Genomic DNA, 144,179 nt, shown 5'->3' with positions numbered 1-144,179 from the left:
TTGTTAGGTAAAAATCCAAAGCGCTGTATTTTTACCTCTGTACTTTTATTTGTCAGCCTGTCGCAGCCATCTGAAAAGCTCTGGTCCATGGGCGTGTCTATAGACCAGAGCTCGGGAGGTGGAGTCATGACATCATGGCTCCACATCCCCGCCGTACACTCACACAATAGCGTCCGCTTAGCAGCGCGCAGAGTGCTGGAAGTGTGCGTGCACATCACTTCCTGCTAGGAGGTGGGGTTTACAGCAGGGAGGTGGGGCTAGTGAAGTCATGACTCCGCCACCCATAAACTAAGGTTGCCAACTCATCCCTTCAAACCAGGACACATTAATTACACAGGTTCTGGGGCTAATGTAATGCAGATAAGGCACAAAGTGAGTTTAATTACCACCTTAATCAGCCACAGAACCTGTGTAATTAATGTGTGTCCTGGTTTAAAGGGATGAGGTGGCAACCCTACCATGAACCGGAGATTTCCCAAGAGCTGTGATAGGCTTGTAAATGAAATTTCAGAGGTAATAATTCAAACAAACTACAAGTTGGTGCATGTATTAGGGAACTGATGCTTATGAGTTTTACAAGCACTTAAAACAAAAGGCTTTTTACTCAGGCTGGGGCAGCAAGAGACATACACCCTTTGCTCATGCTTGTGCATGAGTCCCCTTTGCATGTCAGTCACTCAAAGAAGAGGAGGCATGGCAACACATATTTTTTGAATGTGTCTGTTTTTTTTTTCCAGTAGCAAGGTATCCCTGCCAGACTGTGCAAGGTATCCTGGATGCTCGTATCACTGCCAGATTTAGCACACATGAGTTGTACTGCTTTGCTGAGTAAGCTACAATGCTCAATTTAATTTTTGTTATCTGGGTTTACAACCACTTTAAGTCTAAACAAAGGGAAAAAAGAAATGATCATTATGTACGCATACGCATCTTTATGTGTTTAAACACATCTATAAACAAATATTTTATCGATCATTAGCAGGATATTTTCTCCTAGAAAAAAAACATGTATAATAACATTAGTAAAATTTTAGGTCTGTGTGAAAGAAGCCTGTGAGGGTACGTCACTGGGAGTGAAAGACAGACACGTGACAGATACCTAATGGACACTGAGGATGTGGTTTGGATAACTTCAAATGGGAGAGTAATATATATCAACAAAATCCCTCAGGAAATATGAAAATGTAATCCCACTTTACACTGTGAGACCTATAGCCTGTTGCCATGAAGTCTATGACTCTCCTAAATAATCAAAGCAATGCTTAGATGTGTATTGAGATAATGTGTATTGTATTACAGGAGCTCGAGGACGGCCGTCGGCTACTTAATTGGCTCAGGTTGATTGAATAATTGTCATCTGTTAGTTGCTGAGTGGAAATAGTATACTGTTTGTGTTGGTTGTTCTTTAAATATGTTAATTCTATATCTGTATACAATTTCATCTGCATATGATAATCTAATCAGGCAACCCCTGACCTGATGGGGCAATTTAATCGGGGGGGGGGGGGGGGGGGTGTGCTCATGTTTGTATAAATTGAGTGTGAAACTGTTCAATAAATGAGAGATTCCAGTACAAGCTAAGTTGTCGGCTAGCTTTGTATGTAGGGCAGCTGGGAAAATCTGGTATCTATGTTTACGACTGGGAGGAAGCCGTATACTGACGAAAGTCTACAAGTACAGTGTGGGTTGAGGTTCCGTTACAAAGCCTAAATGCATTGTGATTAGTGATGGACGAACATCTGACGGGACGGTTTGTGAACGGTTCGTGCGAACTTGCTCAAATGTTTGCAAACCGCAGGTTTGCGGCGGGTCCTATTAATTTTAATGGCAGGCGAACATGAAAAATCTCCGGGTCATATTTGCAGCCACAAAATACTTACTAGCTGTGCACACATAGTCCTACAACATGGACACTGACATACCAGAAGTATTGCTATTGGAAAAGTTGCCATAAAAAATGTGTTTTTTTTTTTTCTAAATCAGCCAGAACTGACAGCAGCCGGTAAATACATGTCAAATATATATATAGGGATAAATATAGCAAGAAGATTATTCAGCGCTAAATCACATGGAGTAAAGAGCAGCTGAACACTGGCATAGGTCAAACCTAACAAAACCTATAACATAAGCAGAAATTAAACAATAGTGCAGCGCTATAATTGACAATGTGCATATAATATGTTATGATATGTAAAGTCCATAAAGTCCACAGCAAATAGAGGGTCTCCAGTGCAGGAAAAGGTAAGTGATAAACACCACTAAAGCCGTGAATCCTTCACTATAAAGTATCAAAGCCTCTCACCTCCAGCATTCGACCACTAGGGGTCACTACGCCATATACAATCACTGCAGACACCAATCTTCTTAAAGTGGAGTTCCGGGCAGAGAAACGTTTTTTTTTTTAACATACCCCCGGGACAGTCAGGGCTAGCACATTCCACAATGGCTAGCCTCTGATCTGTCCCGGTTCGCACTTACCTTTTAGAAGAAATACTTACTTAGAAGTTTTCTTCCACAGCGTTTCCATCTCGGTTGTGGGCAGCTGAAGCCGGCGCGGTCCTCTTCTCTGTCTTCTTCCGCGTCTTCGTGTCCCAGAATGCGCTGCACCGGCCCCTCTCGTCACTTCCGGTGCGGCGCCGCATTCCTAAACAGCTTCTGGGCATGCCCAGAAGCTGTTTAGCAGGGGAATGCGGCGTCGCCCGGAAATGACGAGCGGGGCCGGTGCGGCGCATTGATTCCTGGGAGCTATGACATTTAGCTCCCAGGAATCATTGCGAGGCAGGAAGTGACGGGGAGAGCTCGGCGCTGGAGGAGGAAGCTGTCATAGGTGAGTATTTACGATCGTCAATTACAAGGTGAGTTTTAAAAAAAAAAAAATCTAACTATCCAATTCCTTTTCAGGTTAGGCTGAACTAGCGGACGGGCACAAAACAAAAATATCGTTTTTGTGCCCGGAACTCCGCTTTAAGGCTCCGTTTTTTTGGCGGATCTGAACGGTCCCCCCATGCACCTCTATGGGGGATCGGATGTCAGCGGAGACATGTCCGCTGACACCCGAACCGATCCAATCTGTCAAATCTGGATGGATGGAAACCCTATTTTCTATCCGTCCAGCAGATCGGATCGGATGGGATCGGGTGATAACGGACCGACGGTCCGTTCCCATCCGATTTCCCCCATAGAGATGCATGGGGACCTGACAGCTGTGTCTCCGCACACAGCACGGGGACACAGCTGTCATCCTCCTGCTTAGTGGGGGATCGGCGGCTCGATCCCCCGCTGAGAAAAACGGAATCCGTCCGACGGACGGATAGTGTGAAAGGAGCCTTAGAGATCTCAGGTCAGAACAGACTTAATGCACAACTGTATGAGTTGCTACCCCAGTGATAACAACCTTCTTGACCTCTGACTTTTGCCCACAACATTCTACTGAGTCTGTCCTACGCAAACTTACTTACAACTTACTGACTGCTAAAACCCATGCCCACTACTCCATACTTATACTTTTAGACCATTTCTCTGTCTTTACTACAGTCAACCACCCACTTCTCAACAATCTACACATCCTTCGCCTCCATGACCATCTTCAGGAGAGGAGTTTTGGGCGTAAAATGCTGAATGTGCCTAAATGCATGTAAATGCACCTAAACCACAGTGTGTAAAAGAGGAGGAACCACTCTTCCCTTAGGTATAAGTATAACGCAGCAGCCAGCACTATGGGTCTTGAAAATAACCTAAATACAATTAAAAGTATTAAGAAAGTGCAGTGCCAATCAAACATAATCGAAATAATGACATCCCCATGTAATCTGATGTGAGAAAACATTCTTTGCAAATACTGTAGTAAAAAAAAAAGCAACATGAACTGTGAGGAAATTCATCGGCGGGGCCAGCATAAGTGACATGACACGCGAGCCAGGACCTAGAAGTGGGATACACCTACGCTGGCCCCAACCAATGCATTTCGTCACAGCCGACGTCATCAGGGGAGCATTTTTTTGAGCTGCTTCTAGGGGATAAAAAAATTAATGTGTGCATGAAACCTAAAAAGGCTAGATCAGAACATACTGGCTCCTTAAAAGATGATCGGGGAAGTTGGTTGCAAATGGCAGGGAGAAGGGCAGTGATGTGGACAATCTAAGATGGACCCCAGGAAACAGACAGAAGAGAGAGGGATTGTCATGGGACCATGACTTCAGGTACATAAAATGGGTATTTGAATAGTTTTTTATCCACACAAGCAGTTAGTTGGGGGGAGGGTAGGGGCGGGGTTGCTAAGATCATGGGCTTTCTAGTGGTCTAAACTATACAGAGATTCATGCTGATATTAATTTTAGTATAAGGAGAAAGGTCCTACCTAACAACCACTGGGACTTTTTTTTTTCATTTATAAAAGAAAATAGAAAAAAAGAATTGCTTACATCTATTCTTTTTTTTTTTTTTTAATGATCCTACAGTCATTGGTGATTCTTAACACTTTAAATCCCCCCACCTTGAAAAGAATAGGAAAAAAAAAACAATACCACAACCATTGAATTGATGGTCACTTTAGTCCCCTGTAAACCACCAACTTTAAAAAAAGGATCCCACAATTATCGGTGTTCAAAGAAACTTTAAATCTCACCTTAAAAAAATCCCACAATCACTGGTGGTCAGTTGCAGTTTAAACCCCTACCTTAAAAAAAAAATCCCATATTTATTGGATTGGTGGACAGTGTCATTTTAACATCCCCACCTTGGCACTTTCAAAACTCCTATCTTCATTTTCAATCTTCTGCTACCCTCCTTCCAGCTCTCTCATGTTTGAAATGTAGCACTTTCCCCGTAAGGCTTGCTATATGATGACTTGTTGGGCTACCTCTGATTACCAGCACATAGTCACTTAGGGGAGAGTTCACACATCCCTCCTTACTCCGGATGACTCGTCACACAATAAACAGTCCAGGGGTATTGGTTTTTAGTATTTATTTTGGAACTTGGATAGGATAAGAGAATAGTGGGATACTCCAACTGTAACTATTCACAATGGATAAGGACAACTCTCACTTGGCCTCACCAGGTTGCTTATGGAAGCAGCTGCCCTGCTTAATCCATACTGCCACATGTATGGAAAGGGTTAAGTCTCCTTGCTCTTTTCTCTCCAGCAATAGACTTGGTGAATCTGTATTATCTTCAGGACACTCACTAGCATCCCCTTTATTGAGACCTGTCCACTGACTCTTTTAGCTGCAGGGGTGGCCCCCCTCAGGTCAGGCCCCATGACACAGATCTATACTCACTGTACTGCAGAATCAGATCCTCCAGTGTCTTCACTTTCAGTCAGCTTCACTGGACCTCTGGGTTCAGTTCCTCACTAGCACTCTCCAGGCCCTCAGGTCGACTACCTGAGCCTGCATTGCACCTCTACAGAGCAGGAGGCAGCCAGCTGCCCCCTCCCTCCAGGACTCCACTATCCAGTCAAAAGACCCCTAGCACATGTGCTCCTGTCTTTTATACAGTATCCCAGCATGCACGGAGGCACTTTTCCTTTGCCAAAATACCAGGGCTGTATCAAACGCCTGTTCACTCATTTGTCAGGTTTCCTCCCACTATCCAATATGACTCCCTATTGGACCAGTGTGAAACACTCTGCAGACAGAACGAGTTGCACCTGAGCACAATGAGCAGACCTCACTAACAGATCCTGCTCTATGGTAGGCAGAGAACAATATAGATTTACCTGCAGTCCTTCTGGTAAGCAAACAGGACTCAAAACTATACTTTCTCTCTAGCACCTACCTAGGAGGGTGCTATATCAATGCTAGCAGTGATGGTTGCGATTGGTTTACAGCATCACAAGATACAGAGGCGTTCCGATTAGCTCTGTACCTTGTACCTGTGATCTATGCTGTCCAATGATAGCTCCGTCATAACCATTTATGAGCAAACTGGTCACCTATTTTTTTTTTTTTTCTTTTTGCAGTGCCGTTAAAAAATGGAGGTCCAGAAATAAAAATCCATCTCCAAAAACGGAGGCGGTTAAAGCAGTTAAATTAGCTAAGATCACAAGTCTTTCCCATGGTAATGACTGATCATTCAAACTATGATTATATGTTTTTAATATTTCTATGGAGCCACATAATATGTGTTTTGGCTGTTCGTAGTTATCTACCGAGTCTGTGTGGGTGTATATATACCATATCAGTATAATGTACTTCCGCTTTAAAATAGCAAGATCTTCAAAAGTTTCTTATTATATAATTAAAATGAAAACTATATAAACTGGTTGAAATTAAAACTTTGCAAGTTATTAAACTTTTAATGTCTAGTCTCCAAGGAAAATGTCTGAAATTCACACACATTGAAGTCTTCTCCCAGGAGGAACTGAAAATGAATGTGGAGCTGTGAGTTTGAAAGCCTTCATTGCCAATTTCTGTTTGATCATGATAAGGAAAATCCATACCTGACAAGCCTATGGAGAAATGTCCTGACAGTCACTTGTCGACTCCCCCTGACCGCAGACAGTTTAACCGCCTGGGGTTTCCAAAGTACAATAAGAAATAAAATAATCGGAGAATTTTTTTTCTCTCTTCCACAAGTCTGATGCTGTCCCGATAATTAAATCTGCTGCAGACTCAGCAAAACCTGAGTCATGAAAATGTAACATTCCATATTAATGTCTGTATATTATTTGAAATTGTGCCTGAATGACAACAGTTATTGTACAGATTGACATGTTTCGTTTAGCGTGCTAGAATGCATGTACATTCATATTATTCCAAAATCCTGTGAATTAAAAGGATGCCACTATAACAAAAATGTTTAAAATGTATTCTTAATGTAGTTCCATAGTTGCTTTTAATCAGTATGTAGGTTGTAGTAAAAAAAAAAGGTCAATGTACCTTTTTATATATTTTCAAAGCATGGATACTCAATACTCAAATACCCATACTCAGGGCTTCTTTTCAGCGGGAACGCGGGGGAACACAGTTCCGGCACCTCCAGAACTGAATGTATGTAATGGCAAGGGGTGCTGGGGTGTGCTGGAGGGTCTATTGATGCTGGCTAATAGGGAATATATTGCTGCAGAGGATGGGGGTCTATTGTTGCTTGGGAGGTCTTCTGTTGCTCATAGGGATTTATTGTTGCTGGGGTGGGTCTTTTGCTGCTGCTGGGTCAGTTGTTGCTGGGAGGGATTTATTGTTGAGGGAGGGGTCTTTGTTGCTGGCTGCTGGAGGGTCTATTGATGCTGGCTACTGGGGAATCTAGTGTTGCTGGAGGGGATCTATTTGCTGCTGGAGGCAAGAACAAAAATACTAGAGCGCTAAAAGACCACCAGCATAAGGGGAGTAGATGGTTAATAAAGACAACAGGGAGGGGGAGGGAACCTGAAGAAAGAGCGCGCAGGGCTGTTGATGACCTGTCGTATGCTCAGAAACGCGTCATGCATGCCGTGCATAGCTTACATACTTCACATTCCCTGGTGACGGGGCCACTTCTAGCTACCACCTGCACACCGCAGCCGTTGTTCCAGCCGATCGCTAACCGCCGCGGGAGGTAGCCGGTTTCCTTCCCTCCTACCATCAGCGATTCAGCCACAAAATGTGTGAATGGATGACACCCCCCAGAGGATTGTCCCATGATCGTTGAAGTGTTACAGCCCTACTGTCTTTGACGTCTAGTAAGTTGTTACTACTTTTGCCTTGTTATCAATAAAAGACTGTCTGCACTTAGAGCGCTTCTCTTTTTCTTATTTGTTGCTGGAGGGGATCTATTTGCTGCTGGAGGGGATGTATTTGCGCAGAAGGTCTATTGTTGCTGGGAAAGTCTGTTGTTGCTGGTAGGGTATCATGTTGCCGGGAATCAATCATTGCTTGGAGGGATCTACTGTTGACGGAGGGGCCTAATGCTGCTGGAGAGTCTATTGATGCTGGATGTTGGAAGTCCATTGTTGCAGGGGTGGATCTATTGTCGCTGGGGTGTCCATTGTTTCTAGATCTGTTATATTGCCTTTCTTGTTATCGTTAATTCTCTAAAAGGGGTGGTACTGGGAGGTGAGTAGGAGGTGAAACCAAGGAATGGTGCTCGGGGGTGGATAGGGGACAAAGTTAGGGGTGACTCAGAAGGGAGGAGTTCCTGCACCTATTCTCTGAGAAAAAAAGCCCTGCTCATACTCATATCCATACTCACATCTTTACTCATAGGGTTAGGGTTACTCTTTACTAAAATCCCTACTCATACCCATACTTTTCTCCATATTCACATTTATACTCATATCCATACTTATAACCATACTCATACAGTATGGGCATAAATATGAGTATGGGCTATACCCATATCCATACTTATACTTATATCCATACCCATACTTACATTCATACTCATATCCGTAATCATACCTATACCCATAATCATATTCATACTCATAGCCATACTGTGACAGTACGGTGATAAATGGCTTTTATGTTGCCCAGGATTCTCATCCAAGAAAGTTGAGGGGCTCCAGGGTGCTTGTATCACATAGAGGAAATTGTTTTTTCAGGTTCTCTCTGGTTCTCTCTGGTTGGTTACACCTGGTTTGGGACCTGGAGCCTAGAGATTTCTTAGAGACTTGGGTGGGAGGAAATCTCCAATCCCGGGTCCTAGGTTTTGGGAACAACCGGCTCACTGTTTGTGCAGATGTGTTTTGTGTATTTAGGAGAAACAGGACTATAGGTCTGGGTTCCACCCTCCTGAAGAGTCTGTGTGGTTGAAAGGGATCAGCCAGAGGTGTGCATGTTTGTACAGTGAAGGGGTCAATGGGAAAGGGAAAGAGAGCTGACAGACGTACAGCGCTCATACATGAACACAGGGATGCCGTGGCAGATGGTCTGGTGGACTGAGGCACAAGGCTGAGGGCTTGTCAAGGCTGCTAAAGAGAACCAGGAGGCTGAATGTTATTTTCTTTTGTATTGATAGTGGAAACCCCTGCGAGGTGAGCTGTTTTTTTTCTGGTGTGAACTTTTTCTTTCTTTTTGTTTTTTTAATAAAAGTGGGCCCAAAATACCTTAAAAGGCATAACTGGTGTGGACTGTACTAACTGGTGAGTGCTACACTCGAGCCTAATACCCCTCAAACATCAAAATGCTCATACCCATAGGTGTGCACAGCCTATTGCATTATGGACATGTGTGAGTATGTGTGTATGTGTGCATGTATATATATATATATATATATATATACACACACACACACTATATTACCAAAAGTTTTGGGACCCTGCCTTTACACACACATGAACTTCAATGGCATCCCAGTCTTAGTCTGCAGGGTTCAATATTGAGTTGGCCCACCCTTTGCAGCTATAACAGCTTCATCTCTCCTGGGAAGGCTGTCCACAAGGTTTAGGAGTGTGTCTATGGGAATGTTTTACTATTCTTCCAGAAGCGCATTTGTGAGGTCAGCCATTGATGTGGACGAGAAGGCCTGGCTCGCAGTCTCTGCTCTATTTCTTCCCAAAGGTGTTCTATCAGGTCTGAATCAGGACTCTGTGCAGGCCAGTCAAGTCACCCCAAACTCACTCATCCATATCTTTGTGGACCTTGCTTTGTGCACTGGTCCAAATCATTTGGTGAAAGGGTAATTATGTTGTGGGGTTATTTTTCAAGATTTGGGCTTGGCCACTTAGTTCCAGTGAAGGGAACTAAGGCATCAGCATACCAAGACATTTTGGACAATTTCATGCTCCCAACTTTGTGGGAACAGTTTGGGGATGGCCCCTTCCTGTTCCAACATGACTGCACACCAGTGCACAAAGCAAGGTCCATAAAGATATGTATGAGCGAGTTTGGGGTGGAGGAAATTGACTGACCTGCACATAGTCCTGACCTCAACCCGATAGAACACCTTTGGGATGAATTAGAGAGTAGACTGTGAGCCAGGCCTTCTCATCCACCATAGTGCCTGACCTCACAAATGGTCAAATATTCCCATAGACACACTCCTAAACCTTGTGGACAGCCTAATTGTGATGTCTTGGATGGATGAGGTTGTTAAGAATTGCCAACATCCCTTGTAGCTAAGTAGAAATGATCAATAAACCTCCTCTGGGATTGGGAATTTAAAGGCAATAATTGATTGATTGAACAATATGATTTATATAAAAAAATACTAATTTATTAATTCATTGTTAAAAAACACATACATATACACCATAAATAAATGAGCGATATTATAAAATGAATTATAACTACTCAGATAGTTGTGTTAATTTTACCCCAACCAAAACTGGACATGGAAAGGTACCTCTGCAGAAGCCTTGGAAATATGGAAGGAGTGATCAGTAGATGTTGTTCTTATTATTGTTTTTTTGTAATTTTGTTTCTTTTTTCTTTTCTGCAATTCATGCCAATGTAGATGAAAAGTTATTGTTTTTTATTTGATTTTTTTGTATAGTAAGAAAACTCTTTCTATAATATTACAGAAGTTGGGATTCTGTCCCTGAGGAAGAATATTGCATGTTAAAACATTTGAAACGCGTTGGACACCCCCTTCTTCTGTGGATTATCTGGTCAAAATTGCCATTACCCCCTTTCCATGTCCAGTTTTAGTTGGGGTAAAGTCCCTTTCTCTGCAGCCTCAGCTGCACTGGACAACGAATGAATGGGAAGTGCTTTATGCTAAATGGCTTCCTGTTTATTCATAAACTGAAGTTTAGTAAACACAGTTCATTCAGAACTTCCTTTTCATTCAGAAAAAGAGGGGGCTAGTAAATTACATATTTACCAGTCCCTTTCTACGCTCTTCATGTCTAAACATCCCCCAATGTCCCCGCAGCGGCAGCCAGCAGGAGAGGAGGTAAGCGCTGATGGAGAGAGGGGGAACATGGGAGGGGGCATGGGCAGCAGGGGGAATCTGCGCTGTGTGGGTTGATTAGGGTGTGCCCAGGCACCTGCGTGTATGCCCATGCTCATACTTATACTTATATTCATACTCATACCCATACTTTTACCCATGCATATATCTATACTCATACCCAAACCCATACTCATATCCATACTCATACCCATATTTATATTCATACCCATATTCAAATATCCATATTCAAATACCCATATCCATCTTCATATCTATGTTCATACCCACATTTATTATATATTCATACCCATATTCATACCCATACTTATAGCCATACTCATACCCATACTTGTATCAATACTCCTATCTATACTCAAATATTCAAGCAACACTATCACTTTAATTAACCCCTCTAGACACAGAGTTGTGAGGAAGTAAAGCCTGTCACAACATGCTTTGATGGGACTGAAACAATAGGACATAAGGCAAATTGCCTTGTTTATTTTTTTGTGGCTGCACTGGGCATCAATGTAACCTGTCACAAACCTAGGGCTTGAACAAATTATTATTATTTTTTTAATGACCCTGATTTTGTATCTATAAAAAGGTAGGACAATGAATTCCCAAATCCCAGCAGGGCCTTCTCTCTGATCCTAGTGCTGCCTAACTTAAGCACATTATTGAACGATGAGCATGTTACATAAGCATAACCAGGTGCAACGAATTTGGGGAAAAACTCTTGCATATCTGTATAGAAATAATTAAATGAATCCGGCTTCATGAAACTCTTTCTTGGTTCTCACTACCAACAACATTTGAGTGAAATTCTGAACACAGTATTTGAAATCAGAATAGAAACCTACACAGCATAGCATGTTTTGCAAAGGTAGGGCAGGGTCACCTACATACCCTTTGCAATTCCCTAAACTGGCCACTTAATGTCATCATAGTTAGGAACCCTATAGTGAGTGTAGACAGTGTAGTTGCCTAGGTAGTCACTAGAGGTGCCCACTAAGTGTGGTGTGCCATAGATAGTGACCAAGGCATTCAAATACATAATGTTTGAGGCCCTAGCTTCAGGAGACAAATAAAAGCAAAAAACACACACAATGGTGTACATGCAGGGGGAAGTAAGGTGACGCGTTTCACGTGACTAGCATGCTTTGTCAAAACCTCTTGAATATATTCAATTGCATCGTCTATGGGAGTGCAGCTATCTGTCCGTTTATAGGCAGCTTTGAACTGGCCAGGCACAATTCAATCTGATCATACAATCTTCTTTAGATTTTGAAAGTGATTAATTGGTTTAAATTGAATGGGTTGTTTAGGTAGACCTTCGTATTATAGAGTTATTGGTTGAATTAATCAATTTTTCAAAAATTATAAAATCAAATTGTAACATGTGTGTCCACCCTTGTGCAAGTGATTGGTATTGCTCAGCAGTCAAGCAATCAATCCTCTAAATAATAAGTAAACAAATGAGATAGACAACAAACAATATTAAGTAACAAAGAAAACAGAAACAGATTGATAAATAGATAGATAGATAGATATCATAGATAGATAGATAGATAGATAGATAGATAGATAGATAGATAGATAGATAGATAGATAGATAGATAGATAGATAGATAGATAGATAGATAGATAGATAGATAGATAGATAGATAGATAGATAGATAGATAGATAGATAGATAGATAGATAGATAGATAGATAGATAGATAGATAGATAGATAGATAGATAGATAGATAGATAGATAGATAGATAGATAGATAGATAGATAGATAGATAGATAGATAGATAGATAGATAGATAGATAGGGACATGTGAGGTACCACCCTCCCCCCCAGAGACGGGGTTGGTTGACATTTTCCCCAGGGCTAAGTCCATGTGATGAGAGATCAGGAAATGCTGAGCACCATTTGCTTCCTTGAATCTTGGTGTGCTTAATGTATTTCTTGTAGATCTGTACAGTAAACCAGTGTAAAAATTTACCTCTGTGCAGGATCTTCCTATAATAAAGACTGGCCACTGCTGCTCTCTCTCCTTGTGCAGGGTGACTGGTATTCTATCCACCCCCTCCTGTAGTTTTCTGCAGGAAGCCTGTAGTGGGTGTGGTCTGCTGAGCCTCAGGTGCATTATGGAAGACAGTATAAATATTCCAGGAGTGGCCTTTGGAATCAGTCCTCACTTTAACCTCCAACATACGGGAGGGATGCGTTTGGCTGTTGAATTCTGTTGGCTAAGAGGGTGAACATGTGGCTGGGCAAAGGCTTGAGTTTGAGTCCTACCTTGTGTAACTCGGTGGGTGAGGAGCCATGGAGGAACTCCATATGTCTTGAAGGGCCGGAGAAGCTTGTATTGGAAGCTTGGACCTCACTAAAGTATGGTTTCTTCCCCCAGGATATTGTCAGCTGGACTGACAAGTGCTTTACAGTCAGGAGGTACAGTTACAGAATGTTGGATCAGCATTGAGGTACTCCATCTGTGAAGATTGTAAGTACTTTTGTTCCCATATTCTAGAGTCTGCTAGTCAATGGGTGTTCTGTGCTCTTACTCTCTCTTCCTTGGCTACTTAGTGAGAACCAATGAACTCCTATTATTTCCACTATTTCAGAGGACTACACCTGAGGTAAAATGCTAGTCCACCTTGACCCTGCAGGTCCCACTAGCCTTTGGGGGGTCATGGGGGTGCCACAGATAGAAAGAAAAAAAATGTAAATTTTTACCTTTCTTGACCTCTATTTAAAGCAGAACTATTATGACCTCCCAGTATTGTTGATTTCATACCTTACTGCAATATGTTTGTTGTTTCCTCCACTGGCCTTTCATCTGCGAGAAATCCATTGTGCGTTATTTGAATCAGGGCTGAATTCCTTCTGACATTAGTGCTGTAAGACCTGTGGCCACTCTACCTTCTATCCCCCTGGCCACCTGTCTTGTCTTTACCCCACTGTAGTTCCTTCCAAGCAAGCTCTGACATAAGCATGTCGCTGCGCACTGTAGTGGGGGGACCCCGGAGTGGAGCTCCACTTTCTATAGGATGCATGTGACCTCGACTCCACCTTTTTTTTCTCTTTTTTAAAAAAAATTGAACTTTATTATAACAAACAATGAATGGCAGCAGCTGGAGCTCCACTGTCAACACGAAACAGGAAACATGTGACCTCCACGCCACTTTTTTTTTTTTTTTTAATGAACTTTAATGTAAACAAACAACCAATAGACACAACTTGTGGAAGTGGAGGTCACATGTTTCCAGTCATATCTGCATATTCCAAGGGTATCTGGCTGCAGACTTGAGCTCCAATCTCCACAGGAAACATGTGACCTACACAAGTTTTTTTGTTTTTTAATCAACTTTAACCTTTTCTCTGCCACAGTTGTTTTTGCATTTTTTACACACATGTTTAAAAAATAATTTTAGGCCTGAGGATTAAATAAACCCCCCAAACATGATATATTTTCTGAAAGCAGACACCCTAGAGAACAAAATGGTGGAAGTTTCTATTTTTTATGTCATATGCTATTACTGCAAAGGTTTAGGAAGTTAAAAAAAAATACACTAAAGTGAATTTTAGGACAAACAAATGCTTTTCGCCAATCACATTTTTTTTAACAGCATACACCAAGCGATATGAATACAGACTAAATAGGGGATATATATTTATTCACAAGACATATATTTACAATAAATAGTTAGATATAGGTGACATAAAAACACAACAAAATCTTACATAAAATACAAAATAATTTGCAACACTCACTAATGAGTTTTGCTCAGCAATATACAGTAAATGAAATAAAAGGGATTCATTTCTCCCAGTCTATGTAAAACCATATAATATAGAATTAATTATCAGTCAAAAACGTCTGCGATTTGCATAACCAACAGTTACTTCTCTGCAGTTGGAGTAAGAGTCAAACTACGTAAAACGTAAAACTGGTTCGCTAACATAGTGCCAAACAAAGATGGTAAAATTTAGAAAAACAAAAATAAAGTTAAAGAAAAATCTATGATGGTTGTTACATCTGGGGAATCATAATCTAAATATCCTGAGCACTCAATATTCAGTGTTCAAATAATCAATGACAAAATCGATAAAACATATTTACCCTTTCAAAATGGCTGCTGGCTCACAATAGTCGTTAACAGAGTCCCTTAAGAATGGTTGCACCAAAATGGTGGCTGGTTAAGGCGGAACTTGTGTCTTGCATCCTTAAAGTTTCAGAGTATGAGGAATGATGATGAGGGTATGAAGTATGATGGATGAAGTGTATGTAGTGAAGCAGTGTTTGAACGTGTTTGTGAGTCTTGATGATAAAGTGTGATCTCCTGATCTCCTATATACCGTTTTGGGACAATAAACTCATAAAAATAGTAATAAGCCTAGCCCAGAAGGTGGAACTTCTTCCCAATGGTTGAGGCAGATAAAAATTTACTTTCTTGTGTGATTAGGCATTTGCCTCTTTTAACCACCAAGTGTATCCTACAGCAGAAATATTTGTTCTGAATTATTCTTATAAATTATTTGTTGTAAGAATGTCCATTTTCTCATGGTACAGGCATAGTCACATGATATTTGTAATATATATCTGTAAGGTTCAGATCTGGTAACGCCGTCAAATACATTACTAATGAAGCACTTATATCGCTTATATCGATCAGGAAAAAATGTTTTACCTATATATATTCAGATTTATTACACGTCTAGGTAGAAGCAGGAAACGATATGGATATATACACATTTATATATATATATATATATATATATATATATATATATATATATAAATGTACAGTATATATATATATATATATATATATATATATATATATATATATATTTTGAAGACTCCATCAGGTTTTCTTCCAGAATGGTCCTGTATTTGGCTCCATCTCAGTCTCTCGATGTGCAAAACTGATAGAGACATACCCCAAGCGACTTACAGCTGTAATCGCAGCAAAAGGTGGCGCTACAAAGTATTAACTTAAGGGGGCTGAATAATTTTGCGCGCCCAATTTTTCAGTTTTTTATTTGTTAAAAAAGTTTGAAATATCCAATAAATGTTGTTCCACTTCATGATTGTGTCCAACTTGTTGTTGATTCTTCACAAAAAATTACAGTTTTATATCTTTAGGTTTGAAGCCTGAAATGTGGCAAAAGGTCGCAAAGTTCAAGGGGGCCGAATACTTTCGCAAGGCACTGTATGTAGTTATAGTAAGTATATATCTCTAAACACAATCATTTGTATATGTAACCCATTTGTTTGTACATATGAGATATTTCTAATCAGGATAATACCTACTAGATCAGCCTTTCTCAACCTTTTCAACACAGAGGAACCCTTGAAATAAATTTCTGGTCTCGGGGAACCCCTGCTAAACAGTGGGACGAATGCTCCTTACTCGTATCATCATTGGGAAGAATTACCCCCCTTACAGAGAGCTAAAAGGAACAATGGTGTAATTGGAAACTTATCTGAGAGGCAGAAATTGCCCATTGCTCAAGGAACCCCTAGCAACCTTAGGAGGAACCCTAAGGTTCCACGGAACCCTTGATAAGAAACCCTGTACTAGATGATTATTAGGCCAGCAAACAATACAATCACGACTTGGGATGGGATATAATATATGAGGTATAGTCTTATAATCATACACTTTTAGATATATACATATATGATGTAATTATCGGTAGCATATTGTCCTGAACATATAAACACAAATTCCATATTTCCCTTTTTGGCATATTATGTACCATGGAGGTTGTACTTCAATATTTATGATAAGATTCCCATCTATTTTAAAAGAATGTCTGAGCTGAGTGAATTTGTTACAAGAGAATAAAAAAAACGGTTCTTTCTATGAGGGAGCTTTTGCTCTGTGTTTATCTTTCCCAGAGTTGAGACAATGGCCTGGTCATTGGATAAATCATTTTGCTGTCTTTTCCATTGAAGTATTTTAGGAGATATTGTAGGTAAACATTCCCACAAGGTTTTCTGGTTGACCTTGTTTGAAGGTGGGTTTCACATCTGGGAGAGGCAATTGAGTTGGCGGTGTTTCCAAAGTACAGTAAAACCTTGGATTGAGAGAAACTTGGTTTGAGAGTGTTTTGCAAGACAAGCAAGATTTTTAAATAAATTTTTACTTGATAAACAAGTGATGTCTTGATATACAAGTAGGGTCATGTCACAACTGAGTATAAAAGAGAAGAGAGGCGCCTCTAAGTGTAGCAATATGATTATATTTATTGAAGGTACAACATTTAGCAACTCACATAGTTGATGATTAAAACAGGCACATCTAAGTATGCAAGCATCTGTGGTAAAGCTATCCACATAGACCGTCCTCCTCACCACCATCAGCGTCATCCCTTCCACGCTGTGCTCCACAAGTGTTTCAAGCCTCGCTTTCAGATCGCTCTACTGCAGGGTAGTCTTCTCGGTCATGATTGCAGACTGACAGCGGTGAGAGGCGGCAGTGTGGAGGACGGTCTATGTGGACAGCTTTACCCCGGATGCCTGCATACTTAGATGTGCCTGTTTTAATCATTAACTATGTGAGTTGCTAAATGTTGTACCTTCATTAAATGTAACCATATTACTACACTTAGAGGCACCTCTCTTCTCTTTTATACTTTGTAGCTCCTGCTGGATTTTGCTTCTAATCCCCTTGTGGAGGCGCCATTTGTGGATGGACATTTTATGGTTATATAACCTATCACATTGCTATAATCTTTTTATTTGGACAATAAACTGAAGGACTTATGAATAAATGGTTGTGGAATGAATCATCTGAGTTTCTATTATTTCTTATGGGGAAATTTGCTTTGATATACGAGTGCTTTGGATTACAGGCATGTTTCCGTAACGAATTAATGCTCACAATCCAAGGTTTTACTGTATTATCATTCAAGGCTCTTCAAGTACAATCTAGTTAGTGACCATATAATATAGGTATTCTTGGCTTTTGTCCCCAGTTCAGCACACAGCCAGTTTACAAACCTTCAACAGGGTGATAAAAACATAGGATGTTTTGTTTGAAGACTTATTTGAATGTCCTGAATCTAACCTTGTTTTGGGGCTTATTCAGTCTTAAACCTCCATATGAAATTTATGAAAATATGTCTATTTCTTCATAATAGTTCTGACAACATGCCAGGAGGTGCTGCCTCCTATGAACTCACACAATGACTGACAGGCAGGGGAGGACTGGGCCAGGGGGCAATTGCCCCCTTGGCCACTCTGATACCCTGTAAAAAGCCTGCTTGCTTCTGCCATAGACATGCCTAACATTTTCTAATGAAGAGAAGTAAAAGATCCCTTCCGCTGACCTACTGAGTGCGGGTTGAAGACAAGGACAGAGTGTAGGCCTCCCCCTTTTGCCCCCAGCGTGGATGGTGAAAACTGTGTTTGAGCAGAGGCCAGTTCCATGCCCCACTGGAAACTCTACTCCAGCCCCAACCGAGCTGTCCCAGCTCCCCCCAACCACCCCCTACTGGCCTGGTCGGAAACCTGGAATCAGCCGGTGAAAAAAGAGTACCTGGAGCGGAGCTTCAGCCTGGAATGGGGTTCAGAAGAGGCTGGGAAAAGGGAGAGTGGGAGGGGAGCTGAGTCGCTGCACCATGGGCCTCTGGTTTGTACTTGCCCCCTGGGCTGAAAGTTGCCAGTCAGCCCCTGCTGATAGGCCAGGAGTCCCCTGGTCTGTTACAGTTCTCCACAAATAATTTAACAGAAAGGGGAGGCGCACAGCGAGATGTGCTCTGGCGGCGGAACAAGCTCATTCAGTGCTGTAATTACATAGTAATTGTACCCGCCCACATTAACGCCCTCAATAATGTCTATTCACTACAGTTCCCACTGCATGATTGGAACTGTAGTTTATCATAGGTGCAGTGGGAGAAAGCCTAGATTTGTACCTCCTCCCAGAGCTAACTGAAGCTGCTATTTTTTGAACTGGAGAGATGACGTCACAACAATTACAATCTATTTTTCTACTGAACGGTGAGGTTTATAAGCTACCTACTAAATATTTATAGTTTTACATAGGCCATTGTACAGATTGCTCAATTTGTTCTGCATCCTGGAGTTCAGCTTTAATTGACTCAATTGTCATCTATAAAAGTGGAACACGTTAGCTTTTTGCCACTACCTTACAAAGTTCCTACAACAACACAAACTGACAACTCCATGTCATAGGAGAGCTACGGCACTTGGATTGCAAACCACATTATTACATGTTGAATGTTTTCTGCTAAAGACTTGCGAGGAAAAAAAAAAATGCCTAAACTGTTTAGGTTGGCCAGCGAGCATATGCATCTAATTCTCAGAGAAGCATTCTGGAAAACCAGTGACAAGATTGGCACTTTAGGCTAGCCCCAGGCAGTCAGCAGTGGTAGAAAGCTGCACATTACCTCACATGTAAACTTCCTCAGCTGACACAAAGCTTAATGGATGTGAACCCTGACAATTGTAGCCAATGGAGTGTAAGTGACATGCTGCTTGGCATGCCATGATGTATTTTTTTCCCCTTTCTTGAAGGTGTAATTTCTCCTGAGTAAACCTTGATGTTAAAATGTCATTGTCTTTCTGACAGGTGACTTTTCCACGTTTACCGGGAATTATATAACGAGCGCCGATCGCTGATCCAGGCGCATTTGTTTTAAGGGATCGAAGGAGATGTTGCCATTAGTACGTTCTGTGCTGCTGTGACCTCAGTTTACTCAGATTCTGAACTTCTCTAACAAATGAAGGGAAAGGAATGACTTCATATTATATCAGATGCTTTGAGAAGGCAAAGGAATTGTGCCAAGCTTATTCTCACTGGTGAAGCTACTAGTGATGGAGGGCCAATGAAAATATCATTACAGGGCACCATGGTTCTCCAATCCCATCCTTCTACAGAAACTTTTTTTGTGTTTTAATACAATTGTTTAACATAGCAGCCTGCTAATCATTTTGATTGCATTTTAAGGTACATGAACCCTTAATGCATTGATTTTATTATAGGTTTGCCAAAAGCAAACACTTTATATATTCTAGATTGTAAGCTCTAACGAGCAGGGCCCTCTAATTCCTCCTGTATTGAATTGTATTGTAACTGTATTGTCTTCCCTCATATTGTAAAGGGCTCTGCAAACTGTTGGCGCTATATAAATCCTGTATACTAATATAATAATAATATATCACAGCTTACCAGTTCTTAGATATGGGGGCTGCATTTGTTTTCTTTATTCACACCCAGTTATACACTTCCTGTTCTAGGGTGGCATTGCACACTCACTGTGATGTGTGTATAGAGGAGCAGTATTGTCACCCTAAGACAGGTCTACAGAACATCCCTTATTCTTCTCCTTATAACATGACATGGTGAATGTGTTTAGTAGTCCATAGAATTTTCTGAAAACAGTGTAACAGATAACAGTGAAACAGATGCAGTGGCCTCTTCTGCATTAAAATGCACTATATTGTGAAAAGTATTGGGGTGCTTCCCTTTACACGCACATGAAATTTAATGGCATCCCAGTCTTAGGTCGTAGGGTTCAATGTTGACTTGGCCCACCCTTTGCAGCTATAACAGCTTCAATTCTTCTGGGAAGGCTGTCCACAAGGTTTAGAAGTGTGTCTATGGGAATGTTTGACAATTCTTCCAGAACGTATTTGTAAGGTCAGGCGAGAAGATATTGGACGAGAAGGCCTGGCTCCCAGTCTTTGCACTAATTCATCCCAAAGGTGTTCTATTGGGTTGAAGTCAGAACTCTGTGCAGGCAAGTCAAGTTACTTCACCCCTAACTTGCTCACCCATGTCTTTATGGAACATATATAGTGTGTGCTACGAGAAAATCTCAATTGATGACCATGTACCTTTGTCCTATATATTGACATAGCAAGAAAAAAATGGACTAGAGGCACTGAGGACTTTCATGGTGTAGGCCAGTCAAGTTCCTACTCCTCAAAATCGCTCATCCATGTCTTTATGGACCTAGCTTTGTGCACTGGTCCAAATCATTTGGTGGAGGGGAGATTATAATGTGGGGTTGTTTTTCAGGGGTTGGGCTTGGCCCCTTAGTTCCAGTGAAGGGAACACTTAAGGGGACAGCATACAATGACATTTTGGACAATTTCATGCTCCCAACTTTGTGGGAACAGTTTGGAGATGCCCCCTTCCTGTCCCAAGAGGACTGCGCACCAGTGCGCAAAGAAAGGTCCATAAAGACATGGATGAGCGAGTTTGGGGTGGAGGAACTTGACTGATCACAGCTCATCTGTAAAGTGGAACTAAAGTGAGCAAAACATACCTCTGCTTCTACACACCCGACACACTAATATACACCGACACACCCATGAGGATCCTTGACTGCATCTGCTCAATGGCTTCTGCCAAGTGTTGGCCCTCAGCCTTAGATAGGTCTTTGGCTGTCACATGAGCAGGAGTTTAGTCATTTCAGCGCACAGAATCTGTGCCAGAATTCTTCTTTACAGAAGACTGCAAGCGGGCAGGTAGGTCTCTTCTGCAATAAAGGGCCTATCTGCTTGTAGATTTGACATTTTAGCTTTTTACTTTAGCTTTAAACTGAGATTCACAGTGGGCCCCTGTATCCAGCCAATTTGCTCATTACTAAGGAACATCTTACCCATTATAAATCCCTAGGGCCACTTACTATTGAAAATAGATCTAAAACCAAACACTAGGGCAGTGATGGCGAACCTTGGCACCCCAGATGTTTTGGAACTACATTTCCCATGATGCTCATGAACTATGAAGTGTAGTTGAGCATCATGGGAAATGTAGTTCCAAAACATCTGGGATGCCAAGGTTCGCCATCACTGCACTAGGGGGTTTATTACTAAAGCTAGAAAGGGCAAAATTAGTCACAATTCTACAGAGAAACCAATCAGCTTTTAACCTCAGCTTGTTTAATTAAGCTTTAGCAAAAAAACCTGGAAGCTAATTTGTGTCTCTGCAGAATTGTGACTAATTTTGCCCTCTCTAGCTTTAGTAAATAAACCCCTAAAATCTCATATACAGTATATGCTTTAATATGTTAGTGTGATGTCAAAGGGTGCTTTCAATTCTTTTAAATCTTCACTTGTTTCTAGATCTAGTAGAATATCTAGTAATCCAGCTATAAGGGTCCTTGTTCATGCACTTTCTGCCATGGTATGACACCTGTCCCCCAGTTGTGATCCTTTGTTGTCACCCTGTCACATTGACGCTAATGAAAACCACAGGTGCCCATGCCAAAACACATTTCATAGGCATGGTCTAGCTTTGCTGTTATCAGGAAGCTGGTCCAGAGAATTAATCGCAGTCTATGGTAGAGCGATTATATGTTGATAGGAAAATAGCTGAAAGAGATTGGCAACACTGGAGTGCAAAAAAATGGCAATTGTTTTGATAAAATTGCAAACTAAATGGCATCAAGTTTACGTTTACATTTACAATAAATAAAGTGATACTAGTACAGTAAAACCTTGGATTGCGAGCATAATTCATTCCGGAAACATGCTTGTAATCCAAAGCACTCTTATATCAAAACAAATTTTCCCATAAGAAATAATGGAAACTCAGATGATCCGTTCCACAACTATTTATTCATAAGTCTTTCAATTTATAGTCTATATACAAAGATTATAGCAATGTGATAGGTTGTGTCCATCCACAATGGCGCCTCCACAAGGGGATTAGAAGCAAAATCCAGCAGGAGCTACAGAGTATAAAAGAGAAGAGAGGCGCCTCTAAGTGTAGCAGTATGGGGACATTTAATGAAGGTACAACATTTAGCAACTCGCATGGTTGATGATTAAAGAGGCACATCTTAGTATGCAGGCATCCGGGGTAAAGCTGTCCACATAGACCATCTTCTGAACCACTGGCTCTCACCGATGTCAGTCTGCAATTGTGATTGGGAAGACTACTCTGCAGTAGAGTGATCTGAAAGCGAGACTTTGAATCGCTTGTGGAGTGCAGCGTGGAAGGGTGTGATGAAGATGGCAGTGCGGTGGATGGTCTATGTGGAAAGCTTTACACCGGATGCCTGCATACTTAGATGTGCCTGTTTTAATCATCAACCATGTGAGCTGCTAAATATTGAACCTTCATTAAATGTAACAATATTGCTACACTTAGAGGCGCCTCTCTTCTCTTTTATACCCAGTTGTGACCTGGTGCTATTTGTATATCAAGACATTGCTTGTATATCAAGTCAAAATTTTTTAAAAAAATTTGCTTGTCTTGCAAAGCGCTCTCAAACCAAGTTACTCTCAAACCAAGGTTTTACTGTACCAGGTTACCAAGTAAATTTGCCCACTGTATATATTAAGATGGTATGGTGCACTGCCTTATAAGTAATGCAATGGCCCATATTTGGACTATTACATTGTAACCCTAGTTACCCTCAAGTTGTGATAAGTAGCCTCCAGATGACATAATAGCGACATTGGGATGTTCCAGCCCACTTTGGTGTACTGTAGTTTTTAGGCACAGCTACCTTACGGCTGGTTCTTTTTCTAGGGTTTTTGTAGAAATAATATGAGCACCAATCACTTTGTAGAACAAACTTGAGCAACAGGCTATACGCAGGCTGCAGAAAATGGGATGGAGAGTGAGTGAGAAACAAGCAACGTACCCCAGTCCTTCACTGTCTCAAAATAGAAGCCAACTTCTGAAACTCCTCAAGATACTTTCTATTCTCACACTGTGCTGACAACAAACTTACTGATCTTCCGTTCCTTAGGGATCAAGTTATCTTGGTTGCACTTTCCTAAGACAGGATAGCTCAGAATGTTCCTCCGTTGATCTTCACCTTTAGCCCATCACTCACCATTTCTTTCTAGTGGCACACAGCCATAAATGTTGCATGCACAATTTTTATCAGTGCAGTGAATCATGGAACAGTTTGTCCTCTAGGTCAATGTTTTTCAACTTTTGTTTCCAGTCAAGGCACCTTTTACAATTACCCACAATCTTGAGGCACCACATTCTAAAATTTAAAATACTAAATTAATAGTTTTAGATAATGAAACAACACCCATATGCATAGGACACCCAACATTAGAGGTGATTTATTCTTCCAAATCAAACACTTTTACACACTGGTACTGACTAGTATCATAATGTTTCCCTTCTCCCTCAGTTTCTCACCTTCACTCAGCTAATGTGACCCCTGTGCTAATGGAGAGGGGAAGAGGAGGTGAAAACAAGGGTGCTGTACAGGTGCCCAATGTCCTCCTTATCAACCAATGATGTTATTTGTTGTTAGGAAACTGGTGGCTAGAAGGCTGTAATGGTGCACAATTAAAACCTGTAGCTTTATGTAATTAACCTTCCTAGCGGTATTCCCGAGTGTGACTCGGGGTAAGATTTTAGTGCCAAAAGCGGTAACCCCGAGTCACACTCGGAGTAGCGCTAAGAAGATCGCTGGATGCTGGAGGAGGTTTTACTTACCTTTCCTCCGGGATCCAGAGAAGACTGCAGGCGGTGTGCGGCGGCGGAGCTTCCTCCCGATCGTCTGCGAGCCCCGGCTTCCGTCTCCGGTGACGTGACGTCCGCCTGGGGGGGGGGGGGGGGGGGGAACCGGCGGCAAATTCAAATGTAAAATGCACCAAACACACTGATATCATTCAAAATAAAATAAAATCACATTACATTGCCCCCCAGTGCCCTTTCCTGCAGTTTTACTGAAATTTTTATGTAAATATATGTATATATATATATATATATATATATATATATATATATATATATACAGTATATATATATATATACAGTATATATATATATATATATATATATATATATATATATATATATATACGTATATATATATACACACACACATATATATATATATGTATATATATATATATATATATATATATATATATATATTTATATATATATATATATATATATATATATATATATATATATACATATATACATATATATATATACACGTAATTTTTGTGAATGAGCAGCCCAAACCAACTGTATACATTATATATATATATATATATATATATATATATATATATATATATATATATATATATATATATGTATATATATATATATATATATATATATATATATATATAACATATATATATATATATATATATATATATATAATATATATATATATATATATATATATATATATATATATATATATATATATATTATATAATAAATGTATACAGTTGGTTTGGACTGCTCATTCACAAGAATTACATGCAAAATAATGGTACCGCTTTCAGCACCTAAAATCCGAAAGAATCATACCGCCAGGGAGGTTAATAGACAGGCTTGTATACAATTTTTAGGCAGTTTCTAAGCATTTTGCCAAGGCATCCCTGAAGACAGCTAAAGGAAGCCTGGTTGGAAAAGGTTGCTTTAGCAAGGTGATAAATATTTGGTACAGCCATTCTGGACTGTTCTGTCCCCTAAACTTTTGTTTTGTGTTGAAGGAATCTTCTCTGTAAGCTTACGGCAAGTTGATTGCCTGCTAAAAGAGGACAATGAGCAAAACAGTAGTGACATGCTCAAATCTCACTCAAAGGGTTTGATTTACTAAAGGCAAATAGGCTACTCTCTTTGGGAAATTTCACTATGCAAGGGAATGTTCCCTTAGCTTTGTGAATGTGGTGAAAAACCACATTGCTATTAGTACCCAGTCAAATGCAAGGACACTTTTTTAAACAGACAGCAAAACTTCACCCTTATTTACTAAGCTAAGGGAAAATTCCCTTGCAGAGTGAAAATTCTCCTGCAAATGGAAAGCTTATTTGCCTTTAGTAAATCAAAACCCCCAAATCTCACTCAACATCTGATGTGACTAGCAGCCCAAGGCAAACTGTGCCTTGGATGATCTCATACTGAAAATCTACAGATATGAGGCTTTGTAGGGCACAGAGATGGCCTGTAGTAGTTTTTTTTTTTTTTTTTAAAGCCCGTGGCGTATGAAACACACTCAAAAGACTTACACCCGGTGCATAAAAAAGTGCACACACGCAAACGTGGAAACACAAAAAGTGCACAGGGTGTGTGAAATGGTCTTCCCTCCGAAGAGGTAGGACCCTAACCTCGATCCCCCGGGGCACAAGACTCCTGACAGGGATTTAAGGTACTTCCTATGGTCCATCTGGCCGAAACCAGACAGACCCCGTTCTCCAGGGGGACTGCCGAAACAGCCCACCCCAAGTACTAGGTGGGGCTCCCCCGAAGGGAGACCCCATGAGAGAGGGCGAACTAAGCCAGGAGGCCATATCCACCCCCTCCCAAGACTCAAGGCTGGGCCAAAGGACCCACACCCTCCAAGTCGTGCAGGAAAAAGAGTGATAGTGCAGTGACAAAACTACAAAGAAATAAAAACACACAAACAGAAAGGTGGGGGAAGGGGAAGTGGGGAGAAGTGCTATGGTGCCATGTGAGGTACCAAGGCAGGCCTTCTGGCCAGAATAAAAAATTCCTCTGGTCCGAGCCAAAAGGCCTGTCCCAAGAGGCAGGTGCGAAAAAGGTGTGCATGGTGCAGTGACCAAGGTGCCGAAAAACTCAAGGCGAGCTGCCCCTCACCAGTGAGAATTAAGGCACCCCTGGGCTGCCACCCCAGGGGCACTTACACCACGGGCTTTTTCAATCTCAGCCCCCAGCCAGACCGAGTGTAGCCTATCCCCACCAGCAGACCTCAGAACCTGGACAGCTTAGAGAGAGCTTACCTTCCACTGGGGACAGGCCTTTTGCAAGGCCAGATCAAAACCTAGGAGAGAAAGCCCTCCCCTCGCCATCCGGTTCCTCAGCCCATTACATCCAGGAGCAATTCCACCGGCCACCCAGTCAGACCGGCTTTCATGCTCCCTTCAAACTGGTTAGGACAGTTCAACCCATTTGAATCAGAAGGCGGCGGTCCCCACATGCTTTCCCGGATGACCTACTCCCTATACCTCAACACTCTGAGCGCTCCGGGTTTTGGTCATACCGGTACTAGCTGAGGTCCATACCAACTAATAAGAACAGATACTACACTTGATCTTAGCCAAAAGGCCGAGAAGCGATTCCTTTGGTTGACCACTATATGCCCCCATAGGTGGAGTGTGAGCTGTGACTTTAAGAGTCTCTGGGGTGAAATGCCAGCCCTGTCCCTGCTTGGAGAGGGGCACCATGGGAAAGTGATGATAAATATATTGATTTGTGGATAGCCAGGAGTGGTAGCCATCACTGGAAGAAGTAGTCACCTGTTTTCCTTGTGATTAAACCATCAAGTCTCATCATGTGGTCACAACCTTTACTGTGATGCTTCCCCTTTGGACAGGAGCCAGGTGGTACGAAATTACTTTGCATAAAGGGACTACTCACATCACTCTGTTTGGGAATGCAGGACTCTGGGACACACCTCCTGTAGGTACAGGTTTCCCCTCTTATTTATGCTGTCTCTGAACCCTAATATGGACTGTTAGCAGCCGTGAAGCTATGCGCTATTGCCCCTCATGGGAGGCTAATTTGTACTATACATTATTAACTCAGTAAACTATTGCAAATACACCTTCTGTGTAAACTTCAGCTTCTTCTCACCTATATGATGATATATCTTGGAAATGTCCCTTTGAACTGGGGCTTAGTGAGGTCTGATGGAGAGCAATGTTAGTAGCAGGTTGGAATAGGGCACTGGGGTCTTGTTTATGCCAGTCTGGGTCACTCTCAGAGTGTCCCTCTCTCAAATGGTGCTTTGGGAACCCTGGGAGCCCCAAGCTAGGGGACTCCAATGTGCCTCATGGCTCACTTGGCTAGGCCTCAATGGGTTAAAGGGTGAATGTGTTCCTCAGCTTTACAACAAGGCTACAGAACAGTATGTGCACTCTTATTTCCCAGGAGGAATTCAAGACAAAAGGTAATTTTTTAATACCATGGCTTATGCAGAAATAGAGGGGATATAATCACATGAACACATCTTTAAATGGTGACCCCCAGACTTGGGAGAAACTGTGTGGTTGATTACTAAACCTGGAGAGTGCCAAATCTGGTGCAGCTCTGCATAGAAACCAGTTAGCTTCCAGTTTTTGTTTTGTTGATGCTTAACTGAACTGATTGGCTACCATGCACAGCTGCACCAGATTTCAAATTCTCCAGTTTTAGTAAATCAACCCCTATATAACATGAGGACTCTAAAACAAGGCACATGGCAATGCAATAAAGTTGGACAAGAAGCAGTTCAATCTCAAACTGCATAAGAGATTCCTTACTGTTAGTGCAGTAAGGATGTGAAACTCCCTTCCACAGTTGGTGTTAGCAGGAAGTGTAGATAAATTCAAGAAACTTTTTTTTTTTCAATTATTTTTATTCGTTTTTAGACATTTTTCCTACAAACCCAACAATTGTGCAATCAATCACTCAGTTACAATTAAATGTATATCAATAGCATTTTTACTGTTGTCAGTGTCCTCACTGGGGATATTTTCCTCTCTATTTATTGGGGTGACAATTCACTGAGACAAAAAGTAAGGAAAAAATTCTAAGATGTCATCAAACCAAGAAAACTCCTCCAACGATCACATCTGTTTGTATGATAACTCTTTGGGTTACTAACACTGTTTACTTTGGAAATCATTTTCTTTATTTTCTGTTGCATTATCAGTACAGGAAGTGAAAGGAAATTTCCCCTCCAGGACACAAGCAATAAAAAAAATGACCTGCAAACAATACTACACTGACCTGAATCGATGGATCAGCGCTCACTGCAACCACATGATTATAAACTGTTCATAATATTGTTATTAGCACATAGTCATAAGATTTCCAAAAAACCTTGTCCACAGGTGTTATACTTCAATGTGATCTCCTGGGATGAGGGATGGGATGGTCTCTGTTATATGTGGAGTAGGGAGTCCAAATTGTGTTGAGGTACAAAGACCGGCTGCTCCTAGAAGAGGTGAGGATCCCTCCAACATGCAGAATAAAGGAACCTTAACCACTTGCCGACCGCCGCCCGACTATATACGGCGGCGGTCAGCCCCTCCCAGGCAAAGTGACGTACCGGTACGTCACTAGTCTGGGAGCGAATAGGGGGTGCGCTCCCACCCCCGCTCGTACCCGAAGAAGCCGGCGCGTGTGACCGGCGGACCTGATGTCCGCCGGTCACTCGCGATCGCCGGGTAGAGAGGGAGAAAGGCAGGCGGCTAATGTAAACAAAGCCGCCTGTCATTCTCCCCTGTGTAAAAGCACAGATCACTCGGTCCTGCTATGTAGGACCGTTGATCTGTGCTGTTACACACACAGCAACATCCAGTAAGAATCACGCCCCTAGGGACACACTTAACCCCTCCCTCTCCAATAAAGTTAACCCCTTCCCTCCCAGTCTCATTTTTACAGTAACAGTGCATATATATAGCACTGATTACTGTAGAAATGTCACTGGTAACCCCAAAAGGGTTTAAAAAATGTCAGTCAAGGGTCCGATCTGTCCGCCGCTATGTCGCAGTACCGCAAAAAAAATCGCAGATCGCCACCATTACTCGTTAAAAAAAAAACAGCAAAAATGACAAAAATCTTTCCCTTAGTTAGTAAATACAATAACTTTTGCGCAAACCAATCAAAATACGTTTATTGTGATTTTTTTTACCAAACATAGGTAGCAGAAAACAAATTGGCTAAAAATTTTAAAACATTTAGATTTTTACATTCTTTTGGGGGGGGGGGGGGGGACAAAATGTGAAAAATATTGTTATTTTTGCAAAATTGTCGCTCTTTTTTTTGTTTATAGCACATGATCAAAAAATCGCACAGGTGATCAAATACCACCAAAAGAAAGCTCTGTTTGTGGGAAAAAAAGGACGTCAAATTCATTTGGGTACAGTGTCGCACGACAGCGCAATTGTCCGTTAAAGTCACGCAGTGCCAAATCGCAAAATACCCCCTGGTCAGGAAGGTGGTAAAATCTTCCGGGGCTTAAGTGGTTAAGAACATTACTGGGGCTGGGTGCATGCGATTCACATCACCCCTCGGCATCACACCTTTGTGGACCCACGTTCTAGCACTTGTATGCTGATGACGATCTTCTCACATGTAAGTGCATTGTAATAAATTTGTTTTCAATTTTACACTACTCTGACCTAGCGCCCTTGTTTTTCCTTTAAAAAAATTACCTGATAGGGGTTTTACTCTACTTTGTCCAATACTAAAAAATAAGTTTTGGCTTCACACACACTTTAAAGTGCTAGCTGGATGTTTCTTATGGAATATATGCTATATTTTATCTTTGTAATCAGATTAGTACTTAGAAGATGCAGCATACTGTACTTTCACAAAAAAAAAAGTCAAACTTTGAGACTCGAAACAAGTAAAATGATCTATATGCAAGATATATGAGTTTGGAATGACAGTTCCTTTGAAACAGTCTGCAGCTTGTGTTGAATGAGGACATACCGTCAAAGTAGTGTCTCAGTAGTGACAGACAGATAGCGATAAAAGAAAAATGGTCATTGAAATATAAAATTTGACACCCTGCTTCCACTGGATGATTGTCAAAAGTGACCAGTGACCACTCATATAAGTCATCATTCTATACTGTTCTATATTCTGATGTATTTTATATTTAATTAATTCTAGATTTTAAGTTATTTTATTGCTTACTGGGCTTTTATTCACTACTAAAGATGACTAATCTGCCCGGGTTCAATGTTCAGGGGTTTGTTTAATCCTGCTTGAAATTCATGAAACCCAAACTTAGCAGAAAACCCCATTAAAGTTTATTGGGGGCGAATCTGGATACTAAAATCAACCTATTTTTAATAATAGCAAACTATTTCAAATAATAGCATGGGGAAACTGAGCACTGCCATTAGGGACATTTAAATATGCAATAAAAATAAATAAATAATAATACTGTACTGGGGGAGAGGGTAATTTTAATGTGACTTTGAGGGTTGCATGGAAAAAAAATATATTTTTCTAGCCGCAGAGTGTCACCCATCTGTTTTATCCATTCCTCCACCGTGGGAGGGGAAGAGGAGATCCAGTGTTTCAGGATCAATTTGCGAGCCTGAAACAGTGCCCTCCCCACTGCCTGCATTGTAATGTTGTCTACTGAGAGGTCACCAAGGATCCCTAGAATGCCCTGGGGTCTTCTTTTAGAGATATCTGAAAAACTCTGTTAAGGGTGTCTATAACCGCCCGCCAGTATAGATGTTGCTTCGGGCACCTCCACACCATATGAGTGAGGTCTCCGTGGTCCCTGCAACACCTAGAGCATGTGGGGGTGTCCCTTATGCCCATCTTAAACAGTTTGTCAGGGGTGTAGTGCACTCTAAGGAGAAGATACAGTTGGGACAAGCGCTGTGCCACACTGAGTGAACAGCGTTGAACAGTCAACAGGGCCTCCTCCCATTGTTTGTCCTCAAAGGAGCCCACATCACTCTCCCACCGGGTAGCCGCCGTGTTCGGGTGACCCCCAAGAAACACAGTCAGTAGCATGTGATAGCATTGGGAAATAAATCCTTTGGATGAAGTCACTTCTTTATCATAATTAAAGATGGGGGTAGGAGAAAGGCGCCACATGCCTGCCCCCTGCTGTGCCCGTACAGCATGCTGCAACTGGTAGTAGTATAATTTTATAGAGGTTGGCAGGCGGAACAGCGAGCTAAGCTCTGAAAAGGGCAGAAGTGCGCCCCCAGAGAAGATCTGCTTCAGGTAAACCACTCCCATCCTTTCCCACCTAGGTCCATGAGTCAGTTTAGCGAGCTCCGGGTACATGCACCACCCTTTAGCAGTGTGCATACAGACAGAGACAAGCAACAGAGCATAGCGAGTAACATTTACAGTGTACAATGCCACCTTTCCACCCAGGCCAACATAATTTCTACAATACATTTGAGCATCAAGGTAAACCACAGGTACACAATAAAGGAAGGAGGGTACATTTATTTATTTCCCTAAGTCGTCAAGATACGGTTCAGGACTAGTTCTGTAGGAGACAGATTTGGGGTATCTAGCCAAGGGTGCCATAGTTTCTCAAATTTAGCAGAACATCCCCGGTGCTGCCCCATATGGGTCTGAAGGCTGTATAACCGGTGACATTTTGCAACTGCCTAGCTTTGTTCCATAGCTTTTGCATGAGGACATATGTGCGGAAGAGCTTATTCGATTTGGCAAAAGCCAATGCTTCCAAGCCGCTAAAGACATCCCTCCCACCTGTCATCATCAGCAGTAAGTTGTTAATGGGGTCTCGAGTCGTAAGGTCCCCCCTTCACACGGAAAGGCTGCTTGGGCTATCGGCTGCAGCTGGGATGCAAGATAGCATAGCCATGGGTTGGGTAGGGCCAAGGCGCCAGAATCCTTGGGTTTTTGGAACTGTTCCAGCTTCACTCTGGGAGGGCTGGTGCGCCAAATTAGGGACCTAGAGATGGTATTTATAATGTGGAATATTTTGAGAGGGATCATGACAGGGTAATTATGAAGGACATATAGGAGTTAGGGCTTATGTATCATCTTTATAAGATTTGCACTGCCAGCAAGGGAAATGGTGAGCTTAGACCAGAGTTTAACTTTGGTCCTGAAACGGGTCAGGAGGGGGGTCATATTGAGTTTAAGAAAATCTAACTGGCAGGGTGTGATCTGGATACCCAAATACTTGAAGGAGGTGGAAACAGGGATATTGTCAGGCAGGGGAGGGGAGCCCTCTGCTGGGGGATCCATTAGCATCAGTGAGGACTTACTCCAATTGATCACCAGACCTGAGTAGGTACCAAACTGTATTATAACCCTCATCACCTCCTCAAGAGAGGGGCCAACATTACGTAATAGTAAGAGAGTGTCGTCCGAATAGACCATTATTGTTTCCTAAAAGTGACCATATCGGAAGCCTACTACCTGCGGGTTTGAGCGGATCAGGAACGCCAAAGGCTCAATAGCCAGGGCGAACAGGAGAGGGGACACCCCTGGCGGGTTCCCCGATACAGTCGGAAGCTGCCGGACACTCTACCTGCCTCCCTAATGACCGCCAACAGGTTAGTGTGAAGGAGCTGTACCCAGGAGATGAAACCCTCCCCAAATCCAAAGCATCTCATTGTACCCAATAGGAAAGACCATTCGGCGCTATCAAACGCTTTATGGGCATTTAGAGATAGCAGGGCTCTGGCTTCCCCATTGGCAGGAGTAGACTGGAGATTCAGAAACAGGCGGCGTAAATTAATAGCCGTGAATTTTTGGGGCATAAAGCCAGACTGGTCAGAATGGATGATTGTGGACGGGGGGAGGGGCAGCAGCGCTATCCCACGGTACATAGTCTACAATGTAACTCAGGCAGGCTGGATGGAAAACCTTGAAAAGTTTATTTATAAAAAATATATAGTGATGATTAAAACATAATAGAATATGTTCCAAACCAGATCTGTGGCATTGCTGGGGGTCACAGGATGATTGAGCCACTGGGTGAGTCGGAACTGTGTAGATGATCACAACAGGGAACCAGGCAGGAGGGAGAAGGATCTTATGTGCCAAAAGCAGACCGGACCAGCCGGTAGGGTGGCATGGCTTCCTCCCACCCGATAGTGTGGCTGCTTGCACCGGAGCAGTGTAGACGTGCCGCTGAGCCGCCACCCGGAGGTATCCACAGCGGAGGGCGCTACCCGGAAGTGACGTCAGCAAGCGTCGGGACCCAGCCTGGAAAGCATCAGGGTTGCCGTGATGACATGTTTCGCATTGTTGTGCTTTGTCAAAGTCCTGCATGATTGTGGAGATTAAGGTGGATGGCTAATGCTTTAGCAAAGATTTTGACATTGCTTTGAAGGAGGGAGATCAGCCGGTAGGAGCCGGGGTCTAGGGGGTCCTTACCTGGCTTAGGGATAAGTATTATAGTCACCCTAGTCATAGAGTCGGGCAACGTGCCATGTTCCCTAGCCTCGTTAAACACTTTCAGCAGATGGGGGAGGGTCTCAGCCCCAAATAGTCTGTAAATTTGCACAGGTAACCCGTCTGAACCTGAAGCTTTCTAGTTGGGAAAAGAACTGGTCACCGTCTGCATAGTGGAGAAGGATCTGGGTGTTCTGGTAGATCATAAGCTTAATAATAGCATGCATTGCCAAGCTGTGGTTTCCAAAGCAAGCAAAGTCCTTTCTTGTATTAACAGGCATGGACTCCAGAGAGAGAGAGATAATTTTTCACCTGTACAAATTAGCAAGACCTCATCTGGAATATGCTCAGTTCAGTCAGTTCTGTCGGTTGAGACAGAACTGCACTAGGGACCTGGATTATGTAGCCCAAAGCGAACATCTAAAGAAAAAAATTTCTGAAAAAGGCTACCCCGACGACTTGGTCAATTCAGCTTATGAAGCTTATCTTCCAGGGAAACCCCCTAGCTCCAAAGCCAGAGATGAACATCATCCGGTTCGTTTTATCACTAGGTTCCATTGCCATTACAAAAAAATTGAAAAAATTCTATCTAAACATTGGGGCATTTTAAAACAGGACCCCCACCTTAATTCTGTCATCTTAGAGAAACCAAAAGTGACATACAGGAGGGCCACTACTCTAAAAAACAAGATTGCGCCAAGCAAATTGAAAAACATCAAGGCTACCAATCACCTGCCCTGGATGATCCCTCTGAAAGGCATGTACGCATGCAAGAAAAAATTATGCAAAATGTGCACCTTTGTGAGACATGGCCAAAAAGACTTCACACATAATGGAAAAACGTACGTCTTAGATAACTTTTACAACTGCTCCACTGAGTATGTTGTCTATTGTTTAATATGCCCGTGTCATTTTCTCTATGTGGGTCGCACCATCAGACCGGTAAGACAGCGGTTTGAAAAACACCGCCGTCTCATTGAAGGTGGGAGTGACATTCATAGTGTCCCGCGACACTTCTCAGAAGTCCATGGAAAATCGACTGAGGGACTAGAAATTTGGGTCATTGAATCCATTTCGAAAGATTTGCCAGAAGGAGAACGTTTTTCCAAATTATGTATGCGCGAAACCTTTTGGATATACACGCTAGACGTTCTCGGATTGAACGAGGAACTAGATGTACACACCATTCTATAATTGAGGTTCCTTTCTTCCCTCTCCTCCTCTTCCGTCCCAATTAGTACAATAGGTTATTTTTCATCCCCCTTTTTTGATAACCTTATATATATACATCTTCCATTTTGACATATGAATTTGTCAACAATCACATACAGACTTGGGCCCTTTGTGTGATATGTCGCCTTTATTAGTTTTCTTTTCTCTTCATCCATCTACACACATGTATCTTTTAATTTGAGCCTTTTACACCTTCTTAACCAGACAGTTTTCTTATATATGTATATATGTACACTTTTATATATATATTTTTATATATTCATCTTTCTATATACCTTACATTTATAGGTTTTTATAGATTATTTACGATACCAATTGTGTATTGTGCTGCTTGATGCATGTTCTATCATGTCATAATAATTTATTATGTTACATGATGTCTTCTTGGACTACTAGTCATAAATACATTAACATCACAATTTTTTTCCCCCCTTTTTACCCTTCCACATACCTGGTGTCCATAGGTTTAGAATGTACTTCACCTCTAAAATATCCATAATTTCATTAATGTTATGATTTTTTATGTACGTATATATTTGTATTTTTATTATTATTTTTAGGAGTCATGATCAGTTCATGCTCATTTTTCCAACTTTGAGTATTATCATTGATTATCTCCTATTATCCATTATGGCATATATCTGAGTCTTATGTGAAATTATTGTTTCAGCCCCATACATGTGAATTTGTGGCCAGCTAACCGAGTACAATCCACCTTTGATATATGTTTTTTATATCTAATTTTTATTTTCTTATGTTTTTAATGCTGTACATTCAAGTATAATTGATTTTAAAGTTGTTGTTTTCCAATGAACTGGTTGCTTTCAGCTCTGGTTCTAAATCCTTTTATCCCGAGGCATTCCCCCTTTTGTTCCAGCTGTGGTGAATCACTAATTAACTGAGCTAGATATAAACCTTGTAGAGTCTACGGCTTTCCAGCACCTGAGGAAAGAGCGCGCCGGGTACATCGACCCCACGCATGCTCAGAAACGCGTCGTGCCTGCCGTTGTTTTGCTGTTTGAACACACCACCCCTGGTGACGGGAGAGCGTCCATCCATCTACGGAACCTTGCAGCCGCTAGTCACTTCCATCTGACCGCTTATCGTACACTGAGGCGGGAGGCTGCCGGCTTTCCTTCCTCCCAGTAACATCGACTCAGCTACGGACGGCGCTTTGGAGTGGATATCACTACCCCCCTCCCCCCAGAGGATGTCTTAAAGATCTAATGATGTTACACAGCCTGACCTTCACTTATGTCTTGTGAGTTATCACACACATTGCTTTATATGTATCAATAAACTGTCTGCACTTAGAGCGCTTCTGCTTTTTGTTTTTTTGCTCAAACAGAATCTCCTCTTGGTCTGTGGAAGAGCGGCTCAGTGCATATGGACTACTCCTTTCTGACTACACGTTGATCCCATACTACACAGTAATTTTATCAGTTTTATTTATTGCTTTGCCTTTGTTAGCCCCCTTCTCCCTTTTTTTTTTTTTCTTGTCCCCCCCCTCCCTTTCCCTCCCCCCCCCTCCTTGCTTTTTTAATTGATTTATCATACACATCCCCTGTGTTGGAGGTTTTTAGCGCTCTGGTTTTACATATGTCATCTGGAATATGCAGTTCAGTTTTGGGCACCAGTTCTTAAAAAGGATATCGGGGGAACTGGAGAAAGTGTTGAGAAGGGCAACCAAACTGATAAGAGGCTTAGAGCAGCTCAGCTATGAGAAAATATTTGAAGAACTAATTTTATTCTCTCTTGAGAAGAAGAGATTAAGGGGGATGTGATCAACATGTATAAATACATAAGGGGTCCATATAGTGAACTTAGTGTTGAGTTATTCACTTTAAGGTCAATACAGAGGACAAGGGGGCACTCTTTACGTCTTGAGGAAAACAGATTTTGTCTCCAAATACAGAAAGGTTTCTTACGTAAGAGCTGTGAAAATGTGGAATAGAATCCCTCTAGAGGTGGTTCTGGCTAGCTCACTAATTTGCTTGTAAAAAGGCCTGGATTCTTTCCCGTGCTTACTTAATATAAGTGGGTACTAATATTTATAGGTAAAGTTGATCCAGGGAATATCCAATTGCCTCTCGGGGGATCAGGAAGGAATTTTTTTCCCCTGCTGTAGCAAATTGAATCATGCTTTGCTGGGGATTTCTCACCTTCCTCTGGATCAACTGTGGGTATATGTTTGTGTATATGGGATTGTATGGTTGGGTTTTCACTAATGTTTTTTTTTTTTTTTTATTGGTTGAGTCAGATGGCAGCACCACTACTTTATACGAAAATGGAAGGTCTGCTCTTTTGAAAACCTGATGAAAAAACGAATTTATGCAGCGCTAGCTCAAATAAAGTGTAAAGTGCTGTGATATGAATACAATATTCAATATTTTATAAAGTGCACACTGTATGATCAAATGTAAAAAAAGTGCTATGTGCTAAAAAAATCTCTATGCAATAACAAATAAATAAATATATAAATAGATATATTAGTGCACAATAAACAAAATAAGTGGTTAGAAATAGTCCAAATAAATATTCAGTGCTTGAAAAAAAGTCCTTAAAGTGATCCAATTAAGGTGCCAAGGTGCCAAATAATTAAGGTGCTTGCAGAGTGATATGGTGCCCCTCAAGGTTCCCCACTCACCAGATTGCAGATAATAATAGACCTTCAAAATTATTGCACATTGCCCGGGATCTTTACAGGACCAGAACTTCTCCTATGTAGCCTTGGAACTTTTTTGGGTCAGCTTCCGCTTCCACCGTTAAACAAAAGAATGGCCATACATGGTGAAGTAAGTATGAACAATTTTTATTGCCAAAAAATGTTCAGATGGGTACTTACAAGCATAAATAGAACTCAGGCATATACAGGGAACTCGTGTGGCGCCGCTCGCGAGCGGCGCCACACGAGTTCCCTGTATATGCCTGAGTTCTATTTATGCTTGTAAGTACCCATCTGAACATTTTTTGGCAATAAAAATTGTTCATACTTACTTCACCATGTATGGCCATTCTTTTGTTTAACGGTGGAAGCGGAAGCTGACCCAAAAAAGTTCCAAGGCTACATAGGAGAAGTTCTGGTCCTGTAAAGATCCCGGGCAATGTGCAATAATTTTGAAGGTCTATTATTATCTGCAATCTGGTGAGTGGGGAACCTTGAGGGGCACCATATCACTCTGCAAGCACCTTAATTATTTGGCACCTTGGCACCTTAATTGGATCACTTTAAGGACTTTTTTTCAAGCACTGAATATTTATTTGGACTATTTCTAACCACTTATTTTGTTTATTGTGCACTAATATATCTATTTATATATTTATTTATTTGTTATTGCATAGAGATTTTTTTAGCACATAGCACTTTTTTTACATTTGATCATACAGTGTGCACTTTATAAAATATTGAATATTGTATTCATATCACAGCACTTTACACTTTATTTGAGCTAGCGCTGCATAAATTCGTTTTTTCATCATATTTCCTAAGACTTTCTTAGTGTCTGCAGCAGCTGCCCATTATTGCATTTATTTTTATTTAAATTTTCACGTTGTGTAGCGCGGGTTTAATTTTTGTTTTTCACATTCTTTTGAAAACCTCCCACCCACCAAACTCAAATTGCCTCCAAAGGTGATTTAAAAAAAGGTTGTTGGTAAGAAATAAAGATCTTTCCTTTTGATCTAGCTTCTGATGCTTCTATGTCACTGACCGTTTCCTCACCACTGCGTCAAAATTCCATGATCAAATGCCCATCCTATGAGCACCCAGCTATCTCAGTAAGCAATCTATGATTTAATGCAACCGGTCAAAACATGTTACAGGGTCTGTTGGCATGCAGTGGATTTTAAATAAAATGTCTCATTAGATAAAGTACAGTATGAGTACTTTGAGTACTATTTATATTTTCAATTTGTATAACACATACAAATGTAAACCTACGATTTGCCAAAACAGGGCAAAGCATAACAGCTTTACTTAAAGTGGCCTTCTGGAAAAATGTTACCCCTCCCAGGCAATGAAGAATTTATTTAAAATTTTAATTGGAATTATCTTACAAATTAGAACTTCCACTGATTAGTCCCAAATTTATGATGACCCACCTAATATTGAGTACGTCCCCCTGCTGTGGTATTTTTCACCAAGCTGTTAGTAGCAGATCCTTTAAGTCCTGTAAATTGATAGGTGGGGCCTCCATGCATCAGAAATATTTTTCCAGCACATCTGATCCATCTCGATTAGATTGAGATATGAAAAATTTGGAGGACATGTTAACACCTCAAACTAATTGTTATGTTCCTAAAATCATTCTTGAACCATTTTTGCACTGTGGCGGGCTGCATTATCCTGCTGAAAGAGCCACTGCCATCAGGGAATACCATCACTATTAAGAGGTGTACTTGGCCAGCAAAAATGTTTAGGTACGTGGCATTTTTCAAATAACAACCACACAAATGACAAGACCCAAGATTTCTCAGGAAAAAAAATCCCACACTCCGAGAAGAACACTGCATCCAGTGGCTTGCCTTCTTACCATAGTTCTTCCTGGTGCCATCTCTTTCCCAGATAAGTGAGGCGCATGCACCAAGCCATCTACATAATTTAAAGAAAATTAATCAGAACAGGCTACCTTCTTTCATTGCTCTGTGATCCAGTTCTGATTCTCATGTGCCTATTGTAAATGATTTTGGCTGTGGACACAAATCAGCATGTGTCTAGCCACTTTAATATGGCCCTTATCAAAGTCCCTCAAATTGTTATTCTTGCCTATTTTTTTCTGAATTCAATGCATCAACTTCAGGGGCAACATGTTACCTTACTGCCTAATATATCCCACCACTTTCAGATGCCATTGTAAGGAGATAATTCATGTAATTCACTTACCTATCATTGACCCTAATGGTAAGGCTAATCAGTGTATATTACTCTACAGTCCCATGCCAGCTGCTCATTGGCAGAACTTAACCAGTACACCCAAAAAGGGAGAGGAGTCAACACACATTAATACTTAAATGTGACTTTATATTGCAGATATTGAATGATCACAGAAAAAAAGGTATGTTTTAGTTTACAGAATGGCACCATATATGTTGTGGGTTATCATAATTCATATTATTAATGAAAGTAATAATTTTTTGCTGCAATCCCAGCAAGACATTGCCTGTGGTCCTAATATATTAAGGAGGATTCTGGCATTCCTGACCTATATGGCTTTACCAGTTTAAACATGGATTTACAGCATAAGGAGCAATATTGTGCACCCTTATTGGGGATTTTCAGTGGTATACCTACTGTGATATTCTGATACATGACCCACATACAAACACATGGATTACATGTGCAATGTGGGAGTGTTATTGTTACTTTGGAATTGCCTAAATGGCCTATTATTGAGATATAGCCTGCTTTCCGTCTTGTGATCCCACTATATAATATAATTGAGCCCACATAGGTGCTCCACATCCATTAGGATATTGTTGTTATTTGAGTGATTAATCCTATGTGCTCATATTCTAGTTGGAAAAATGCATTTTCATTTCCATATTTGCAGTGTTGTTCTAGTTTTGTACTTGGACATAAACCAACAAGAAGTTGCTTTATGTCATTATATTTAATAATTTGATTTAAAATAACTTTGCCCAACATAGGGTTGCTATGTTGAGTGTTCAATTTACAGACTAGATATTAGGTATTCATTGAAACTATATTTTGAGGATATTTTGGCTATATACTGTATTTTTTTTTTGGAGTTTATACTTGCATAGAAACATAGAAACATAGAATGTGTCGGCAGATAAGAACCATTTGGCCCATCTAGTCTGCCCAATATATCTGAATCCTATGAATAGTCCCTGGCCCTATCTTATATGAAGGATAGCCTTATGCCTATCCCATGCATGCTTAAACTCCTTCACTGTATTTGCAGCTACCACTTCTGCAGGAAGGTTATTCCATGCATCCACTACTCTCTCAGTAAAGTAATACTTCCTCATATTACTTTTAAACCTTTGCCCCTCTAATTTAAAACTGTGTCCTCTTGTGGTAGTTTTTCTTCTTTTAAATATGCTCTCCTCCTTTACCGAGTTGATTCCCTTTATGTATTTAAAAGTTTCTATCATATCCCCTCTGTCTCTTCTTTCTTCCAAGCTATACAAGTTAAGGTCCTTTAACCTTTCCTGGTAAGTTTTTTCCTGCAATCCATGTACTAGTTTAGTAGCTCTTCTCTGAACTCTCTCTAGAGTATCTATATCCTTCTGGAGATATGGCCTCCAGTACTGCGCACAATACTCCAAATGAGGTCTCACCAGTGTTCTGTACAGCGGCATAAGCACTTCTCTCTTTCTACTGCTTATACCTCTCCCAATACATCCAAGCATTCTGCTGGCATTTCGTGCTGCTCTATTACATTGTCTTCCCACCTTTAAGTCTTCTGAAATAATTACTCCTAAATCCCTTTCCTCAGATACTGAGGTCAGGACTGTGTCAAATATTCTATATTCTGCCCTTGGGTTTTTACGTCCCAGGTGCATTATCTTGCACTTATCCACATTAAATTTCAGTTGCCAGAGTTCTGACCATTCCTCTAGTTTTCCTAAATCCTTTTCCATTTGGCGTTTCCCTCCAGGAACATCAACCCTGTTACATATCTTTGTGTCATCAGCAAAAAGACAAACCTTACCATCGAGGCCTTTTGCAATATCACTTATGAAGATATTGCACACATTCGTTCTTTACAGGGGAAGTAGCGAATTAAACTCTATTTTAACTGAGTTTTAAATTTGTGGTTAGAGTTAGTCATCTGAATAAAGGTATTTTTTTGTATTTGATTTATTTATTGGATCTTGGAGAACACTTGAAGCTCTCTATATATTGTTATAATCATTGTCTGCTTTGGAGTCTAGGTGCCCTCACCCCTCCACCCTTTTTTATTTTGTGGTCTTCTGTTTTATTTTCTTTAATAGTGTGGAATGAATTTTCCTGTAGGGCTATTAACCTCCCCTTATAGCAAAAAAACTTGACAGGGGATTTAACAATTCCTTACTCTATCTAAAGCAAAAAAAAAATGTTTTCACTACAGATAAAATATATAATTTCCATTTTAATCTTCAAGTTGCTTTATTAAAATGTATGTTAGAGCAAAATAAAATAACAAATCTGTGAAGCAGGTACATTCTCCCATTAAATGCTGCACGTGCTGAGAAATGCCTGGTTATTCGTCATGAAATGAAGTGAGATCATAAGTTCCTGTTTTAATTTACACCACAGTACCCTATATTCTGAAATCTCAACCAACATTGTCAGTCCTACCTCTGGACTACAGAACTTCAACTATTCATATCCCCTTTCTGTCCCCATTAATGTCTTTCGCAGCTGCTTTGACTCCCAAGAGCTTGCCTACGAACTGTAGGGTTCATGGGAGATATAGTTTTGGATCCCAGCAGCTGCCCCTGAAAGAGACTTACAAGCCTGATGATGGTGCACGGTGGAGTAATAAAAGCTGTTTCACACTATAGGACCTAGGTAAAAGAAAAAATGATGCTGGAACATGCTTTAGAGGGGGTACATTTGGGTAATGCCTGGACACACACTTTATCAACTTTTGGCGTTAAGCTTTTCACATTGGAGTATTTCACTAAAATAATGACTAAAGTTGTGATGGTGTAATGATGCAAAATATTAAAATATTAAAGGGTATTTTATTTTTTCTTTGACCTTGGAAGCTATGAAGAAGATGTCTTCAACCAAAACTGGGAGTCTTAAACCAAATCCGTATATTGTGTGAACAAATATTTTTAGCTTATGATTAGTTTAAAAATTCAGCTTATTGAATTTGCTCCCCAACTTTAATGTTGGCTTTACAAAATAATTTTGCATTTCTTAAAAAAGAAAAAAAAAAAGATCAAGGAATATTTCACCAATGAAAAGTATGATTTTAGGGTTCTGAAGTCTTTTACATATTTCTTCAAAAAAAGATTTGAAATGGCTCTTGTGTATTTAAGATAGCATATACCTCTATGCACTATAGACATTTTATTGATGTGAGAAGTTTTATAAATCATTCAGTAACAGATGATGTTGTAACTAAAGCAGTGGGAGTTTTGAAATACTTACATCAGATTAAGCTTGTGTTTATTTCAAAAACCTCTGATCTACCTAGGATTTCTGGCAGGCTCAACATGAGAACAACACGAGCTGGTGCGTATCAAAGGGTCTTTATCTGAAAGTAGAACTTGGAAGCTTTCCAATTCTAATTAAAAAAAATAATTGATGTTTTTTTTGGACTTTCGGTTTTAAAATATTTTTTCCACTCATTTGCAAGTATCGCATGTCCATATTGTTTCAAAAAAAGTCGCTGCAAATAGATCACATACAATAAAACAAGTCTGAAGGTTTAGAAGTACAGTAAAGTTATGTTATGAGTCTGTTTTTGCCTCAAGGCAAGGGTCCCCAAACTCTCCAGGACCCCTTCATGCAGTTTCAGATTGTTCATTGACTCCCACACATTCAGTATATGAAAATAATTTTACTAATACTTGTTTAAACAGTAGTACTGTAAAATTTAATAAATGATAATAATATTTATGCAAATACTCTTGACACTTACTCTTGGTATCTTGGTATCAGGAGCTGCCATTACGTTTGTCACAATGCTGAATTTTTGGTAAATATACAGCAAAGAGTTTTTTGGCACCACTCATATCCCTATGGTGTACTCACTTATTCTCCATCAGAATTTGAGGTGGGTGTACTCACTGAATCCCCAACAGAGTTTGAGGCGAGTGTACTCACAGGCTCCCAACAGGCTCCCAAACAGAGTTTGAGGTGGATGTTCTCAATAGCTACCCATCAGAGTTTGAGGTGGGTGTACTCACTGGCTCCACAACAGAGTTTCAGGTGGGTGTCCTCACTGGCTCCCCAACAGAGTTTCAGGTGTGTTTACTCACTGGCTCCACAACATAGTTTCAGGTGGATGTACTTACTGGCTACTCATCAGAGTTTGAGGTTGGTGTACTCACTGGCTCCATAGCATAGTTTAGGGTGGATTTACTTACTGGCTATCCATCAGAGTTTGGGGTGGGTATACTCACGGACTCTACAACAGAGTTTGAGGTGGGTGTACTCGCTGGCTCCCCAACAGAGTTTGAGGTGGATGTACTCACTGGCTACCCATCAGAGTTTTAGGTGGGTGTTCTCACTAGCTCCACAACAAAGTTTCAGGTCGGTGTATCCACTGGCTCCCCAATAGAGTTTCAGGTGTGTTTACTCACTGGCACCACAACATAGTTTCAGGTGGATGTACTTACTGGCTACTCATCAGAGTTTGAGGTGGGTGTACTCACTGGCTCCACAACAGGGTTTGAGGCGGGTGTACTCACTGGCTCCCCAACAGAGGTTGAGGCGGGTGTACTCACTGGCTCCCCAACAGAGGTTGAGGTGGATGTACTCACTGGCTCCACAACAGAGTATGAGGTGTGTTTACTTACTGGCTCAACAACAGAGTTTCAGGTGGATGTACTTACTTGTTGGCTACCCATCAGAGTTTGAGGTGGGTGAACTCGCTGGCTCCACAACAGAGTTTCAAGTGGATGTACTCACTGTCCCCCCATCAGAGTCTGAGGTGTGTTTACTCCCTGGCTTCACAACAGAGATTCAGGTGGGTGTACTTCCTGGCTCCGCATCAGAGTTTCAGGTGGGTGTACTCCTTGGTTCTCCGACAAAGTTTGATATGGGTGTACTCGGTGGCTCTCCAACATTGTTTGAGGTGGCTGTCATTTTTAGATCACCAGCAGAGTTGTAGGTTTTTGTCTCTCCAACAGAGTTTGAGGTGTATGTACTGACTGACTCTCCAACAGAATTTGAGGTTGGTGTACTTACTGGCTCCCCAACTGAGTTTGTGCTGGGTTTACTCCGTGGTTCCTCAACGGAGTTTGAGGTGCAAGTGCTCATTGGCTCTCCAACAGAACTTCAGGTGGGGAGTATGCTCAGTATGGGAAGTGAACACATATGTACATCCTGACTGCAGGGAAGAAGGTGGAAGGTCACAGACACACAGTGTAAGATACTCTAATAAATGAGGTCAGTAGCAACACACACAAACAAGGCCCCTGTTGCTGGCAGCTGGCTTTCCAACCTAGACTAACACTGTCTTGATGTTAGCAACCTTACCTTCAGAACTAGGGACAGACATAAAGTTTTGCAGAAACTTTATAAGCTGATCCGACCCTAATCAATCTTCAATCATTTATCAACCACCTATTGACTCCCAGACATTTACTGATCCCGCTGGATACTGCCATCGATCCTTGGGATCAATATTGATCACTTTAGGGAATGTGGCCTTAAAGTACAGTATATGAAAACTCTAACAGTTAATTTCCTTTATTAGGTTCCTTTTGATCTTGAAAATATGCAGTTGAAAGCATTTTGATTTATATTTGTTAGATAAATGCAATAAAATATCTGCTTATCCTGGTACTTCCTGTCCTAGGGTGACAACTCTCTGTCCCTGTCTCCCAGCTCTGCTCCTTCTTTTATCATCTTGTCACATGCACAGCCATTGTCACTAAAATGATCCAGAGCAATGAAGTATTGTGAATGCAGGAGCGAGTGCCTATACACAGAGAGTGGCCAAATGAGGCTGAAGTAGAACAGAAGCACTATGGTTTAAAAAAAGGATGAAAACTGGTTTTCTTATGGAAAAAAAAGTTTTTGATTGTTTATGATTAAAGGTGTTTATCAAACTAAATGTAATTAACTTAAATCTACTTTAAAGCCCATCCCTTGTAAAAATGAAATTGCAGATGAATAACAACAATGTATCTAGTGTCATATTCATGTGTTCTGCTGAATCCATAATGAGTGCTGATAGTGCTAAATTTATGGGCTTCTACCCCCTTCTCAATCATTTTAAAGTGTTAGGGAATGTGTTGGAAACTCTCAGTTTTTATTGATTTCTATATGTCCAGGTAAAAGTTGTCACTAGGCTTGAAAGCGAACATGGATCCAAAATTTTGAGGTTACCAGAGCTTGTTTGGATACAGTGTTGCATGACCAAGTAATTGTTAGTCAAACTATTGAAGCACTGAAAACTAAAACATGACCTGGACAGGAAGGGGGTGTAATGTGTTTATATTGAAGTGGTTAAAGGAAGTACCTCCAAGAGTAAACCCAAACAGGACTGACAACTGTGGGAACTGTGCAGAATATAAGGAAGACTAGATCTACTTTATTTTCTGGAAATATACTGTATATTCCTTCTGTTGTGCGGGCACTGAAAAGCTGCAATACCTCAGAAGCTTTTTTCCTTTAGTAAAACCAGTGTAGTTGTAGATAGATATTGCAATAATATTACTTTCATGGTGAAGAAATGAAAAAGTGAAAAGTGCAGAGATAATGTAAATGGAAAATGAAAAACAATTCCAAATAAGTTAAATTCTTTTAAAAAGTGGGAACTTTGATTTCTGCAATTTTATTCCCATGTTGGTGTAAGCAAATTATTTTACTTCTCAGTGCCTTAGGCAACAAGCATTTGATTGCAAGCTCAGAGTAGGCTGGACTCCCTGCCTGAAATGTGTGTAAAAGTTTCTGTGCTGCAATGAAGGTAATGGTAACCGCGTATAAATACTTTAACTCTGAATTCCAGGCTTAGCAGTCAAATACAGACGGTCCCCGGGTTACAAACAAGATAGGGTCTGGAGGTGTGTTCCTAAGTTGAACTTGTTCGTAAGTTGGAACAGGTACATTTTTTAAGGGTAGCTCCAGCCCAAAAACATTTTTTTAAGTTTTTTGGATAGCATAGGTAAGGGCTACCACCCCTGTAAAGTTTGTTTTGCTTTCTGTGCCCCGAAAGTGCATATGTGCAAAAAAAGTGGGTTCACAGTGAAAAATATTATACTTTTGTGTCAACAAATCCCTCCTGTGCCAATATATGAAAAATATACACAAATAAAATATTTTGAATATATATATATATATATATATATATATATATATAAGGTGCTTATTATATGAAGTGCTTTCAGTGTTTAGTGCAAAAAACTCAGTAAAAGTCCAATATTAATATAAAATCCAGCAAATTAAACCCATGTATCAGGTGAATACAACCATGTGAATATTATTCAGACCATGCAGGTAGATGGAAAGTAGTGATGGTGGGACCCTCCAGACACTGCCAGAATATAGAAGAATTGCAAACTCACCAAAAGTAGTTGATCTCTGTTGCCATATGCCAACAAGAGATCACAAAATGCTTAAAAGATCTCCAAGATCTGGATCCCGTACTCCGGACACTCTTCTGGAGGAAGTTCCTATAAGATGGTCTCAAGCCAAAGAGAGAAACGGACTCCTTATAGTGCAGTATTGGAGTAAATTGATCCAGAGTTATTAAAAAAATAGTATCACAAAATTTGAAATTGCCCCATGGGCATCATCCAACAAATATGCTTAACAGCATAAACAAGACCCAGTGTCCCTGTGATTCGTAGCCTTCAGATCCCGGTTACCCATACTTCAACTGAGAGCCGTACCGCTCCAGGAAGTGAACAGAACGGCGTTCGTTCCACGGTGAGTCCACACGAAGGCAGTGTGCATGTCAGCTTGACGCGTTTCGTCACTACGTTGACGTCATAAATATTTTATTTATGTATATTTCTCATATATTGGCATAGGAGGGACTTGTTGACACAAAGGTATAATATTTTTTACTGTGAACCCACTTTTTTTGCACATATGCACTTTAGTGGTTTGTAGTGGAATTTTGCGCTGCTCAAATTGCAGCTCTTTGCGATTTGTTATTTACACAAAAATAATAACCGTAGGGTTTTGGAGCAGCAGCAATTCCCTTCTATTGAGTTTGTTTGGTGCAAGTGTTTATTTACATATTTTTGTGCACCTGTTCAGAAGATTTCACCCACTTTCTGTCCCTGGGACAATTGGATTTTGAACATGTTGGGTTGTTCTCGAAACATGGTTCAGTGATAAAGCTTCAGTGGAGACACCATTTTCCCATGAGAACTCTTACAGAAGTGAATTTCCCTTCCTAGGGGTAGATTTCCTCTCACTTCCTGTTGTCCCCCTCTGTTTGTAAGTAGGAGTTGTTTGTAAGTCGGATGCTTGTAACCCAGGGACCGCCTGTAGAAGGTTGAAATAAAAACTTGAGTAGTGTTATATCTGCTTAATAATTTGCAGTGTTGTTTGGCTAGTCTTGAGTTTCACACAGTGAGTCAGCAGAGAGGAAAGGGAGCACTTGAGGTTAAGGCTATTAACCAGTTATTCAGCCATGAACATCGTATATGACACTCCATATCAAGGTAGTGAGGAATAACTGTACTTTATTCAAACTTGAAGCAATCAGGCAAGGGTTAAAAAACTGGCATTCATCCAAAGGACAGTACAGATACAAAGCTGAAACTGTATACTTGTTAAATCCTGCAGCAGTCAGATCACAGGGAGGTGAAGGATGATTGGTGAAGCCTCCTGAGCCGCGCTCAATGAACAGCCAATGGACGGCCAGGCAGTATAGCTGTTTGTCTGGTGGAGAAGACAGTGGCCTGAACCAGAGGGAAACACAGTGTGCAGGTAGGGGCACCAGTGATGACGTCAAACACCTGTGCCTGGAAGCCAGCCGAAGAGCCGCTCGCCAGTGGAATGCAAGCCGGAAAGGGAAAGGTCCCATCACCATGACAACATGAACAGACAAGGAGTCACTGCTCAAGGTGGTGTGATTGCCTGATGACTCACACAGGTGCATGCCCCGGCTCGCCTCCGTGAAAACTTGATAAAAGAAAAGGAATTGGCAGCACTCCAGGCTGAGTCAAAATCCAGGTTTATTGACTGGACATCCAAATATGACAATCGTGACAAGGTAGACGCGTTTCACACACTGACTGTGTGCTTAATCATTAGTGAAACGCGTCTACCTTGTCACGATTGTCATATTTGGATGTCCAGTCAATAAACCTGGATTTTGACTCAACCTGGAGTGCTGCCAATTCCTTTTCTTTTACCATGACAACATGTTTTGCGCTTCCGCGCCTTGTCAAAGTCAGGTTAGGGGATGGACAAATCTGTTCTCTGAGTTTCACACAGCCTTGCCAGACAGCACATTCATGATCCCCTGCCCCTAGACTGTGGTTGGACAGTGAATGAGAAGCACTACATTAATACAATTATAAGTACATTTATTGCAGCTTACCTTTTATAGATGTTTTTTTTTTTCTGGAACTTCCATCAAAGAAAAATTCTACTTAGTTCTCTTTTCATTGGGGGTGTGGGGGGGGGGGGGGTTGTGCTTACCATAATGAACCTGATCTGTACTGTACAGCAGTGGTTCTCAACTCCGGTCCTCGGGACCCACCAACAGGCCAGGTTTGCAAGATAACTAAATTACATCACAGGTGATCTCATTTGCTGCTCAGTGATTGCAGTATTCTAGTCTGCATCCCCCAAGGTAATACTTAAAATCTGGCCTGTTAGTGGGTCCCGAGGACCGGAATTGAGAACCACTGCTGTACAGGTAGATATCATTGCATTGGTTGCACTGGATGTGGATGCTGTCTATTTTAACAAAAGGTTAAGGGTTTTTGGGGCTGGACTTCTTCATTGTATGTTAATAGGAACTAGACTCAGCCAGTTCCCGGCTCAGCTATTGAGTCAGATCACGCTGAGCTAGTTGAGAAATTCTTGCAGTCAGCAATAACATCTTCTCTTTAGAAACAGCTAAAAGGTAAGAAATATTTATGTAAATAAGTAATATGTAAAAAAGAACACATAACAGACATATGGTGGGGTTTTTACATTTTGACTGCAAAATTGGAAATATGCTTTAAGGCTACAAAGAACTTTGCAAAATGGTTGCAGAAAAAAAATGTTGAAATCTAGCCGTGAGTCCTACCTCCCTTTCTTTCTCCAACATTCATATGTGTCTATCACATTTAAACTCAACCACAAACTATAGGATATGCAGATTCCCTAATTTAAATAGTCTGGGGTTGTATACTGTAGCGATGACTGATAAGGAAGCTGTTGTCTAGACCTTTTGGAGGACACTGCATGAGAAGTAGCCATGTAGCCAGAAGTTAGGTTCTCCCATGATTGGGAAATATGACACAGTTGGCTATGTTTTCCCAGGGAGCGTTCAGGTAGTCCTTCCCTATAGAGGTAACAAAAAAGGATTTCTGGTCCTTCATGAAGAGCAAGTTTCCCAAGGAATAAGAGCCTTTATAAAGGCTTGTAATAAAACAAATAGAAAAAGCCAGCACTTTATGCAAACCTCTGTGATATATTGAGGTTACATCAAAAATCTAGTGAAAACATAATTTTTTAGAAGTGTATATATTCTGTATCTGAGCACCACAAACCAAAAACACTATTTAATTTATTTGTAATATTCAAAACAAAGTCACACATCCATCCATCCATGTCTTCATGCTTTATTTTGATGAGAATTAACTATGCAAAACAACTCCTAGCATTCTGGATGTGGTCACCTTGCAGTGGCGGCTGCTCAATAGGGGGCGCAGGGGCGCCGCCCCCCGCAAGGCTAGTCACAGTAAAATTAGCATAAAAAAATGTACCTTTAATATTGCAGCAGGGCGCCAGACACATTTCTGGCTATGGGAGGGGTGGGGGTTTAGGCATCACGTGCCTCTTTTCTTTTGATGTGATTGGTGGCCCTTTAGAGTGTCCTCGGGGCGCAGAGCGATGCGCCCCAGACACTCCCATTCACGATTGCCGTCCTGTGATTGGTCCAGCTGGACCAATCATGACATCCGACGTCATAGGGGCGGTGCTTGGGCCGGGCGTCACAGCCTCTCATCCAGCCTCTCGATGGCCCCTCTACACAGGCACACGGCAGCCAGCTAGGTTCAGCATGACCATGAAGGGGAGAGGAGCTAGAGGAGGCAGCTGATGCAGGCACCACAGATCCTGGATTAGAGAGAACCGTGAGTGTAGCCGATGCCCCCTTGTGAGCCTGGGTAGGAGGAATGACGAGGCGGCTGCATTTAGAAGAATCAAGCTCTACATTTCCTTCTGCATCCTCTGAAAGCCTGTAGGAGGGGGAGGAGGAGAAGCAGGCATTCTGAGGCTGCAGAAGGAAATGCAGAGCTTGATTCTTCAAATTGCAGCCGCCTCTACTGTTCCTCTTATCCAGTGTCTTTCTACTGACCCCCAGTGCTCTCTGACCAGATCCAGGGCTCTTCAACCCAACTGCTCTCCAAAACCCCCCAGTGCTCTCCGCCCCCCCCCCCTTCTGGGCTCTTCTACACCCCCCAGGGCTCACCTACACCCCCAGGGCTCTCCTACACCCCCAGAGCTCTCTTACCCCCACCCCTGGTGCCCTCCTACACCCCCCAGGGCTCTCCTACACCCCCCAGTTCTCTCCTACACCCCCAGTGCTCTCCTACACCCCCCAGTGCTCTCCTACACCCCCAAGGCTCTCCTACACCCCCAGTGCTCTCCTACACCCCCCAGGGCTCTCCTATACCTCCAGTGCTCTTCTACACCCCCAGGGCTCTCCTATACCCCCCAATGCTCTCCTACCCCCCCAGGGCTCCCCTACACCCCCAGTGCTCTCCTGCACCCCCAGGGATCTCCTACACCCTCAGGACTCTTCTGTAGGGTCTATTGATGCTGGCTACTGGGAGATCTATTATTGTTGTTTGGGTGGTGCTATTGTTGCTGGAGGGGAATTTTGTGGCAAGTAGTCTATCTTTGATGTGGGATCTATTGTTGCTTCAAGGCACTGTACCTTGATTACTGAAGGCCCCTTTCACACTTGTGTGACCTCAAAGTCACTCAATTTTTTGCTGTGTTTTTTGCCGCGAAGCAATGCCTATTACATTTTTATGTTTGCGCCCCCCCCCCCCCCAAAAAAAAAAATTTGGAGTACCAGCCGCCACTGCCACCTTGGGTAAGGGCAGATGATTAATGTAGGATTTACTTCCTGGAATCCATCTGTCCTTAGACCAGGCATGCAAGCTGAAGGGTGTACTTAGCTGAGAACCCCCCCACCCCTCCCCTCCTGAAGACCCCTTGGATGCATGACATAATTTGCTTGGGCCTGAAAGCCAGAAAGTAACCAAGGAAATGTAAAAAAAATGATTACAAGTAAATATAATATACCTTCCTATCTCTTCCTATTTTACTGATGCTAGCAGCATGAGGATTACCGATAGTCATAATGTTGATTGAGAGAGTGAAGTTCCCTTTTAAGTACACCAAATAGAGCCCAGAGATTTGCATGGAGAGCTGGATTTGTTTACATTTTCTACATGTTGAGCCATACTATATTGCCAAAAGTATTGGGACGCCTGCCTTTACACACACATTAACTTTAATAACATCCCAGTCTTAGTCCGTAGGGTCCAATACTGAGTTAACCTGCCCTTTGCAGTTATAACAGCTTCAACTCTTTTGGGAAGGCTGTCCGCAAGATTTAGGAGTGTGTCTATGGGAATGTTTGACCATTCTTCCAGAAGCACATTTGTGGGATCAGGCACTGATGTTGAACCAGAAGGCCTGGCTCACAGTCTCCGCTCTAATTTATTCCAAAGGTGTTCTATCAGTGTCAGGGCAGGACTCTGTGCAGACCAGTCAAGTTCCTCCACCCCAAACTCACTCATCCATGTCTTTATGGATCTTGCATGTGTACTGGTGCGCAGTCATGTTGGAACAGGAAGGGGTCATCCCCAAACTATTCCCACAAAGTTGGGAGCAGGAAATTGTCCGAAATGTTTTGGTATGCTGACGCCTTAAAAATTCCCTTCACTGGAACTAAGGGCCAAGCCCAACCCCTGAAAAACAACTCCAACAAATGATTCAGAGTGATGGCCCAATACTTTTGGTAACATAGTGTGGATAAGCAAGTTTGGGGTGGAGGAACTTGACTGGCCTGCACAGAGCCCTGCCCTCAACCCGATAGAACTCCTTTGGGATGCATTCGAGCACAGACTGCGAGCCAGGCCTTCTTATCCAATTTCAGTGTCTGACCTCACAAATGCACTTCTGGAAGAAAGGTCAAACATTCTCATAGACACACTCCTAAACCTTGTGGACAGCCTTCCCAGAAGAGTTGAAGCTGTTATACCTGCAAAGGGAGGGCCAAATCAATATTGAACCCTACAGACTAAGACTGGGATGCCATTAAAGTTCAGGTGTCTGTAAAGTCAGGAGCCCCAATACTTTTGGTAATATAGTTTTTTTTACATTATCACCAATAGCTGTGCACCCCAGACTTGTGGCACTATAGGAGTCTGGTGCTGGATTTAGGTGGGAAAAAAAAAGAATATTTTTCTCTGTATCTAGAAGGTATGGTGTTTTGTTAGGAGTGGGTGTACTTAGGGTAATTTTTATTTTATTTTTTTAAATTAGTACTTCATCTTTGTGTTTCTATGTTCATTTTATTGTGTACTATTGTTTTATTTTATTTTATTTTTCCATGTTTTTTTTTCTGTGAAAAAGGTAAAATAATCAGGCTAATAAGGAGAGGCTGTTTTGGGGCACAACAGCAGGTTCGGGATAGCTGAAAGGAGCTGCCATAACCCTCAGAAGCCATTTAAAGCCCACTGTATCATTAAAATACACCAAACATTCTAACCCAGGTATGGGGTGGTGTGGACCTGATCTTCTTTGATAGAAATTGTTAGTTCCTATCCATAAAGCGTGGAGAGAGTGATAGGTGTTGCTGTTCCCAGTTGGAGAGGCACTAGTATGGGGTGAAAATCCTAGAGAGGTTGCACAGGAATTTGTGGTCCCCCATCTCCAGCTGTCATGAGTTGCTAGTGAAGAGCATCCGAAATACTGATGAAAGATCTTGCTGTAGCTTAGTAAGATTTTTCTCTCTCTTAGGATGCCGTCTCGTAACCCCATAGTATCCCCATGATACATATTTATATATTTTCTGACTTTTATACCTTGCGTTAGCATAACACTGAATTTTTACTGCCAAGGATTAAAAGTGAAAAAAAGAACTCCATCGTGACATTATTTCAGTTTTCTCTACATTCTGCACATCCTAACTTCAACCTCATTATTTTAATATCCCTTTTTTCTCATTTATTAGACTCTTGTAAATTAGGTGGGAAACACAACAAGATAATAAAAATAAATTACCCATTTAAAAAAAAGCACCAAACTCGAAGTGCCAAAACTATATTTATAGCTTTATTGCCTTTGGGTAATATTCCTATCATGCTCAATTTTTCAAAAAGCCAATTAGAAAACATGGGAGATTCCGAAATCTCAGCAGCTATAACATTTTAATAAATGGCCCTGTTTGTATTTTTTTTTCCTCCCCTTGCACAGTGTGAAATTAATGTACCAGTTCCCCAATACATAATCAGCTTAATAAGTAAGAATTAAAAAGAATGTTATAGCATACCTAAGGTGATCCTTTGTGTACTTACACTTAATAAACTATTCCATGTATTAAAAAAAAGTACTCTAGTAATATAAGTAACATCAAGCATTGTTATACAGCAAATAGACTAAAAATGTTTTGTAAAAAGAAAGTAATATATACATTTTAAGTCACTTAACCACTTGCTTACTGGACACTTATATCCCCTTGCTGCCCAGGCCAATTTTCAGCTTTCAGTGCTTTTACACTTTGAATGACAATTGCCTGGTCATGCAACAGTGTACTCATATGACATTTTTATCATTTCTTTTCACAAAAATAGAGCTTTCTCTTGGTGGTATTTAATCACCACTGTTTTTTTTTTTTTTATGCTAAACAAACAAAAAAAGACAGAAATGTTTGGAAAAAAAAAATTGTTATAAAATGTTGCAAACAGGCAATTTTTTCCCTTCACTAATGTGCGCTGATGAGGCGGCACTAATGGGCACTGTTAGGCTTCACTGATGGGCACTGATGAGGAAGTACTGATGGGCACTGATGAGGCAGCCCTGGTTGGCACTGTTGGGTACTGGTGAGGCGACACTAGTAGGCACTGATCAGGATGTACTCTGATGGGTGGCAATGATGGCACTGATAGGTGGCACTGATGGGCAATGATAGGTGGCACTAATGGGCTCTGATAGGCGGCACAGAGAGGAGGCACGGATAGGCGGCACTGATGGGCACTGAAGGACAATGATATGTGGCACTGATGGGCACTGATACGCAGCACAGAGAGGTGGCAATGATAGATGGCACGAATAGGCGGCACTGATGGGCACTGATAGGTGGAATTGATGGGCACTGATAGACACTGGTAAGTGGCACTGATAGGCAGCACTTATAAGTGACACTGATGATGAGGTACTGATGGGCACTTATTGGAAGCACTGATAGGTGGCAATGGTGGGCACTGATTGGCAGTACTGGTGGGCACTGATAGATGACACTGGTGGGGACAGATTAGTGGCACTGGTGGGTACTGTGTGGGACTGATGTCCCTCTAACAGAAGCCAGTTAATGGCTTTCTTCTTTTCTTTATGCTGACAGAGTGAGGGAAAAAAAGCTAATATCCGGCTTCTGTCAATTTCCATGAACAGCTGTCATTGGCTGACAGCTGATTACGTGGTAAAGGGCCCGCTGGGATTGGCCCTTTACCTGATCTGTGATCAGCCGTGTCCCAAGGACACGGTGATCACAGAGTGCGCCACCCACGTGCCCCCTGGGACAGCACAAGAACCAGAGGACGTCTATGTACACCCTCACGCAGTATTTGGAGACTCCCAGAAGTGGAGAAGGCTCTGACATGGCAGTAGGGAGGGGATTATACTAGGGAATTGACTCTTCCTGCTCCATTGCAAGTGAATGAATATTGTTCTTAAAAGGGAAAGAAGTTAAAAGTAAGTATTTACTATACTTACATTTTCAGTGTTTTTATCTGCCATTTTTAAGCTGGTGAAACTGTAAGTTGTTTTCAAAGTTTTTAACTCAGCAAAATAAAAAATTACATATATGATGCCGTCTATAATTAGCATTAACACAGCATTCTTTGTTTCTTTGAGTCCCTCTTTAAATAGGATGTATTACTTGGTGGTAGTGCAAAATAATGTGAACCAGAAGCTGCTAAAGACTTCACGCTTATGACGAAATGCGTCAAGCTGGGACATACGCTACAACGTACTTCAGTTTAGGTGGAATGCACGCCGATCCTCGATTGGTATGGCTTACACTGCTTCCATTGTATAGTAAGGGAGCCCGCACGGAAGAGATTTTTTACATTTTATGCTTAGCCCTTCAAAATGGGCTTCAAATAATGGCTATCTTACAATTTTACGCAATGTGGAGTCCGCGCTCCGTTTTCGTTCCTATCTCCCGCATCCAATTTGGAGCTCTTACCCACTGTGAGGAAGGGGAACCGAAGGACCAGTTGGAGACCACATCCTGGTTGAGGAGACCATTAAAGCTTCCTTTGATCCCATTGCCATATAGTAAGGAGGATCAACATTGTCTGGTGAGTGGGAATTTTTACACTCACTGTTCATGCAGGGTGTCACCTTTCTCTGTTAGAAGTATTCACTTGTGGGATGCACTAATTCATCATGGCAGGAAGATTGAGCTGTTTCCTCTGAAGGATATGGAAGACCTTCTCTTTGGACTGTTGTCACTGGACATTTATGTGCACTGGGCACAGGCACATTTTCTTTTCTTTCTTTGTTGCACTATTTGGATACACTGGTTTTTATATTTTAAATTTATATTGATTATTTGCTCAACTTGGGTGGGTTTAAGTCTTTGTACCCCCATGGAGCAAGCGCTGTTGCCTGCATAGAGTGTAATTACCTGTTGGGCCCACCAGGAGATCATTTATTTTTCTACTTTTTGTAACAGGGTGACAATGTTTATCAGTCTGCATTACAATCTCACAGCAGCTATGCCACCTTGTGGACAGAATCATCTTGGATGGGCATACAGCTTTAAATGGACCTAAAGCAGTCCTATGCTCACCTTGACCCCAGCAATGCAGTGTTCCTGGGCTCGCTGCCCAGCCGTTGACATATTTGGAAGGCTGGCTTCTGGGTCTCGATCACCTGTCATTGGCAGGGTAGGGATGACATCACTCCTGGGCATGCGTAGGAGTTCAGTCAGAATGTGCAGAATTTTTACAGTAAGCCAAGAGTGCGCAGCTCACTGTACAAGGGAGGACAGGCAGGTAAGTAACTTTAATACAGAAGAGACAAAGCCTGTCTCTTCTGCATTAAAATTCCTGCCTGTACGCCCATTTTGAATTTTGGCCTAAAGTTCCACTTTATGTAAGAAACATAAAATAAAAGCCCAACTTTAGCTAATGCTTTTAAAGTGGTTCTAAAGGCTCAAGGTTTTTCACCTTCATGGATTCTTTGCATGAAGGTAAAAAACCAGGCCCCCTAATACCTACCTGAGCATCATCTCAATCTAGCAATGTGCACGAGAGCAGCAACTCTCCTGGGTCTCTTCCTCTTCATTGGTTGAGACAGCAACGGAAGCCATAAGCTCCCACTACTGTCAATCATGGCCAGTGAGCCAATGAGGAGAGAATGGGATGGAGCTGAGCAGTGCTCCATGTCTGAATGGACACACAGAGTAGCAGCTCAGCAGCAAGTCTGTTCAGGTGCCCCCATAGCAAGCTGCTTGCTACGGGGGCACCTGGCAGGAGAAAGTAGGGCAAGGAGCATCCCTGCACAGAGCAGGTAAGTATGACATGTTTGTTATTAAAAAAAAAAAAAAAAAACAGCCTTTAATATTACTTTAAGCAGTTATCTCAACAGGTTTCTTTTTTTTGTTTGGAGAAAAAAAATATTCTAACTCTTCCCCCTTTCCAACAGAGTAATATTGTTTGTCCCAACTCTATAAAAGTAACTGTGAGTAATGTCACTCCAGTTTTAGGTGCCACTATGGCCAGGGAAGAAGCTAATGGAGCATGATCTGAATTTCATTAGCTTCCATGGAGGGCAAACTGCTCTCCTTTAGCTTCAATGGAGAACAGATGAGGCATCAGAGGTTTAGCAGATCCCTGATGTCTCATTAAAGAGAACCTCTCACAAGGACATTTTTTCACTTAGAGGACTTTTGGTCCTGTATTTTTATTATTATTATTATACAGGATTTATATAGCGCCAACAGTTTGCGCAGCGCTTTACAATGTGAAGGAAGACAATACAGTTACAATACAGTTCAAAACAGGAGGAACTAGAGGGCCCTGCTCGTTAGAGCTTACAATCTTGAAGGGAGGGTCAAGTGAAACAAAAGGCAATAACTGTGGGGGATGGGTTGATGGAGAAAAAGGAGGTACATTTGTTAGGGGTTGGTAGGATAGGCTTCTCTGAAGAGGAGGGTTTTCAGAGATCGCCTAAACGCTAATAGAGTAGGAGATAATCGGACAGATAAGGGTAAGGAGTTCCATAGGATTGGAGAGGCTCTGGAAAAGTCCTGGAGGCGAGCATGGGAGGAGGTGATGAGTGAGCTAGAGAGCAGGAGGTTTTCAGAAGAACGAAGAGAGCGATTAGGTTGGTATTTTGAGATGAGGCTGGTGATGTAGCTGAGGGCTAGGCTGTGGATTGCTTTGTAAGATGTTGTAAGTATTTTGAATTTAATTCGTTGGGTGAGCGGAAGCCAGTGGAGGGCTTGACAGAGAGGAGCAGCGGACACTGAGCGATTGGTGAGGTGGATGAGTCTGGCAGCAGCATTCATGATGGATTGAAGGGGGGATTTGATGTAAATAAAGTTTTAGTGGAAAAAAAAAAGTGTAAAAAAATTAAGTTACACCTATGCACTTAAACCCCCCCCCCCACTCTCAAAAAACAATTTTGAGCTCCTCCACCTCCATGCACATACCAATGTGGATACATACTTCAGGAGCACCTACATATGAAAACATCGCTTGTACTACAAACCACACATGCCAGAGTGAGAGTAATAATTCTTGGGACATTAGTCATGGTTACCTCTAAAGCAATGACCTTTAAGGATTTTTTTTTTTTAAACATAAATTTTTATTGAACTTTTTTCAGATATTACAGTAACAGTGTAGTAACTAATGCAATTGTTACAGAAACAGAAACAGTAGCAACAGCTTCCAAAGTGCATACATTAAAACATGGCAAGAAACATCCTGAAAGCCCCTTTACTTAGAGCACCACCCAATTGAAGATGTATCGTAGGCATACCATTTAGCGTAGTGCTCCTATAGACAATGGGCGTGATCGAACCTAGATACCGGAAGGAGTGGGTAGGGAAAAAAGAGGAATACCTGTCCCCCCTTTGGGAACACACTGTGGACAGGCAATCCCGGGCGTCGCTCGCCCGAGGAAGCGGGACTGCCACCACCCGCCCCCTCATTCCAGAATCTAGTCAACTGGTGCATGATGGGCCCATCACTATGCAATTCAGTCAATATTAGCTCTCCTGTTAGAAAGTCAACAATCAGACATGTGGGTAAACTTTCAACATTGTGCATAACAAGAAGGAAAAAAAAGGGGAAAAATGGGGGGGGGGGAGAGAAAGGGAGGGGATCTGTGTACACCACCAGAGGGCACCAGTCTAAAGCGATTAACGTTTACAACATATTCTAGGTCATACTAACTAATCAACGTCAGGCAATAGTGTTGGCCATATATCCCATTTGTAATGGAATGAAGAAGCTTTGTGCTTTTTGTACGCTAGCAGCTTCTCTATTTCATACTGGTACCTGTAAGGAATTTTAAAGTGTCAACTATGGAGAATACAGAGTACTAAAGTTCACTGTAGTTTTAGCCCCCGTTCACACTGGGGCGACCTGTGAGGCGACCTGGTCGCCTCACAGGTCGCCGCAGGTCGCCTCCCATAGAGAAGCTGCGGACCCGTTCTGATAGGAGCGACACAAGTCGCTCCGACTCAGAAAAAGGGTCCGGAGCTTCTTTGGGGCGACCAGGAGGCGACCGCCATAGACTTCAATGTTGCGAAGTCCGTGGCGGCCGCTCCGAGGTAGCGGCGCGCTGCTCGCACCGCGACCTCCGAGGTCGCGGTGCGAAGTAGCGTCGCCCCAGTGTGAATGGGGGCTTAGTGTAATGCGCAATTTTAAGACTTGACATGTTTACCTGTATGCTATTAGAAAATATATAATGTTTAGAATTTGTTTAAGCAATCTTTAGGCCTAAGGCTAGACTTATTTTTTTAAATATGTGTGCAAAAAAAAACACTAAACAGCTTCTGGCAGCTAAAGGGTCAATCCCTTCTCATCATAACTCACATGGTTATGCTATTTTATAATCTGTAATATAATAAGGGCCTTTTTCTGATTTCTCCTTGTTAACACAATAACATTTGACAAGTGAAAACAGCAAAAAAAAAAAAAAGAAAAACATAAATGATGTATATTTGTTCAGCATATTTATAAGTTATACATATAGAAACATATGCTTCAGTCATTTGTGATTTTTCCCAATCCTGAACTAAAAATTCTTGGCACTTTTACACGTCCTTTTTTATTTTAACAGTCTGGCTGATATGTTCATCCTGGATTTAGTCAGCATAATTTTCTTTAAAGTTTGTTCTGAAATAAATTCTCCTACCCTGGAAGTGTACGAGAAAGCTTTATAGGAATTAGGGTGCTCTGCTGGGTATACTTGTGTCTGTTCCAGGCTTACAAACATGTCAGAGCCTGATCCCATCAACAGCCAAGAGGAAAATGGATCAGATTTTACACTCCAAGCAAACACCTTATTTATAGGGCCAACCATTTCTGTAGAGGAGAGCAGAATGAAAATTCACCTTGCAGCCACTCAGATCCCTGGGACTTCAAGGGTTAACCATCCATTGTTAGGATCTTTTCACACCATACTGCACATAAACCTCAACGCAAAGCATCAAAAATGCAAGGGTATTGATCTGTATTTAGTATGCACCTTTGCGCTTATTACGTTGTGTTACCTTGAGTTTTTATGCACTTTGGCATGTGTTTCATGTCTTCCATGTTGATTTATTTTTAATATCTTCACTTTCAGTTGCTTTGCATTGCATTTAGATGCAAAAATGTGCATTGCATTGCATTTAAATTCAGACAGGTTGCATTGCATATGTACCATAGACAACAATGGGGTGGAAAAACACGGGTCACTGCACATGGTGTGAACAATCCTTTGACTGCACAGCCCTGGCCTCCCTTTAAGTGGGTTTGTATGCCTGGGGGGCAGGACAGACTGTCGATCACATGACCACTGTGATCACCTATCGAAGTGGTCACATTATCAAGAGCCCCTTCTTCTTATTATTATATAGTATTTATATAGCGCCGACAGTTTACGCAGCGCTTTACAACTTGAGGGTAGACAGTACAAATACAATACACTTTAATACAGTAGGAATCAGAGGGCCCTGCTCGTTAGAGCTTACAATCTAAGAGGGACGGTCAAGGGATACAAGAGGTAATAACTTTGGGGGATGGGCTGATGAAGAAAATAAAAGTACAGTTGTTAGGTGGTTGCCAGATAGGTTCTCTGAAGAGATGTGTTTTCAGGGATCGTCTGAAAGTAGACAAAGTAGGAGATAGTCGGACAGATGAAGGTAGAGCATTCCAGAGGATGGGAGAAGCTCGGGAGAAGTCCTGGAGGCGAGCGTGGGAAGTACTGTAGTTAAAAGGGAGCTAGAGAGCAGGAGGTCTTGGGAGGAAAGAAGAGAACAAGTTGGTTGGTATTTTGAAACCAGATTAGTGATGTAGCTGGGCGCCAAGTTATAGATGGCTTTGTAAGTTATGGTTAGTAAATTGAATTTAATTTGTTGGTTGAGTGGCAGCCAATGGAGGGATTGGCAAAGAGGAGTAGCAGACACAGAGCGGATTGCAAGGTGGATGAGCCTGGCAGCAGCCTTCATGATGCACTGAAGGGGGGATAATCTTTTTAAAGGTAAGCCAATGAGAATGGAGTTGCAGTAATCGAGACAAGAGATGACCAGGGAGTGGATTAGAAGCTTCTACCGGCTTCTTACCATTACTAGAGACCGAGAGCTGTCTTGAGCTTGGCTACTATTCTAGAGGGTATTTTTGCCAAAGGGTGGGACAAACTGTTAATTACATGACCACTGTGACCAGCTGTCAAAGTGATCACATGATCAGGAGCCTGTCCCATTGCTAGAGACCGAGAGCTGTTTATGATAGCTTGGCTATTTCTGTATGGAGACCTCGGCCATCCATGGACACATATATATGGTGTGTGGGCTTTAAGCCCATCTGGTTTGCCACCACCCCCACATAAGCATTATGTGGGAAACCAAAGGTTTAAGTAGAAGTAGTGCCCGAGGGTCTTTTCCAATAGTTGCCCCGCGGCCAGGTACACAGTCACAGTCACTCCTTTGGCTCAATGAACAGTCTAGGGGTATGCTGTTCTGATGCTTTATTACAGAACTTGAACTTCAGTAGTAGAAGGGTAACTGTGGGATTCTCCAGTAACTTTATCAGCAACTTGAGGACTCTAATCTTCCTCCTATTATTCTGAGCAGAGTCCTTGTACAAGCAATTAGTGGACTGATCTGTACCGGGACACCAAGTACAATGTCTTCTTTGAGCAATGCTGACTTTAGCATCCGAGCTATAGCAGCAGCACACAGCCTGAGGGATCTCTCTCCCCAGTTTGTACTCACTAATGTCCTAGGATAGTTGGACGCCTCCTTCAAATATCTTCCAGACAGCCTTTTCCAATAATACTAGACCATATCCCCAAGTGAAAAGTCCCTCAGTCAGCTCCCGCAACTTTCAGCAGAATGGGTTCCCCAGCCATCCCAGCTGGGACTTCAATAAACAGCAGACACATGGCAGGCTTGCCCAGAAGGGCAGCAGTCCTCCAGGCTGGGATCTCCTCCTCAGGACAAAACCCCTCTGCTTCCAGTCCCAGAGTATTTATGCTCCATACCAGCCACCATCTGGGCATAAATATGTAGCTGCTGATTTGACTCTCCCAGCCCACTATCTTCCAGAGCCTTTCCAGGCAGAAAGGGAAGCAGTCAACCCTGCAGCCAATGAAACACAGAAAAAAACAAAATAATGGGGTTCAAATGATTACAGTGAGCCAGCAACTAAATTTACATAACCTAGTTGCTATCTAGGAGGGTGCAACATAAATGTAAACTCAATCACAAAATTCTCAAAGAAGTTTTAAAGTAATAAATCAGTTTTAATGTCTTTAAATCAATAGTTTTCATTAAAAAAGTACCTGGTGATTCTGCCATGAAGGCTGTTGTGCAGGCACTTCCTGTGATAGGGTGACAACACTGTGTCCATGTTTCCCCATTGCTCTCCTGCATTGCCACTCTGACTCATGAGTTTTGGTGGAAGACTCCAAAGGGTTTATTTTTTAAAATAATTACTTTAACAATGTCTCAGAATTTGTACAGGAGTCATTAATAGTCCCTGTAAAATATGTTTATTCTAAGCCAAACAGCAACAGCATCTGATTAGCTATCAACTGTCAGAATACAATAACCCAGCATGGGGATTGGGCCATCTGCACTGCATGGATGGAGGAATCTGTTTTTCTTTCTTCCAGCCCACCAATTGAATAGAAAGAATTCTAACCGTGTATGGTCAGCTTTAAAGTAGTTCACAGATTTTACATCTACTTTAAAGTGGTTCTAAAGGCAGAAGGTTTTTCACTCAATGCATTCTGTGCATTACGGTAAAAAATCATTTTGGTTGCAGCTCCCCCCCAGCCCCCCATTATACTTACCTGAGCCCTTTTTCGATTCAGCAATGTGCATAAAAGCAGGGTCTCTCTCTCCTCATGGGCCCGCACAGCAGCAGGAGCCATTGGTTCCTGCTGCTGTCAATCACAGCCAGTGAGCCAATAAGGATAGTGCAGGGGGCGGGGCCAAGCCACGCTCTGTGTGTGAATGGACAATGTCTTCATAGGAGCATGGCTCGGGAGTGAGACTGCTCGAGTGCCCCCATAGCAATAGCATAGCTTGCTATTGGGGGCACTCAGCAGGGTAGAGTATGCAGGACCAAAGAGGATCAGGGCTACTCTGTGCAAAACAAAGTGGACAGAGCATGTATGTATAACATGTTTGAAGCTTTAGAATCACTTTAATTATTATGTTTATAAAAGTTGCCAAGCATTTCTTCAAACGGGTGTCCGGGAGTCCGTAAAATCAGAAGGTTGAGCTATGGTTTTACCACTCCTCAACTGCCCAGCTGAACAGGGAAATGCAGCCGCTCATGACTGTGCACATGCCATGGTAAAAATGAAATGGCATGTCACATTTGGTGGGCAGTACCATTGCAGAATGCAGTTAATTCAAGTTAATGGGGTCAGATACATTCTAACATTAAAATATAACAAAAATGACCATTTACAGGTAATAACATTGGGCATTGTTGACCCAGAGCACATCCAGTTTCCTACTGTGGGATCAGGAGGGAATTGTTTTTCCACTGTTGGAGCAATTTGGGGGACTTTTTTGCCTTCCCCTGGATTAACTGTGGATATAGGATTACATATATGGAGGTCTTCAATATAATTATTTTTTCTGTTGAACTAGATGGACTTTTTTTTTCAACCTGACTATGTAACACCGCAAGCATGGTGGAGCAGCAATTTCAGGGTTAAAGCAGACAGTGAAGGGGCGACATATCACCTTCCCACCACTCATTAAATGGCATGGAGAGTGGCACATTTGAACAAGCCCAAACAGATTTCAAGGAACCATCAAACCTGCATAAAACCACCCAACTAGTTTTGTGCGTGAACGATATTCATTTGGGAGTTGGTGAAACCTGCGTTGTTGACATTTAAAATCGTTTAACTTTTTACCCTACAAAGTAACACAAAATATTGAACGGCATTAATATATCATCACAAAGTAGCTCCCTAATATGCAGTATGTAGCTGATTCAAAATTCACACCACAGGGGGTTATTGCCATCATACAATGGATCCACATAGGCTTCCTGTGGTTTAAAAAAAAACTGCCAGGATTAATATCATGGTTATTGCAAGCAGCTTTCAAAGATATATATATATATATATATATATATATATATATATATATATATATATATTTTTTTTTTTTTTTTTTTTTTCTTTTTTGTTTTTTTTTTTGTTTCTTTTTTTTGTACGAAATGTATCTTCTTTTTTTTTTGGAGTGCTATTATTATTACTTTTATACATAGGTCACCATTATCTCAGTGGGGTACTGATACACCTAAGGGCTAATGTACGTGGGTTCCAGACTCAGAAGTAAGTAAAATACAGGAAAATAAATTACATCTCGAATCAGTCTGAGCTAAGTTTCAGGTAAGTTTGAGATTATTTTTCCACACACTTGAGGTGCATTCACAAGGATTGTATGGAGGGATTTAATGATAAAAAAGCAAAACAATAATAATTGTAAGTGGCCATTACAACCTAAAGTGTATCTAAACCGAAAACCTATTTTGCAGCTTTCCAGTCCATAGATGTGGTGGCTGCATTAGTTCTTTTTTTCATCTGATAATTCTACCAGTAACATAATACCTCACCAAAGGTGAGGGTACTCGCCCCTCTTGCCCCCCTTGTATCAGGACAACAGAACCCTGTCATTCTCCTATTTGCCATAACATAAATAGATGTGGTTCTGCAGTCCTCGGAGAGCAATGCCATTAATAACAGTCAGCACAGGCATCAGTTTACAAGTTTTTTGTAAAGATCAACAGATATTTTTTGAACCCATTAAACAGATTATTTACAAGAACAGAAGGGACCATTGTTCATTGTTGGGAAATAATAAAAAGAAATGGCTGCATTCAGATGTGGTCAAAATCCAGGTTTATTGGACATCCCAATGTGGCAAAAAAGTAGCAAGGTAGACGCGTTTCACACACTTATGCTTACATATACTTTAAGGTTAGAATCCCAACTCACAAATTGTGTGGTATTCTAGAAATGCTAAAAACTTGGCTTTCCTACATCACAAAATCAAGTTTGTAAAGTTGACTTCCACACCTACCTCAAAGCAGTCTAAACTTCTTGCTGCCCATGTAATGCATATGTGTAGTGGCAAATTGGGTAGGCTTTGATGCTCACATCCTGCACATATGCATCCATGGGTAGCAGAGGTTTCTGTTCTCAGAGCATGTTCATTGTGCGCTCCTAGCATAGTGACTGATCTGTCAGATAGCTCCTAGTCTCTAGTAATGATTGGGGGGGTGACAGGATTGGTTCCGATCATGTGGCCACTGTGACAATCATTCACCAATGATTATGTGATCAGGAAGACCTTCCCTCCCCTCCTGGTGTTATAGTCCAGTTAAAGGGACTTTGGGGCTGGGCGGGGGTTAAGGTATATTAAAATGCCCCTTGTTTAAATGTGTTTTTTTTTGCCACCTGTAATGTTCTACTGGGGAAATTTTCCTTCACTTCCTGTTCCCAAGACAGTAGGAGAGAGAAGATTAATTTTTAACAGTTTTCTGCATTATTTTTGTTTATTGGTGATAACAAAACATTTTGGATTTTCGATAACTTTCAGACCTAATGACACCATTCATTGGGGCAATGAGTGAGATTGAATCCCTCTAGTGGGGACAGTGATAGCAATACAAACTGATTGAGGGTCTAATCCCCAGACATGGGAGTAAGTCACACATGTGCAAGTCACAAGCAAGTCTCAAGTCTTAACCTTCAAGTCTCAAGCAAGTCCCAAGTTACTGTGGTGGAAACCAAGCCAGTCAAGTTGAGTCCCTGCTAGAATTCAAGCAAGTCAAGTCAAGTCATTTATTTTGGTCAAGTCACCAATCAAGTCAAAATACTGATCTACCCCAATTTTCACCTTTAAATTAGTTAAAAGTGAGTGGTCAGGGAATGTTTTGTTTTATTTTCAACATTAACAAAACAGCTTAGGGCTTTTTTCTTGGCATATTAAAGAAACACTTTGAATGCCCAAACAGCTCAAAATCCTTCGTCCGGTCATATTTCAACACCACAGTCACTAAAAACATGTTCAGTATTTCCATTGTTAAACAGCCAGTGTCCTAAAAATCAGAACACACTGAGGTATTTTAAGTGACTGTGGTGTCAGAAACATAACAGGCACATTCATTTTGCTTTAACACATCTTGAGAAAATGCAAATATTTAATAACTTAAAAAAGTAAAGTCATTTCGAGTCATATGTCTCAAGTTAAAGTCAAGTCTCAAGTCATGAATACCAAGTCAAAGTCAAGTTGAGTCTTTTATTAATTTTAGTCAAGCAAGTCTCAAGTCCTCAAACTGGTGACTTAAGTCTGACTTAAGTCAAGTCATGTGACTTGAGTCCCCCACCTCTGCTAATCCCCCTTTTTTTTTTTATTAAACTTTTTATTAAGATACCCTTTGGGCCATGGAAGGTTACAATTGCTTAAAGTGACCCTCATAAAAAGTTATTATTAAATCTCTCTATAAATGAGGGGAGTAAATATTCACTTTTCCTGGTGCCTGTGCTGCTCTACTTTTAAGAGTTCCAGTGGTGTTGATGTCCTGTGTCTCCCACATCTCTTATTGGTTTTTCCTACTGCTCTTACATTACAATTCTGGTTACACAAAAAACTATTTGCTCTCAGTCTTCACCCTTAGAGGGTGCCTTCATTGGTTTTTCATGGTCCCATTGTATGTAGGAACGTAGCCACTCTCTCTTGCTAACTCCTGAGATGGACTATGGACTGGGGAAATTGTAGTGTGCATAGAGCAGTGCACATAATGACAACTAATGTACACTGCTTGTGCCAAACATATGAAAGTGCAAACCAAGTTCACAATTGAGAACCAAGCTTTTGATTTGGCTCATGGTTGTGATGTGGCCCATTGGTCTGAATGGCCATGTTTGACAGGTGGTGCCACCTGTAAACTCAACATGCCCTGTTAAAGTTGCTGCACTTGCAATGCCACAGCATGTGAACAGCCCCCTCTGCCTATACTGTAGGGTTTAGGTTGGCAGTAAAGCCATGGCTAAATCACCTCTTTATATTGTTACCCCCGTTCTCCCAGCCACCCATGTCAAAGAGGCCTAAAAGTACAGGATCACATTACTGTACACAAGCCCAGCAGAACCCAGGGGCAGCTGAAGGCTTCCAATGTGGCCCTTCACCAATTCTAGCAAGCTAAACAAAAATGGTAACTGTCTCAATTTATTACTAGCACATGGAAAGGCTTTGCCTAGAGCAAACAAAAGAAAATTAATTTGATGTGGGGAATCCAGGGGATTAACACTTCTGGAAGAACTGGTTTCTTAGTAGATTTTGGGGGAGCAGTTGTAATGATCAGTGTAGTGTTCAGTGACATGGTCACTGGGAATGGTATGATCTTATTGCCATTTCTACATTGATGACACCAAAATCTATCTCTTTACCCCTCAGATTACTCCATCAGTATTCTTATGTATTACTAATTTACTAACAAACATATCAGTATGGATGTCACAACCACTTCCTCAAACTCAATTTATTAAAAAGTGAACTAATAATATTTCCTCCCCCAAACGCCCTATTCCTCTCACTTCTCCATCATGATCAATGGCTCAACTATCAATCTGTCCCCACATGCCAAAGTTCTAGGTGTAATCCTGCACTCTGAACTATCCTTCCAGCCTCACATCCAATCACTATCCAAAGCTTGCCGCCTCAACCTACGCAACATCTCCAAGATACATCCCTTCCTAACCAATGACACCACAGAATTTCTAATTCACTCCCTGGTAATCTCTTGACTACTTCAACTTCCAGCCTATTGGATTATCTTTACATAGACTATTCCCCCTTCAGTCCATCATAAATGCTGCTGTCAGACTCGTCCATCTTACAAACCATTCAGTGTCTGCTACCTCTCTCTGTCAATCCCTCCACTGGCTTCCGCTCACCCAACAGATCAAATTCAAAATACTAACAACAATTTACAAATAATCCACAACTCTGTCCCAGCTGCATCACTAGCTTGGTCTCAAAATACCAACCAAATCATTCTCTTTGTTCCTCCCAAGCCCTCCTGCTCTCTAACTCCCTCGTTACCTTCTCCCATGCTTGTCTCCAGGACTTCTCCTGTGCCTCTCCTATCCTATGGAATGCTCCTCCTCAAATCTATCCAGATATCTCCTACTCTGTCCACATTTAGGCAATTCCTGAAAACCCTTCTCTTCAGAGAAGCCTGTTCTGTCCCCGGCTAACAACTATACTCGTATTTTCTCCATCAGCTCATCGCCCACAGTTCTTACCTTTTGTATCACTTGACCCTGCCTCTTAGATTGTAACTGTATTGTCTGCTCTCATGTTGTAAAGCACTGCATAAACTGTTGGCACTATTTAAATCCTGTATTATAATAATAATAATAAGAAGAAGAAGACGAAAAATACTGCCTTCTTTTACAGGTAACAGAAATTTTAACAATACTGTTTCGCAACAGTGCTGGTTTAGGGGCCTATGTCAATGGGTTTCTGCTGAAGGCATTCTGAAGCAGGTTCCATCAGCTTAGAAGGAGGTCCAATTTAGCTGTCTCAGAACCTTGAATGATCTCAGAAGCATCTCAAACTGATTTCAAATGCAAGCAGAAACTTCAGAAAGCACACTGTATCTGCCCATTCACATAGAGTCTGTACAGGGCAGTTCACAACAAAAGTATAAGAAAAAATGGTCCCATGGAACGGGGGACACATTGCGCTAAAATTGGGTTACAAAGGTGTTTTATACACAAATGGGGGGGGGGGGGGTAAAGTGTACACTACAAGCATAAAAATAGGCAGCTGGCAGATTGGGCATAGATATCAATGGGGGTATAAAAAGACATAAGATTTTTTTTTTGACAGGGCTACTAATTTTTGACACCAGAATATGTTAGTAATACCCTTACTGTATTGAATTACACAGTTACCCAAACCTTCCTGAGAATTTCAAACCCACAACCTTATACAGTTGTTTTTTTTTTATATATATACATAGCTAATTAACCACATAAGGCTGTCATGTTACAGAAATGATGCCAGAAACTGTTCATCTTCCGACAGACTATGAGAAACTGCACAATCCAGAGAGCCATACAGAGAAATCTGTTCAAACAGACGTTCCTAGAAAATACCCAAGAGAGGCCGTCCTATAAAGTGAGAGACCACAACTCCTTAAAACCCCACATATCTGCAGCTCCCTAAAGTCCCACTATTTTGCAGCTCCCTGAAGCCTCACTGTTCAGCAGCTTCTTGAAGTCCCACTCTCCTGAAGCACCATGAAGCCCCAATCGTCTGCAGCTCTCTGAAGCCTTATTCTTCTTAAGCCCCCTGATGCCTAAATCTTCTACAGCTCTCTAAAGACCCACTTTCCTGAAGCTCCAAGAAGCCCCAATCTTCTGAAGCCCTACTCTCCTGAAGCTCAATGAAGCCTCAACCTTCTGCAGCTTTCTGATGCCTCACTCTACTGAAGGTTGAAGCCACAATTTTCTGCAGCTCCCTGAAGACCTACTTTCCTGAAGCTCCATGAAGCCCCAATCTTCTGAAACCCTACTCTCCTGATGCTCAATGAAGCTTCAATCTTCTGCAGCTCTCCGAAGCTTCACTCTACTAAAGGTTAAAGCCACAATTTTCTGGAGCTCCCCACAGGCCTACTCTCCTGACGCTCCATGAAGTCCAAATATTCTGAAGCCCTACTCTCCTGAAGCTCAATAAATCCTCAATCTTCTGAAGCTCTCTGAAGCCTCACTCTACTGAAGTTTGAAGCCACAATTGTCTGCAGCTCCCCAAAGTCCTACTCCCCTGAAGCTCAACGAATCCCCAATCTTCTGCAGCTCTCAGAAACCCCATTCTTCTGAAGCTCCCTGAAGCCTAAAATATATACAGCTTTCTGAGGATCCACTTTTCTGAAGCTCCCTGAAGTCCCAATTTTCTAAAGCCTCACTCTGCTGATGCCTTTTGAAGCTCCATTCTCCTGATGTTCCATGAAGCTTACTCTTCTAAAGTAAATGAAAAAACCTTGCTCCGCTACATCTCCACAACTTGGCTTTCATAGAAAGTAGAGTAGTAGTGGCTGTAGATTTTAGAAGAGTTAACAACCTAGAAAGAAGATGTGATATGTTCAGGCAGCAGGAAAATTTTGTTTTGGGGAGCGTTGAAGTTCAGACATAGTGGAGCTGTTTGAAGCTGGCTTTGGAGAATGCTCATGTAGTGAAATGTGGGGACAAATTTAGGAATGTAGCAGTGAGCACGTAGGAGCTAAAGAGATACCAGCTATAATCTGAGAGATGTACTGTACAGGTGTCTGCTGATGTTATCTACCTAGTGTCTTGAACGAAAGGGTGCAAAAATATTTATCATTTTGATTTGGTCTATTCTTATTTTTTCATTTTTTTATATGTTGGACTTAAAAAAAAAAAAAAAAAAAAAAATATATATATATATATATATATATATATATATATATATATATATATATAGATAGCTTATTTCCTTATTTAACACTTCTTTATTTCTATTTCCATATTCATGGTAATAATTTATAAACTGCTTCTCAAGCATATAAAGCATTAATGTTGTTTGACTTTGGTGAAGGTAGCAGAGGTGGTACAACAGATACTGCTTATATGCACTGCATCTACGATAAACCATTTTAGTTATTCATGTTGTTCTCCTCTATATATATGTTCTGCTTATTTTTTTTCTTATACTTCATTTTTTCAAATAAACTTAAGTTGATTTAAATTATGCAATTATCTTCTTTCAAACTGCTGGGCTTTTTTTTCTTATTCACTAATTAAGCAGAGAAGCATCCTATTTTATAAAAGAGTGACGCGTTATCGCTATAACGTGATCTTAGACCAATTGCAGATCATATTATTCTTATCTGGCAACTGTTTAAGCTAGAGGAATCTGACGTGATAGGAAGGGACAGCTGGATGTTGCAGAGTATTTCAAGTGACTTGCTCATGCTTTTCATGGAGATGTGCAGCCAGGAAGGGGAGGATCTGTGGGAAGGGCATACATGCTAAATATTTTTTTAAGTGATTTTTTTGTTCGGTGGTGGTTTATTTATTTTACCTATTTTTCCCAGGTACTTCAATTTACGCAGGGCTTTACATTCATATTATACATTCACATCAGGCCCAATCCTCAAAGTGCTTACAATCTAAGGTCCCTAACTCACACTCATTCATGCATATACTAGGGCCAATTTAAACAGGAACCAAATAACCCAGCAAGGATAAAATTATATAATTATGCTTAGTAGGGGGTTGAAGGTTATGATTTGCTGGCATTACCTAGTTATTGTTATATAGCAGGTAAGGTTGAATAATGATCTCAGTCCATCCAGTTCAACCTGTGTGGCTGTTCATGTCAAAAGTAATTTCCCTTATCCCTGTATACTGTGTTAGCTAAGATACCCATCCAAGAGTTTTTTTAAAACTCAAAATTGCCATTGATGCATTTATATATTGCTATTATAGTACCTCTAAAGTGTCTCTTCTCCAGAGAGAATATGTTTAATTTTTGTAGTCATTCCTCGTAGTTGAGTTCCTCCAGTCCCCTTGTTGCCCTTTTCTGGACTTTCTCCAGGCTTCAGTTCCTGCACCTTCCTCTTGAGGATTGGTGACCAGAAGTGGACAGCATGCTCCAGATGCAGCCGAAACAGGGTTTTATAAAGTGGCAGGATTATTGTTTTATCTCTGGAGTAAATTCCCTGTTTACGTATGCTAATATCCTTCCAGCTTTGCTTACTGAAGCTTGGCATTGCATGCCATTGCTGAACCTGTCCTTACTAGGACTCCAAATTGTTTTCCATCCTGGATTCCCCCAAAGGTTCTCCCCCTAGCGACTAACTAGCATTCACATTTTTAGCCCACAAGTGCATTACTTTATATTTTTTGACATTAAACCTCATTTGCCATGTAGTTGCCTACCCCATTATTTTATTAAGGTCCTATTGTAAGATTACTATATCTTGCTGTGAAGTTGTGGCCCTACCTTAGCTTTGTATTTCAGAAAATACTGAGATTAAACTATTTATACCAACCTCTATATCGTTTATGAAACAAGGTATTTGTGTGAATGGGGTGTGGCTGATTATTCTCAGAGGTATATTAATACATTTCTCTGGTTCTCTAACCATCATTTTGCTCTCTACGTTTGAATCTTACTATTGTCTGCCAGTTTACTTTGAGTAATCTTCACGTGAGGTTATAAAATTGCACCTTCTTTTTATCTCTTCTTGCTGACAGGGGGCCTTAAGCCCCAGGTCAAGAATGTCATTTTAAAAAATAGTTTGTGATTATCTGGAAAGACATTTTGATACACCTCTGGAAACCATACTGAAACTTGGTCATGTCTATGATTGCCTTTCTACACATCCATTTATACCCAATACAAAATGGTCAGGCTTACAATGACTCCCTTTCTTTTTACCACCTCCTTGAATATCCTCAGCATCACACTAACAGAATCATATATTAAAGCTACTCTTCTAGGTGTTAGTCCTTGGCAGGGCCACTGATAGGGGGGGACCACCAGTCCTCTTGTACGGGGCCCGGGCACACAGGGGGGCCCCAACAGCATGGGGAATCGGTGCTGTCGGGCAGAGGGGCAATTACAGAAGGAAGCCCTGTGTGACTCTCTGCAGCAGCTGAAAGCTATTTTCTCTCCCTCCTACCAGCTTTCAGCTGCTGCAGGGAGAGACACAGACACAGGGCATCATTCCTGTAATTACTTCTCCGACACCGATCCCCCTTCCTGTTCTGCCTGATTCTGATCCCCTCCCACCCATGTGGGCCCCCTTTTCACTGTGCCAATCCCCCTCCTGCAGTGCTGCAGGCTTCCCTGTTCTGTAAAAAAAATAACAAATTATATTAAAAAAAAATTAACTTTAAACATTGTAATAAATTATTTAAAAAATTGAAAAATAAAATAATTGTAAACATTTTTTTTTTAAATTATAATTATTTTTTTCTTAAATGTAAAAAACAATTGAAAAAGGGCTAATTCACACAGCTTCTCTGTTATGTTTGTGTCCGCTAATAATGATTTTAGTGTATTTTTAGTGATGTATTCAGGGGGTCCTACCAGGTAGGCTGTACGGGGCCCCACGATTTCTAACAGCATTCTGGTCCTTGGTGATAAACCAAAAGTTATGAAACTGTAAGCATACAGTTCATTATTCTACCAACCAAAAGAACACCAGCATTAGCGAGTACCCATCTGGACATTACTGGCATGTAGGGTGGCAGTCTAGAACCTTTTATTACACACAGGAGGATTTTAGTAATATGATGTGCACTTGGATGTACAGTGTACCACCCCTGGCAGCTCTGCTGTCTTTGTTGTCTATTCAAAACTCCACCCGTATCCGGTCAGTACCCTAGGGTGCCCCTGATCTTTTGGGGTCCTAGCAATGCCCACAAAACTGGGTCTTGTGACACTAAATCATCAGAAATACTCAATGACTTCTTACTACTGTTCTGGTTCTATACATAACAACAATAATTGATAATAATAATAATAATAATAATAAACATAATAATAATAATAATAATAATAATAAACATAATAATAATAATAATAATAATAATAATAATAATAATAATAATAATAATAATAATATTCCTACAATAATAATGATAATAATAATAATGCAATATGTTCCAATTCTGGACAATTGTTTTAAGTGTATCACTGTAAAGTAAATGTATCTCTGCACTGTATGGTGATATTAAACTAGGAAACTATAAAAAAAAATAAAAAAAAATAAAAAAAAATGAAGGGAAGCAAACGTTTTGAAAAGAGATACGTGATTAACAATAGGTACTGAATATTTAATATACAATCACATTACTATTACATTATAATAATAAAAATAAAACAATACATTATATTATATATACATTATATAAAGAAATATATATATATATATATATATATATATATATATATATATATACATAAAAAATATATAGGATATCCTTCTCTAGCTGCTACAAAGCTATGATTCTTTTATTTTAGTTATTTAAACATTTGTCACTTGATTTATAATATGTGATGTGTTTATTATGTGGGAAACTTTTACAAATGCCTTTTACAGACACAACCCCGCTCACTTCATTGAAAAACAGCCAGACATGACTTTAAACATGGCTGAATTGCCACTAAGCGGAATTAATCTCTGTGGCACTTCATCCTGTTATCCTCCTTGTGATTCCTCCATTAAAGGTAATTAAAATCTGCGTTACCAACATGCTTAAAGAGGAGAGAAAATCCCATGCAGATGAGGTATGTAAATCAGCCACGGAGTTAAGAAAACAGTCATTTTCATACTAAGTACGTTCTTTCTAATAGACTAAAGAGTGTCCCCAGAGGTATTGATCACTTGACAATTTTTTTTTTTTTCCTTTGGCTTAAACCCTCCAGTGGAGCAGAGAGTGGCTTTTCACCTTCCCTGGCTGTGCCTCATCTGGTCAACTGAAGCTCTTTCTCTCTATTTACTTGCGTCGAGCTATGAACACTAAATGAAGCAAGTAATTTGGTGCATTGTTAGAAGGAGGGGGCAGCTGACAGAGGATGGTGTCAGCTGCACAGGCAGCAAAAAAAGCCAACATCTTAATAAAATAGCCTCGGGCAAAATCCCATTAAAGCCTTCAGATGCTTGTTTCCCTGCAGTTGGGCAGGTAGGCGTCGAGGAGTGCGTGGCAGCCCTGAGTGCACTCTGGGAACCCAGTTAAAAAAAAATGAGTGCTTTTTTATATATGTTAAAAAAAAAAATATCCACCAGCCCAGTTCCTCTGAGTAATTTGCAAGGCTGAGAGAGACGGAGAGAAAGAGCGCCTTGATGTGCAGGGACTAAGTGGCTCTGCAGCAGTAGAATCTGCGAGTGAGCTGGTCTTGTCCATTAATGATGTTGTGCAGACCTTAGTCTGACCTCTGGAGGAAGAGACGGAACATGCTGGGCACTCTTAGAATGACAATGAGTATGGACCATGCCGGTGTTTCAGTTTTTTGTTGTTTCTCATAAACACGGGACAACAGATGTTAGAAAAAAATTTTTTACTCCTGTATTGATCTGTCAAATATATTTTTGGAGATGAGCATGAGAAGTTTGCAGAGTGATACAAAAAGTTGGGTATTGGAGTTTAGGAGCAGTGATAATGTATCTTCACCGCAGTCATAGAGTGAAAGCTAAACCCTATGGGCAGAACCTTTTGAAAGTTGCCTTTTTTAGAATGGCAGCAAACAAATGTTTATATGTAGAGGTATACTTGCTGTTATGAAATAAAATGGTCTTGTAGTTGGAGGTATAGGTAGAAAACAAGAGACCATGGCTGAACTCAGAATGAATGTCCCTTTATCTGTCATTTCTAATAATTCATTGGCCATGTTCCATCCTTAGACTGCTGAGTTCGTATTAAATATGTCATAATGCCTCCTTTTTCAAAAAGGCTACATTTGGCCCAAACCTTTGCCATCTGCCTATAATTCAATAGTATTGTATGATTTTATTACCAGCTATTTTAAGGCAATGATGGTGCAAAAAGAATTAGAAAAACAATAACAGTGTGATTAATATTTTATGTACGTTTAACCCACTAGTGGAAATTCTGATTATGCATTTTTTTTAAGAAATTATATGAACTGTTCTTCTCTATTCTCTACTTTGATAGGATTTTGTCTATGGGATTGATTTACTAAAGGCAAATAGGCCTTAAAGTGAATCTAAAGCCTAAACATTTTTTACCCAAATGCATTCCTTGTATTAAGGTAAAATATAGATAAACTCCAATACAAATTTCTTCAGAAAAGGTAAAAAATGTTTAATATCAACTTCCCCCCTTTTAATCACCTGCAATCCAGCGCCGTGCACATCTGCAGCTCTTCTCCCCCCTTTGTTCCGGGTCTCGCTGACTTTGCTTGGGCACCAAGAGCCATTGGCTCCCAGTGTTGTCAATCAAAGCCAGTGACGAGGGAGCGGGAGTGGGGCTGAGTCTCCCTGTCTGTGTCAATGGACACGACAGCAAGGCTTTGGAGCGAGCGTGCATGAGTGCCCCCATGGGAAGCATTTTTTCAATGGGGGCACTGGACATGGGGCCAGGAGCGCCGGCAGTGGGGGGATCCGTAAAGAGGAGGTTTGCAGCCCCTCTTTGCGCAGAGCAGGTATGTATAGATATGTTTGATATTTTTTTTATTAACCTTTTTTACCTTTACAATCACTTTAGGTAAATCACCCAAGAATTTTCAATTTGGAAGGGATTTTTCACTTAGCCTATTATGGTCAAATACGTTTTTATTTAACAATTTAAAAAATAGGTTACAATTGTTTGGCATTTAATATCAAGTTACATATTAAAAATTCATAAACGGTACAGAAATAGGTCACAGAGAGGATTCTCCCAGAAAAAAAATGGAAAGCCAAATATAAACTGTACAGCTGTACAGGTTAATGTATGGCCCACAGACTCCCTGAGATGCCTTTGCCTATTAAATCAGATGAAGCTCTGGTAACATCCAATCATGGGCAAGCAAACATACAGTTTTTCCTTCTCGTATTTGCATGTGATTGGATATTTGAAAAGTGAATTTTCACCATGTTCACTAAACTAAGGGAAAATTCCCTTGCCAATTGAAAATGATTTTACAAATTGAACAGCTTATTTGCTTTTAACAAATAACCATTTTTTTTCTCTTGCCTTTTCCTGGTACTTGCTTCCCTGATCCTGTGTCTTACTGGGTTTATCAATCCCTGACTGTATAAAATGACTTTACTTCTTGCTGCTTCTTTGTGTAGGTTCTTTGAGATAGTGAATTTCATTAGGCTCAAAACCTAGGTGGATGTTAAATTGTGCATTAAATTAGAGAGAAAGATGTTGAAATTCAAACAGGGGGTTTATTCCAATCATATAGTAAACTTAAAGTGGTTCTAAAGGAACATCCTATGCATGAAGATAGAAAACCTTCTGTGTGCAGCACCATCCCCCCTCCCAGCCCCACCAATCCTTATTTGAGCCCCTTTCAATCCAGCGATGTTCACGATAGCCTCAGCTGTCCCAGGACTCTCTCTCGTAATTGGCTAAGAAAGCAGCGGGAGCCCATTGGCTCCCACTGCTGTCAATCACAGCCAGTGAGCCAATGAGAAGAAAGTGGGGGAGGGAGGGATGAGCAGCAGCTCTATATGTCTTATGGTCGCATAGAGCAGCAGCTCGGAAGCGAGTATGCAGCGGTGCCCCTAGGGAAAGCAGCTTTTTCTGGGGGCACTGCTCAGGGTGGAGGAGTCAGGAGCACTAGCGAGGGGACCCGAAAAGAAGAGAATCAATCTGCTCTGTGCAAAACCACTGCACAGAGCAGATAAGTATAACATATTTGTTAAAAAAAAAAAAAAGAAGCTTTAATACCACTTTAATATCCCTTTTTTTTCTGGGGCCTTACTCCACCCCCTTCAGTGGCGCTTAAGAGAATGACTGTTTGGGGACTTGAATTATAGATAAAATCTGGATGACTATATTAAACGTCCCTTAACAGCCAATCTCTTCTGCCCGACGTAGGGCGCGGTGTTAGGCCCTTTGATTATTAAAGCTCATACACACTAGAAGAAAATCAGGTGAACATTTTAGGCCCCTTTCACACTTATGCGACGTGATTTTACCGCGATTTTGCGACGCGATTTTGACGCGACTTTGCCGCGACTTTGACGCGATTTTGAAAGCAATGGCTATGGCTACGGCTCAAAACGCAATCAAATCGTGGCAAAGTAGTGCAGGAACTACTTTGAAGTTGGCAACTTCAAAACGCACTGATATGAATGGGGCTCATTGAAAATAATGGAAAACGACTTGTCATGCGATTTTGCGGTCCAAAAAAAGGGGCCTTAGTCCGAGGAACTTTCGTACTATTTTTGTATGGTGTGTACACAATTTCCTACAGCCGATTCTGACTTTCTGAACGAAAATGACCAAAGGGATAAACTCCAAAATGTTTCTCGTACGGGAACAGAACGAACAATTTTCTTTCAATGTGTTCTGTTTTCGTACGATTTTCATACAAGAAAAATCAGAAACTAAAGACTGCGCATGATCAGAAACAATAAACGACAGCAAAAAAAAGCTTTTGTCGTACGAGAATTTTTGTACAAATTTTCCTTCATTGGTTCTGATTTGCTGTGAGACAACGAGGAAGATCGGACGATCGTTCGCCCGATTTTCTTATAGTTAGTACCCCACTTAAAGCGGAGTTCCAGCCATTTACTCACCTGTCCAACGGTCCAGCGATGCGGCCGCCGGAAGCCTCGATCCTCTCCCTCGGCGCCGGCATCACTGCTGTGGGCACCCGGCTGTTACAGTTTGCGGCTTCACAGCCGGGTACCCACTGCGCATGCGCGAGTCGCACTGCGCGCCGTGATTGGCCGGCAATCTTCTGGGACCTCTGACGTGTCCCAGAAGATTGCAGGGAGGGAGGGGGAGAGGAGAACTTCCGCTCAGGGCGCCGCGGCGCTCCGAGCGGAAGTGGGAGCGGGTACCTGTCAAAACTAGGTACCCGCCCCCCCAAAAAATGACATGCCAAATGTGGCATGTCGGGGGGTCAGGACTCCCTAAAGCGGAAGTTCCACTTTTGGGTGGAACTCCGCTTTAAGTTGAATTGGAACTAAAACAATCCATTTAACAGTTTGAAAAAACAGTTAAATTCCTGGAATGTAACTGTCACATTAGTTGTGCTCTCAACCAAACTGCCATACCATCAAATGGCTGGTGTCATAACTGATCACATGTGCAGCACCATGGCAGTAGAAGATCACAGGCCAAGATGGCAGCTACCTTGGCTAAAATATATATAAAATATATATAGGAGGGTTTAGTTCTGCTATATGTTCTCTTACATATCACTATGTAAAGTGATTGTAAGGCCTCATGCACACTGGGCGTTTTTACAGCGTCTGCTTTTGGCGTCAGATGTTTTTTTCTGCAGCCAGTAAACTCCCCAGCATGGCATCATTTTTTGGCAGGGGCGTTTTCTGGCTGGAAAAAAAAAATCAGAACTAGTGGGTTTTGAGAGGAGTTTTTCAGCTGTAAAAATGCTCTAACTCTGGTAAAAGCTTAAAAACGCTGAAAAACGACAAAAAACGCTGAAAAGCGCGGCTATTTAGTGTTTATCAGCATTTTTGAGCCGTAAGCTTTTGTGGGAGTATGGTTTTGCTAAAAAAGATAAAAAAACATTATAGCTGAAAAAAGCTAAAGAACGCTACTGCAAAAAATATGAAAAACTCCTTCTACAGCCACAGCTTTCTACTGGCATTTCTAAAAAAACATCTAGTGTGCATGAGGCCTAAAGGTAGAAGGTTTTTTATCTTAATGCATTCTATGATTTAAGATAAAAATCCTTCTGTGTGCAGCAGCATTCACCCCACCACCCCCACCCCAAAGCCTCATGCACACACTGCGTTTTTATAGCTGCTTTTAGGAGCGTCAGGCGTTTTTCTTTTTTTTTTGCAACTTAAAAACGCCCCTCCATGTTTTTCTAAGGCCTCATGCACACACATGCTTTTAGGAGCTGTAAGTGGCATAGGCATTTTTAAGCTGAGAAAAAACCCCAGGACCAGTGCGTTCTAAAGCAGCGCCTGGTGCTGCTAAAGGCTGCTAAAGGCTGAATAACGCCGCAAACAGTGTTAGGCCATGTCAAATGTTTTTAAGCTGTAGTAGTTGGATTTGAGGTTTGAAAATAGAAGAGGGCAGAGAAAGGCTGCTAAACGCTAACGCTGATAAACGTGACTAAAATTTGCAATAACGCCAATACAAAACGCTTTTAAAAGCACGTTTTTACAGCTGCTTTTTCCTGGCATCATAATTGGCTTTGCAGCTTTTTTTACTAAATGCCCTGTGTGCATGAGGCCTAATACTTACCTGAGCTCCCCCTCTATCCACTTGATGGTGGAAGCCTCTCTACTGCTATAGCTACTGGTCTCCAAGCCTGACCCCGGACTGTCACAGAATCCAATGGCCATCCATTCTCCCCCCTAGATTCAAGGTAGGCTTAAAGACCCACACCCTCCAGTCTGAGTAAAAAGGAAAGCACAAATATAAGTGCAGGGTGACAACCATGAAGAGAAAAAAAATTAAGTATGAAAAAAAGGTGCTAGTTCAGGTGACAAAAGGCAGAGCCCATGAGGTGTGGTGCAAAAAGCATTTGGTGATGTGGCATAAGTGCTGTTTCACACAGTGCGGTCCCAAAACCCATAGCGCTACTCTGAAACCCCTGGGACCAAACTCCTTGACACTGCCCTCTGCTCTCAGCCTTCTCCGCCCCTTGCCAGATCAGTCAGCCAATCAGGAGAGAGGGAGCAGGGCCGAACCTTAGCTCCATGTCTGAATGGATACACAGAGCTGAAGCTCGGCTCGGGTGCCCCCATAGCAAGCTGCTTATTGTGGGGGCACTCAACAGGATGGAGGTGCCAGGGGCTCCAGCCAGGGACCCGAGAAGAAGAGGATTGGGGCTGCTCTGTGCAAAGTCACTGCACAGAGGAGGTAAGCATAATATGTTTGTTATTTTAATAGAGGAAAAAAAACAAAATGAGACGTTACAATCACTTTAACCTCCCTAGCAGTATTCCCAAGTGTGGCTTGGGGTTAATTTTCAGTACCAAAAGCGGTAACCCCGAGAATCACACTCACCTTCCCTGCGATCCCCCGCCGTCCTCCTCCTCGCCGTCCTCCCCGCCGTCCTGCAGCCATCTTTACACTCTCTCTCCCCTGAGTGATTGGCCAATGTGGGCACCTGTCTTCCAGTTCAGTTCCCAGTGATCGTTGCAATGCAGGGGGGTGGAACTGGCGGCAATTTCAAAAATGTAAAAACACTAAATGACATTAAAAAGTTGTGATCCTAATGGATTACACTGTACCATGCCATTTCACCACAGGATTTCACCTGGTGACTTTTCCAGTGCCCTGCCTGTGCTTTTCCAGTTCTTTGTGCCTGGAAAATTGAGAATGACCATGGCGTCCAAAAAGCATTCTTTTTGCGCAAAAGCACTTTTAGACAAGCTGGAAAACAGCGAAACAGAGTTACTTGAAGAACTGAGCGATAGCGATTCGTGAGAAAATTCCTCATCAGGTACAGAAAGTGATGACAGCGACGATTCTGAGGTCTCTTTCTGGCATATTAGGCAAAGATGCCAGCTTTAGGTGTCATAAATTAACCAGTTCCGGACTGCCCACTGCATATATACTGCGGCAGTGCGGCTCAGCTGCACAAAATCATGTACATACGTGATTTTGTGCATGAGATTTCGGGGGTGCACGATGGCCGCGACTAGCTGTGACTAAAGACTAGATATAATGCCAAAGGAGAACTCAGATTGGGCCAATAACATTTGATAAAAGACTGCAGAGTGCACAGGACAGCCTTGGATTTCTAGCAGGATCAACATATACAGTGCCTTGCAAAAGTATTCAGCCCCCTTGAACTTTGCGACCTTTTGCCACATTTCAAGCTTCAAACGTAAAGATATAAAACTGTAATTTTTTGTGAAGAATCAACAACAAGTGGGACACAATCATGAAGTGGAACGGAATTGATTGAATATTTCAAACTTTGTTAACAAATAAAAAACTGAAAAATTGAGCGTGCAAAATTATTCAGCCCCTTTACTTTCAGTGCAGCAAACTATCTCCAGAAGTTCAGTGAAGATTTCTGAATGATCCAATGTTGACGTAAATGACTAATGATGATAAATAGAATCCACCTGTGTGTAATCAAGTCTCTGTATAAATGCACCTGCACTGTGATAGTCTCAGAGGTCCGTTTAAAGCACAGAGAGCATCATGAAGAACAATGAACACACCAGGCAGGTCCGAGATACTGTTGTGGAGAAGTTTAAAGCTGGATTTGGATACAAAAAGATTTCCCAAGCTTTAAACATCCCAAGGAGCACTGTGCAAGCGATAATATTGAAATGGAAGGAGTATCAGACCACTGCAAATCTACGAAGACCTGGCCGTCCCTCTAAACTTTCAGCTCATACAAGGAGAAGACTGATCAGAGATGCAGCCAAGAGGCCCATGATCACTCTGGATGAACTGCAGAGATCTACAGCTGAGGTGGGAGACTCTGTCCATAGGACAACAATCAGTCGTATACTGCACAAATCTGGCCTTTATGGAAGAGTGGCAAGAAGAAAGCCATTTCTTAAAGATATCCATAAAAAGTGTCATTTAAAGTTTGCCACAAGCCACCTGGGAGACACACCAAACATGTGGAAGAAGGTGCTCTGGTCAGATGAAACCAAAATCAAACTTTTTGGCAACAATGCAAAACGTTATGTTTGGCGTAAAAGCTACGCAGCTCATCACCCTGAACACACCATCCCCACTGTCAAACATGGTGGTGGCAGCATCATGGTTTGGGCCTGCTTTTCTTCAGCAGGGACAGGGAAGATGGTTAAAATTGATGGGAAGATGGATGGAGCCAAATACAGGACCATTCTGGAAGAAAACCTGATGGAGTCTGCAAAAGACCTGAGACTGGGACGGAGATTTGTCTTCCAACAAGACAATGATCCAAAACATAAAGCAAAATCTACAATGGAATGGTTCACAAATAAACATATCCAGGTGTTAGAATGGCCAAGTCAAAGTCCAGACCTGAATCCAATCGAGAATCTGTGAAAATAACTGAAAACTGCTGTTCACAAACGCTCTCCATCCAACCTCACTGAGCTCGAGCTGTTTTGCAAGGAGGAATGGGCAAAAATTTCAGTCTCTCGATGCGCAAAACTGATAGAGACATACCCCAAGCGACTTACAGCTGTAATCGCAGCAAAAGGTGGCGCTACAAAGTATTAACTTAAGGGGCCTGAATAATTTTGCACGCCCAATTTTTCAGTTTTTTTATTTGTTAAAAAAGTTTGAAATATCCAATAAATTTTGTTCCACTTCATGATTGTGTCCCACTTGTTGTTGATTCTTCACAAAAAATTACAGTTTTATATCTTTATGTTTGAAGCCTGAAATGTGGCAAAAGGTCGCAAAGTTCAAGGGGGCCGAATACTTTCGCAAGGCACTGTATATTTTTTTTGCATTTGCAAAGAGATATAACAAAACACAGTACTTTATTGCAGGGTTTACACACACCTTAACCGCTTGCTGACCAGCCGCCGTACTTATACGGCAGCAGGTCAGCTCTGTCCCACAAAATGATGTACCTGTATGTTGTTTCACTGGACCACTAGTGGAGGCGTACGCGCCGCCTGGGGTGCGTACATGCGCCGATTGGCCACAAGGGGAGCCAATCAGAGGGTCCGGCAGTCGCAATGTCCGGCGGGCACCTGCGATTGCTCCCCGCGAAGACAGAACGGTGATCTGCCATTGTAAACACAGCAGACCGCTGTTCTGTCAGTAATGAACACAGGGATCCTGTGCTCCTCTTATTTAGGAACACAGGTCTCAGTGTTCATTCAGCAAGCCCATCCCCCACACAGTTAGAAAGCATCACATAGGGACACATTTAACCCTTTGATCGCCCCTGGTGTTAGCCCCTTCCCTTCCAGTGTCATTATTACAGTAACAGTGCATATTTTTAGCACTGATTACTGTAGTAATGGATAAAAGAAGAATCTGCGCTAAATTTCTCAATGGTCAGAATTACAATATCAATAAAATAATATCAAATGTAAAATATTTAAGCTGATATCTCAATGAGTGAAGATTCAATATAATAAATAAATGAAAATTCAATGTGTTGGAAATAATATAAATACCAAAATGAATAATAAATGTGTGGAAAATATCCCAAGGTAAACAACGAGTGGCAGAGAATCAGCTGGTATGCATTAAGTGAACAAATTCTTCAAGCTTCATCATATCACATAGAACAATATTCTAAATATTGTGTAAAATAGCATCAAATGAATAAAAGACTTAATAAATGTGCAAATATCACAAAAAGTGCTGATAATATAATGACATAAAAATAAATAGATGAATAGATAAATAATGGAATTAATGCCTACATACTGTAATGCAAAAGGCAGTAAGGTGCTTAGGGACTCTTGTGATTCTTCTTCAATAATCAAGTGACTCCTGTGATTCTCCAATGTAGTTGGTGGAAACAATGTGTTACCAAAGTGAGCTAATCCTTAACCAAGTGTAATGGTCGCTCGCCTCCTTTAACACTCATATGAGCGTTTTAGTGATAAGTATAACCAGATTGGAGCACTAGGTCTTCCTCCACAGCTGGGGCTTTCCTGGGATCCATGGGGGGGGGGGGGTCCCTCTCTCCTTGGGGATGCACTATCAGTAGTGTGGTACTGAGCTGCCTCTTTGGGGGTAGAAATAATATTGGGTACTCCTCCTATAGCTCTCGCTCATCCAGGGATTGGTGTGAGGCTCCAGACAGGGGACACGGCAGGGTGATAGCTCCACACACCGGCTACACTGAGGGCTCCGTCCGTGGAACTTATCGCGCTGTACAGCGGAGCGGAGTACGGTATTATTACTACCCCCAAAGAGGCGGCTCAGTATCACACTACTGGTAGTGCATCCCCAAGGAGAGAGGGCCCCCCCCCATGAATCCCAGGAAAGCCCCAGCTGTAGAGGAAGACCTAGTGCTCCAATCTGGTGATACTTATCACTAGGGATGATCGAACGGTTCGAGTCAACCATCGGTTCGACCCGAACATTGACTGTTCGAAATTCGCCCGGATTCCGAACTTTTTTGCGGAAAAAGTTCGGAATTCGGCAACCAGAACCGACCAAAATGCAATGGGCCAGGAACTGGGCTTTAAAAGCCTGTGATTGGACCAGAACCATCAGTAAAAGCCAATTGAGGGGGCAGGAGGATGCTAGGAATGTGATTGGAGTGACTAGAGGGTCCAGAGGCCAATCAGTAGTGAATACGCCCCCCCAGTATATAACATAGCCCCGCCAAATCTCTAGCACTTTAATACAGGGGCTGTGGAAGAGAGTGGAAGCAGTTCTGTTACTCCTGCTTCAAAAGTGTCATTTAGCAATTATTATTGTGAGGAAAGGGATATCTAGTGTAGTTAGGGTACTATTTTCCACTATAGTTAGATTTAATAATCTATTTTTTGTAGGGAAAGTGTTGAGTGTCAGGGTGACTGTAGTGTAGTGTAGTGTAGTGTAGTGTAGTGTAGTGTAGCCGGTTGCCGACCGCCGCACGACTATATACTGCGGCGGTCAGCCCCGGCCAGGCAGAGTGACGTATCGGTACGTCACTCGCCTGTCACTGACTTGCGAGCCTATCGCGGGCGGGCGCGCGCCCGCCGAGGCGCGCGCCCGCCGCGGCTCGTTCACAGGCAAGTCAGTGCGTGTGACCGGCGGACTCGATGTCCGCCAGTCACACTGCGATCGCTCCTGTGAAGGGAGAAAGACAGAGCAGCTTGTGTAAACAAGCTGCCTGTCAGTTCTCCCTGTGTAAAAGTAAAGATCTGTCCGTTCTACTATGTAGAACAGTTGATCTTTGCTTTTACACCAATAGGAATGTCCCTACACAGTAGAAAGCACGCCCCTAGGACACACTTAACCCCTCCCTGTCCAATAAAGTTAACCCCTTCCCTGCCAGTGTCATTTTTGCAGTAACAGTGCATATGTATAGCACTGATTACTGCAGTAATGTCACTGGTAACCCCAAAAGTGTCAAAAATGTCAGTCAAGGGTCCGATCTGTCCGCCGCAATGTCGCAGTACCGAAAAAAAAATCGCAGATCGCCGCCATTACGCGTTAAAAAAAAAAACACCAAAAATGACAAAAATCTTTCTCTTTGTTAGTAAACGCGATAACTTTTGCGCAAACCAATCAAAATACGCTTTTTGCGATTTTTTTTACCAAACATAGGTAGCATAAAACAAATTGGCCGAAAAATGTTAAAAAATTTTGATTTTTACTTTTTTTTTGGGGGAATTTCATATAAAAAAATGTGAAAAATATTGTTATTTTTGCAAAATTTACGCTCTTTTTTTGTTTATAGCGCGTGATCAAAAAATCGCACAGGTGATCAAATACCACCAAAAGAAAGCTCTGTCTGTGGGAAAAAAAGGACGTCAAATTCGTTTAGGTACAGCGTCGCACGACCGCGCAATTGTCCGTTAAAGTCACGCAGTAAAAAATCGCAAAAAAAACCCTGGTCCTTTAGCAGCCAAATCCTCCGGGGCTTAAGTGGGTAGTGTAGTGTAGTGTAGTGTAGTGTAGTGTAGTGTAGTGTAGTGTAGTGTAGTGTAGTGTAGTGTAGTGTAGTGTAGTGTAGTGTAGTGTAGTGTAGTGTAGTGTAGTGTAGTGTAGTGTAGTGTAGTGTAGTGTAAACTGACTCTGACTGCTATGGCAGGGTGACCAAACTCTTCCATGTCAGGGTGACCGCCATAGAAAAAAGATAATTTGTCTTAGAATTGCAGTAGAGCAGGGATAGGGCTCCGCTACTTTCACACCTGGCCGTTTTTGTTGCAGGCGTTTATTGGGCTTTTTTGTGGACGTCTTTGGAGGCAGGCATAACATCTGAACTTCTGCGTAGGGGTATATATACACACACACACATATATGTAAAACAAGATGGGATAAATGAGGGTGTGTGAAAAACAGCCGATCCCTAGTTTGAAATACTTACCCACCAGTCTGCTAACAAACCAAAATAAACCTGTCTAACAAATAAGTTAAAAGCAGGAGTTTAGTTAACACATATTTGCAAATGCATGCGGAAGCTGCAAGGCCAGCGACAAGGCATCCTGCGTTCTTGCAGAACCTAACACTAAATAACACTGCTCAACCTGAGTGTATAAGTGTCTTCACAAAGGGAAGTACATGCTTGCTAATAGGTGGATTGGAAACAGATGGGATTGGAGACCGCCCAATCCTCCCCCACCTGCTCCAATCCACGACTGGCAACGAAAAACGCATGGCTGCACAAAAAAAGCCATGGGGTGCAAACTAAATGTGATCAGCTGGGAGACACACACCCCCATCCCTTTAGTAAAGATGCCATAGGCAAATGGGGACTTTGAGTGAGACACCCGCCTGTAAAGCAAGCGTCTCCATCCCTAGTACGATACAAGAAATGGGCAATTTGGGACTTTATATGAGAACTGGCGAGCACTGCACAGTGTCTCCATCCCTGTCAATATGTGTGTATGTGTATATATATATATATATATATACATATATGTGTCTGTGTATATATACCCCTATACAGAAGTTCAGATGTTATGCCTGCCTCCAAAGACGCCCAAAAAATGCCCAAAAAACGCCCAGGTGTGAAAATAGCGGAGCCATATCCCTGCTCTACTGCAATTCTAAGACAAATGATCTTATTTTTCTGGTTCTGGACATGCTACAGAGCTGAAACTTCACAGGTACACTTTTTAGACCCCACAGACACTAAATCCAAAGAAATCTCATTTTTTTTTCAATAATTTTTTCAATAATTGGCTCTCTATCAAAAACGACAATTTTTAAGAACTTTTTTTTTGTGTGATTAATAGTCCCTGGGGCATGACCCAGAACCCTAGGCACTTTTTAGGGGCATTTATTGGGTTTTAGTGCTTCAAAATTGTGTTTTTTGATTACCGAAGTTCGGGTCCCATTGATTTCAATGGGGTTCTGGAATCCGGACCCGAACTTTCGGGAAGTTCGGGTGTTCTGGTCAAACCAAACTTTTCAAAAGTTTGATCATCCCTACTTATCACTAAAACACTCATATGAGTGTTAATGGAGGTGAGCGGCCATAACACTTGGTTAAGGATCAGCTCACTTTGGTAACACATTGTTTCCACCAACTACATTGGAGAATCACAAGAGTCACTTGATTATTGAAGAAGAATCACAAGAGTCACATTTTTTTCTTTTTAAGCAAATTGCTTGCAGCACCTTTTTTTGCACATGGACTTATTATCTTATTAATTCACTCACCTTTATCCTAGTGCATTATTTTTATAAACTGTATTATGCACCTAAGCACCTTACTGCCTTTTGCATTATGTATGCATTAATTCCATTATGTATCTATTCATCTATTTATTTTTATGTCATTATATTATCAGCACTTTTTTGTGATATTTGCACATTTATCAAGTCTTTTATTCATTTGATGCTATTTTACACAATATTTAGAATATTGTTCTATGTGATATGATGAAGTTTTAAGAATTTGTTCACTTTATGCATACCAGCTGATTCTCTGCCACTCGTTGTTTACCTTGGGATATTTTCCACACATTTATTATTCATTTTGGTATTTATATTATTTCCAACACATTGAATTTTCATTTATTTATTATATTGAATCTTCACTCATTGAGATATCAGCGTTAATATTTTACATTTGATATTATTTTATTGATATTGTCGTTCTGACCATTGAGAAATTTAGCGCCAATTCTTCTTTTATCCATTATACTAAGTACATGGTGACACTACTAAATTGGCTGCTTATCTCGGTGTTTCATCTATATATATTAACATTCACACATCCACCTTCATCTTATATCCCATTGGTAGCGCATTGGCCTTTTCTTTCACTTGTTTATTACTGTAGTAATGTCACTGGTCCCCCCAAAAAATGTCAAAAGTTTTAGTTAGGGGTCCGATCTGTCCAACGCAATGTCGCAGTCCCGCTAAAAATCGCTTATCGCCGCCATCACTAGTAAATAAATAAATAAAAATGAAATAAATCTTTCCACTATATTGTAGAAGCGATAACTTTTGCGCAAACCAATCAATATACACTTATTGGGATTTTTTTGTTTTTTTTTTTTTACCAAATATTTGTAGCAGGATACAAATTGGCCTAAAATGATGAAAAAATTCGATTTTTTAATTTTTATTATTGGGAATGTTTTATAGCAGAAAGTAAAAAATATTTTTTTTTTTCTTTTTCAAAATTGTCGCTATTTTTTTTTTGTTTATAGCGCAAAAAATAAAATAAAGCACAGGTTATCAAATATCACCAAAAGAAAGCTATATTTGTGGGAAAAAAAGGACATAAATTTTATTTGGGTACAGCGTCGCATGACCGTGCAAATGTCCGTTAAAGTAACGCAGTGCCGTATCGCAAAATAGGGCCTGGTCATTAAGGGGGCAAATCCTTCTGGTCTTAAAGTGGTTAAGGGGGAAAATCTTCCTGTCCAGAACTTGTTAAGATGCAAAAAAGCCCACTGATAACTCACCATCTCCCATGGTTCCTCCTTGCAGTCAATTTTTTACTGACCACTTCAGGATCTGATCATAACAATTTCCAAAAACTTTTTGCTGCACCTTAAAAGTGTGTATGTAACATGCAGTGTCACGATTTCATATCCTTGGCACACCGATTTTAAAGACGCGGCCTGGAAATCATAAATAGTAATGCATGGCAGTCAAGAGCTAGGAGCAGCACTGCTGTAGCTATGCTAAACATGTTTAGCCTGGAGCTAGGAAAATTGAGAGCTGATATGATACCATTTTATGGATTCTCTGGTGGATCACATAAAATGATTTGATCGGGTAAAATCTAATGCACTCCACTTGTACAATGAAACATTAAAAGAGAAACCCCCTTATTTTATGGCAACCCATTAAGAGGTATCACGCTTTAAAGTAAATCAGTCAAATGCATGTCAATCCAAATAAGTATATGGTAAAAAAAAAAAAAAAAAAAATCTATAAACATAGGTCAACTTTAGTGAAAGCTGCATGTAAAACCATCAGTAGATTAAAAAAATACACTATATTATCAAAAGCATTGGGACGCCTGCCTTTACACGCACATGAGCTTTAATGGCACTCTATTCTTAGTCTGTAGGGCTCAATATTGAGTTGGCCCACTCTTTGCAGCTATAACAGCTTTTAGGAGTGTGTCTATGGGAATGTTTGACCATTCTTGCAGAAGCATATTTGTATGGTCAGGTACTGATGTTGGAGAGAAGTCCTGGTTCACAGTCTCAACTCTAATTAATCCCAAAGGTGTTCTATCGGGTTGAGGTCAGTACTCCGTGCAGGCTTCTCAAGTTCTTCCACCCCAAACTCGCTCATCCATGTCTTAATATCTTCACACTGGAAGATATAACATGAAAGTGGTTATAAACCTGTGGGGAAAAAAAAATGAAAAAATCATCTCCTTCCATAATGTGTACTTATCGCAATCCAAAACACCTAATGTCATTTTTCTCTGCTGTCTCCTTCCTCTGTCATCTGCAGGAGTCACTTATAAAAGGTTATGTTGACACCTGACAATCTAAGGAGGGCCTTGCCCCCCCCCCCCCCCCTTTAGCACAGAGCAGGTGATTGGCAGCCTCAGCTGCCCTTTGGAGCTGAGAAAAAGCCTTTGATTACAGGTACAACTTTTGTAGGAGGATTTGTTTCATCTATGTGTATCATCTTAGGCCAGTAACTTCACTGTAAGGTCTATTATGTAAGACCTTTAAAGGTGCAGCCCTTTTACATTGTTTTCAATCAAGCCCTGATGAAGGGGGCATTTTTGGACCCTCAAAACATGTTGGCTATGCTTTGGATTGTACCCCTGACTTTTATTGGAATAAAGCTGTATCTGGGCCTCTTAGCAGTGGTGTTACATTTTAGTTCCCATTTGAGCTTTTAGTTCCCTTAGGATATGGGAGTGCCTTGAGGGGGTTGGAATGGTGATAAAAAAAGGCCTCAGCAATGTCAGGGCTGAGGGCTTGGACGTTCCTGGAAGCTGATTGCAGAACCTCGCCAAGGGATCTGGTTTGGATCAGGACCATCTCACTCACTGGACCGTGTCCTGAGGAGGCTGGAAAGAGGCAGCTGTCCTAGGACTTATGAGCATAGACACATCTACACTGATCTCTGTGTAGTGTTTTGGAGATTGCACTTGGTACTAGCTGTTGCGTATCAGGGCAAGGTAACCAGATGCCAAAGAGTCTAGCCTCATGATCGCCAGCTGTGAAGCATTAGACTGTTTAACACCTACAATGACTAAAGCAGAAGATTTTCCTTCAATCGCTACGTGTGTTTTGGAGTATCCCATGCCCTCTCCTGTTTAGGTTCCTCCAGCAAAATATTACAAAATGACATTCCCTAGACTGATTAATTGGAGCCAGAGTGCATGGACTGGTGCTTGGGTGACTGATAGCCTCTGTACTGTTAGGGAAGAGTGTAGATACAGTATTTCTTCATCCTTCACCCTGTGGAAGGTTTTTCATGAGCACAGATGAAGGCCTTGTACATTATTGCCATAAGTATCTAAGCTATAAGGCAAAACCCGGCCTGTCACACTTTGTGCATGGAATCTCAATGCTGGGGTCCCAAACAACAATAAAGACCCTGGGAGAGATCCAAAATGACCCATTTCATTAAAAAAAATGCTTTTTGTCAATTACTTAGTGGTACCCAACCAGGGAAATATTCAACAATGATATACAAGAACTTCAGGGTAGAAGGATTATGTACAGTTTTCATTGTTAACATACAACATAATGATAATAGAACATCTTATGGGGGGAAGAGGGCCCTGCCAAAACCGGGCCCCAGCACCGGCCACATCCCAAATCCATCATATATGGTCCAGGAGCCATCGCCCACTGTGCCTGTCCCCCCCCCCACTTTGAAGCCGCCGACCGGAGGGGCACTAGCCCCTTCCGATTCCACCACCATCCATATCTGCACAGTTAAAAGCATTAAGATGGACATCAAAGATTACAGTTTGCATTAATTAGCATTTGGCTGACCTTCGATAGGGTAACTTGCCTAAGTCCATCCTTCGCCTGAAGTAGGGATAATAGAAGCACCACAAGGAGATTCTACTTGCATTCCACACCCCCTCCCCATTTCCACACAGATTTCCAGGTAGAACCAGGTATAGGGAATATATAACATTTCCACAGTGCAAGTATAAGTGCTGTCAAGTTGGGTTTAGAGGAGCAAGGTTAGTCTTTTTGAAAGTAAAACTTGCACAGGATGTTTTGGATGTTGAAGCAGAGTAGTGGTGGGAAAAGTAAAAATTCCAAGTAGAGCCTTTTATCAAGTGAACTTGTATTGCCTAACCCATGGTTATATTACCTGGCATGCAACATCTTATTGGGGCCTTCTGGGGTAGACCTAATACCACAAGGTCACTGCTCCCCTCTGCACACTCCATTATGAGATATCACATGAAGACTCAGGACATACCTGGTGGATTAGAATCCTCCTGTTTTAACTCCTCAAATAGGCTTTATCCCACGTACTCTCTGATTCAAAAAATCTGGTTGAAGGTGCGTTCTTTGCAGGGTATTGCAGACTTTACCCAATATGGTCCACTCTGGCATAACTCTATGTATGAAGAACTGGTGAGGCTGCCTTGGGCGGGGATGGGGAAATGTTGGGGTATCACCCACTTGCAGCAGGTCTTTCAAAATGGCAAATTTCCACCTCCGTTCCATGATGCAATTTTACTAACTCCAGCTCAGGCATGCTATTCACGCTCAGGGCTTAGCCACTGACATGTCTCTATCTCCTACACCTGTGTTTCTGTATGTTCACTTTGTGCTGGACACAAAAGGTTTTATATCCAACTGCTACCTTCTTGCACAGAGGGCTACCCATGTAATGCCAAATAAAAATGGGAGCAGGATGTGGACCCGTTGGAGTGGAGGACAAGCTTTGGAACAACGCTCTAGTCTTGCATGGCTCCCTTAACACTGCTCAGAGGCTCTCACAACTGTATATTATGGTTTGAGTTCATTACATGCCTCTAAAATTGCAGCACGTGGGTATCCTACAAACCCCTCTCTGTGCTAAATGTACCACTATGGCTGTGGACCTTATCCATTTTTTTATGGCGATGCCCCAAATAGCACCGTTACTGAGCGGCAGTAATTGATACCATTAATTCAGTGTTTCACGTTACAGTCCCTCTTGACCCCACCAGGAGTGTTCTAGGTATCTTAGATGATCTTCTGCTAATGAAATTCCATAAAGTGGTGGTTAACAGAACCTTACTTCAGGTCCCTAGACATTTCCTTCAACAGTGAAAATCTGACAAAGCCCCCGCCCACAAAGAATGTGTACTTAGTATAGGCTATGTGCTCAGACTTGAAAAAAATGATCTTCCAGCATAGAGGGTGCCCAAGCAACTTTGACAGGATATTGGGAGACTGGTTGGCATTGCCCTGCCTCGTCCCTGTGGATCTGGTGCTGGATAGGATCCTAGGCTAACTCTCACTTCAGTTAATCCCCTAGGTATAGAGAGGAATTTCCTTCTAAGACCCCCCCCCCCTTTTATTTCTTTTCTTTTTTACCCTTTATAGCAAGAGCTACCTAATCTTTTTGCATGTTTTGTAGATATGCATACTATATGGGATTGTGCTTTAAGAGTGATTGATGTAATATGCCTTGTATAGTTTCATGAGTAACTTGCAACCTCACTGCTGATGTGTATTTCGGTTGTATTTGCTATGATCGATTGTTAAAGCCTAATAAACACAATTTATGATTTAAAACAAATAAATAGGCACAAAGGCTGATAATAGCTACCTCTGACCAGTCATTTTTTCAGATTGTATTTTAAATGTAATGGCCAATAGGCAATTGAATTTACTGTAATAGACTTCTGAGTCAAGGAAGTTATAAAAAGAATATAAAAATGTACAAAAAGGAAGCTGTGTGGACATCCTAGTTTGTTTGTTGGCAAGTACAGTTTCTCATGACACCATGGTTGAAGGACCAAGCAAGCTTCTTTTTTTAAAAAATTTCATCAGACAATTGTATTAAGGCACCATATTAAAAATATGTATTAATATCCATCTCTGGGCAAAGATAACACTACCTAAAACCCGTTCATCAGCTTAAAAAAAAAAACTTCTGGAGCTCTTTTATACTTCTCAGTCTGTGTCCCACACTTCTTCCAGTTGTGCCAACTGAAGATCCACACCAACCGGCAGTTGCCTCTTTTTGATATTATCACGCTATACATTTTCTGGCGCCTGAGAAGACCCTGCTGTTGGATAGACAGACCCTACTTCTCTGCAGTAAAGAAGATAGAAGACATGGGACCAAGTATACTACATGGCTGCATGTTTAGGTAAGTACAAGGGGCTTATAGGATTGTTCAAAAGAGAGAGAGAGAGATTATTTGGGTAGGAAAGGGAAGGAGGGTGGTTAATACCCAAGTCCAACTTTAATTCCATATAATACATTTATGGGAGGAGAATATACATATTTACATTCATCTGAGTATTAATTTATAAATTAGGTTATTAGTAACTGGGAGATATTGAGATAAATATGAGGTGTTGTAAAAATGTATTTCTATAAATTGTAGTTGATTATTTCAAAATATGGCCAGTGCTTTTAAATGTGCACAATTTTGAAAGAGCAAATCATTGATTTTGTCTGGGACTTGTCAATGATTATTATGTAGCCCCACCATGCTCAATCCTGCTTTGTCATGCACATTCACCATACATTCATAGCACTGCAAAGGAGGATTAAAGCTCAAAATTTCCATTGATATACAATAGCATCCCTATTTCCACCCTGCATTTTTATCATGTGATTGTGTGCTTGGATTTGATATATAAATTCATAATATTTCATTTAAAAAAAAATTCCTTTGTTTTTAAACAATTTAATTCCTAAATGTTTTATTGAAACTTTAAAATAGACATGAATTTAAAATAAAAGTGTTTTTAACATTTACATTTTTAAATGTAATTTTGATTAAAATGGAATTTTTAAATGTTGTGTCCTCCATACAGCATTTGTGAATGGGATAGTTTAAAAACATTAATTTATTTTGTTGATTACATTTTATATTCCAAATATATATATCTATGCGTGTGTATTTCTGTGTTCTCTTTTTGTGGTCATTGCACCCTTAACCTCTTCATGTCAACAGTACGCAAATATATGGCCTCTTGGCGGGTGGGCCTTTCTTTAACCTTCCCTGTTGACTGTTAAATGTATTTTGCTTAAATTGTAACATTCTACTGAAACCTACAAGTTTTTGTTAATATTTTTGGGTAATAAAAAATCTAAATTTTGCCCTACTCTTCACATTCCTGTGGCTTGCAAGGTGCTCCTGGCGATGGGATTGTTCATGTGACATTGGTTGCACCCGTCTCTAGTTTTGTGACACATTACACATTTATGGAGTGATTTAGCGATTTTGTGTCACAGGGTCTGTTTTTAGCTGTAACGTTTTATACATACTATAACAAATATTTCTTTGTTGAAAAATTGGCAAATGATAATTAGATATAATTTACTAATTGATAAATACACTGGAGCCATTTATGAAATGTCTCACCTTTTTTTCCACTATGTGAAATATTGTATTTCCACAGTTATGGGTAAAATTACCCAAGAAAAACTCTCTGCTAATTTTTCTAGATTTTAAATAATGAAAATAATCCAGTAAAAACTATTTTGTACATTGACTCCTCAGTAAAAAAAAAAAAAGAAAATTTAATTTTGTACACTGAAAAATACACCTGTAAATCATGCCAATTGCAGCATATTTTTTGTTTATTCTAATGTATATGTAAACTCTAAGTGATAATATATAGTTTGCTAAGCACTGTATCATAAATAACTGCTATTTTTTTTAACAAAAGAGATGAAGGAAGGTGGTACAATAATTATTTGGAAAGCAAAAGTAACAATTAACATATGAAAGACAGTAGCAAGGAGCTCACTTACGGTTCCAAACACTATGGCAATGGAGCCTCATTATTACAGACAACCTGGGTACAACTCTTAAAGCTGTGCTTAAATCCACCATAACTTTTTTTGGGGGGGCACCCAGGAGGATTATGCCATAATGTGCTAGTTTGCATGGGATATTATGGCAGACTTATCTGCCAAATAAACGCTCCAGCGTTGCAGTGTAATAGATCCAGCGGGCCCCCAGTGCTTCCATCTTTGCCCCATCTTCCTTCCAGGTTCTGTGGTTTTGGCTGCTTGAATGGCCAGGCCGCGATGACGTCACTCCCGTGCATGTGTACGGGAGTCACAGCACTGTGGCACAGATCAGGGGGCGTAAATGCCTGGCTCAGTGTACATGATGGCTGAGAGGCAGAAGGGAGCTTTTATGACAGAAGAGAACAATTCAAATCATAAATGTCCTGTCTCTCAGCAATATTTTGAAAATTCACTTTACTACCACTGTCACAGAACTGTTGGAACTTTAACATAATCTTTGTACTTGAGAGGGCAATTTGGAAGGCTACATTACTGGACCAGCATCTGATGAAAGAGTTGGCTGACATGCAGTACAGCAGTGTTGACCGCTTTCAGCGACAGCCATGATGGGTCTAGATGGCTCCGGGTCTGGAACCCCTGCACATAAAATTCATACTCCATAGTGGAAACTTCACAGCGATCCAGTTCTGCAAGCAAGTGAGTGCTGGAAGAAGAAGTAGAGCTGTATATAGAGACTGTATATAGCAAGAGTTGTCCCTAAAGTTTGTTGTTGAAGTCAATGGACTTCCCATAAACTTCCATCCCTATCCAAATTTGCGTCAACAAATAATAAAAACAAAGTCACAGACTGTTCTCTGACTCTGGAATGCCTGTGAAAATTTGATGTGCCTGACTGTGCAGGGTGGAGGATCCTTATTTATCTGTGGCCATGAAGGGGGTGTGCCACATTTGGGGGCTTTGTCCGGGATATTGCCCACGACAACCTGCACAGCCGTTGCTCTTAGCAACCAAAGTTCATTGAGTCAGAGGACTGCGCTTTGCTTCAGGACCACTGTGAGGGTTAAAACTGGCGAAACTGACTTATGTGCTCTGCCTATTTGTGACTATGTGCCCAAACCAAGTGCCATTGTCCATAGCAACCAGTGGGAGTTGCTGTCACACTGATACAATGCAAAATAAAATAAATTCACATTAGATTGCCCCCCAGTGCCCTTTCCTGCAGTTTTACTTTATATATATATATATATATATATATATATATATATTCATATATATACGTATATAAATATATATATATATATATATATATATATATATATATGTATACATACATACATACATACATACATACATACATACATACGTATATGCGTTCTTCTTTATGCGTTCTTCTTCTCAAACCAGTACTGCAGTGCATACCCAGTTGCCCCAAACTGAAGCTGGGATGGACACTTGTGCTGAAAGCCTGGTATTCAGTAAGAACTGTATCATGTGCTGTCATCTGTGACAACTACAACGGGTGATCTTGCCCATTGATTACAAAATGTCCAGCGATATGCATGAAGCTGGAAAATGAGACTGTAGGCTGAAATGTCCAGCTGAGAACAGTAAAGAGTGCACCAAAATGTTCGCTGTTGCCCATGGAGATCTGGGTAAGCCAGGGGGTGTCTGCAGTAGGGGGTTCTATCTTTTTCCCAACCATGGCTGATGTTAAGGACTGTCCTAATTCTGCTAAAAACAGTGAGATGTGTGTGTTAGAGACTTTGCTGTTGCTCATGGCAACCACAGTAAACGCTTGCTACCACCTGCTCCCAGTTGCTTGGGCACAGTAGGTGCCAAGTGGCATGTCCTGACAAGTTCCAAAAGTTTCAGTGTGCACCAAGCTGATGCCGAGCGTGCAGAAGCTGCTCATCTACAGTATGGATCTGTGATCATGTTTCTACCAGGAACAGCCGCGGAAGCCACAGAAGGCCGGAGCGGTCCTTGAGGGGACTGCTAAAGGCAGGGTTGAGTCTGAGGCTGGTGACTCCCCTGCGAAGACAAACAACCAGAGGAGCCATGCAGATCCCAGTCTGAGTGAAGTGGAAATTTCAAAACAGACCCTCTACCACCAAGACCAAAGCTGCTGAGTACAGGCAATGGGTAGTGAGTTTTTCCCTGGGAAAGGCAAGCCTCAGGAACTGCCAAGGGTTTCAAGATTAGAGCAAGAATTGCAGTGGGGAACAGCTCTGGAGTGTGGTCTGGACTACCCCTATGTCCCCCCAGACACCATGGAAGTAATTGAAGACCCTCGGATACAGTGGGAGGATGACATGGTGTGAGAATATATGTACGTACCCAAACCATTGCAGTCCAAGCCTAGTAAGGAGGCTTGGACCTGGTTCCAGGACATTCGGCAAGAATAGCAGCTGGGAAGAGCCATCTACAAAGACAAGGCGGGTGGTTATTAAAGCTAGACAGCCCACCACGGGACACTCTGTCGCTGTCAGAGGAGCTGATGGCAACCTGAGGAGACTGCTAAATCCTCAATATTTTCTGTGAAGGGACTGATGTAAAGTGTTCAGCTCACAGGTAACATACATGGACTAGGCAAGGCTGATACCCTGACCTGTTTTTCTAGATGGATGTCCTGTTCCCACTAAAGAACTTCGGGTGAGGCCTAGTGTGCTTTTGAAAAGAGACTGACAACAAGTAGGTTCTCCACCTACCAGAGAAAAAAAAGGGGGTTCTCTTCTCTGGTTGTTTGTTTCTGCCTGCAGGCTTATAACCCCTTGTTAGCAGAATGTACAGAGAGATAGTAAGTTAGTGACAGGAATGTGTTTTGTTCTGTTCTGCAGGTATCGTTGTGGAGGACTGTCCCCTGTGCTTCGTGATGGACTCTGAGTTTCTACAGCTTATTATGTTAGCTACAGGGATCTGTAGTTAGGATGTATTCGGTATATGTGTGATGTGTATATTTTTTTTATACCACTAACTTATTTGTACAAAGCCCCATCCAAGTTGTTTCCTTTTTCTCCTGGGGTCTCTGCCTGTAATGGGCCAATGCTAAAAAACTGACTAAGAGCCTGTCAGCTTTTCACAGTGATCCATCTTAGCTCTGCTAGCGAGTGCTGGAGGAAGATGTGGAGCTGTATATAGAGACTATATATAGGAAGGGTTGTCCCAGAAGTTTTTTGTTGAAGACAATGGGCATCCCATAACCTCCCTTTCCTATCCAAGTTATTACCCAGAACAAATAACAAAAACAAAGACACAGATTGTTCTCTGACTCCGGAGCGCCTGAGAAAATTTGGTGTGCTTTGCTGTGCAAGGTGGGGTATCCAAGTTCGTTAAGGGGGTACGCTACATTTGGTAAAGCAGAAGTAACAGTTAACTTGTGATAGACAGCAGCAAGGAGCTTACATACAGTTCCAAACACTATGGCAATGGAGTCTCGATATTATAGGCAACCTGGGTATAACAGCTCTACTATGCCAGCGGTACTTTTACACAGTCTTTGTACTTGAAAGGGCACTTTGGTAGGCTGCGTTACTGGAACAGCATCTGATGAAAGGGGTGGCGGGGCAGGTGCCTTTAGTAACCAGGTAGAGAGGTCCTTGTCCCAACTCTCTTGGGTTCACAGTGTCCCTTCACTGTCCCCCTCAACTAGAACCTCTTCCTAGCGCTAAGTACACTGTCCTTAGCCAGCAGGGATCCAGTCCCTACACTACGCACTTCACAAACGTGCGGCAATAGCAGTGGGGAAATGCTTTTTATTATCATTGTAATCACTAAGGATGGCTGCAGAGGTCAACAAGATAGCAGCTGCTCCCCAGATGACATCTTTGGAGGCTTCAGAGGAACAAAGCACCTCTCAACCTCAATCCCCCTCTACAGCGGGGAAGATAAACTACACCTACCTACATGCTGGCAGAGGAACTATTTCCATGCACACAGTGGGTGTCAACAGCAGTGGCCAGCAGCAGTGCAGAAATCAATAGCTCGTGCCACCGCTCTTCGCATGTAGCTTCTCAACCAAGACTTTTTTCATCTAAGCTAATTTAGGACTCGATCACATGGCTAGCTGCCAGCAAGAATCTAAAATTCTTTCTGGCAGAGAAACTATCCCCATGTACACATTTTATGTGAACAGCTGCAGCCAGATTTGTACCCTGTACAAATCAATAGCCAGCGCTGGTGCAATTTTCATGTAACTGCTCATCCGAGTGGTTTGAGACTGTGGCCAGACTTGAACGCCTATAGTTCATGTCCAGGGATGGTTTCTGGTCCCCGTCCAATTTATATGCCGCGATAACCCAAAGTTCTGCTGCATCTAAACTCAGCAGTTTATTTGCCCTTATTCACTCGTATGAATGGGGCCTTAAGCCTCGTACACACGCAACGATTATCGGCCGACTTTTGTCCAGTGTTGTTGTGTTGGTTGAAATGTGCTCGTCTAGACTGCACACAAATTTTCTCGGCCAACAAAAATCTACTTCAGAAGTGATGTCATGTGATGGTTTACTTTCCGTGTGTTTTTTCATCTCTGAGCATGCCCAGTCTTGCTCATCAGATTTTTGTCTGCCGAAATCTGTACTGACTGACGGAAAATTGGCCGTTGTGGTGACGGCCAACAAAAATTTTATAGCCTGCACACCAGATTTTTTTCGGCCAAAAAGTCGGAGTCGGTTGTCGGCAGCATCATACTAACAAGCCGAAAAACGGCCGATCGGACGTTGGCCGAAAATTCACGGCCGATAATCGTTGCGTATGTACGAGGCATTAGACTAGAGGATCTCTCTCTCTCACTGTCTGTGCTATGTGGGAGCCTGCTGCTGGGTGAAGGACTGACTATTGACAGAACGCTAAAAAGGTACATATGCTGTTTGTTTTAGGGAAGCAATTAGGGGGCACCCTGTTGGTCGGGCATGGACTACAGTTCAGTTAGTGGCTCGGATAAGCAGAGTGTTATTTTGTTTTGTGCTACTGATTAGCTGTACAAAGCCCTCCTGCATTCAATTGGGTTTGTTTACTGTCTTACCAAATAAAAGTGCAGAACAAACCTGCTTGGTCTGTTATTGGGTGTTCCTATCTTGTGCATGGTTTATCATTGCCACTACCAGTTGTGTCTATCTCCCTTATAAAGTAAAGAAAAAAAAAAATATATATATATATATATGGAGTATAAAACACGATTTTGTATATTTGATGTTTCAACTGCAGGAGATCAGCAGTGCTTAACAATTATACAATTACATGACATAACTCTTGCAGTACACCTGCTGCTTCTGAGCATGTAAGCCACTGGAAATAAACACATACATATTTACATTAATAAACCGCTGTGTGGTCAGGACTGCTGGGGTTCCAGATAGATATCCTGCTTAAAGCAGCATATCACAATTGCAGTAATGGTGGTGTTCTGCCCGCTGTGCGTTCTGCATGAAGCCTCCTCATTAGACTGCGGCAGTGGTGCTGTTTATCATTAAGCTCTTTGCTGCGGCGGTATTATCTGGATGTGTACGTACAAGCTTCACCTCTCCCTGATTAGTGAGAGACACAGGTGGCCTATCATGGAGTATTGCTGCCAGAATCAATGGTCATATATTTCTTTTAATACCCCTGTGCCTTTAGTTTTACCAGTTGACATGTTATCTGAAAAGCATTATCATATTATTATGTTTTCTTGTGTTTTTCAAGGAAAAATAAAACTTCTATCTGAGCCATAAAATTGATAAAGTTGCTAATGCTGAAGCAATTTAGTTTTTCTAATATATATATTTTGACCCTTGTTCCACAGCTGGTAGAGACTGATAATATGCTTTTTTTTTTTTAACTCTATGGTGCAGTGAGCACACACAACACTAATACCAGGTGCAAAAAAAAAAAAAAATAGATAAATATGAGCACACAAAAAAGTGCACAGGGTGTAGCATGGTCATCCTCAAAAGAGAGAAGACTCTGGCCCTGTAACCCCCTGGGTTCAAGACTCATTTTGAAGACTGGGTATTCATGATTCACCCAGCCAAAGCAAGGTCCACGCAAATACTAGGTGGGACTCCAAGTACCTACAAGGGGCAAATAACATACTATTTGTTAAATTCATGAACCCATGGTGCAGTGCAGAAAAAAACTTGCTTCATGCTAAGCCACCTGAGATGCTGGATAGTATCCTGTCTGATCCCTCGGATAATCTTTACATGTGCCTTGTTCTGGTGAACCATTAACTTCTTGCTTCTCCTATAACCTGGCTATTTAAGCTATGCCTATGCACTTCCTGTTTGCCAGATTATTGTTCTTGCTTCTTTGTGTACCTGCAGCTGCCCTTATCTCCACTACCACTCGGTACTGACCTTTGGATTGCTACTTTTTTTTTTTTTTTTTGTTCATAGAGTTTTATTGAAATTAAAATGAATACAAAGCACTGTGACATGCGTGTTCATTTTTAAAACATAGTCCAGAACATTGTACTGTAAGCATAGATTAAAGTAAATATGCTTACGGCAGACAAAGAAGGTTTTGGATTGTTACTCAACTACGCTTCCACTTGATCCCAACCTGAAACCATTCGTTATTGACCTTTGGCTTGTTCTTTGACTATCTGCTACTGGACCCTGGCTTGCTCACCTCCTGGTAGGGCGATCCTGAGGACAGTGACCCGGTACTAATATGCAGCAAAACCCATCTCCACCATAAGGTGCTCTGGTGAATACTGGTTAGTGCTTAGACCCCGCACCTCGGGTGATCCTATGTCATCCGCCAGGGTGACCTGCTTGTACACTTATCCAGCTGGTTGGTGGGAGCCTCTCTACTGCTATAGCTACTGGTCTCCAAGCCTGACCCCTGACTGTCACAGAACCTAATGGCCATACATCCTCCCCCTAGATTCAAGGTAGGCTTAAAGACCCAAACCCTCCAGCCTGATTAAAAAGGAAAACACAAATAAAAGTGCAGGGTGACAACCATGAAGAGAAAATAAATTAAGTGTGAAAAAAGGTAGTAGGGCAGGTACATTGGCCATGGTTATAGAAACTGCACTTGTATCGGCCAAAAGGCCTACCCAATGAGGTGTGGTGCAAAAAGTATTTGGTGATGTGGCCTAGTGCTGTTTCACACAGTGGGGTTTTAAAACCCATAGCTCTGCTCTGAAACCCATGGGAGATAACTCCAAGGGAGTGCTTGACATTGCCCTTTGCTCTCAGCCTTCTCAGCCCCTAGCCAGACCAAGTAGCACCTTCAAATCAGGAGGCACTGGGCCCCTCTAAATCCCCCACCGGGGAATTACTCCCATGCCTCACCTCTGCCAGTGGACATCCCAGTTTCTGTTCCTCAGGGGAAGATCCCGTGGAACCCCCATCATACCAGTAAGGGTACCATACAGGCAGCTATAAGGCCAGAATGACAGTGGAGCACCCCTACTGGCCACATATAAGAACAGACATTACAGGGTATACTTGATCTTGTCCAAAAAGCCAAGAAGCACAGGGGCCAATAACATGTACTTTACCTGACATTGCATAGTAAATTTTAGTTTCAAATAAAATGGGAAAGGTTATTCTTGTCTGTGCTAGCTCAACTATGCTTCCACTTGAGCCCAACCTGAAACCATTCGTTATTGACCTTTGGCTTGTTCCTTAACTATGCTACTGCTTGATCCCTACCTACTATATCTGCTACTGGACCCTGGCTTGCTCAGCTCCTGGTAGGGCAATCCCGAGGACAGTGACCCGGTACTAATATGCAGCAAAACCCATCTCCACCATAAGGTGCTCTGGTGAATACTGCTTAGTGCTTAGACCCCGCACCTCGGGTGATCCTATGTCATCCGCCAGGGTGACCTGCTTGTATACTTATCCAGCTGGTTGGTGGGAGCCTCTCTACTGCTATAGCTACTGGTCTCCAAGCCTGACCCCTAACTGTCACAGAACCTAATGGCCATACATCCTCCCCCTAGATTCAAGGTAGGCTTAAAGACCCAAACCCTCCAGCCTGATTAAAAAAGAAAACACAAATAAAAGTGCAGGGTGACAACCATGAAGAGGAAATAAATTAAGTGTGAAAAAAGGTAGTAGGGCAGGTACATTGGCCATGGTTATAGAAACTGCACTTGTATCGGCCAAATGGCCTACCCAATGAGGTGTGGTGCAAAAAGTATTTGGTGATGTGGCCTAGTGCTGTTTCACACAGTGGGGTTTTAAAACCCATAGTCCTGCTCTGAAACCCATGGGAGATAACTCCAAGGGAGTGCTTGACATTGCCCTTTGCTCTCAGCCTTCTCAGCCCCTAGCCAGACCAGGTAGCACCTTCAAATCAGGAGGCACTGGGCCCCTCTAAATCCCCCACCGGGGAATTACTCCCATGCCTCACCTCTGCCAGCGGACATCCCAGTTTCTGTTCCTCAGGGGAAGATCCCGTGGAACCCCCATCATACCAGTAAGAGTACCATACAGGCAGCTATAAGGCCAGAATGACAGTGGAGCACCCCTACTGGCCACATATAAGAACAGACATTACAGGGTATACTTGATCTTGTCCAAAAAGCCAAGAAGCACAGGGGCCAATAACATGTACTTTACCTGACATTGTATAGTACATTTTAGTTTCAAATAAAATGGGAAAGGTTATTCTTGTCTGTGCTAGCTGTGTCCTATTGGGGAAATTTCCCCCTCACATCCTATAAGGTCACCAGGAATTGTGTAAAACCAGACACAGCAAACAATAAAAACATATTTTTAAGCTGGTGGGAGGGATTTGGTGGCTCTTCCTGTTTGGCCACAGGACAAGAAGAGAAGTCACCTTGGTGCAGACACAATTAAAATCTCACAGAAGTTTAAACCTTTCCCCAATCTAGTTTTTATAAAGTTCAACTTTAAAGATGATGGAAATCCAGAAGTGGCTGCTATTCTACATTACCTCGTTCTCTTCTGACACTATGTACTGTGTTATACACTGCTCAAAAAAAAAAAAAGGAACACTTTTTTAATCAGAGTATAGTATCAAGTCAATTAAACTCCTGGAAAATTGATCTGGTCAGTTAAGTAGCAGAGAGGGTTGTTAATCAGTTTCAGCTGCTTTGGTGTTAATGAAATTAACAGCAGGTGCACTAGATGGGCAAAAATTAGATGACCCACAAAACAGGAATGATTTTACAGGGGGAGGCCACACAAATTGTTTTCCCTACTCATCTTTTATGACTGTTTTTTACTAGTTTTGCATTTGGCTAGGGTCAGTGTCACTACTGGTAGCATGAGGCGATACCTGGACCCTATAGAGGTTGCACAGCCAGTCCAAATCTTCCAGGATGGCACATCAATACGTGCCATTGCCAGAAGGTTTGATATATATCCCAGCACAGTCTCAAGAGCATGGAGGAGATTCTAGGAGACAGGCAGTTACCCTAGGAGTGCTGGACAGGGCCGTAGAAGTTCCAAAACCCATCAGCAGGTCCGGTATCAGCTCCTTTTGTGCAAGGAGGAATAGGATGAGCACTGCCAGAGCCCCACAAAATGACCTCCAGCAGGCCACTGGTGTGAATGTCTCTGGCCAAACAATCAGAAACAGACTTCATAAGAGTGGCTTTTGGGCCCAACATTCTCTAGTGGGCCCTGTGCTTATTGCCTGGGACCGTGGAGCTCAATTGGCATTTCCTATTGAACACCAGAATTGTCAGGTCCGCCACTGGCGCCTGTGCTTTTCACAGATGAGTGCAGGTTCACCCTGAGCACGTGTGACAGACGTGAAAGGGTCTAGAGAAGCCATGGAGAACGTTATGCTGCCTGTAACGTCATTCAGCATGACCGGTTTGGTGGTGGGTCAGTGATGGTCTGGGGAGCCATATCCTTGGAGGGACACACAGACCTCTACGGGCTAGACAATGGCACCCTGACTGCCATTAGGTATTAAGATAAAATCCATTAACCCATTGTCAGATCCTACGCTGGTGTAGTGGGTCCTGGGTTCCTCCTGGTGCATGCCACTCAATGCTAGTTTCTATCACTTTAATAAAATAATCATTTAGGAAGTACCAGCATAAGAAAACAAGAAATGTCTGGACGGCCGCACTCCGATTCAACTCCTGTTTATTGTAATAAATAAAATCCATACAGAAGGCAGATGTACAGGAACATAGACAGCTGATGCGTATCGCACCTAACTCAGTGCTTAGTCATAGCTAGCTACAATAATGTACTGTAATACATCAACGTCTGGGAATGCCAATCTTGTACTATGCTATATTAAAAATCAGCCTTTCTTAACCTTTTAATCACAGAGAAACCCTTAAAATACCTTTCAGGTCTCAGGGAACCCCTGCTTTTAATTTTAAATAAATAAATAAATGGCTTTATCTACAACTCATGATACATTTAGTATGATAGTCAGAGGAAGAATGCTCCTTACACTTGTGGTCATTGGGAAGAATTGCAGGTAGCTAAAAAGATCCATGGTGTCAGTTGGACAGAAATTGCTCATGGCACAAGGAACCCCTAGCACCCTCTGGAGGAACTCTAGGATTCCATGGAACCCTGTTTGAGAAACCCTGATTTTAATAGGAAAAAAAAAAAAAAAGAATCTGAATACTGTCAGGATATTTGCATATGTGGGTCCTTTTTAGAGTGGGCAAGAGTAGACGCTGGAATCATTCTATAAAAGTAATGCTTTTACTGAAGACTCTACAGCAAATCATAAATGAAGTATTTACACCAGTCACATACCCGTAGTCCATGAATGAGCTGTGTCTTTAGGCAGCTTGGCCTGCAAGGTGCTGCATGCAGGCAGCCTATTCATGTCTATAGGAATACATTGGCTGCGTGGTCACAGCCACTCATATCAGTCTGAAAGTTGTGAAGGATCAGGTGAGTGTCCTGAACCCAGACAAAGTCAAATTTCTTCAGCAGCTTAAAGCAGAGTTCCGGGCAGAGAAACGTTTTTTTCTTGAACATACCCCCGGGACAGTCAGGGCTAGCACATTCCACAATGGCTAGCCTCTGATCTGTCCCGGTTCGCACTTACCTTTTAGAAGAAATACTTACTTAGAAATTTTCTTCCACAGCGTTTCCATCTCGGTTGTGGGCAGCTGAAGCCGGCGCGGTCCTCTTCTCTGTCTTCTTCCGCTTCTTCATGTCCCAGAATGCACTGCACCGGCCCCTCTCGTCACTTCCGGTGCGGCGCCGCACGGAAATGACGAGCGGGGCCGGTGCGGCGCATTGATTCCTGGGAGCTATGACGTTTAGCTCCCAGGAATCATCGCGAGGCAGGAAGTGACGGGGTGAGCCTCGGCGCTGGAGGAGGAAGCTGTCATAGGTGAGTATTTACGATCGTCAATAAAAAGGTGAGTAAACAAAAAAAAAAAAAAATAACTATCCAATTCCTTTTCAGGTGCGGCATACCTAGCGGAGGGGCACAAAAAAAAAAAATCTTTTTTGTGCCCGGAACTCCGCTTTAATGCCCATTTATGGACTACAGGTGTAAGCGGCCATGTGAATAAGACGTTAGACATTTTGACAACATACCTGCTGATCCTGCCAAGGATATGAGCTGGTAACTTCCTAAGGTCTCTGCTTGTGCACAAGGAGGGGTTATGGAAATAAGAAGGAAGGAAGAGATGAAGAGAAGTTATGGGGATGATGAGGAGGAGCGGAGGGGTTATGGAGATGAGGAAGGAGAAGGAGAAGAGAAGAAGGGATTATGGAGATGAGGAGCAAGGAGGAGATTTTGAGGGGCCATGGAGATGAGAAGGAGGGAGAAGGTGAGGAGGAGGAGTTAGAGAAATGTGAAATGAGGGGTTATGGAGAAGATTAGGGGGAAGGGTTGTGGAGATGAGGAGGAAGAAGAAGGAATTATGGAGATGAGAAGGAGGGATTTTGGAGATGAGGAGCAAGGAGGAGATTATGATGGGTTATGGAGATGAGAAGGAGGGAGGAGATGAAGAAGAGGAGTTATAGAAATGTGGAGGAGGGATTATGGAGATGATGAGGAGGAGGGATTATGGGGATGACGAAGGAGAAGGAAATGAGAAGGAGGGATTATGGATATGAGGAGCAAGGATGAGATTATGAAGGGTTATGGGGATGAGGAGGACGGAGGAGATGAGAAGGAGGGATTATGGATATGAGGAGCAAGGAGGAGATTATTAATGGTTATGGAGAGGAGAAGGAGGGAGGAGATGAAGAGTAGGAGTTATAGAAATGTGGAGGAGGGATTATGGAGATTAGGCGGAGGAGGGGTTATGGGGATGAGGAGGACGGAGGAGATGAGAAGGAGGGATTATGGATATGAGGAGCAAGGAGGAGATTATTAAGGGTTATGGAGATAAGAAGGAGGGAGGAGATGAAGGAGAGGAGTTATAGAAATGTGGAGGAGGGATTATGGACATGATGAGGAGGAGGGGTTATGGGGATGAGAAGTTATGGGGATGAGGAGGGATAAGGAAATGAGAAGGGGGGATTATGGATATGAGGAGCAAGGAGGAGATTATGATGGGTTATGGAGATGAGAAGGAGGGAGGAAATGAAGAGTAGGAGTTATAGAAATGTGGAGGAGGGGTTATAAAGATGATGAGGAGGAGGGGTTGTGGAGATGAGGAGGAAAAAGGAGATGAGAAGGAGGGATTTTGGAGATGAGGAGCAAGGAGGGGATTATGAAGGGTTATGGAGATGAGAAGGAGGGAGGAGACGAAGAAGAGGAGTTATAGAAATGTGGAGGAGGGATTATGGAGATGATGAGGAGGAGGGGTTATAGGGATGAGGAGTTATGGGGATGAGGATGGAGAAGTAAATGAGATGGAGGGATTATGGATATGAGGAGCAAGAAGGAGATTATGAAGGGCTATGGAGATGAGAAGGAGGGACGAAATGAAGAGTAGGATTTATAGAAATGTGGAGGAGGGGTTGAAAATGTAATCTTTATTTGCATAAAAGATATTCAAAAAACAATACTTTTGTCGGGGTACATTCTCCCCTGTACTGCGACGCAGCACATAAATACACTACATTACAATACATTTCCGGTCATACTAATAAATACATTCAATCACATACATTCATTCTGCGGTATGATGCCTGATGTGTTGTGCGGAGTAAGGATACCCCGTGCCATCACATCATGCATGACGCCGCAATACCCCTTAAGCATGAAACTAAAAAACATTGTCTATACGTGCATTACTCAAACTGTTTCAATATAATATAGCATTTCAAAAAAGCAACAGGTGTGATGGGGGGGTGGGAGAGTGGGGTAGGGTGAGGGGAATGAAATCACAGGCCCGAAGCTTTATTGAATGGACAAAGACACACAAGGGAGAGTGGGGGAAGGGGAAATCTTCAGACCTCCTCTTCCTCCATGAGATCCATCAGGTTATAGTCTCTGAGCAGACTGTGAACCAGTCTGCGACAGTCCTCAATGGACATCCTCTCCCGCTGGTGGATAAGGCGCTTTCTGGCGCACCATAAAGCGTCCTTAAAGCAACACAACACCCGCCAGGCGTTGTCAATGTCCTCTTGGGAAAAAGTACCATGAAAAAGTCCATTCAGCACAGCAAAGTGTGTGATGGCAGTCTGTGGAACAAAGTCTCTAAGTTCAGGTTCCAAGGCCCTCAACAGGCTCTGTGCAAATGAGCACTCCCAGAAAACGTGAAATGACGTTTCCTCATGGATGATACAAAAGGGGCAGTGCCTGTATCTGCACAAGTTTCTGGCATGCATAAATGTCCTGAGTGGCAATCCCCCCTGGACAGCCATCCACGCCAGATCTTTATGCCGGTTGGTGAGTCCCTTTGAAGAAACATTCCTCCAGACCACTTTGCATGTGGCTGAAGGGAGGCCTGGAACAGTCTCAGCAATGTCCGATGCTCTGATCAACTTGTAGATAGTTTTTGGCTTCCACAAGTCGGGCTTAACTCCATGCAGCCCCAGCTCCTTGATGAACTTGAAAGTGTCCAAGTAGTACCAAGGAGTGTCCCAGTTGTAGGGGATGGAGCTGTCCCATTTGTCCCATCCAAGGGACCTCCAGAGAGGCAGGAGGAAAAAAAACGGGACATGGAGTTGCCTCCAGAGTCCGAAGTTCTGTCAACCAAAGTTCTGCGGATGCAGTTGCAGGCAAAGAACACCCCCAGTAGCGTTGCGATGTCGGGCACTCCCTTACCGCCCTTGAGGGGTTCCTTGAACATGACTGCTCGCTTCACTCTGTCCATCTTGGAGCCCCAGATGAAGTGAAACACCGCCCTGGTGATGGCCTTACAGGTGTTGACCGGGGGGCCAAGCCTGGGCGAGGTACTGCAACACAGGGAGAATCACGCTGCAGAGTACCAGTGTTTTCCCTTCGATGGTGAGTTCTCTGAGGCTCCATAATCCAAACTTTTGTCTCATCTTGGACAGTCTCTCCTCCCAAGACTTCAGGGCTGCGCCCTCAGCTCCAAACCAAACTCCAAGAATTTTGATGAAGTCCGCCTTGATGCTGAAAGGGATGGATGCAGAAGAAGGCAGGAACCACTTTCCAAAGAGCATGATCTCTGACTTCCGGCAGTTGACTTTTGCCCCTGAAGCTTTGCCGAAGTCCTCACAGGTCTGGACGAGCGAGTCGATGGAGCGCTGGTCAGCACAGAACACCGTTACGTCGTCTAGCTCTATACAGCAAACAAAAAGCAGAGGTGAGAGAGGGCAGCCTTGTCTGACCCCAGAGAGAACAGGGAAAGGGTCAGTTTTCCAGCTATTCACCAACACTGTACTACAAATGTCATTATACATCACATTCACATACGAACAAAACATGTCCCCAAGACCAAACCTGCGCAGAGCTCTGCACATAAACTCATGGGAGACACGGTCAAAGGCCTTTTCCTGGTCAAGACTGACCAGGGCCGCGTGCACACGGCGGCCTCAAATGTACTGGACCGTGTCCCGGACAAGCGCAAGGCTGTCCGCAATCCTGCGACCAGGAATGCCACAAGTCTGACCCGGGTGGATGATCTGTCCGATGACAGATTTCAGCCTGTTGGCCAGAACCTTGGCGAGGATTTTGTAGTCCACGTTCAAGAGAGAGATGGGACGCCAATTTTTCAGATCCCCTCTCTCCCCCTTACGCTTATACAAAATCGTGATCATCCCCTCCCTCAGCGACGGAGGCATTGTGCCCTCCACCACCATCTCCTCTTACAGCTCGAGCAGGTCCGGGCCAACGAGATCCCACAGCGCTACATAGATCTCCGCTGGGAGACCGTCGCAGCCCGGGTTCCTGCCCTGCCTAAAGGATCTGACGGCAGAGTGCAGCTCCTCCAGCGCCAAGGGGGCGTTGATTGCCGACATACCTGCAGGATCAATTTGGTTAGTGATACCTGACAAGAACCTGTCGGCCTAAGCCGTATCTGTTTCTTTCGGGGAGTAGAGGTTGGTGTAGTAGTCGCTGACCACTTGCATCACAGCCTCCTTCCCCTTCTGGAGTGTTCCGGTCTCGTCCCGCAGCTCAGACATGGGAGTGTGTCCTGAGTGAAGTTTCCTGAAAAAGAAAGAGTTACATTTCTCACCTTTCTCAAGATTCTCCACCTTGGAACGGAAGACGAGGTGCCTGGATTCTTCCTCGAAGTGTCCTTTCAGGCTCTTCTTGGTGTCCTCCAGGTCCTGCCTAATGTCCCAGCCGCAGTGGTGAAGGTCCTGCAGTGACTGCATCTGACGTTGCAGTCTCCTGAGTTCCCTCTTCCTGGCACACACTTGCTGGCGTCCCCTTGCCTGAAAGAAGCTGCGTAGCTTGACTTTCACAAACTCCCAGTAGTCGCTTACCTTTCCGAAGAACCTCTTGTCCTCCTTCCAGGTAATGTAGGCCTCCCTGAGTTCCTCCAGCAGTTCCTCATTTTCCAGCAGGGTACCATTCAGCTTCCAGGAGCCCGGACCGGGGGCAAAGCCCTCGCCCAGGTCACCCCGAAAGTGAATGGCCCTGTGGTCAGAGAAAAAGCAGGGGACCATGGAGAACCCGCGGTGTCTGACTGTCTTGGAGGTGAGCACGAAGTCTATCCTAGAACGCACAGATCCATCTGGACGGCACCACGAATAGTTCACGGAACCTTTCCCTATGGATCCCACGGCGTCCTTCAAGGAAGCCTCCGCAATCATCTCCTTGAGCAGCCTAGACGTGGTGTCGAGCTTTGCGTACATGCTGGAGCTGCGCCCATCCTCCTCAATCGGACAGTTAAAATCACTGCCGATTACTACTGCCCTGGTGGTGACGAGTTGGGTCCGCAGGGTCTGGAAAAGCTCCAGTCGCTCATTCTTATCTGGGGAGGCATACACGTTGATGAGCCTAACTGGCTCTCCCGCCCATGAGCCGTCTACGACCAAAAGACTGCCACAGACGAGCTCCTGGACGGAGTCAGACGTGAAACGACCACCTCTGACAAGAATGGCTACCCTGCAGACTTACAATCGAGACCCCCGGACCAGTAGGAGGGACCAAGGGTCCACTGGGAGGAGGGGTTATAGAGATGATGAGGATGAGGGGTTGTGGAGATGAGGAGGAAGAAGCAGTAATTATAGAGACGAGTAGGAAGGAGGAGATAAGAAGGGGTTATGGAGATGAGAAAAAGGGAGGGCATGAAGAGGAGGAGTTATGGAAATGTGGAGGGTGGGCTATGGAGATGATCAGGAGGAGGGGTTATGGAGATGATCAGGAGGAGGGGTTATGGAGATGATCAGGAGGAGGGGTTATGGATATGAGGAGGGAGAAGGAGATGAGAAGGAGGGATTATGGAAATTAGGAGGAAGGAGAAGATTAAGAGGGGGGTTATAGAAATGAGAAAGAGGAAGGAGATGAAGAGGAAGATCTATGGAAATGTGGAGGAGGGGTTATGGAGATGATGAGGAGGGAGAAGGAGATTATGGAGGAGGAGGGGTCATGGAGATGAGGAACTGCCTAGATTTAAAGTGGCAGCTCTGCATACCTTAGTGTATGCTTTTTTCAGGCTTAGCCAATCTAAAAATAATCCCCAGGGAGGCTTTACACCCATGTTTTGTGTTACCAATTCTGCTATTCTGCTATGTTCAACCTGTGGGAGTTTGTGGGGTGCCTTCATTTTGGATGACACCCCAACACACATATTTAATAGCTGCCAATGCCTTTTGTGGGTTTTCTTTTTTGCCTCTTTTGTTCATTAGGGTGCACTAAGAATTTGAAATGAATAGATTGCCTTAAAGGGTATTTAATTGTATTTGCAGGTTACTAGTCCTTAATTATAATCCTGAAAATAACATTCTTCATGTGCCTGGGTAACTACGGTCACTCACTTTACTATATCTAAGGAGGGAGCCATGGCTGCCACTCAGATCGGACTACACATACATTTTCCGCTCTCTATTTCTATATTATTGGGGGCTGGGTGATTAGTAGTTCACAGATGATATCTTGGAAGGAACATAACATTGTTTATTGTATCAGTTAATTTCACAGGAAGTGACAAGGACAATGTATTTTTGCCAAGATCAACAGATATTTTCTGTATTTGCTGAAAATGTTTTAGTGTTAAAAATGAAAACTAAAACAGTCACCACATCTAAGGACTGGTGAGTGGAAAAATATTTAATTTTTGTTCTTGGTTTTAAAAATGCTTTAAAGGGTCCTAAAAAACTGAGGGCCTAAGGAGTCCTAAAAGTTCTATTCACCCCCTATCAGTATATATATATATATATATATATATATATATATATATATATATATACACACCACACACACACAAAATAATGCATGCTAAATGTTTAACAGCCTAAAACAGATGAGAATTAAAATCTAGACCATTCATAGTGTATGCTGTGTAGAGTTTGTTTATTTGCTCCCTCTGCTGGTCATATAGCATTATTACATTAGGCCAGTTCTGTGCTGTGCAGTATGCATTATATTGTATTCACTGACTGTTTGCTAGGTGGTAGCCAAGTCACACCAAGTACATTGAGTGCAAAAAGCCATAGCAACAAAACATACTTCAGTACAATGCAGTCAAATACAATCTGATTGGTTCCTTTAAAGTACTACACTTTGCTGATGGCTGTATTGGCTCATTAAAAAAAATAATAGCAGGAAATGTACTCACCTTCATAGTGTTATTGTTTTAACCTCCTTGGCGGTATGATTCTTTCGGATTTTAGGTGCTGAAAGCGGTACCATTATTTTGCATGTAATTCTTAAGAATGAGCAGCCCAAACCAACTATTTATATATGATTTCTTTTTACTGTGCGTTCTTCTTTTTAACATCTCGGGTATGATAAAGTTTGAAACACAAAATACTAAATTATAATATAATAAATAACTATAAAATAATAAAAAATAATAATATAATAATAATAACACTTTTTTTTTTTTTACAAAAAATAAGACTTTTTATTCAATAAATTATAGTAAATAACGTAATAAAAAACACTGACATTTTTTTTTTGTCAAACAAGCATGCAATATTTTTTTTTTTCAAAAAGGATGCAATATTAGTGGTCATATTGCTTCAATAAACGTCCTGGGTGTGGAAAATTTTGAAACAGGGTACAGCACAAAGTCCAACATCACAGTCTGGACAGTAGTACCGCGTTTCTTTCCTGATTTTCCGTCCAGTGTCGTCGCGCTTGGAACAGCACACCACACACATCCTTGTGGGTGCAGTCTTTTTCTCCGTCGGTGGAATGTGGTCCATAAAGTGACGACCGGTCAGGCGTTCGGGGTTCACAACACCAGCAGCACGGCGTCCGGATCTACTTACAGCCATTGGTGTTTGGTACCTGAGAAATATGAGCTCAGCAATTTTCCACACAAAGTCCGCATGAACCACAGGCCTGCCACTCTTCTTTTTTAGGAGAATGAATGCGTTCCACAAACATTGTTCCAGGAGGTGCCTGAATTTTTTTTTAGAATATTTTTTTTGTTGTTTCCGCATTGCCGGATAGAAAATCATGGCCTGGTCAGCTCTGTCCACACCTCCCATGGTGTTGTTGTAATCCAGGACCAGTTGCGGTTTCAGAATATCTTTTCCCCCTTTTGTATGGACCATGACAGTAGAGATGTTGTGGATGGTACTCATCAGGCAGACATCTTTTTTGTCACCCCATCTCAGTGCCAACACACTTTCTGCCAGGCAACTATTTCTCCGGGCTTGAGCTTTTTGTTGGCAAAGGTGGAGGGCATGTCACGCCGGTTAGCTCTAACGGTCCCATACGCATCTGTCTTGTGTTGTAGGAGGAACTCAAACAGTTCTGGGGATGTATAGAAATTGTCTGTAGTGACACAGTACCCCTGATTCAGCAGAGGCTCAATCAGCGTCAGAACAGAAGCAGTTGCCATTCCATAGCTGCTGAACCTTTCGTTGAACTTGGTTCCTCTCCCGGTGTATAGGACCGAATTCCAAATATATCCAGAGCTGGATTCACACAGCATAAAGGATTTTATTCCAAAGCGTGCTCGCTTGGACGCAATATATTGTATCCAGCTGATTCTCCCTTTATAGGCCATTAGACTTTCGTTTATACAAATGTCTCTTTCTGGGACATAGGACTGCTGGAAAATTTTTAAAATTATTTGATAAACGTCCCAAATCTTTTTGAGCTTCGTAGCTGGATGAGAAGTCTCGTCAAATTCGTCATTATTTGTAAAGTGCAAATAACATAATGAGCAAAAATTTGTACTCCGACATAACTGTGCCAAAAAAAAATGAGTGGACAGTAATTTGTTTGTGGTCCAATACCACTTCTGCAGGGGTTTCCCCACCACTCCCTGCAGAATAATTAGGCCCAGAAATTTCCAGATATCCGCTTTGGTCACGGGTTCCCACATCCTGCTCCTTGAAAATCGCTGATGCGCTGCGGCTTGTTACTCCTGGTACCGATTGGTTTCCACAACAATCTTTTCAATAACTTCATCGGTCAAAAAGAGTTGCAGGTATGCCAAGGGGTTGTCATCCTCAACATCCACTCTGATACCAGGTGCTCCGGTAAACTGGAACCTTGGGGGCGCTACGTGCTCTGTACTGCAGTCGATCGAGCACCAAGTGCGCACATCGCTGGGCACAGTCGCAGGATCTTCGCTGAAATCGCTTTCTGTGTCCGATGACGAACTTCCCCATGAATCGCTATCACTCCATTCTGCAAGCGATTCTGTATCGCTGTCGCCCAGCAGGTCATATACCGTTTTTGAGGAAGTGCAATGGAGAAAGCACTGGGGGGGCAATCAAAGGTTTTATTTTATTTAGTAATGTAATCCAATAGGATTACAGTGTATCAGTGTGTTTGTGCATTTACTTTTTGAATGTGCCGCTGGTTCCACCCCCCTGCGGACGTCACATCACAGGAGACAGAAGCGGGGCTCACAGAGGATCGGGAGTAAGCTCCGCCGCCGCTCACCGCCGACATACATCGCTGGATCCTGGGGTAAAGGTAAGTAACCCCTCTACCAGGATCCAGCGATTTTCCTAACGGTACCCGAGTGTGGCTCGGGGTTACCGCTTTTGGCACTGAAATTTAACCCCGAGCCACACTCGGGAATACCGCTAGGAAGGTTAAAAATACTGTGTAGGTATAGTTTGTTAAACTTTAAAAAAAAAAAAAATTCACATGGTTCCACCCACTGTCCTAAAATGAGGAATAGCCTCTTATTTTTGGGATATAGGATAGAAAGAGGCATGTCAATACCTTGGAGTGTGGTTGGAGGGTTTTTGATTCATTTAGTCCCTTATTGCCATATCCTGTATGGTTATACTGTCTGATTGGGCTGAAGCCCTACTCCATAGAAGCCTTGAGGGTTGATTTACTAAAGACAAATAGACTGTGCACTTTGCCAAGTGCAGTTGCTCCAGAGTTTAGTAGATGAGGTAAAGCTTAACTTTGCAAAGAATAGCCAATCCTGTGCAAGGAAAAAAACTGCCTTTTTGCTTGCACATGATTGGAAGATGGAAGTCAGCAGAGCTTCTGCTCAATTACAAAGCTCTGGAGCAACTGCAACTTTGCAAAGTGCAACGTTTATTTGCCTTTAGTAAATCAACCCTATGGTGTCCATACACTGCATTGATGATGACTAAAAAAAAATGTTTTTATCAGTGTCTAGTAGAGGTGCTCTATAGTCTTTCTGGCCTCATGGCTAGGAGGGCTGTTTTCCCAGTGCTCCTGCTGGTATGATGGGGGTCCTGAGGGATATCCAGCTGGTCAAGGAAAACAAATACAGCGTGCACCATGTAGGATTTGGTTTGAGAATAGGGATGGCCTTGCGGTTCGCCCGGCAGTCGGTTCACGGCGAATTAACTTCGCAAATTCACGAAAAGGCGAACTTTTGCCGATGTTCTCTGCGGCCATATTCGTTTACATTGGGGAGAACTTTGACCCATGACACAGCCGTCAGGTGGAACGGGACAGCCAATTGAAACATTTCAGCACATGGACATGCCCCCTACCTTATAAATAGACCAGAGCTATCGGCCATTTCACATTCTGCTTTTTGTCAGCGTAGGGAAAAGTCTGCTGTGTTCATGAGGGAGAGATTGCCAGACACAAATAGCTCTGTTAAGATCCACAAAAGTCATTTTCAGGACTGATATTTCAGTATAGGTCTACTACAGTCTCTTTTCAGATTAGGGACAGGTATCCCGTCTGTGCTTTAGGGGCAGTTATAGATCGGCAGTGACACAGATCGCTCTGTTAATGTCCACAAACGTCATTTAAAGGGCTGCAATTTTTTGGTATTGGTGTGCAGTGCACTATATAGGGGTGTAAACCACGGTATAATATACTTTATAGAAAGCATATTACAGTGGAGTTGTATTGTGCACTGTGCAGCATTGTGACTGGTGTGGTGACTAAGCGTTGCTGCAGCAATACTACAAACAGTGACAAAAGCACTTTTAATGTATTATAACTGGTGTGATAGACCAGTGGCCCCCATATACCAAATATTGAAGTGGGGTGTTATCTGAGTATACTTTTACAAGTGTATTTGTGTCCTGCAACAATATTGCCTCTTTTGCTGTGTTAAGTCTGATACACACAGTGCAAAAACTCACTGGCCAATTTTTTGAACAACTGGTGTGATAGACCAGTGGCCCCCCAATACCACATATTGAAGTGGCGTGTTATTTAACAGTATACTTTTCTAAGAGTGTATTTTAGTCCTGCAAAATGTGGCCTCTTTTGCTGTGTTGACTGTGCTACACACAGTGACAACAGTTACTGGCCAATTATTTGTAGAACTGGTGTAATAAACCTGTGGCCCCCAATACCACAGATTGAAGTGGGGTGTTATCTGAGTATACTTTTACAAGTGTATTTGTGTCCTGCAACAATATTGCCTCTTTTGCTGTGTTAAGTCTGATACACACAGTGCCAAACTCACTGGCCAATTTTTTGAACAACTGGTGTGATAGACCAGTGGCCCCCCAATACCACATATTGAAGTGGGGTGTTATTTAACAGTATACTTTTCTAAGAGTGTATTTTAGTCCTGCAAAAATGTGGCCTCTTTTGCTGTGTTGACTGTACTACACACAGTGACAACAGTTACTGGCCAATTATTTGTAGAACTGGTGTAATAAACCTGTGGCCCTCCAATACCACAGATTGAAGCGGGGTGTTATTTGAGTATACTTTCCTAAGTGTATTTGTGTCCTGCAACATTATTGCCTCTTTTGCTGCGTTAACTCTGATACAGTGCCAAACTCCCTGGCCAATTTTTTGAACAACTGGTGTGATAAACCAGTGGCCCCCCAATACCACATATTGAAGTGGAGTGTTATCTGAGTATACTTTCATACGTGTATTTGTGTCCTGCAACAATATTGCCTCTTTTGCTGTGTTAAGTCTGATAGACACAGTGCCAAACTCACTGGCCAATTTTTTGAAAAACTGGTGTGATAGACCAGTGGCCCCCCAATACCACATATTGAAGTGGGTTGTTATCTGAGTATACTTTTACAAGTGTATTTGTGTCCTGCAACAATATTGCCCCTTTTTCTGTGTTAACTCTGCTACACACAGTGCCAAACTCACTGGCCAATTTTTTGAACAATTGGTGAATGTGGGCTAATTTTTGGGGCCTATACTGGCCGACACTTACTTCTTTATCCTGTGAATGCCTAATGTACCTCCAGCTACCAAATACTACATTCTTAGCTGTCAGTTAAACCCATGTGGGCTAATTTTTGGGGCCTATACATGCCGACACTTACTTCTGTATCCTGTGAATGCCTAATGTACCTTCAGCCACAGAATACTACGTTCTTAGCTGTCAGGTAAACCAATGTGGGCTAATTTTTGGGGCCAATACTAGCCGTCACTTACTTCTTTATCCTGTGAATGCCTAATGTACCTCTAGCCACCAAATACTATGTTCTTAGCTGTCAGGTAAACCCATGTGGGCTAATTTTTGGGGCCAATACTGGCCGACACTTACTTCTTTATCCTGTGAATGCCTCATTTTTCAGACTGGAATTGAAAATCAATGGGTCTGTAAAGGTTCCGCCAAATTGTGGAATGGATGCGGACCCATTTTACAGATGTGTGAATGCACCCTATATGTATTTGACATGTATTTACCGGCTGCTGCCAGTTCTGGCTGATTTATGGGAAAAAAAAAATTTTGCTGAAAAAATAAATAAATAAAAATTTAGGGCAACTTTTCCAATTGCACTACTTCTGTTATGACATTGTCCATGTGGTGGGACTATTTGTGCACAGCACAAGTCTTTTGTGGCTGCAAATATGACCTAAAGGTTTTTAAAGTTCGCCTCCCATTAAAGTTAATGGGGCCCGCCGCAAACTTGCGGTTTGCAGACTTTTGAGAAAATTTGCGGCTGACGTTCTCAAACCGCCCCGGCCGATGTTCGTCCATCACTAGTTGAGAATACTTCCGTGGCATGGAAGGTTCCGAGGGGTCCAGTGCCTCCCGATTTGAGTGATGCCATCTGGTCTGGCAAGAGGCTGGGAAGGTGTGTTGTGTGGGAATGTGTGTGGGAAGATGTGTTCCTGGTGGTGCTCCTAATATCAGTATGAGTTTGGGACCCCACTGTGAGAAGAAGAACTCTGCCATGATACAATAAAGTTCATATTCCTATCGCACACCTTCCTGGATATAGGCACATATGTAATGGGTGCTGAAGTGATCACCAGCTGGACACTGGATCTATCACAGATACATAAATATTCGCCAGCACACCACGGATCTTGCAAAAGCAGTCCTTAAGCTTTATTGCAAAAAAAATCACATCAGAAAAAGTGCAATATTTCGTAGCCACCCAGGACCCCTTCGTGAGGCATGTGATTATGTGTCATCACATTCCTGACGAAGGGGGTCCTGCATGGCTCTGAAACATTGCACTTGTTCTGATGTGATCTTTTTTGCAATAAAGTTTAACCTCCCTGGCGGTATGATTATGTCAGGAATTCTGTACCAAAAGCGGTACAATTTTTTGCATGGAAATTTGGGGTTATGTATTATAGGCCTACAATTCTTAGTAATTACTGACTTAAACCTGACCAAAACAAGACTCTAGTAGACATCCCAGATGTGATAAATTTGAAACACAAACGCATGAATTATAATCTAATCAATAATATAATATATATTATATATATATATATATATATATATATATATACATATACATATATATATATATATATATATATATATATATATATATATTATATTATTGATTTGATTATAATTCATGCGTTATATATTATATATATATATATAGATATATATATATTTAGATATATACATATACATATTATTACAAAAACAATGTATTCCACATCAGTGATCCCAGAATACACTGATGATAGGAAAGAAGGTAGGGACTATAGCGGACTATTGGTCAAAAGTATGTAGGTAAGCCAAGGAAAGAATAAAGAAAAAGGATAAAATTTAACAATATTTATTAGAAAATTGATAAAAGTCGACATAGCAAAAGTGAAAAAATAATACAATACAATACAGCATGTTATGTCAAGATAGTAGTCGATCGAACGGGTGAGTGCCTTTGTTCAATGCATTTCGCCTTTAGCTTCGTCAGGAACTCCGGCGTAATTGAATCACCCTTTTGTTGAATTAGGACTACATTAAGACCTTCAAAGTTTATACATAAAAAACAAAAAGAAAAGCATATATAAATGCAAATTCATATCTTGGAAATGAAAAATAATCTTACAGTGTTCATTTTAACCCTAGTATGGAAAAATACAGGGTCATAAAGAGAGGAACATATAGCTTACCACACTTAAAAATATATTATGCCTAATACATAGAAAGGTTGGACCAAGAATTGCGCTTCCCAATGGCTTGTCTTGAGGCTCCGAACCACACAAACCCAGGTAGGGCCCAACAGGGGTCCTCCATGGAGGTGGTTTCCAGGTATGAATTGGACCAGTCTTGAATGGGTACCACCACAGCGGACAAAGGGTGGAGTCCGGAATTCTGTGGACAAACATAGTATGTATTGTATAGCATGTCTAATGTCATACAAATTTGCTTAGAATAGGTGGACATGGAATATACTATAATGAATGGTAATGACTATCTGGGGGAATAGAAATAAAAATAGTGACAAATGGTAGATATATTACAGACCTACCAAAACTGGGGTCAGTTCTGGGAAGGAACATAAAAGTAAGAATACTATACCAAATGTTCCATCCATAAAACTATCTAAGCCCATGAGTCTACAAGAGCAGCAACTGCGAAGCAGTGGCTCTAGCGAATTGCCCAATAAGGGTATATATATAGGAATAAGATGAAGATCAGATCAAGAAACAATGTCCAGACATTGATTATCCCCAAATAGAAAACCCCGGGGGATAAATAGACAGAGTGATTCGGAGGGAAGCCTAGTGTAGTATAGGCTTGAGTGTCTTACCTTTCAACCTGTAAAGCCACGGGTCGGGAGAGCCGCCATGACTCATCCTCCCGCGCCCGTGGCTTAAGACTGGTCCCGCCGGAAGTGACGTGTGTCCGCGATCGTCACTTCCGGCGCGGGCGCCATACTATCGGATGTCCGCCACTAGAGGTCAAATGGTCTCCGTGGCTGGACACCCGCGCCGGCTGAGTTAGCCGGAGAGGACACGCATAGGGCTGTCCCCTGCTTTGCGCCCGAAATTCATACCTACAGGCGAGCCAATGGACAAGCAGAGAGCGAATCCGGATCCATTACATGAATCGATACAGGGTTTAAACTGCAACATTTAATTAAACAAGTTAAACAGACAGATGAAAAATAAATACAGCAAACAAAATACAACCCTTAGTGGATTATAGTAAATATGCAGCACTAGGAACCTAACACGGTCAGGAAAATCCTGTTGGTAGTTCCTATATAACCATCAATGGGGCATCTCAAAATATAAATACAAGGGAATAGGATAAAGACAAGAAGCGGGAGAAGATGTGGGAAGGGCGGGGGAGGGTAAGGAAAGGGGAGAGAAAGCAATATGATAAACTGATGAGTTTGTTCACCTGTCATAAGGACTTGATCAGGGCTAACAGCCAGTTATGACAGTGGGAGCGTCCCGTATTATAAGAGTTCTCAGGAACAGACCCATATGAAAAATGAAGTTGAATAAAGGGTATATACAAAACAAAAACAAAACACATAGCATCCCCATACCTGTCATCCTCCAACATATAAACAGATTTGGTAGGGAAAAATAATCCCCATTTGGAGGTTCAATATAACCTGTATGTCAAATAAAGTAATAGAAAGCATGAGACAAAAAAGAAAACAGAAAAGGTGAACAGAGATCACTACATAATCCTTTAAAAAAGGAGGCTTCAAAAAGGTACAATAGTACGATGAATTGGACTATTGGCAAGTTACAAATAGTGGTGTATTGAATCATAAGATAGGTATCAACATGGGTTTGTGTTAACGATTGTTTTGTTTAATAATAAGGGTCGCTAAAGGGACAAACTAGGGGGAAGAGAGGGTGGAGAAGTTCAAAAATCTATAGAAAAGGCTTGTACGAGACCGCAGTATTAAGTCCTGGCCAGTGGGTGGCCTGTAGATTGAAAATCCACATAGCCTCTTTGCGAAGGATTTTGTTATCGAGGTCACCTCCCCGTGGATTGGGGGGGATGACTTTGAGAACAGCGAACCTGACATAATCTGGATCAAAGTCATGGTGCACACCGATGTGTTTACAAATAGGTGTGTAGATAAGACCAACCTCAAGATAATAGAGGTGATCCTGTATGCGTTTAGAGAGTTTACGTTTGGTCTTGCCTACGTAGAAAGCCCCACATTTACAGAGGGCGATGTAAACCACCCCCTGTGTTTGGCAATCTGCGTAGGCTCGACATTTGTGAATGCCTCCCCTAGGGAGAGGAAAAGAGGGGCCCTCCAGGACCCATGGACAGAAGTCACAAGTATCGCATCTGAATGTACCTGTGGGGGATAACTCTCCCGCAGGTTGCTCAGTGTAATGGCTGTGAACCAGGGAATCACGGATTGACCTAGACCGACGAAAGGTTAACTGAGAGTATGTGGATACATATTTGGAGATGGTGTGGTCTTCCCTGAGGAAGTGCCAGTTTTTTGCAAGGAGGTTACGTACCAAATGGTGGTCTGTGTTGAATTTTGTCACGATTCTAGTGACCGCTTCCTTCTTGCCTTTTCTTTTGCCAAAAATCAATTTGTCTCTCTCCAATCCACAAACTTTGTTATAGGCCCGTTTAAGGACCCTGTTACTATACCCCCGGGCCAGAAGTCTTTGACGGAGGGAATCCGCCTCCCTTTTAAAGTCCCCTTCCTTGGTGCAGATCCTGCGTATTCTCAGATACTGTGAATAGGGGATACTTTGCACCAATGGACGCGGATGGCTGCTAACGAAATGGAGTATTGTGTTGCCCGCTGTGTCCTTGCGGTGTAAAGTGGTATAGATCGATCCATCGGGATCCAATACCACCTCAGTGTCCAGGAAGGCCAGTCTGTCCCTATGCCACTGCATCGTGAAAGTAAGATTGAAAGAATTTGCACCTATAAGTAGCATGAAACTTTGCAATTCCTCCAGCGTACCCGTCCACACCATGAGCACATCGTCAATATATCTCCTCCAAAGGAGTATATGGTTCAGGAGGGGGTCGCTGGACTCCCCCGCGAACAGGGTACGCTCCCATCCCCCCAGGTACAGGTTGGCATATGATGGGGCACAGGAGGTCCCCATCGCTACCCCCTGCACCTGGAGGAATGTATTGCCGTTGAATGTAAAAATATTGGAATTGAGAATATGTTTCAAAAGTTTCAAAAGAAAATCAGCTTTGGGCCAGAATGAGCGTCCCTGTTCCCGGAGGAAAACAGCGACCACCTCCAACCCCTTGTCATGGGGGATGCTGGAGTACAATGCCTCGATGTCAATAGCAACTAAGATGGAGTGGTAAGGGACAGACAGTCCCTCCAGGGTTTTCAAAAGTTCAATGGTATCTTTTAAATAGGACGGCAATCTCACAACATGTGGTCTCAATTGATCGTCCAGATATTTGCTGGCTGTTTCCGATACACAGCCCATGCCGGAGACTAATGGACGCCCGGGGGGAGTAACAAGGTCCTTGTGGACCTTCGGCAGAGCATAAAAGGTCGGTGTGATTGGCCATCTCGTTGAGAGGTAGCCTAAAAGGTCTTGGTCAATGATTCCCTGGTCAAAAGCATCACGAAGCAAAAAGTTGAATTCATTGATTTTGTCTTGTATGCAATCCGAAGATATGGGTGCATACCAATCTGGGTTAGACAATATTCTATTGCACATCGTGACGTATTGACCACGATCCATAACGACGACATTGCCCCCCTTGTCAGCGGGTTTGATGACAATGTCGTCGTTATGGATCAAGTGGTCAAGTGCGCACTTTTGGGACACACTGAGATTGTGTTTGGGTGCGGGGTTCATAGATAGAGACTCAATGTCTCTCACCGACTGACGGAGAAACGCCCACACAGCAGGACATGTTTGGAGTTTAGGAAAAGTTTTAGACTTTGCTTTATATTTATGTGGACTATCTTCTGGTAGTGGTTCCTCGTCAGATGAGGAGGATGACATAGAGTCATTCTCCTCCCCTCTATATTTTTCATTCTCATTTAAGAGTTGCATTAGGATTTTCAAGGTTTTAAAGTCCTGTATTTTATAATCTTTGTACGTATCATCACTACCAGGGACCTTGTCCTTCTCCTTATCAAAAATGTATCTGAACGTCAAGTTTCGGGCGAAAAGGTGCAGGTCTTTAACTAGTTCAAACTAGTCCAAACCATTGGTTGGGCAAAAGTTTAACCCCAGTGTTAAGACCTCCCTTTCAGAGGGTGATAAATCATATGAGGATAAATTAATTACGTCTAAATTATGGTTTCTCAGGTTTGCTTGATGACATGTTGGTCCATCGGGCCTAGTTTCTTGTCGCCCAGCGCTGGGGGTGGTGGAAGTAACCCCTGCCCTGGGGTAGCCCCTAAAGGGGGCAAGGTGTCAGGTTCGGAAGTTGTTAGCTCCTTATTAAGGTTTTTTGGCATGGCTCCCATGTGTATATATTGTGATGTGTTGCTGTTGGAGCTAAACATGGACGTGCGTGAAGGTTCGTTACTTGTACTTAAGGTCCCCGTTGCCCCTCTACTACTGCCAAGGTTTTGTTTAGGCTTTGGTGTAATCTCATGTGGGGATGCTCCTCTTTTTCCTGGTTTATGGGAGGGTGTGTCATGGATGTTATTGCCCAAAACTTTTTTGGGGGGGCGGCCCCTTCCTACTTTCCCCTTGACTGATGAGGCATTGGATCTATGGGAAGATGTAGCCGACGAGAGGGAGGTATCAGATATCGATCTTGGTAGCTCCGTCTCCTGTGCTGGTCTATTTCTAGTGGGTTTGCCCCCACGTGGCCATGCGGGTTTCTGCCATTTGTAGGCATAACCACCTGCAAAGGCCAAGCAATCTTTGTGATATTTAAAGTCTTTCTTGACTATAAGGTTGGTGTTAAAACGCTCTAAGTGTTGAATAAGATCTTGCTCCCGTCTGGTATATTCAACATTATGCAGTGTGGGTTTTTTCTCCTGAAGGAGAGCCAATTCCTTATCTATCTCCTCGAGATCATGTCTATATTTGTCCCTGAGTAACTCCATCATCCTGGCAGTACAGGCGGTTAGATTGAGTTCCCACAATGCACGGAATTGTGGATCCGTGATCTCAAAGGAAGGGAAAACCTGGATTCTAAGACCTAGGGGATTGATTTTGTCCCGAAGATACTTGTCAAAGTATCGAATATGCCATCCAAGGCTCGACTTACGTTCAAGTAGTTTCTTTGTTTTTTGGAAATGAACATCCAAATTTATATCTTGTTCGGTGTGAGAGACACATGTCTGCTCCAAAGTGTCCAGGAATTTTTCCCATCCTATGCCGCTTAGTTGTGCCATAGTTGTGGAGCCACCCAGGGACAGTCAGTCAGTAGCTGGTATCTAAAGCGGGGATATGGCAGAGAAATGATACAACAGAAAAATCAAATATTGTATTAATCCTCTATCAAGAGTGAACATGGAAATAAAAAGTGAAAAATAAGAAAAAGAAAAAGAAAGAAAGGGAGGGAGAGGGTGGGGGAATAAAACAGGGGGGGGGGTTTATATGGGGGAAAAAAGGGGGAGGAAAAGACGAGTGCCTACAGCAATACAGTTGTACAGATGACTATATAGTTGTCTGTATACTATCATTTGGCATTTCCTGGATAGCAGCTAGAGCCAGGTAATGGGTTTCTGCAATTTATATAAAGAGTTTTTTTAAAATAGGATCTGGGAAAGAAAAGCTACATACGGATCAACAAAATACACGATATGGGCTGCTAAAACGAAGTATATATGTATATATACGTATATATATATATATAATATAAATGTTATGTGTTTGTGTTTTGTGCAACGTTTGAATTTCCCTCCCTAGTTCCGCTCCCATGCAGCATTGCTGCTGCAGGGAACGGAACCAGGAAGTCCTCATACCGACGGACGAGCATCTCGGCTGGCGATCACAGCAATGGGAGATCATCGCTGGATCGCCAGGAGAAGGTAAGAGACAGCGCTGCGCGCTCTGCACATCCACCCCGAGCTTGACTCGGGGATACCGATAATAGCATGGAAAATCCACCCCGAGTCACGCTCGGGGATACCGCTAAGCAGGTTAAGGATTGCTTTTGCAAGATCCGTGGTGTGCTGGCAAATATGTATGTACCTATGCCATGACACCACTTGCTTTTTTTCTGCACCACACTTCATGGGCTGGGCCTTTTGGCGAAGCAATTTTTGTTACCAAGCTGTAAGGCCTAGCCAATGCACCTGCACTGGCACATTTTTGTTTTGCATTTTTAATTATTTATTTATAATTTCTCTCCATGTGTCACTTTGCACTTATATATGTGTCCCTTTTACTCAGGGTGGAGTGTGTGGGTCCTTGGGCCAATCCTGAAGTCTAAGGGAGGATGTGTGGCCGTTCTTCTCCCCCCCCCCCCCCATTTTTGGATGCAGAAAAAGCATAAATTACCCATGGGACTTTATATGAGTGGTGCAATACACTCAATTGTAAAATCAATAAGGTAAAGATTTATTTGTAAATACAATTTCAACAGATCAACAGTGAAATAATGCCATATAATCAAAAAAAATTGGTCTATATATACATAATAATTCCGGAGCTACGTACAGTGTTACAAAAATCAGTCAATAAAAGGTGTGTAACCCGGCGCATTTCGTGACATGGCATCACTTCCTCGGGGGGTTGATGCACGCACAGATGTCTAAAAAGGTGCAAACCCACGTGAGGTATGTTGGTAAGTAAAATTCAAGTTACAAAATATGTATATGTACAGCTTAGTATAATTATACCTAGATATAAATGGTCTATCTCAGTGGTACAGAATCAATGCCAAATAAAAATTGAATAAGGACATCCAACTAAGTAAAATTAGTAAAAAAAAAGTGAGATGTTGAATGGAAGTAACCTACCATGGTGAGACATGCTGACAAGGATAGAGGAATAATGTAGCCGATCAAGACTAATGCTCCTCCGCCCACCCTATTTGTATCCCTGCAGAGCTCCAAATGAATCCCTCCAAAAGTCAGGTGAGCGTCACCCCTAGGGTTAAGGGGGGAGGGGAAAAGGAGGAGAAGACATCTCCACCATTCTCGCCCATCTCATGGGAAGGACAGTGCTGGTGAGTGGGAATCCTTTTGCACTCGCGCTTTGAAGAAGCGCGTTTTTTTTTGGGGGGGGGGGCTCTCTTTGGGAGACCTCCTTTGCCTCGTACTCATTAGTTGGCTTTTGGCTGGGTGGACCTGAGTGTGCCTTACCCCTGTCAGGAGCCTTGCAACCTGGGGAGGGCAGTGAAAGGTCCTGCTTCTTCGGCAGGTGGACCAGAGACGCACCTTAAGGCCCCGTTTACACTGGGGCGATCCGACTTGGGGGGGCGACCTCCGAGGTCGCGGTGAAAAGAAAAGAACAGGCGCCACTGTAAATAGCCAAACAATTTATTGCACAAAATACATAATGACTTACACATAGGTAAGCTGCAATCCGTATCGCAGCGTCTCCAGCGCACGATCCGGCCGTCCACCGGTCCGGAGGTGACGTCACAGGAAGCTGGTCAAAGACTTGGTTACACCGGAAGCCGCAAATGGAACGCAGGCTCCCGGAAATGACGCAACGCGTTTCGGAGCATGCGCACTCGGCTCCTTCCTCAAGCGTAAGTGACTGCCACCTGGTGCCAGGTTTAAATACGGCAGTCTACGATCAATTAGCATTAAAATCAACACAAGGGGCGGCGCAATACTCTGCAGGACCAGCTACACAGCCAGCACTTCTGGAGAGTCCGCACAATACATTTAGGTAATACAATGAATTTCATACCGGGGCTTATTAATCTACAAATATTTAAAAAAAAACAGTATACATTACAAGTATTATTACAAGTATTTTTACGTCCTCTATGATAGATGTGCTAAAAGATGACTAGCGCACCATAAAACTAAGAATTAAATATGTATATGCATATATCACTCTGTATTGGAGTACAAGGGAAAAGAAGGGCTGCCTAATAAATAAGAGAAAGGCACAAGCTCCTGAATAAATCCAAAAATCATGTGCTCACAAACAGAGGTTAATTTTCCATGATCCGTAAAATATATAAGCACAAAAACAGTGCCAGATAGCTAAAGGAAAAATACACTGGATAAAAAGCTAAATTTATTAAAAAACTGTAAATTGTTTTAAAACACGTACACATATGTATGCAGGCGTAAAACACGTGCAGACACATGTATACGTATGTACCCTCAAATACTAGCAAAATGGGGATAAAAGAAAAAAAGGGGGGGGAGGGAGAGAATGGGGGGAGGGAAGGGATGAGGGGAAAAAAGTGAGAAAAAAGGGGAGAGGGGGGGGGGGGGGGGCAAGAAAAAAAAAAGGGGGGGTGGGAAGAGAAAAAGGAGAGGAGGGGAGGGGAAGGGCAGGGGGGGGGAAGGGGAAGGAAAGAAGACTAAAAGAAAAAAAAAAAAAAAAAAGATTAGAATAATAAAAATGCACTGACTCACAGGATAGTATTAATATCTAACTCCTCATTCAGTCCCCCGGGAGCCAGAACATTCAGGGCGTATATCCAGTAAGTTTCCCTACTGCACAGACGCCTGAACCTCTCGGCCTCAGAGGTACCTTTTGGAATCGCCTCAATTACCCAGACATATAGTCCCTCAGTAGACTTATCGTGGTGTTGAAGGAAATGTCTGGGGACGCTATGGTGGTCTTTACCCTCCTGAATATAACGTCGGTGCTGACCGAACCGTGCTCTTAAAGTCCGTATAGTCCTGCCGACATAGTGCAGGCCGCACGGGCATACCAGACAATACACCACGAATTCAGACGAACAGGTATGGAATTCGTTAATTCCATACCTGTTGCCTCCAATCACGAAGTCCTTCTGTCCATGCTTGACATATTGACATGTCAAGCATTGTATTTTACGACACTGGTACATACCAGTGACGTTAAAAAACGTCAGGGACGGGGAAGCATATTTTTTGGATTTAAGTTTACTAGGTGCGATTTTAGTTTTTATATTAGGGGCCTTTCTGTATGAGAACCGGGGTTTGTCAGGGAGTACTGCCTTTAGATAAGGGTCTTGGAGTAAGAGTGGCCAGTGTTTTTTTACCACTCGCTCCATTTGTCGGTGGTGATTATGGAATTGAGTTGTGAATCTCATCTGTGTGCCATCAGATCCAGTCTTGTTACGCTTAACAGTCTGTGGTGCTATATATAGGGAAAACTCCTGCTCAACAATGGTATCTGGGTACCCTTTTTCTAGAAATTTTTGTTTGAGGGCCGTGCCTTGCACTTTATAGTCCGAGGTCTTAGTACAATTATGTCTAAGTCTACAGAATTGACTTTTTGGGATATTGTCTAACCAACGGGGATGGTGACAGCTCTGATAATGCAGTAGGGAATTACCTGCAGTAGGTTTTATGTAATTCTTGGCCAGTATTTGCTGGTTATCATGGTGGAGATCAAGATCCAAGAAAGCCAAATGGTCAGGATCAATCACAGAGGTGAACCTCAATCCCATATCATTGTTGTTACAGTGGGAAACGAAGTTCAAAACCTCTGCAGCCTCTCCATCCCAAATGATGACGATATCATCAATATATCGTCCGAAAAACACTATATGTGGAGTGTAGGGATTATTATTCAACACATATCGAGTCTCCCAATGACGACTACTATCTACAGATTATGGGCACGGCGATGGGAGCCAATTTCGCTCCATCGTATGCCAATCTCACCATGGGACATTGGGAGACTCGATATGTGTTGAATAATAATCCCTACACTCCACATATAGTGTTTTTCGGACGATATATTGATGATATCGTCATCATTTGGGATGGAGAGGCTGCAGAGGTTTTGAACTTTGTTTCCCACTGTAACAACAATGATATGGGATTGAGGTTCACCTCTGTGATTGATCCTGACCATTTGGCTTTCTTGGATCTTGATCTCCACCATGATAACCAGCAAATACTGGCCAAGAATTACATAAAACCTACTGCAGGTAATTCCCTACTGCATTATCAGAGCTGTCACCATCCCCGTTGGTTAGACAATATCCCAAAAAGTCAATTCTGTAGACTTAGACATAATTGTACTAAGACCTCGGACTATAAAGTGCAAGGCACGGCCCTCAAACAAAAATTTCTAGAAAAAGGGTACCCAGATACCATTGTTGAGCAGGCGTTTTCCCTATATATAGCACCACAGACTGTTAAGCGTAACAAGACTGGATCTGATGGCACACAGATGAGATTCACAACTCAATTCCATAATCACCACCGACAAATGGAGCGAGTGGTAAAAAAACACTGGCCACTCTTACTCCAAGACCCTCATCTAAAGGCAGTACTCCCTGACAAACCCCGGTTCTCATACAGAAAGGCCCCTAATATAAAAACTAAAATCGCACCTAGTAAACTTAAATCCAAAAAATATGCTTCCCCGTCCCTGACGTTTTTTAACGTCACTGGTATGTACCAGTGTCGTAAAATACAATGCTTGACATGTCAATATGTCAAGCATGGACAGAAGGACTTCGTGATTGGAGGCAACAGGTATGGAATTAACGAATTCCATACCTGTTCGTCTGAATTCGTGGTGTATTGTCTGGTATGCCCGTGCGGCCTGCACTATGTCGGCAGGACTATACGGACTTTAAGAGCACGGTTCGGTCAGCACCGACGTTATATTCAGGAGGGTAAAGACCACCATAGCGTCCCCAGACATTTCCTTCAACACCACGATAAGTCTACTGAGGGACTATATGTCTGGGTAATTGAGGCGATTCCAAAAGGTACCTCTGAGGCCGAGAGGTTCAGGCGTCTGTGCAGTAGGGAAACTTACTGGATATATGCCCTGAATGTTCTGGCTCCCGGAGGACTGAATGAGGAGTTAGATATTAATACTATCCTGTGAGTCAGTGCATTTTTATTATTCTAATCTTTTTTTTTTTTTTTTTCTTTTAGTCTTCTTTCCTTCCCCTTCCCCCCCCCCCTGCCCTTCCCCTCCCCTCCTCTCCTTTTTCTCTTCCCACCCCCCCCTTTTTTTTTTCTTCCCCCCCCCTCTCCCCTTTTTTCTCACTTTTTTCCCCTCATCCCTTCCCTCCCCCCATTCTCTCCCTCCCCCCCCTTTTTTTCTTTTATCCCCATTTTGCTAGTATTTGAGGGTACATACGTATACATGTGTCTGCAAGTGTTTTACGCCTGCATACATATGTGTACGTGTTTTAAAACAATTTACAGTTTTTTAATAAATTTAGCTTTTTATCCAGTGTATTTTTCCTTTAGCTATCTGGCACTGTTTTTGTGCTTATATATTTTACGGATCATGGAAAATTAACCTCTGTTTGTGAGCACATGATTTTTGGATTTATTCAGGAGCTTGTGCCTTTCTCTTATTTATTAGGCAGCCCTTCTTTTCCCTTGTACTCCAATACAGAGTGATATATGCATATACATATTTAATTTTTAGCTTTATGGTGCGCTAGTCATCTTTTAGCACATCTATCATAGAGGACGTAAAAATACTTGTAATAATACTTGTAATGTATACTGTTTGTTTTAAAATATTTGTAGATTAATAAGCCCCGGTATGAAATTCATTGTATTACCTAAATGTATTGTGCGGACTCTCCAGAAGTGCTGGCTGTTTAGCTGGTCCTGCAGAGTATTGCGCCGCCCCTTGTGTTGATTTTAATGCTAATTGATCGTAGACTGCCGTATTTAAACCTGGCACCAGGTGGCAGTCACTTACGCTTGAGGAAGGAGCCGAGTGCGCATGCTCCGAAACGCGTTGCGTCATTTCCGGGAGCCTGCGTTCCATTTGCGGCTTCCGGTGTAACCAAGTCTTTGACCAGCTTCCTGTGACGTCACCTCCGGACCGGTGGACGGCCGGATCGTGCGCTGGAGACGCTGCGATACGGATTGCAGCTTACCTATGTGTAAGTCATTATGTATTTTGTGCAATAAATTGTTTGGCTATTTACAGTGGCGCCTGTTCTTTTCTTTCTACCTGTGCCAGCGGATTCCTCGGAGTTTTCCCGTCAGTGCTGCCTCGTACCCTGTCATTCAGGACAGTCTCCTAACAAGAATCTGGAGCATCCCCTGCGCCCCCCTTACAGCGGTGGACTCCCTTCTCTCTTGCCTGGTCAGAAGCGCCCAACAACCACTTTTCCGAGGTCGCGGTGAGAGCAGCGCGCCGCGACCTCAGAGCGGCCGGCACGGACTTCATAACATTGAAGTCTATGACGGTCGCTCCGGGTCGCCCCAAAGAAGCTCCGGACCCTTTTTGTGTCGCCCCTATTAGAACGGGTCCGCAGCTTCCCTATGGAAGGCGACCTACGGCGACCTGTGAGGCGACCAGATCGCCTCACAGGTCGCCTTAGTGTGAACGGGGACTAAGTGTTCACTTTTTGGTTACCTTACTGGTGTTTATTTTTGTGCACCCACCACTGGTCCAAAAAAAAGAAAGAAAAAATGGTTTGCAGTTTGGAATAAAAGGCTCTATAATATTAGGTTTGCACTATACACCAGTAGTTCTGGATGTGCATCTGGTTGTTGGAGAATATTTGTATGGCTATTGTCCCTAAATTAGAAATAATCCTCTTATTGTGGAATATATCATTTGTTCAAAGAAGGCTTCACTGAGAATGTGATCCTTCAAAACACTGAACAGAATACACTTCTCTTGTTTGAACATCCAGTCTTGCAAAATTGTAGACGCTTCATTCTATGGAGTCTTAGACCAGGATCAGAAATCTTGGATAGGAAAACTTTGTTAAAAGCCTCTACATCTAACATTATAGCTGCTTCATTGTAAAATGAGTGGTTTACTAATATTATTAGAAAGGTAATTAACATGCAATGTTCATACTCCAAGCATTTCAGACGTCCCTATTAAAGTGTTACTAAACCCAAGGCCCTGTATTCACTATATCTGGTCTCCCACAGTACACAGGACATGGAAATGTAATTATTTTAGTAAATATAAACTGCTAAATACCTTTTCTCATCAGCAGTATATAGCAGTCTCGTGATGACTTTAATCAGTGTCCAGGTAAGTACTGGTTAAAGCTTGTAGGAGGAGTTTTCTGCCTGTCCTATGAGACTGCAAGACCCCTGACCCTCTGTCTCGACAGTGCTGATTGGCCCTGTGCTGATCACATGCACTCTCCCAAGAAGCAAAAATACCTCTCTAGCAAAACACACCAAACTGAGCATGTGCAGCCTGACTCCAAAGAATCTGTGTTATTAGGAAATTATCAGGGGACAGTGGAAGAAGGGGAGGATCAGAGAGGACAGGATCAAACAGCCTTTTTACACAATGTAGAGAATTAACCCCTTAGGTTCCATGGTATAGCAAGCATTCTTTACTGCATATAAAGACCGATTTTACTGCTGTGGATTTATTAACACTTTTAACACTGCAAACAGCATAATAGTGAATACTGGTTGTAACTAGGATGATAAGTTGCACAAAGGAAGTGCACATGTAGGGTTCTTAGAGAGTGTGGGGGGGGGGCATGGATCCAATCCCCTGCCTGCCCTCTGGTTGCTGGGAGCAGATTATAAACTTGGTGGAAGGTGATTAGGGGGAAGTCGTCAGTGGGAACCTGGTAGATTTAACAACTAAGCTTATACCTAGGGATAGTGAATAAGTGAAGTACCTGTGAATAATCTCTTTGAAAGAAGTTGTAGCCTAAAGAAGGGTCGCCAATGCTGCAGTATGGAGTATATGGGTTCCCTACTCCGGAAACAAACCAAAAAAAAGTAGCCGAAGGGTAAAGGTAATGAACTGGCCAAGCATGTCTTTAGACGTAAACCCTATTGAGCATCTGTGGGGCATCCTGAAACGGAAGGTGGAGGAGCGCAAGATCTCTAACATCCACCAGCTCCGTGATGTCATCATGGAGGAGTGGAAGAGGACTCCAGTGGCAACCTGTGAAGCTCTGGTGAATGCCATGCCCAAGAGGGTTAAGGCAGTGCTGGAAAATAATGGTGGCTACAAAAAATATTGACACTTTGGGCTCAATTTGGACATTTTGACTTAGGGGTGTACTCACTTTTGTTGCCAGCGGTTTAGACATTAATGGCTGTGTGTTGAGTTATTTTGAGGGGACAGCAAATTTACACTGTTATACAAGCTGTACACTTACTACTTTACATTGTATCAAAGTGTAATTTCCTCAGTGTTGTCACATGAAAATATATAATAAAATATTTACAAAAATGTGAGGGATGCACTAACTTTTATGAGATATTGTACATTCTACTCTTTAGTAAATCAATACACATAATCATTGTCCATTACTGTCCCTCTTACCTCAGTGTAAGTCTACCCGTAAACATGAGATGGTCTTCTCTTCCAGCTAAGAATGGTTGGATTGGGTCAATGATTGTATATGTGTGTGCTCTTTGTGACCTTTGCGATAGTGACTATTGATAGTGATTGATTTTGGGCTTGAATTCATGTTCCCTGTTAACCATCTTTGTAAGATAATGCCAGCTGCAGGGGTTTCTATTTAAAGAATAAATATGAACACTTGCCAGAACTGCTGGTGCAGAGCCATGGTGCAGAAATTGTATCTTCTGCTTTGCCATCCCCTGTCCATGGATAACCCATGGGCCTGCATTCTGCCCCACTTTCACATATTTTTTATGTCTTGTATTGAACTGCATGAAGTTATCATTTTTCTGATGTACTGTATGCTGTCATCTAGTGGAGATCGTTTTGGCCATTGCAACTTGTTTACTAATTTAATATTGTTTTTTCTCTCTGCCCCACCCCTTCTCTTTAGTGCCAGTTAGTTTAGTCCTAGCTACACCATTCCCACATTTTCCATGTTCCCTTAATCGGTGTTAGTTCTTCACAGAGATAGGGCATAGGAAAGTCATTGTTTTTTTACACTTCAGTCCACAAGACTGGAAAAACATCCTCTACTTCAATTAGCTGGAGTAAAATTGCATTGGATTCAACTTCAGTGTCTTATTGAAGAGTTAAGCTGCATGTGGATGGTGCCAAGTCAGCTGGTGACCATACTGTATGAACAAACTGGGTCTAAGGAATTATGTCAATGTGTTAAGCAGCATTTGTAAGAGAATAGTAAGAAGACAGATTCCAAAGCATTTATACTTCTTGTTGCATCTGTCATGAAATGTTACCTGTGCCTCGGTAAATACATGGTCTTGCCTGCACAGTACAATACTTAGATTACTTACCCTGCGATTGTTAATACCTCCAAAAAGATATGTTAAAGAAGCAAATGAGTGTCAAAGTGTGTTCATTCCAGACCATGGAAGGACCATGATCATTTGATGAGCTAACTTGCTTTGGTAAGGTTATTCAAGCAGAACAAGTCTCCCCTTCGGTGGGTACTGGGGCTGTCATTTTACTGGCATATTTCTGCTCCATCTGATTAAAGCAAAAAGCATAAACCTTAAAAAAGACGTGTGAAAAATTAGAAATAACAAACTATTATACTCAAGTAGTTTGCTGCAGCACTACCCCAGCAACAGCTATTCCCCACCACCTCTGTGCTGAGAACTGAGTGATCAAAGACCACTGATTTGAAAAATATCATATACTATTAAAAAAAGAGAATTAGCAAATATCATAGAAAAGAAAATAGTCCATGGAGGTGCATGACATCTCCTTAATCCTTCATCATCTCTCTGTTATTTACCATATTTTTTGCTCCATAAGACGCACCTGACCATAAGACGCACCTAGGTTTTAGAGGAGTAAAACAAGAAAAAAAAAATATATGCACACACACACACATATCACATACACACATATATATATATACACAGTATACAGTAATAGCAATAAGGGTACTTGCAGGGGTTTGCTTGTAGGCACTCTGTCTGTCTGTGGCTGAAGAGCTCGGGAGGAAGCATGCGGCTGCAGTACAGAGCAAAGCCGCTGCTTCCTGTGTATGGCTCCTCCATTCACAGGCGGAGTGCATCTGATAGCACTCTGCCTGTGAGCTGGACCTATACAGGAAGTAGCGGCTCCGTGCAAGTAAGTGACGGCTGAGCCGGGACTCAGGAGTTACCGTGGGGAGACTCAGAATTCGCTCCATAAGACGCACAGACATTTCCCCCAATTTTTTTTTTTTGGGGGGGGTGTGTCTTATGGAGCGAAAAATACGGTATATCTGACAGGTTTATGGCTCTGTCAGAGCATACACTGACACTCGGGCTGTGAGAGAGGAAAGAGAGGCACACAGAGCAACTATGCCTGCCCCTACCCTCTGATGCTTTATATTATGTGAATTAGTTCACATAATATAAAGGCTTCTGTGATTGGGCAGGCAGAGCAACTGCACCGACTCTAATGTTGAAGATGCTTAGACCTGAAGTATCAGTCTCCCTGAAATACAGCGATATTCATCTTCCGGGAGTGCAAAAAAATTGTCATATGTAAATAATACAGATAAGGGCAGGAGATGCCATACACCTCCTTGCACTTAACTCATAGCGTGTCTTGACTTTTTACAGAGCAGCTAAAAAAACTGTTTTGGAGCAAAGGCTGCAGATCTCACCCATGTAGCAATCTTAACTGCTTTGTAAGTCTGCTTTTGCTTCATCTGATTCAAGCAGCCACCTTAAACCTTAAAAAAGACCTGTGGAATTTGGAAATAACAAACCATTATACTCACGTAGTTTGCTACAGCCATTCCCCGCCACCTCTATGCTGAGAACTGAGTGATCAAAGACTACTGATTGCTCAGTTCTTGTTCTTCAGTGATCAGGAAGCCAGTGATTGGCAGTTACCAGCTCTCTGCTCTGCCCCTCCAGTGCTCACTGAAGTGCCGGGCTGTGGAGGGGGCTCACTGAGAGGCTAAACCAGCTGCCGGTCCATGCATCTGGGGTTATCCTAACATTAACGTTGGGATCTCTTCAGAGCCTGGAGCATCTTTATGATGTCAGTTAACAGTGGACTGTAGCCCTCTGTCGGCTGAAAATGGGTCACAGGAATGTAGAACAAAGTGCTCTCCTGTGATCCCCAGGAGAAGTATGGTCAAAAGAGTTTTGACCCTAATTCTCCTTTAGGTTAGTTAATTATTATTTTTTTTTTTTTCTTGATTACAAAGGACTATACTTACTTTTAGTGAGAAGTGTCCCTTGTGCTGGTTCCAGCTGTCCTAATTTAAACCCTCTACTTTTTTTTTTTTAATTTACCTAAAGTTAGGCTTTATGAGTTATATGACATCTGCTTCCCTGACTTCATTCAAACATTTACAGATCACTAAAGTACAGCTGACTTTCCAGTTTTTATATTCGATCCTGCTGATGACTCTTTTAGCCCTGATGAAGGAGGAAGCATAGTTGCCCCCAAAAACGCGTTGCCTGTTGTATGATCATTTTATGAGCATTCAAAGCACTTTTGGACTCTTCCACCATTGGTCTAGGCTTCTGATGATTGTTTATATCTCAGCAGTCATTCAGTGATTCTGATTTAGCTGTCTGCATGAAAAATGCAGAGGTTTACTAAAAATAAATTTACAAATATGCTACAGTAAGCATGTAAGAATGTGACAGTCACATCAAAAAATGGCTTTCAGTTAAACTTTACATAAATGTGTCCTTGCTGTAAAATACAATATGTTATTTCTTTTAATGACATGAATTAGTCATGTGCAAATGTATGTAATTCTAACATTCAGCAACTCTTTTATAGATAAAGAACAGATGAGCATAAAAGAAAATATTTTTTTAACTCACAAACAACATAGAACAGACACAATATTTTTTAGGACAAGAGCGGCACATCAAAAGCTTGACTCCATCCTTTCATGTAGCAGAAAACTACTGAAGGGGGATGTTTTACTTTGGATTTTAGTCATAGAAAAATATCAAATATTATTAAAGAAAGAGAATAAGCAAATATCATAGAAAAGAATATGCAAAGCTTGATTTATTCAGAGAATTCCTATTGAACATCGCCTGATTGGAATGATAACAGGTGGGTACATGGGTGAACTGACATTTTTACCTTTGGTTGGCAGTTTTCCCTAAATATACAGTATGCCACAGCAGCACACAGTTTTGCGTCAAGCTTAAAGCTGAATTCCAGGAATTTAGCTACTTTGAAAAAAGTGCAGGCACACTAAGGGCTCTTTCACACGGTCCGCTCCGTAGGCGGATCCGTGTTGCTCAGCGGGGATCGATCCGCGATCCCCGCTGAGCCGGCGGATGACAGCTCCGTCGCCGCTTGCAGAGCGGAGAGGGAGGTGTCTCAGCCCCCGCTGCCCTCTATGGGGGATCGGATGAGAGCGGACCGCCTGTCCGCTCTCATCCGATCCGATTACTGAACGGATGGAAAAATAGGGTTTCCATCCGTCCAGATTTCACGGACAGGATCGGATACAGATGGCAGCGGGTGTCAGCGGAGGTGTCTCCGCTGACACCCGCTGCCCCATAGAGCTGCATGGAGGATCCGATCAGATCCGCCTAAAAAACTGACAGGCGGATCTGATTGGATCGCCCGTGTGAAAGAGCCCTATGAGTTATGTCCATGGAGGTGCATAACATCTCCTTAATCCTCCATCTCTCTGTTATTTATATCTGACAGGTTTATGGCTCTGACGGAGCATACGCTGACACTTTGTGAGAGAGGAGAGAGAGGCACATAGAGCAACTATGCCTGCCCCTACCCTCTGATGCTCATTCAGAGAAGCCTTTGTACTTTGTGAATTAGTTCACATAATATAAAGGCTTCTGTGATTGGGCAGGAAGATGGCAGGCAGAGCAACTGCACCAACTCTAATGTTGAAGATGCATAGACCTGAAGTATCAGTTTCCCCGAAATACAGAGATAATCATCTTAAGGGAGTGCAATACAATTTTCAGATGTAACTAATACAGATAAGCGCGGGAGATGTCATGCACCTCCTTGTTATGAGTTAACTCATAGCGTGCCTTGACTTTTTACAGAGAAGCTGAATTCCTTAAATTCAGCTTTAAGTTAAAAAAAAAAAAGCAGTTTTGGAGCAAAGCCTGCCGATGTGACCCATGTAGCAATCTTGACTGTATTGCAAGTCAGTAGCCTAACCTGACAAAATTGGAATTTTCTGGTTTAAGCTGGGATCCATTTGGAAGCTGTTATCTCCCCACTCTAGACCCTCTTTTAAAGTTAAGACATACCGGTTAACACTTAAGCTGGCCATACACTTCTTACAAATGATTGTATGAAAATTCTTAAATTCTTTCTATGGTGCCCCTTTACATAGTTGGAGACAAAAAAAAAACACAATTGCACCCCCAAAAACTGCTACCCTTCTGCTAAAAAAGCAGGGGACAGGTGCGTACACATACCATGGCTGTGATGCCTTTTTTTGCAACCGCATAAGAAATTAAACCCCCTGTCATGTTTTGCAGTACTACTTACCGAATACGATCCTTTCAACTGAATGGGATCACACGCAACAATGGCCTGCCTAATGGCCGCAGCAGGAATTAAACCCTATGTAGTGTTTGGCGGCCAGTATCACCTGCTGAACATGACCCTTTCAACTGCAGGGGGTTGTGCCGCAACTGCAATCAATGCAAACAGTTTTAGCATGGTGGTATGGGCTTTTAAGGGTAAAATGGGCAGTGAGAAGGCAACATAACACCACCTCACCACTTGCCAAACTCCAGCTCTTAGAACCTTTTTTCTTGTGATCATTGAGTCAACTAATTTCGTTCAAAGTCCCTTAAAAGATTGTCCAGGCCTGCTAATTGAATGTAAAATCCAGACTAATTAAACAGGTTTCATGATAACACATGCAATTTTTCGTATACTTCTTCCCAAATAAACACCAAATTCAAGAATTTTGTTCATTTAAGAATTTTTTGTCCTGCTCCTTCAATTTTTTTTATCATTACAGTCAAAAAAGAACATGGTTTGACCTCACCATCCATTAGAAAACCAAGAAAACATTCCAAAAATGAAAAAGTTCGTACATAATTCCACTAGTATATAGAAAATCTTCACAGTAACACCTAAAGCCCTTCTTCAGGCAAATTTCCTCAATCCTTCCCACCTATATACAATGTTTTTTTTTTTTTTTTTAATGCTCTGATAAGATTCTCTACTGACCCCAAAAAAAGACTTGAGATTGCTGTTGCAAATAGCTGGAGGGGAGTGCGGGTGTTATTTACTGGTGTAGTTCCTGTCTGGTCTTCAACTTTAACCCTTATAATAAACCCTTCATGTTTTACCTTAATTGAAAAAATGAACCTAACACTCAGTCCCTAAATGTAAATGTAACCTCTAACCCTGGGGTTCTTAACCTTTTTACAATAACAGACACCCAGTGGATTGCCCAATATGTCCTTCACCATGCTGTGAAAATCGTCATCCTGTTAGGTACCTGTTATCGCCGGTCATGTTAAGTACCACTGTGGCTTCAAAAGATGTCAAAAGGCTTGCTTTACTTTACATATGGACAGTTAGTAAAGGAACAACTACTAGAAAATGAAAAAGATTTTATCATATTTTTTGATATAGAAAAGCAAACAACACAAGTTTGTACCAATAATTGAGAATTTTTTTGGTTGTATGTGCAATCAAATCATGGAATTGGGGTGCAGTTACTGACAATATTACTTGCATGTTCTCTGACACATCAAGGTGATTTCTCCACTTTGATTTCAGGTTGGATAATGAAAAAAATCCCTTTTTTTCAGTTATTTAGAGGTCCAGTCCCATATCCCCATCAGTTTGTTTCCATACCCCATCCAAGGTATGGCTCTCCCCTGTTATAAACCCCTGCTCTAACTCTTGACTCAAACTCTACAACTTTGAAGTAAACATTTGGCCTGTTGGAACTCTCATCAGGAAAATGTTGTAAAATAAAGACTCTGTACGTGTACCTTTAAACATCTTCAGGAGTACCCCAGCAGTGGACGGGCTTTATTATGAAAACCCCATTTTCTGCTGGTAAAATTGAGCTCTGTCATAATACTTACTATCTTCATGAGCCAATAGTTGTATGGAAGGCAGGGATAAACAGGCCAGAACTTGAAGTTATCAGAAGTCAAAAACATACTCCTCTCCTTCAAATCCCACATTCCAATCACTGTCAAAATCTTGCCGCATCAGCCTCCGCAACATCTCCAAAATACGCCCCTTTCTAACCAAAGACACAACAAAACTCCTAGTTCACTCCCTGGTCATCTCGCGCCTGACTACCGCAATTCCCTTCTCGTTGGCATACCTCTAAACAGGCTATCCCCCTTTCAATCCATCATGAATGCTGCCGCCAGACTCATCCACCTTACCAATTGCTCAGTGTCTGCTACTCCTCTCTGTCAACCCCTACACTGGCTTCCGCTCACCCAACAAATTAAATTCAAAATACTTACAACATCTTACAAAGCAATCCCCAGCTTAGCCCCTAGCTACATCACTAGCCTAGTCTCAAAATACCAAACTAATCGCTCTCTTCGTTCCTCTCAAAACCTCCTGCTCTCTAGCCCCCTCGTCACCTCCTCCCATGCTCGCCTCCAGGACTTTTCCAGAGCCTCTCCAATCCTATGGAACTCCTTACCCTTATCTGTGCGATTATCTCCCATTCTATTAGCTTTTAGGCGATCTCTGAAAACTCTCCTTTTCAAAGAAGCCTATCCTACCAACCCCAAACAAACGTACCTCCATTTTCTCCATCAACCCATCCCCCACGGTTATTGCCTTTTGTTTCACTTAACCCTCCCTTCTAGATTGTAAGCTCTAACGAGCAGGGCCCTCTAGTTCCTCCTGTTTTGAACTGTATTGTAACCGTATTGTCTTCCCTAAATTTGTAAAGCGCTGTGCAAACTGTTGGCGCTATATAAATCCTGTATAATAATAATAATAATACTCCATCCCAGCCCTTGATAAAAAAAAAACAAAAAAACAGTGCTTTTAGCTTTGGGGAATGTGTGAACTCCTTCCAGGATGCAGTAATTGTGTCATCCAGAAAAGCCTACACAGGGTTTGGATTCTACAGAGGAATGAGGGAAAAATCAGCGGGTGGGGTGTTTTCTTTCCAAAAAAAAAAAAGGCCAATAATTTTTTTTTTTAGATCTAAACCCTAACTGGATGACATGTTGTTCCTAGAGGAAGAAGGGTGTGAACAGTGACTGTGCCATCACTGGACCAGACAGAAGACACTAGAAATTAATGTAAGCAAAATTATCTTTACGTGTTGGGGTTTGCCCCAATAAAAAGGGTAAGTGATCCCAAACCCAGAGTTGTTCTTTAAAATATATCTAAAACCAACACGTTTTCGGTGTTGGAAAGTGTAGGTAATGGTCAAAACATCTGTCAGTTTTTTGTTTTTGTATTTTGGTATCCCATTTTGTAAAAGTCCTTTCCAGTTCCATTTCTTTGAAAGATAACCTCACAAAAGTTAGAAACAATCCACTCTTATGAAAAAAAAAACAAAAAACAAAATCCCAGCTCATTTACCAGCCAACCTGCAACAAGCCAAATTGACCCTGTCTAATAATTCATGTTAAAAACAAGGGGTTTCGTTTGGAAACATTTTCAAATAGGAGGGGACATTGAAAAGTTTCAAAACTAGCTCTGCTTATGAGAAAGTACTTTTTTATCTATGTTTACACACTATCACCTTCAAAATAGTCCCCTTACACAGCAATACAGTGCTCCCAGAGTTCCTGCCACTGCTGGAATATGTCCTGGAAGTCCTCTTTTTGAAGTGTGTCAAAACTGCTACCTTTGAGCTGGATCTTCATCTTCGGAAAGAGGACAAAGTCCGCAGGAGCCAAATCTCGTGAGTAGGGTGGGTGC

The 144,179-nt window shown here is 42.1% G+C and overlaps 1 pseudogene across 1 annotated transcript; it reads right to left on the bottom strand.

Moving 5' to 3' along the window:
* Nucleotides 1–49,536: 49,536 nt before the first annotated feature.
* Nucleotides 49,537–125,114, bottom strand: LOC309550380 (annotated as a pseudogene). The gene is made up of 4 exons: nucleotides 124,544–125,114; nucleotides 122,957–123,025; nucleotides 109,864–110,973; nucleotides 49,537–49,610 (listed from the first exon to the last, which is right to left on the bottom strand). The product of its transcript is annotated as an uncharacterized misc_RNA (transcript).
* Between the last annotated feature and the right edge of the window lie 19,065 nt (nucleotides 125,115–144,179).

Source organism: Pelophylax lessonae (genome assembly GCF_965119305.1).
Source record: "Pelophylax lessonae genome assembly, chromosome: 3".
In the NCBI taxonomy this organism is placed as follows: Eukaryota; Metazoa; Chordata; class Amphibia; order Anura; family Ranidae; genus Pelophylax; species Pelophylax lessonae.
This window is presented reverse-complemented; position numbering and strand designations above follow the sequence as displayed.